The 144,179-nt window shown below is 44.8% G+C and overlaps 1 long non-coding RNA gene across 2 annotated transcripts; it reads right to left on the bottom strand.

The window, feature by feature from the left end:
- Positions 1-24,534: 24,534 nt before the first annotated feature.
- Positions 24,535-70,359, bottom strand: LOC139042515 (uncharacterized). Of its 2 annotated transcripts, none has more exons than XR_011499301.1 (3): positions 69,974-70,359; positions 36,290-36,408; positions 24,535-25,611 (listed from the first exon to the last, which is right to left on the bottom strand). It is a non-coding gene; the product is annotated as an uncharacterized lncRNA (long non-coding RNA). The 2 variants fall into 2 exon arrangements; XR_011499300.1 differs by lacking the exon at positions 69,974-70,359 and adding an exon at positions 36,816-36,994.
- Positions 70,360-144,179: the final 73,820 nt, after the last annotated feature.

The raw sequence follows: 144,179 nt of genomic DNA, 5'->3' as shown, positions 1-144,179 counted from the left end.
TGGAAATTTTTCTATAGTGGAATAATTATAACAAATTGTAATATTTATTTTAAAACTTTAAAAGTTTAATTCACTTTTTTAATGTGAAAAACAATATTATAATATAAAAACACTGAATCACTAAAAAACGTTAATTTAAAATAATTGTCAAGCCTGTGGCTAAACCATTCATTTGAGTTGCTCTTGCTGCACGTCCTCAGCCAAGAGCCAGGATCATTACGGTTGTTGTCAACAAAACCTTGAATCAAGCCTTGTTGCAGGAGAAGCTGAGAGTGAAGCAGTAGGTGATGTTTAGACCACTGGTTTTGGCTCTGCTATTTCTGTGTGGGCGGCCTTAATGTCTCCGAGCCTAGGCCCCCATTTGTAAAATGAGAGTCTCATTAGTACCCACCCCGTACAGCTGCAGAGGACAGAAACCGAGAGAATGCACAGAAAGATGCAAAGTGCTCAGCATGCCAGGCACAAGACTGATACCAGATGGAGTGGGACCCGGGTCCCGAGTCAGACCCGGCCCTTAGTGTGAGTTCTTGACCTAGAGCAGGAAAGAATTCAAGAGCGGGTCAGGAGACAATAGGCAAGTTTATTGAGAGACAAAAGCCAGGCAGATCAGAGAAAAAGTAAACTAATCTACCTAAGGAAGGCGAGCAGGCCAGACTGATGGGGCGGAAACTGACCAGCCAGCCCTGGGTGAGGTCGGGGGTACTCGTTATAGTGGTTGAAGTGGGGAGTGAGGTTGGCAGCTGGGGATGGTCAGTCTCTGGGCAAGGTAGTCACTTCCTGGAGGTCAGGCACTGGGCTCGTGCTCAGGTCACCGGTTGGCCACCTGGAGTCAGGCATCTGTTTGTGTGGTTCAGGCGCCCACCTCATGCATTCTCATAATAGAGGAGGATGTGGTCCCTCTTGTTGGTTCGGGAAATGGCTCAGAGGAAGCTGAATCCACGTAGAGGAACTGTTTCCCCTCCTGTATCACAGGGAGAATGCAATCATGGTAAATGTCATGGCTTTCAACCATCTCTCAGCCCTCCTCGTGGGGTCTTCCTCTGCACCCCGAGTAAACTTGCTTCCTCCCTTCCTTGAACCCGCAGCACCCTTTGCAAACTGCATACTCAATTACCTCTAATGTGTCTCTGATGGTCTCTAGCTTTTTCCTGTGTTGAAGTTTCATCTCTAATAACATTAGAATCCCCCTGGGGCAAGGCCCACTGCTCCCCCACCCATACCATCCCCCAGCCCCTTACTCCATGCCCGGTGTACGTCTGCTGGAATCAGTTTGCCTCGGCCCCTTCTCAGGTGGACAGGGCACTTGGGAGAGGTGTCACGTGAAGGGATTTGTTCCTCCTGAATGCCAGTTACTGGGTCCATATGGATTCTACTAGAAATTATTTCCAGTGTGCACTTCAGCAGATTACAGAATGAATAGTAGAGTTTTAAAAAAAAGCTTTCCTGCAATTCAACATCACAGATGACAGCCTTTCCTCTTCCTCTCATCACAGCTCATAGTTCTGGCTATGTGGCTGCAGCTGCTGCGAGAAGGTCTCCAAAGGCTTTCCTAAAGAACCATGAGCCCTGAGTTCAAGGGGATTAATAGCTAAATTGTCAAGAAGTGCTGTGTGTTAGGCCCCACGCCGAGGCTGCTAGAGTGGCTGTCCATCTTTTCAGAGTTCTGGACTCAAGAAGGAAGGTAGAAGAATACTTTCACCTTCTGTGGTGGACATCCACTGGTTTTGGTCATCCAGCCTGGTTACAGCTCTTCAGTTTTCTTTTGGGGAGCCACCTCTCCCCATAAGAACGGGATCTCCTCCACTCATATGTCCAGGGATAAACACGTAGACCCAGCTAAGCCAAGTAGCACCGAGTGTAAGCAGATGCAGGGCCTCAGTGCCAAGAAGCATGCCCGGTCCTGACGCTGAGACGGCAGAGGCTCCCATGCAGAGGGAAGCTGCCCGCGAAGGAAACACAGGTGAGGTAGAGCCAAGAGCAGCCCTGAGCCCCTGGAGTTTCTGCTTATATGTGCAATCAAATTTCCTTCCACACTTTCTCTTAAATGTTTTTATAGTGTTTTTAAGACAAGTTGAAAATGTTCCCTGCAACTTAAAGAGTGTTAGGGAAGAAAATAATTTTCCCTCTACCTTTCATGATTTTTTGGCTGAGATACCCCCAGTGATAAAGGACAGGTTAACAGGAAAAAAACAAACACAAGTTTGCTAACATGTATACACAGGAGAAACCCAGGAAAACTGAGTATCCAAAACAGCTGAAGCCCTCACCTTAAATACCATCCTCAGCTAAAGACAAAAGAGATGTTGGGCTTGAGGAGAGTCAGCCACTTCAAAGAGGAGGAGGGCAATTCACAGGTAGGTGAAAAAGGACAAATGCTTGGTAAACAAGTGTTTGCTCAGCCACACAGAAGCAAAGAGCACAGAGGGGGCCCCACAGGAAGGCTTCGCATGTTCCCCGTCCACCACTGGCTTCATGTTATGATGGTAGCTCTCTTCCTGAAACAGGTTCTCATCTGAATTAGTCTAGGTAGTTAAGGAGAAGGTAACACGGAAAACTTTCTGAGTATTTTGTTTCTTAAAAATAATCAGCCTAAAATAACCCTCATGTTAGACACTTTTGGAGTGGCGAATTTTATTCTCCTTCAAGAGTCTGAGTAACTAAACTTTCAAACAAACCAAATAGAAATTTCAGCTAGTAACAATTCATTACAAAAGCAGCCTTTCTTTTTTAAAGCAATCTCATATGTGTAGTCTCATTTTGTCCTGAAGCAGTAGGTCAGGAATTAGAGTTTTATCTTACAGATGAGGGAGCTGAGGCCCAGAAGGTGCTATGAATTGCGCCAGATCTGTCGGTGTTGGTAAAGGGCCAGCCCCACTGCAAGGCTGCCTGTACCGGGTGACGCTCTCCTTTGTAACTTCTACAAAGCATCACCTTCAAGCTTTGTAAGGTCAGGATGAATTTATTCCTTATCAGTAACCCAACTCAAAGCGCCATTTTTGTAATATGGCAACTGTGTTGAGATAAAGCACAGGTGAAATCTTTCTGCAAGCCAGCTTCTTTCCCAGCATATTGCTCTCGTAAACCGTGTGTGCTCTGCAATGCTTAACTCACTGATTTCCTGGACTCGCTGGGAGAATAAGAGGATTAGTAAGAGATTAGATTATACATCTTAAATCTGTGGGGGAAAAATACCAGTCATTCTGTCAGCTCCCGAAGATTCCGCGTCTGGGGAGGGCGGAGGGGCGAAGACCTGGCCAAGGCTTTGCTTCACTAACCATCTTGGCTGCAAACATGCAAGAGAAAAGATTTTACAAATCTTGGGTGATGGCTAGATGTGTTTTGAACTGTGCAGTTCAAAACTAATCTTTAGGGAATTATGTTTTCTAGGTTTTCAGGGACTTCTGGGCCTCAGTAACTCTAGAAATGAGGAACAAGTTTCATGGGCAATGTTAACTGTCATCACACACACTGCACTAGTTAGGATAGACTAGGTTTTGCTGTAATAACAGATGACTTTGATAGCTCAGGGCTTAACACAACAAACTTTGGTTTCTTGATTATGCTCCAGGACAGTCTGACTATGCCAGAGTCTCTGCTCGTAGTGGTCCCTCTCAGACCCGAGCGAACCAGGGTCTAATTTTGACATGTGCTTCCATCATCACTGCAGCAAGGGGGAAGGAAGCTGGTGAATTGTGTGTTGGCTCTTACAGCCTCCACCCAGAAATGACACTGGTCACTTCCAGGGGCATCACTAGCTCGTCAATCACATGGCTGTGTCCAGCTTCAAAACAGGCAGGGACATCAGCCCACCAAGTGCTTGGAAAGAGAAAAGGAGAGCACAGACATGGCTTAACATTTTGTGACCCTCACAACAACTCTACAAGTTTGGAGAATCAGAGACAGTTCTTTCCAATTTAGATGGAGAAACTAACAGAGAGGCCATGTGAAATCGGAAGAAGGAGCCCAGGTGTCCTGTCTCTAAACCCAGCTTTCTTTGCACTATATCATGAACCCTTTACCATCAGAAATGGGATTCCCAGAGAGCAGTCACTTGTGGGCGAGTTAGCAAAGTGACATGAAAATAAGTTTAAAATATATCCTGGGAAGTCTGAGTTATTACAGTTGGCAGAATATCAAAGCTACGTGGGGTAGTGGAGCCCTGCTTGAAAACCACTGGGTCATCTCGCAGTGTGTGTGTGAGTCCACTCATCATGCTGTACGCCTTAACCTCACAGTGCCGGCGGTCAATTGCATCTCAATAAACTGGGGGAGAAATCCTTGGATGAGATGATGTCTAAGTGTCTCAGTGAAGCCTTGGAATGTCCTATGGAAAGTCAGAGAGGGAGGAGGGGCCCTCACAGCCAGTCCCCTTGCCAGTCAACTCAGAGGAACTTTGCTTTAGCAGTTTCATATATTAAGTTTCAGCACAAGATTCATTTAAAGAAAATCATCAACTTAATTATATTTTAAAATGAAAACTGCTGATTCCGGTCCACGTGCTTCATTTTGCAGACAGAGAGTGAGGCTCGAGGAAAGGAGAAGACTTCCCCAGGGAGACGGTGGCCGAGCCGGGACTAATCCTCAGACCCGGCCTGGGTGGAGAATCAGAGCCTCGGATCCACACTCAACATGCCACTCACTGGCTGTGTCACCACAGGCAAGACACAACTTCTCTGAACCTGTTTCCTCATTTGTACAATGAGCATAAAAATGTCTGTCCCGTCAAATATAACTGGAAAGTAAACATGGAAAGATGATCAACTTCATAGTAGTAAGACTGAAAATGAGAATATCAATGAAAAATTGTTTTTCACATATTAAATTAGTAATTTAAAAATTCCTATTTCCTATTTCTGGCAAGCATGTAGAGACTTAGTACTTATGAACCAGTATATTTGCTGCTTGCACAACCCTTTGAAAAACAATTTGGTAGTAAAAGTCAATAATGCTATAAATGTTCACGTCCTTTGCCCCAATAATTCTACATCTAGGAATTTAGTCTTAAGGGAAAAAAAATCCTCAATACCAAAAATTATGTGAACTGAAATGTTCCTCTCAGTTTTATTTAGAATAACAAAAAAATTGAAAATGAATGAAATATAGAGTAAAATATGATAAATCCATTAAAAGTCATGACTATAAAGAATATAGAAAAACACAGGCAAATGCTTGGGTGAAGAGATTCAAACTGATTAAGCAATATAATAAGAAAAGGACACCTTTTTAAAGACTAAACAGAAATAATGGAATATTGCTTTATTTTCCCCTCCTTTTCTCTATTTCATAAATTTTGAAGTATGCCAATATATTGCTTTTATAATGAAAAATAAACATACTAAAAATATTCCCAATATCTGTCCTTCTGTAAAGGTTACTGGCAGGAATAAATTATATAATTGGTGTAAAAGTACTTTGTTCTCCTTAAAATATGGTCTGCGGGTAAGAGATCATTATGATCGATGTTAAATTATGTTTGGTTCCAACCCACTCACTTTCAGTTGAACACTGCTGTCTCCTTTTTTCTTATCTGGAATTAAAGTGAAAGCATAAGAGAGCAAAGTCTCACCCATTCCATATTTAATTAAGCTTTTAGGATACATTCTTCTCTTGTAGATTTGATTAACTGCAATTCACCGGAGGCTTATCCTTCTATAGAACAGAATACAGAAGATGATTCTTTATGGCTCCAACATGTGTGATTAAAAGGATTTGAGTAAGTAACCTTTGTACTCACAGAGCCACGAAGAAGCTCCTCCAAGCACTTCCCTAGTCAGGGCCAGCACATAGATCAATGCTGCAAAGTCACTTCCTGAAGCTCAGAACAAGTCAAAATGCTCAGAATGGCTTCCACACCATGGGAGCAAATAGATGGGGACTGGAAGAGCGAGCCCGTTAAAACCCAGCAGGTGCCAGCCCGGGACTGTCCACCTGTCTCCGGAGACTCTCACTCCAGGCACGCGCTTCACTCTCCCCCATTACTCACCAGTCACTCTTCCTTTTGCCTCCCAGCATCTGAACAGCTTTATTTATGTTTCTCATAACAGTTTCACTTTCATATAAATGAGGTCTCTTCAAAAATTATCCAAATATTTAGATTTTATCATAAGAGCAGGTAAATCCAGGAATGAGGAAATACGTTAACCATCGTCCCCTTAACGTTCCCACCCACGTACAGTTCACACTGTTTCAAACATTTCATACCAAACGCAGTCTGTGAAATTGTAGTACTACTTTTTATACATGCATGTAGGATTTTAGAAACAAATAGCATACCGACAAATGACTTAGCTACTGAGTGAGCAAACACGCTCCAAAGTGCACTTCTGGCACTGTGCTGCGTGCTGTGTGGGCTACAAAAGAAGGGTGCATTGGCTTTACCTGCCAAGAGTGTAGTTCAGTAAAAAGAGAAACATTCACATATAGACGAAAGGAGATAATACACCAGGGTTTTGCCCACACAATGTGGCACTGCAGGAAATACCAAAGTGTTAGAAAAGATCAGACTGAGGGAAGAACATTTGAGGCTGAAGGGGTCATGGAAGGCTTTCTGGAAGAGGTGGAAGTGGAGCTGGGCATAGATGGGTGCAGAGGGTTTGGCTGGACAGAGAAGATGAAGAACGGCTGGAACACAAGGACCAGCCTACAGGAACAGGGGTGAGTGGGAGCACGGGGGCTGGGGAAGCTTCCGGGGGAAGTTCAAGAGATTGGACTGAATATGAAACAGAGGCCAAAATACTCCTGAGAATTCTTTTCTTAAGTGAAATCCCTCATCTCAGCTTGCATGTGATGCTAGGAGCAGACTGGCCATCCCAAAGAGTAGTGGGAGGGTAGATGTGGTCCACCTTCCAGGTGAAAGCAACGTGCAAGGGCACCCAAGACAAAGAGAAGCATCGCAGCCACCAGACTGCTGGCAGGTGCAGTGAAAAGCCTGGCCTTCCCCAGAGCTAGCTCTAATTATCTGGAAACAATGAGCAAAGGGAGGGACAACTTTCCGCAGCCTTCATCCTCAGCAGCCTGCCGGACCCCCACCTTCCCGAGAGGAAAGCAAGCTTTCCAGACTCAGTAGCATTAGGGAAGTTTTAGGGAAGTGAGGTCTCTGAACAGAAAGATGCCCTCTATGCTGGAGGCTTTTTCAGATGGAGAGCAAGCAGCATCATACATAAGCTACGGCCAGGGGCCTCCTCTTACACAGAAATTCCCGGGAGTACTTTGGCCTGCATTTCCATTAAGCCCAGTCTCCTTAACTTTTTCATTCAAATCTACACAGCCAGACAAATCCATTGATTTTCCGAGTGATAACCAAGGGATGCTGGAGAAGAAAAATGTCTCCTATAGACATTTTAGAGAGAATTTCTGTAACACGGTTTAAGCAGCAGGGTTAAACCTCAGTTGTCTAGACCTCCAGGAAAGCCCATTTCTTCACCTGACCCTGAGTGGAAAAGTGTGAGCCCTTCGTGCCAAGCGTGGTGTTTGCTGCAAGGAGGAACACGCACAAGCTGCAGAAGCTCAGGGATGAGAGGAGTGTGAGTAATCGTGATAGACAAGAGACAGCTTGACTCCTGTCTTTCTTGTAAGCTACATGGCCAGCAGAAAATAATTTATCATAAATGTCCCCAATGGAAAAATGACTATTTATGGTTAAGAGAAGAAACAAAGGGTGTTGAGGCACCTAGACACTAGAAAGAGCTGGAAGCTGTTCCCAACCCTAGGACTGAAGAGGCAAAGGGGAGACAGTGGTGTCACCTGAGAGCAGGAGTCATGGGGAGAGCTGCCTGGAAGGAGCTGCAGACATGGAGGGACACAGCTGCTGCCAGGTCACAGCAATGAGCCAGGAGGAAGCAGTGCCCTTATATGTCTCCTCTCTCTCTTCTACCCTCTGATTCTTTGCTGGCACCTCCCCTTGGCCAAATTTAACCAGAAGCCAAAGGGAAGGGGAATCCCAGACGATGACGTTGGCAGGGCCAGCCTCCCAGGGCACAGAGCAGGGCAGAGAACGGAGGGGAATCGATCTGGGGATGCTAATGGAGAAGAAGCAGATTATTATTAGGAGAGCCCTTTTCAGATCAGATGCTACTGAGAGTATTATCCTTATCACTAAGGAGGAAGCAAGACAAAACTCCTCCCCTTTCCTCCAGAAACAGAAAGCAGAAGACAAGACACAGGCCCAATGTTCTTGACACAAAGCAAGCACATGCAAACACACACACCATTTCAAGTTGGTTTTCCATAATAGAAACAGGAGAAATACGTAAATGTTAACATTCTAAATATTGAGGATCTTGGTGTTCCTTGTTTACTCTGCCCCCAGAAAAGTGGCTACCAAGATTTATTCCTAGAAGCTAAGAAGAACTTTCTCTGGGGCATCTGACTACCCAAGAGAAGCAGCCTGAAGATCCAGACACAGACCCCAAGTGAAACGGTCCAGCCTTAATTGGAGCCTTTCACTAAAGTCCAAATATGAGGGCATCTGCATCCATATAGGCTTACAGCTTCCAATCACCATTTTAGTCTTCCCGCCATTGAGCATGAGCAGATAGCCAAGGATGACCAGACTTCTAAGGAAACACTCCAGTATTAATGACAGAGGCCAAAAAAAGAAAAAGACAGCTAAGATGAAATAGAGAGTGTGCAAAGAGAAGGAACTTTCAAAAAACTATTATTAACATCATCAGATAAGAGAAGGCAAACACTTAGAGAGCAAAAGAGGTATCTTTGGAAATAGAAAATATGGTAGCAGAAAAAAAGCCCTCAAAAGTCAGGAGGGAGGATAAACTTGAGAAGATATCCCGGGAAATAGAACACAACGAGATGGAAAGCAAACAGAAAAGAAAATGAGAAGACTAGTCCAAGAAGTTCAGATAATGGGAATCCTAGAAAGAGAAAAAAGATAATATTATAGGGAAAAAACATAAAGAAAATCTCACAGATCTAAAGGATGCAAGATTCTAATTTGAAAGGGTCCCACCAAGTGCCAAGCACAAGAGATAAAAATAGACTCACATAGTGCACGTCATTACAACATTTCAGAACAATGGAGTAAAACAGAAGATGCAGAAATTCTCCAGATGAACTGATGACTCAGCAAGGTGGAGGAGCAAGAGCTCCCTGGTTCTGGTTCCCCTCACAAAGATAGTAACTATCCACAGAGCAGAAGGCCTTTGTGAGAATCTCAGAGCCCAGAGACGAGGCAGAAACACCTGCTGGGAGGACAAATTGAGAAAGTTAATTCAAAGGGTAAGCGGAGTAACTTCACTTTGATGGTGTCCCCTCCCCCAGGCCAGCACAGCAGACACTAAGAGGCCCCTGGGCCTGTGGTATCCCCACTGGAGAAAAGAGAGCCCAAGACAAACATCCAACTCCCCCAGCATTCCAGGGCAATCACTGGGAGGACCACTCTGTCTTGCCTCACAGGGAATACTGGAGGAACTGGCAGGGCTAGATGACCTGGGGTCAGACATATGGAACAAAGAAAGAAAGGAAGGCTCACAGTGACCAGCACATGCAGTACATGACAGCATCGCTACCTGTGACCTTGTCCAACCAGAGAGCCTAACTGGCAGTTCAGCCTACCCATGGAGCCAAAATGGCAGCCCCATCTGGTCAGGGAACACAGTCAGCAGTTCTGTCCAGCTGGGATCTCCAGCCAGTGGTACAGCTCAGCCACAGAATCTAGCCAGCAGCCCTACCCAGCTATGGAGCACAGGCTTCAGCCACACAAACCAGAAGGAACAGCCAGTGAACCTGCCCAAACATGGCGCCCAGCTGGTAAACCCCCAGGGCAGTTGCAGAGCCCAGCCTGAAGCCCTGACCAACAGAATGGTATAGTCTGTGGCCCCACCTACTCTCAGAGTCCAGCCTGTGATCCCACTCAACTGTATAGCACAGCTTGCAGCCTGCCCATCAGCAGAGCCCAGCCTGTGGCCCTGCCTTAACACAAAGTCCAGCCAGCAACACCACCAGGCCATGGCATACAGCCTATGGTTCCACCTGACCAGAGGCAATTGTGGAGCCTAGCCTGTGCCTGCCCCCAGTCAGAGTGTCCAGTCAGCAGCACCACTCACCTGCACCCCGACCTGACCAGAGGTGATTGTGAAACCCAGCCAGTGGACCCACTGAACTGCAGAGCCCAGCCTGTGGCTCTACCTGTCTAGAGAGCATAGCCAGCAGCCCCATCAGATCATGGAGCACAGCCTGCAGTCCCATCCAATTCCAGAGTCCAATCAGCAACACTATCAAGCAAGGGAGCCCAGCCAGTGGCCCCACTTGACTGTGGCATCCAGCCAATGACCCCACCTGACCATTAAGTCCAGTTAGTAGCCACACCTAAATGCAGAACCCAGATAATGCACCCTTCCAAGGAGTGAGCTTAGCCAGTGGTGCTAGCAGAACTCAGAGCACAGGCAGTGGCCCCCATCTACTAAGGGACCCTGGCGGCAAGCCCCATCCATGCATGGATGCTACCAGTTGGGCCATCCAGACCCCCAGAGCTGACTGGTTAAGGATTTCCCTGAAGAAGCAAACCTGTAAAGACTGGAAGAGGTGACCATTTCCACAACTGTACAGACACCAGCACAAGGATACAAGGATCATGAAGAATCTGGGAAACACCAAAGGAAACTATCCAAGCTCCAATAACTGACCCTAAAGAAATCTATGAATTGGCTGACAAAGAATACAAAGTAATCCTCTTAAAGAAGTTCAGTGAACTACAAGAATACACAAATAGACAACTAAATGAAATTAAGCAAACACGAACAAAATGAGAAGTTCGACAAAGAAAGAGTAACCAATAAAAGAAACACAACAGGGGCTGGCGTGATGGTGTAGCGGTTATATTTGTGGCTCCGCTATGGCAGCCTGGGGTTCACCTGCTTCGGATCCCAGGTGCAGACCTAGCACTGCTTATGAAGCCATGCTGTGTCAGGTGTCCCACATATAAAGTGGAGGAGGATGGGCACAGATGTTAGCTCAGGGCCAGTCTTCCTCAGCAAAAAGAAGGAGGATTGGCAGTGGATGTTAGCTCAGGGCTAATCTTCCTCAAAAACAAACAAACAAACAACAACCAGAATTCCTAGAGCTGAAGAATACCATGACTAAACTGAAAAATTAAAAACAGAGCTTCAACAGCAGATACAACAAAGCAAGAAAAAAAGAATCAGTGAACTCAAAGACAAGTCATTTGAAAGTATCCATTCGGGGAGAAAACAGAAAGAAGAATGAAAAGGAGTGAAGAAACACAACAAGACTTAAGAGATATGATCAAAAGAAACAACATACACATTATAGGAATCTCAGAAAGAGAAGAGACAAAGAAAGGGGAAGAAAGACTGTTTAAAGAACTTACAGAGGTTCTGGTTCAAGATGGTGACATAAGAGGATCCTGAACTCACCTTCTCTGATGGACACACTGAATCTACAACCACATATGGAACAACTTTCTCTGGAAAAAAAAACAAAAAAAAACCTAAGAACTGGCTGAGCAGCTACAATGCATCAAGCAAATAAGAAAAGGTCCACATTGAAGTGAGAAGAGAGGCTGGGATGTGATGTCACCGTAAGCCACCCCCCAGCGCAGCAAACCACAGTCAGAGGGAGCTCAGAACCTGGAGCTTCTCCCTGAGGATGCAGGATTTGAACCTCACATCTGGAACACCCAACTTTTAAGGCCTGCACCTGAGAGATCAGCCCCCAAAACATCTAGCTTTGAAAACCAATGGGGTTCACATCTGGAAGGCCCACAGGGCTTTAGTGATCTGAGAAATGGCTCTTAAGGGCTTGTGTGCTTGGACTCAGCCTCCCCAGGGCCCAGCAAGGAAGCAGCCAATCAAGGGGCACCCAGACTTTGTGTAGAAAAGGCTCATGTGCTTGTCTTGGAGCATCAGCCTGAAGAGCAGGCATCTGATTTGACACACATTTGGGGGCCTGCTGGGTTGTTCTACGGGGATGAAGACTGGTGGGCACCATCTTTGCACTCTCCTTATGCCTTGCTCTAGCTGGTAGGCGCCATCATTTTTTTAAACTCTAGGCATTTTTTTCTTTCCTGGTGGCCACCATCTCTATGCTGTCCTCCTACCTCATACCCCCTGGTGGACACCATCTTTGTCCTCACCCTCCACCTTGCTCAAGCTGGAAGATGTCATCATTTTTTCTTTTCTCTCTTATTTATTCAAAATTCTTGCTCCATGGATGCCATTTCCACACCCTGCCTCTGCCTCGCTTGAGGCGTTGGATATCAGTTTCATGCTCTCTGCCTTGCTCCAGCTGGCAGCCACCATCTTTTTCTTTTTCCTCTCTCTTTTATTTCTCTTTCACCACTGGCACCATCTCCACACTCTCCCCTTGCCTCCCTCCATCAGGTGGGTGCCATCTTCACACTCTCCTTATTCCATGCTCCAGAGAACTAGTATCTCCAGGAGCGAAGTGTCGTTTTTACCCCAGTTTTATGTTTGGTGCTCTGGTTTTTGTGGTTGTCACTCAGGGGATACCTCTAGATATCCTGGCACTGGTGACCAGCAGGGTACACACTTGCAGTCCCATAGGACTGTATATACTTGCATACTTTAAAAACTATTGCCCTGGGGCCTGGTTTCCAATTAGCCTGAATCCAGGTGCCGACTGAGATCTTCCCCTTTGGGACACTGACGTGTTTTGGCACATGTTCAATTTCTGGAAGCCATAAAAAATAAAATAGGATGTTTGAAAAATCACAAAAGCTTGAGAAACAATCAAGAGCTAGGGCAGGGTTGAGAGATAAGTTTCATGTCCGATGCAAGGCCACTCCTTTAAGACTGGGAGAGGTGGATGTCTTATCTATTACATAGAAACCAACAGAGTCAAGCAAAATGAAGAAACAAAAGAATATCTTCCAAATGAAAGAAAAGATAAAACCTCAGACAAAAACTCTTAATGAAATGAAGATAAGTAATTTACCTGTTGAAATGACCAAAGTAATGATTATAAATATGCTCACCAAACTCAAGAGAAGAATGGATGAACACACTGAGAACTTTAACAAAGAGATAAATAATATAATAAAGGACCAAATAGAAGTCACAGAGCTGAAGAATACAATAAATGAAGTGAAAAATACACTGGAGGGGTTTAACAGCAGACCAGATGAAACAGAAGGAAGGGTCAGTGAATTCCAAGACAGGGAGTGGAACTGACCCAATCAGAGCAACAAAAAGGAAAAAGAATGAAAAAAAGTGAAGCCAGCTGAAGAACTTATGTGACACCATCAAGCAGACTAACATTCACATTAAAGGGTTCCCAGAAGGAGAAGAGAGAGAGAAAGGAGCAGAAAACTTGCCTGAAGAAATAATGGCTGAAAACTTCTCTAATTTGGGGAAGGAAACAGACATCCACATCCAGGAAGCCCACAGAGTCTCAAATGGGATGAACCCAAAGAGACTCACACCAAGACACATAATTAAATTGTCAATAGTTAAAGACAATGAAAGAATCGTAAAAGTTGCAAAAGAAAAAAAGCCATTACATCAAGGAAAACTCATGAGATAATCAGCAGACTTTTCAGCAAAAAATCTACAGGGTAAAAGGGGATGGCATGATATATTCAAAGTTCTGAAAGAAAAAAACTTTGAACCAATAATACTCTACCCAGCAAGTTACCATTGACAAACAGAAATGGCAAGCAATAGGATATATTGGAGCATATGAGGAAGCCATTTGGTGTAAACCTAATTCAGCCCGACTTTGTTTTTCCAAAAGGACCTGACATGGCCATTGAGCATGAATTGTACATCTGCTTTAAACATTTCCTAAGGCAAGAACAAAGGCCCTTAAGAGAAGGGTACAACTTCCCCCCACATTGGCATTTCCTTAAGGATAAGCATCTTTCCTTAGGCTAGGAATTGATTGCTGCACTCGCCTTTGACCACCCAGCTCACCTGTGACCACCCAGCTCAAGACAACAGACCTGCCACCCTGCTGTGTCCACCAAGACAGCGACCTACCTGCTGTGTCCATCAATCGCTGTGCCAACAGAGCAGTCTCCCGTCTATTGTAAAAGCGACATTTCAATCCTATGTGAAACGTCCTCTTTGGGGGTATATAATGGCTCTGTACACCCCACTTCTTTGGTGCCCCTTCTTCCTTCGCAAAGAAAGGCCCTGGGCCATAATCCTCACATTTTAGCTCAGAATAAACTCACCTAAATTTTCATTTATAGATTGGCTATGGATTATTTTTGTGGACACCATTCAGAATTGAGGAAAAGATAAAGGATTTTCTGGACAAGCAAAAGCTAAAGACGTTCATCAGCAATAAACTGGCCTTACAAGAAATATTAAAGGAAGTTCCTCAAGCTGAAAAGTAAAAAGTAAAGATAGTAAATGAATCACTTATAAAGCTAGTATGAAGGTTAAATGACAAAAGAGGTATAAATAACTATAACTACAATAATTAAGAGATACACAAGATAAAGAGATGTAAAATGTGATATCAAGAACATAAAATGTGGGAGGGGAGACTAGAAATGTCGAGCTTTAGAATTCATTCACATTTAAGTTGTTATCAACTTAAAATAGACTGCTACAGATACAAGTTGTTATATGCAAGCCTCATGGTAACCACAGAGGAAAAACCTATGGTGGATACACAAAAGACAAAGAGAAAGGAATCTAAGCATACTACTACAGAAAGTCATCAAATCACAAAGGAAGAGAGCAAGAAAAGAAGAAAAGAACAGACATGAACTATAAAAAGACAGAAAACAATTAACAAAATGGCAATAAGTACATACCTATCAATAATTACTTTAAATGTAAATGGATTAAATTCTCCAATCAAAAGACATAAAGTGGCTGAAAAGATAAAAATTAGGACCCATCTGTATGCTATCTACAAGAGTCTCACTTCAGATGTAAGGACACACACAGACTAAAGATGAAGGGATGGGAAAAGATGTGCCAATCAAATGGAAACCAAAAGAAAGCTCAAGTAGCTATACTTAGATCAGTCAAAATAGACCTTACAACAAAGAGTGTAATAAGAGACAAGGAAGGGCATTACATAATAATAAAAGAGTCAACTCAACAAAAAGATACAACATTTGTAAATATTTATGTACCCAACATAGGAGCACCTAAATATATAAAGCAAATATTAATGAACTTAAAGGGAGAAATAGACAATAGTGCAATAGCAGTTGGGGATTTTGATACCACACTTACATCAATGGATAGATCATCCGAACAGAAAATCAATACAGAAACATCAGCCTTAAATGACATGTTAGACCAGATTAACTTAACAGATATATACAGAACATTCCATGCAAAAGCAACAGAATACATCTTCTTCTCAGGTGCACATGAAGTCTTCTCTAAGATAGATATGTTAGGCAAAAATTGTCTTAAGAAATTTAAGAATATTGAAATGATATCAAGCATTTTTTCCACAGACCACAATGATATGAAACTAGAAATCAATTACAAGAAAAAAAACTGGAGAATTCATAAACACATAGAGATTGAACAACATGCTACTGAACAACCAATGGGTCCAAGAGAAAACAAAAGAGAAATCAAAAAACAGCTTGAGACAAATGAAAATGGAAATAGAATGAACCAAAACTTATGGGATGCAGCAAAAGCAGTTCTAAGAGGGAAGTACATAGCAAGAAAGAAGCCCAGAAATGAAGGATGGGGCAGGCAGAATTAGAGGAAGGCAATCCAAAGGTACAAACTTCCAATTATAAGATAAATAAGGTTTTAATGTACAACATGATGACTGTAGCTAACACTGCTGTATGATGTAGAGCAAAGTTGTTAAAAGAGCTAACCCTAGGAGTTCTCATCACAAGGAGAAAACTTTTTACCTTTTTTTTTTATCTCTTTTTGCGTGTGTGTGTGCGAGGAAGATTGACCCTGAGCTAACATCTGTTGCCAATCTTCCTGTTTTTGCTTGAAGGAGATTGCTGCTGAGCTAACATCTGTGCCAATCTTCTTCTATTTTATGTGAGATGCTGCCACAGTGTGCTTGATGAGCAGTGCCCAGGATCCAAACCTGAGAACCCTGGCCCACTGAAGTGGAGTGTGAGAACTGAACCACTACACCACAAGGCCAGCCCCTCTCTTTTCTTTTTATTGCATCCTTTTATTGCATGAGAAGATGGATGCTGGCTGAACTTATTGTGGTGATTATTTAATGATATATGTAAATCAAATCATCATTCTGTACACCTAAACTTATATACAGTGATATACGCCAATTATTTCTTAGTAAAACTGGGGGTGGCACAAGAAAAATCTAAAAGAAACAACCCAAATTTACACGTCAAGAAACTAGGAAAAGACTAACTAAGGAAGCCCAGAGTTAGTAGAAGGAAAGAAATACAAAGATCAGAAGAGAAATAAATGAAATAGAGACTAAAAAGATCAACGAGACCAAGAGCTGGGCCTTTGAAAAGATAAAAAAAAATTGACAGGCTTCTAGCTAGACTCACAAAGAAAAAAGAGAGAGGACTCAAATAAATAAAATTATAAATGAAAGAGGGGGCAATATAACTGATAACACAGAAATTCAAAGGATTATAAGAGACTACTATGAACAATTATACTCCAACAAATTGTAGAACCTAGAGGAAATGGATAAATACCCAGAAATATACAACCTCCAAAGACTGAATCATAAAGAAATAGAAAATCTGAACTGACTAATAATAAGTAAGGAGATTGAATAAGTAATAGAAGTTTTCCAACAGAGAAAAGCCTAAGACCAGATAGCTTCATGGGTGAATTCTACAAAACATTTAAAGAATTAATGCCAGTCCTTCTCAAGCTCTTCCAAAAAACTGAAGAGGAGGGAATGCTTCCAAACTCATTTTACAAGGCCAGCATTACCCAGATACCAAATCCACACAAGGACACTACTAGAAAAGAAAATTATAAGTCAATATCTGTGATGGACAGAAATGAAGAGTCTTCAACAAAGTACTAGCAAACTAAGTTCAACACCACATTAAAAGGATCATACACCACAATCAAGCGGGATTTATCCCTGGGATGCAGGGATGGTTCAACATATGCCAGGGCATGGGGAAAAGGATAGTTGTTAGTGTAAGGGTACAAACTTTCAGTTATAAGATGAATAAGTTATGAGGATCCACACACAGTATGATGACTATAGTTAATAATGCTGTATTGTATACTTGAAATTTGCTAAGAGAATAGATCTGAATTGTTCTCAACACACCAAAAAAAAAGTGAGGCGATCGATGTGTTAAATAATACAATTGTGGTAATCATTTAATGATGTTTATGTATATCAAATAATTACATTTGCACCTTAAATGTATATAATTTTACTTGTCAATTTTACCTCAATAAAACTGGAGGGAGAAATAAAATAAAAAATATTTTTTCCAGAAAGTGGTAAAATACAGGGGTCATAGAAAAATCAATATTCAGAATATTAATGAACTTCTCCAAAGCCACATTGAAAAAAGGAGACAATGGATAAAATGCCTTCAAAATACTGAGTATAAATTGTTCTCAAACTAGAATCCTATATTTAGCGAAATTACTATTCAAGAATAGAACAGGGCTATTTTAATACATGCAAAGTTTCAAAAAGCTTACTTTGATGGGCCCATTCTCAGGACACACTCTGATAAAATGAAGTAAATCCAAACAAAGATATAAACACATGTAAACACAAGACGCAATGCAAAAGTGAACAGGGGAAATCCTCCAGATGTCAGATCCATTACAAGAGAGCACTAGCAATAGAGAGCAACCAATGCAGATCAGAGCAGATCAAAAGCCTCAGGAAGATATTTCTTTAAAAAAAAAAAAAAAAAGGAAATGAGAGGCTGGTGCAGTGGTGTAGTGCTTAAGTTTGCATGCCCCACTTCAGCGGCCTGGTGTTCACGTGTTCAGATCCTAAGTGCAGACCTACACACTACCCATTAAGCCATGCTGTGGCAGCATCCCACATACAAAATAGAGGAAGATGGGCACAGATGTTAGCTCAGGGCCAATCTTCCTCACCAATAAATAAATAAAGGAATTGGTAGACTATCTGTTGCGCTTAAATATAACAAGTAGAGATTACACAACTAGGGCGACCTTAGGGATAACTTGGTGATAACTACACAGAAAGCTAAGAAACTGGGAGGGAAAGGAATAAATCCAGAAAATACAAAAAGTTATGTACAAAAAGAAAAATGAGATGCCACACAGCTCAGCTGTGAATAGTGCTTAATAGTCCTAGTAATGTAAACATTGAATATTGATGCAACCAAAATTATCTCCATATTGACACAATGAAAGATGACATGCATGCAAATCCATGATGATAGCAAGGGGACAGGTAAAAGAGAGCCAAATCTTCATCTTTGATAGTGAGAATTAAATAGATAACAGAAAATCTGGGAAATAAATATATACGTGTTATTTAGAGATATGGAGTTAAATGTTCAAAGAGTCCATGGAAAGAGTTAACAGAGGTCACCTCCAAGGGACAGGAATAAAAATAGGGGTCTGGGGCTGCTTTTTGTCTTCCTAAAAATTCTTTTAGAACTGTTTGACTTTAAACGTTATGTAGGAACATCTTGGATAAAAATTTAATCTAAATTTTTAAAAGATTAAGGAAATAATTAGACGAACCCAAATTAAGGGATAGTTTACAAAAAACTTAGTTTCAACTCTTCAAGAGCATCAATTAATAAAAATCAAATAAAGGCTGAGGAACCGCCCCAGAGTAAAGTAGACTAAAGAGATTTGGCAACTAAATGTATTAAATGACCTGGGACTAGATTCTGGAATAGAAAAAAAGGTGATTTAAAAGACATAATTGAGATAATTCAATTGTAAATTTTATGAATTTGATAGCTGTATAAGGATTAGGTAAAAGATAGTTCTCTCTTAAAAAATGCACACTAAATTATTTAGAATGAAAAGTAATGCTATGCTATTTGAATTTAGTCTCCAATGGTGCATCAAAAATATATGGTATATGTCAGGCACTATATTGTTTATATTCCATCCATTGTCTTATTAAATACTTATAGTAACTGAATCAAATAAGTTGTACAGCCACTTCTATTTCATGGTTAAAGCAAACGAATCCCAGAGAGGCTCATATATCCAGTAAGTGGCAGAGCCAAGAATTGAATGCAAGTCTGTTCATTTTCCCACTTTCTCATTTTCTCCATTGTTCATTTTCTTTCTTTAATAGACTTTTATTTTGAGAACAATTTTAGATTTACAGAAAAACTTGAGAAGATATTGCAGAGAATTTCCATGTACTCTTCACCCGTTTTTCTTTATTATTAACATCTTACATCACCATGGTACATATATTACAATTAATGAACCAAGACATTAAGTAAACTCCATACTTTATTCACATTTCCTTAATTTTTACCTAAGGTCCCTTTTCTGGTGCATGACACGATCCAGGATACCGTATTACATTTCGTCATCATGTCTCTTAGTCACCTCTTCACTGCACAGCTTTCAAGATTTTCCTTGTTTTTGATGACCCTGACATTTCTGAGGGCTACTGATGAGACATTTTGTAGGATACTCCTCTGTCTTCTGATGTTCTTCTCATAAATAAACTGGGGTTATGGAGTTGGGGAGGAAGGCCACAGAGATAAAGTGCCATTTTATAAAATTATGTCAAAGTTAGATACTATCAGCATGGTTTATCTGTTGATGCTGACTTTAATCACCTGGTTGAGGTAATGTTTGCCAGGTTATACACTATATAGTTATTCTTTTCTCCTTTCCTTTTCATACTGTACTATTTCAAAGGAATCTACTATTTGCGATCCATGTTAAGCAATGAGGAGTTATGCTTCCTTACCTTGAGAGTGGAATATCTACATAAACTGTTTGGAATTCTTCAGTCTCTTATTCCCCATTTACTTATTCAATCATTCACTCATGTCACTGTAGACTGGTGGATATTTATTTATATTTTTGGTTATAATCCAATATGATTTTGTTGCTTATGTTGTCCAGTTTTGACCATTGGGAGTTTCACCTACTCAACCCTTCTTTCTCCTTCCAAACACCTGGCAATTTTTTTTACTGTTTCTATAGCTTTGTGTTCTTTACAGAATGTCATATAATTGGAACCATACAATATGTAGTCGTATCAGACTGGCTTCTTTCACTTAGAAATATGCAATTGAGGTTCACCCATGTCTTTTCGTGTTTTGCTAGTTAATTTATTTTTGTCACTGAAAAATACTCCACTGTATAGATGTATCATAGTTTGTCTATCCATCTCCTATTGAAGAATAGCTTGGTAGTTTCCAGTTTGGGTGCTCATGAATAAAGCTGCTATAAACACTCATATGTGAGTTTTTGTATGTATATAACTTTTTAACTCATTTGGATAAATACCTATTAGCATGCTTCCTGGATTGCATGGTAAAACTGTTTATTGTTGTAAGAAACTATCTTACTGTATTGCATAGCGGCTGTACCATTTTGCATTCCCACCAGCAATGAACGAAGTTCCTGTTACTCTGCATCTCTGCCAGCATTTAGTATTGTCAGTTTTTTGGATATTAGCCATTCTAATAGGTGTTACTCATATCTCATTGTTGTTTTAATTTGCAGTCCCCTAACAACAAATTGTGTTCAGTATATTTTATGTTATTAATTGCAAGTATGCATTTACATATGCAAATTTAAAAATTATTTAGGAGGTTTGGGGAACCCAGGAAGCAATCCTCTTTTATGAGATGTCTTTTTCCCATTTTTTAATTGGCTTCTCTATTATAGTTGAGTTTTAAGATTTCTTTGTATATTTTGGGTAAAAGTCCTTTATCAATAGGTTTCCTCTCTATAATGATACTACTTCTCTACCAAAAATTGAGAGAAAACAAGTAACAGGTTCCAGTCCAGGCAGCCATAGAATTAGAGTCAACACAAGACTGAGAAGTTAAAAAGCAATTATCAGGATGACATCAGAAAAAGTGATGGATTAGGCACCTCCAGAAAGCCTGTCTCTCCAGAAAAGCAGTGAATAAACTGGTAAAACCTGTCAGAATGAACTTTATCAGAACATTGAAAACAAATCATAATTTTATAGCAAACAGGTAAACACTTAAGGAAAAAACACCTGAATCCCAGTAAGAGAGCTTCGTGCCATTGTAACTCAACCCAGCCCATTCACTGCCCCCTGGTTGGTGGAAGACTTGGAGACAATAGCCTGCATTCTCAATGTAGATTCCCAGATTCCTAGCAGCAGAGGGAGAAGAATGGACTTCAGTTTCAAAGAATTGTGGTTGTTTCTTGTGACTTGCTTGGTGGTTCCCAGAAAGACCAAATCAAAGAGTTTGCTTTTATTTAATCTACTTCAGACTCTCCCAGAGATGAGACAGCTACCCAGGGGCATTTATTAAAAATATTTGAAGGCAAATGTATTAGCTTCCACTGCCAGGGACAAGGGATAACAGTTGAGGAAAACAATAGACAAATCAAAAAGCTTAGAAGGAAAGCCTGGAGCATGAGACACTTTGGAAAATAAGGGCTTTGAAAAGCACTCACTTACTCCTGGGAATTGAGGAGGCCATACACATGCCATGGGCTGGCATATTCTCAGAAAAAACTTGAGAAAGACCTAAGTTCTCCCCTCTGGATGACTTTCAGGCTCTGGAAGGAAGTGAAGGCTATAGTCGAGGTGTAAATGGCCAGGCTCACTGTTAACAGCATCAGCATAACACAAACAGAGCTGTAATAAATGACAAGGGATTTATTTCACCCCGTTTCTAGGGTTTAAGGACATCTCCGTTGAATTGGTAGCTGCCTTCAGTTGCTACACATGACAAAGAATACAGACTTTACAAAATTAGGTCCAAAATTAACTAAACAAACAACAACTACAACAGGGAGCAAAAGCAAACCCTGGGGAGGGGAGATAACCTCATTTTCAGACTTGCCACTTTATAGTATCCACAAGGTCCAGTTTGCAACAAAGTAAGTTATGAGGCATGCAAAGAAACAAGAGATGATTGCCCACACCATGGAAAAAATCAAATTGACAGAAATTATCACTGATGAAGCTAAACTGTTGCTTTTATTACACTAAGACTTCAAATCAACATTTTTAAATATGTTCAAACTGTTAAAGAAAATCAAGTACAAAAAACTAAAGGAAACCATGAGAATTATGTCTCACCAAATAGAGAATATTAAAAAAAAGAAAGTAACTATACAAATGAACCACATAAACAGTCTGGGGTTGAAAATTACAATAATGGAAATGCAAACTTTACTAGATGTGTTCAACAGAATATTCGAGTAGGCATAAGAAAGAACCAGATAGGTCAATTGAAATTACCCAATTTAAGGCACACAATGAAAAAAATGAACAGAGCCCAAGAGAGCTGAAGTCCAACATCAAGCATACCAACTTATGCATAGTGGAAGTTACACAAAGAGAGGAGAGAGAAAAATGGCAGAGATAATATTTGAAGAGATAATTTCTAAGCTTTTTGATTTGTCTATTGTTTTCCTCAACTGTTATCCCTTGTCCCTGGTAGTGGAAGCTAATACATTTGCCTTCAAATATTTTTGATAAATGCCCCTGGGTAGCTGTCTCATCTCTGGGAGAGTCTGAAGTAGATTAAATAAAAGCAAACTCTTTGATTTGGTCTTTCTGGGAACCACCAAGAAAAATTTTCCCAAATTTGATGAAAAACATTAACCCTCATTTCCAAGAAGCTCAATGAATCCCAGGTAAGACTAACTCAAAGAGATCCACAGCAAAATCTTAAAACTCAAAGACGAAGGGAGAACTGTGAAAGCAGCAGAAGAGATGCGACGTCCACACAAGTGATTCTCAATAAGACTGACTGCCGCTTTCTCATCAGAAACCATAAAGGCCAGAAGGCAGTAGGATGACACATTCAAAGTGCTGAAAGAAAGACTGTCAGTCAAAAATTCTATATCTGGCAAAACTATCATTCAAAAACAAAGAAGAAATTAAGGCTTTCCAGTAAACAAAAACAGAGAGTTTGTATGTAGCAGATCTATCCTATAAAAAATGCTAAAAGGAGTCTTCAGGATGAAAAAAAGGACATTAGACAATAACTGAATATGCTGAAATATACATGAAGAAATAAAGAACACTAATAAAGGCAATTATACAGATAATTATAAAAGTCAATATGAATTTTTGTTTTATTTGTAACTTATTTTTTCTATATAATTTAAAAGACAACTAGATAAAACAGTAATTATAAATCCATGTTCATGGGCACATAATGTACAAATGTATAAAGATGAAATTTGTGACAACATAAAGAGGGGAATGAAGCTATATAGCAAAATTTTACATATTATTGAAACTAAGTTGGTATTAATTAGAAGAAGAGTGTTATAAATTAATTGTTACAAATGTTACCTGCGATTCCCAGGGTAACCACTAAGAAAATAACTTAAGAGAAGAGAATCAAAATGGTACACTAAAAATTATCTAACAGAAAAGGCATTAATAGAAGAAATGATGGCCCCCCCAAAAAAATATATGAAACATACAGAAAATAAATAGCAAAATAGAAGCAAGTCTTTCTTATAAGTAATTACATTACATGTAAATAGATTAAATCCTCCAGTTAAAAGGCAGACATTGGCAGGATGAATAAACAAAAATGATCCAATTAGATGCTATCTACAAGAAACTCACTTTAGATCCAAAGACACAAGTAACTTGAAAGTGAAAGGATCCAAAAGATATTTCACAAAAACAGTAAACTAAGAAAGCTTGAGTGTCTATATTAATATCAGAAGACAAAAACTTTGTTACAAGAGAAAAAGAAGGACATTATATAATGATAAAAGGGTCAACCATCAGGAAGAAACAATTATGAACATATATGCACCTAACAACAGAGCCCCACATACATGAAGCAGAAAGTGGCAGAATTGAAAGGGGAAATACACAGTTCAACAATAACAATTGAAGATATCAGTTCCCCATTACTTTTAATAATTGACAGAACAATACACAGAAGATCACAAGCATATAGACAACTTGAACAATATATATGCCAACTACATCCAACAGACACTCCATGCAAAAATAGAAGAACACACATTTTTCTCAAGTGCACATGGAATATTCTCCAGGATAGACCATATGTTAGCCTATTTAAAAAGTCTGAAATTTAAAATGATTGAAATCAAACAAAGTATCTTCTCTAACTACAATGGAATAATATTAGAAATAAATAACAGAAGGAAATCTGGAAAATTCACAAATATGTGGAAATTAAACAACATTCTCTTAAACAACAAAGTCGGAAAAACTCACAAGGGAAATTGGAAAATACTTTCAGTCAAATGACAATTAAAATACAACATACCAAAATTTAGGGGATGCAGCAATAGCAGTGCTCAGGGGAACATTTATAACTATAAAAGCCTACATTTAAAGACAAAAGAATCTCAAATAAATAAGCAAACATTCTACCTTAAAGAATTAGAAAAAGAAGATAAAACTAAACTCAAAGCAAATAGAAGAAGGAAATAATAAGGATTATAATGGAGATAAGTGAAAATAGAGAATTAAAAAACAATAGAGAGAAGCAACGAAACCAAAAGTTGATTCACAAAGAACAGTAAAATTAATATACCTTTAGCTAGACTGACAAAGAATAAAAGAGAGAAAACTCAAATTGCTAAAATCGAGTGAAAATGAGGACATTACAACTGACTGACTCTACAGAAATGAAAAGGATTAAAATAGAATTTGATGAACAACTGTAGGCAACAGACAGAAAGGGCAAGTTTCCAGTAATATACAAACTATCCAAATGTACTCAAATAGAAATACAAAATCTAAAGAGACCTATAGAAATAAAGAGATTAAATTAGTAATCAGGAAAACTTTCCACAAAGCCCTGTTTCAGATAGCTGCACTGCTGAATTCTACCAAACACTTAAAGAAATATTAATACAAATTCTTCACAAACCCTCCCAAAAAATAGTAGAGTGGGAAACATTTCCCAACTCATTCTATGAAGCCAGTATTACCCTGAAATCAAAGACAGACAAAGAAATCACAAGAAAATAAAACTACAGAGCAATATGCATTATAAATATAGAAACAAAAATCCCCCCAAAATACTAGCAAACCAAACCCAGCAGCATATTAAAAGGTTAGACACAATGAGCAAGTGAGATTTATCCCAGGAAAGCAAAGGTAGTTGAAAATATGAAAATCTCAATATAATACATTGTATTAATAGGGTGAAAGAACAAAACCACATGATCGTTACAACTGATGCATGTCTTCATCTGCTCCGGCTGCCATAACTGAGTACCACAGACTGGGGGGCTTAAACAGCAGAAATTTACTTCCTCACAGTTCTGGAGGCTGGAAGCTCAAGATCAAGGTACCAGTGGAGTTGGGTTCCTCTGAGACCTTTTTCCTGCCTGGCAGATGGTCACCTTCTCACTGTGTCTTCAGATGGCCTTATACCTCTGTGTGCACACTTTTCGTGTTGCTTCCTCTTCTTATAAACACGTCAGCACTACTGGATCAGGGCCCAATCCTGAAGACCTCAGTTAACTTCAATCACCTCCTAAAGGCTTTCTCCAAATACTGTCACATCATGGGTTAGGGCTGCAACATAGGAATTTGGTGGGGACATATTTTAGTCCATAACAATGCAGACAAATAGTTGACAAAATCCAATACTATTCATGATAAAAATATTCAAACTAGAAACAAAAGTGAACTTCTTCAATCCTGAAAAATGTATCTATGCAAAACCCACAATTAACATCATACTTAATGGTGAAAGACTTAAAGATTTCTCACTTAAAATCAGGAATAAGAACAGGATGTCTGCTCTCATCACTTCTATTCAACATTGTACTGGAAGTTCTAGCCAAGGCAAGCAGGAAAGAAAAAGAAAGGAAAGGTATCCAAATTGGAAAGAATGAAGTAAACTCTCTCTATCCACAGATTACATGATCTTATATATAGAAAATCCTAAAGAAACCACACAAAAAAATATTAAAGTTAATAAACAAGTTTGTCAATCCATAACAATACAGAAAAGTGGCAAAATACAAAGTCAATATACTAAATTCAGTTGCATTTCCATACACTAGCAATGAATAATCCAAAATTGGAATTAAAAAACAATTCTATTTACAATAGCATCTGAAAGAGTAAAAACTAGGAATAAATTTGACCAAGGAGGTGCAAAACTTGTACAATGAAAAATACAAGACATCAGTGAATGAATTAGGATGAATCTTAAACAAAGGAAATCCATGGATTGGAAGAATTAATATTAGGATGGCAATATTACCCAAGGTCGTCTACAGATTCAACGACATCTGTATCAAAATTTCAGCTACCTTGTTGCAAAAACGGACAAGCTGATCCTAAAATTCATATGGAATTGCCAGTGATCCTGAATAGCCAAAATAATGTTAGAAAAGGAAGAACAAAGTTGGAGGACTCACATTCCCAATTTCAGAACTGACTACAAAGCTACTGTAATCAAAAAGTGTGGTACTGGCCTAAGGATAGACATATGGGTCAATAGGATAGAATTGGCAGTCCAGAAACAAACCCTTATATCCCCGGCCAAGTGATTTTCAAAAGACTGCCAAAGCCATTCAATGGGGAAAGAATAGTCTATTCAACAAATAGTGCTGGCACAACAGGATATCCACATGCAAAAGAATGAAGTCGTACCCCTACCACATACCACACGCAAAAATTACCTCAAAACAGATCAAAGACCTAAATGTAGGAGCTAAAGCTATAAAACTTAGAATAAAACATTGCAGTAAATCTTCATGACTTTGGATTGGTCAATGGATTCTTAGATATGATACCAAAAGTAAAAGCAACAAAAGAAAAATAGATAAATTAGACTTCATCAAAATTTAAAACTTTGGTTCATCAAAGGACAACATCGAGATAGGGAAAAAAGTACCTACAGAATTGAATAAAATATTTACAAATCATTTATTTGACAAGTTATTAATATCCAAAGTAGATAAAGAACTCTTACAATTCAACAACAAAGAGGAAAACAACCTTACTTTTTCAATGGGCAATGAGAGTGATGTCAGCATCACAGAAGAATGAGTTGTTCCCTTTGTTTCTCTCCTCTAAGTTACAACCAATCAGACATCCATTGACCAACAGAAGGTTCCCTACATAGCACAACAGGACACCTAAGAGATCCACACTTCTATGCATCTGAAAGTAAATGGACTGGACCTGCAGGAGGCAGTAGAACTAGAGGAGGAGCTCCCCTCCCTGTCCTCCAACAGCAGAGATCCAGGGTGAAGAGACTTATACTGGCGAACATGCCTGCAAGTGGCCACAGTGGGGGCAGAAAACAAAGAGAAAAAAAGCAGGCAAGGCTTCCTCCCTGCCCATCTCCTAGCAGATCCTGACCCCACAACTGCAAACAGTTGTGGCAGGGGTGGAGAAAATGGATGCAGCTTGCTCTCTGCCCACATCTCAGTAGATTCAGCCCATGCAACTATGAGCAGCTGTGGTGGGGGCAGAGAAAGTGGGCATGGCTTGCTCTTGCCCATCTTCCAGTGGATCCAGAAAACATGTCCCCTCAGCCTCCCATAGGAGCAGCCGGGTCTTCCAATACTAAGGAATATATACAAAACTCAGATTTTCCCAGGTGAAGCAGGGCCCCCTGACCTGACTTCTCAAAACAGAACAGCTAGCACCAGAGACCAGAGGCAGCACAGAAAGCAGTAACCAAAATGTCTACCTGCTTAGTCCCTAATACACTGTAGCAGTGGCAAGTGGAACCTGTGTCAGAGGCTTCAGGAACCACAGAAGAACCAGTGACCCAGCCCCCAGTGCTGGGATCCCTGACACCAGCTCCACCAGCAGCAGGGGCTGCAAACAAGTCCCTGGATCCCTGGGATCCCAGCAGCAACAGCAACACCCATGAACCCAGCACCCCTAGAAGTAGTACAAACAGCACCCACGGACAACCCAGGATCAGAAGCACAGGCAGTGCACAGGGCAGCAGCACCCAAGCCAGCAGAGAGCCCACAGAGAGCCAGCAGAGGAACATGAAACCCAGGTGACCCTGGAAGCAGAAGTGCTCAATGCCTGGTGACCCCGGTGGCATCACCTGAGATTGCAGCAACATCAGAAGCAGCAAGACACCAACAACGTCAGAGTCACAAGTAGCACAAGGAGGGTACTGACAATACCTCTAGTAGAGGCAGTGGAGGGTGGGAAGTGCAGGCTCTCAGGTACAACCAGAAGAAGCTCAGAACAAATGTAACCAAAGCCTTACCCAAATAAGAAAGGTGTTTACTACCACAAAGGTGCCAGCAGAGGATAAATTCATCAAACACCATGAGGAACTACAGTAACACAGCAGAACAGAAGGAGAATGACAACTCTCTAGAAATCAAACATGAAGTCACAGAAGATTACAATCTGACAGCAAATTCAAAATAGCTGTCATGAAGGAACTCAATAAGTTACAAGAAAATCCAGAAAGATAGTTCAATGAGCTCAGGAATAAAATTAATGAACAGAAGGAGTATGTCACCAAAGAGACTGAAACTCTAAAAGAAAAAAAAACAAACAATTTCTGGAGATGAGGAACACAATTAATGAGATTAAAAATAATGTAGAAAGTATTAAAAATAGAGCAGACCACACAGAGGAGAGAATTAGTGAGCTCAGAGATAGAAAGAAACCTAGAAATGATTCAAGTGGGGAAGGAGAGAGAACTAAGACCTAAAAAATTTAAGAAATTCTTCAAAAAATATCCAACTCAATTAGGAAAAGTAATACAAGGATTATAGGTATTCCACAAAGAGAAGAGAGGGAGCAAAGAGCAGAGAGCTTGTTCAAAGAAATAAGAGCTGAGAACTTCCAAAACCTGGAGAAGAAACTAGACATAGCAGTATAAGAAGCTAATAGAACTCCTAATTACCTCAACGCAAAAAGACCTTCTCCAAGGCATGTAATATCAAAACTGTCAAAAGTCAAGGACAAAGAAAAAATATTAAGGGTAGCAAGATGGAAGAAAAGAATCTACAAAGGAAACTCCATAAGGCTTTCGGTAGACTTCTCAGCAGAAACCATAAAGGCTAGGAGAGAGTGGAGTGACATATTCAAAATACTGAAGGACAAAAACTATCAGCCAAGAATACTCTATCCAGGAATTGGAAACTCTATCCAGCCAAGAAAACTCTATCCAGAAAAATTGACAGCAATCCAGTGAAACTGTCCTTCAGAAATGATGGAGAAATAAAACCTTTCCCAGAGAAACCAAAGCTGAGGGAGTTCACTACCACTAGGCCTGCCTTACAAGAAGTGTTGAAAGGAGCCCTCCTACCTAAAGCAAGAAAACAAAAGTTTACAAAACTTTGAGCAAAGAGATAAATGGACAGGCAAAATCAGAAAATTACTGCTCTATATCAGAATAGCTTAGTAAACAACAAAGGTTATAGGTTCTAAATGACAAAGGGAAACAAAGTGTCAAAAATAAATATAACCACTTCAACTTTGCCACAAACTCACAACACGAAAAAGAATGATTTGTGACAACAAACACATAGAAGGTGAAGAGGAAAGAGATGAAAGCTGCTTAGGCTGATGGAGATAAGAGGCTATCAGAAAAAGGACTATCTCATCTATGAGATCTTTTATACAAACTCCATGGTAACCACGAAACAAAAAATCAGAGCAGAGTCACCTATCATAAATAAAGAGGAAACTGAGAAAACAATCACACAAAGCCACCTAACTGAAATGACAGACAGAAACACCAGGGAAGGAAAACAATGGAAACATAGATCAACCGGAAAACAAAAGATAAAATAGCAGTATTAAACCCTCACATATCAAGAATCACTCTAAATGTAAATGGATTAAATTAATCAATCAAAAGACACAGGGTGGCTGGATGGATTAAAAAACAAGACCCAACAATATTCTGCCTCCAGGAAACACATGTCAGCTCTAAAGACAAATGTAGGCTCAGAGTGAAGGGATGGAGGATGATACTCCAAGAAAATGGCATCCAAAAGGAAGTGGATGTAGTGATACCTGTTTCAGACAAAACAGACTTCAAGATCAGAAAGATAACTAGATACAAAGATGGGTATTAGATAATGACAAAAGGGACATTCCACTAAGAAGACATAACATTAATATATATGCACCTAACACAGGAGCAGGAAAGTATATGAACCAACCATTAACAGTCTTAAAGGGAGAAATTGACAGCAACACAATAATAGTAGGGCACCTTAACACCCCACTTACATCAATGAATAGATCATCCAGATAGAAAGTCAACAAGGAAAGAGTGGCCCTAAATGAAGCACTAGAGCAGATAGACTTAGTAGATATATATAGAACTTTCCATCCAAAAGCAGTAGAATATACATTCTTCTCAAGTGCTCAGTCAACATTCTTAAAGATAGACCATGTGTTGGAAAACAAAGCACAACTAAAAAAATTTAAGAAGATTGAAATCACATCAACCATCTTTTCCATCCATGATGGTATGAAACTAGAAATCAACTACAAGAAAAAAACTGGGAAAGTCATAAATATGTGGAGACTAACTAACATGCTTCTGAACAACTATTGGATCAATGAAGAAATCAAAAAATACCTAGAGACAAATGAAAATGGAAATACAAAATACCAAAACTTATGGGATGCATCCAAAGCAGTACTAAGAGGGAAATTTACAGCAATACAGAACTACCTCAAAAAACAAGAACAATTTCAAACAAACAATCTTACACTATACCTAAATAACTAGAAAAAGAAGAGCAAACAAAGCCAAATGTCAGTAGAAGAAAGGGAACAATAAAAATCAGAGCAGAGATAAATGAAATAGAGATTGAAACACAATAGAAAGATCAATGAAACTAAGAGCTGATTCTTTGAGAAGATAATAAAAATGACAAACTCTTGGCAAGATTCACTAAGAAAAAAAGAGAAAATTCAAATAAATAGAATGAAAAACAAAGTAAGAGAAATTACAATGGACACCACAGAAATAAAAAAGATTATAAAAGAATACTTTGAAAAGCTATCCACCAAGCAATTGGATAGTCTAGAAGAAATGGATAAATTCTTAGAATCATACAACCTCCCAAAAATTAATCAAGAATAAATAGAGAACCTGAATAGATCAAGCACAAATAACAAGATTGAAACAGTAATCAAAAACCTCCCAAAAAACAAAAGTTCAGGACCAGATGGCCTCCCCAGTAAATTCTAACATTCAAAGATTTAATACCTATCCTTCTTAAACTATTCCAAAATAGAGAAGCGGACAGAATGCTTCCTAACTCCTTTTATGAGGTCAACATTACCCTGGTACCAAACCAGACAAGAACAACACAAAAAAGGAAAATTACAGGCTGATACCACTGATGAACAATGATGCAGAAATCCTCAACAAAACATTAGCAAATCAGATAAAACTATACATTAAAATGATTATACACTACAATCAAGTGGAATTTATTCCAGGGATGCAAGGATGGTTCAACATCCACAAGTCAATCAATGATTAATTAACAAAATTCATTATTAACAAAATTCATTAACAAAATGAAGAATAAAAATCACATGATCATTTCAACAGATGCAGAGAAAGGATTTGACAAGATTAATATCCATTTATGATTAAAAACTCTGAATAAAATGGGTATAGTAGGAAAGTACCTCAACATATTAAAGGTCATATATGACAAACCCACAGCGAATATCATACTCAATGGTGAAAAAGTGGAAAGTTGTTCCTCTGAGAATAGGAACAGGACAAGGATTGCCACTCTCACCACTTTTAATCAATATGGTGCTGGAAGTTTTAGCCAGAGCAATTAGGCAAGAAAAAGCAATAAAAGGGATTCAAATTGGAAAGGAAGAAGTAAAACTGTCACTATTTGCAGATGACATGATTCTATACATAGAAAACCCTAAAGAATCCACAAAAATCTGTTAGAAATAATCAATGAATACAGTACATTTGAAGAGTACAAAATAAACATACAAAAATCAGTTGCATTTCTATACGCTAACAACAAACTAGCAGAAAGAGAAATCAAGAATACAATCCCATTTACAACTGTAACAAAAAAAAAATGAAATACCTAGGAATAAATTTAACCAAGGAGGTGAAAGACCTATACACTGAAAACTATAAGACGTTATTGAAAGAAATTGAAGAAGACATAAAGAAATTGAAAGACATTCCATGCTCCTGGATTAGAATAAACGTAGTTAAAATGCTCATATTATCTAAAGCAATCTACAGATTCGATGCAATCCCAATCAGAATCCCAATGACATTCTACACAGAAATAGAACAAAGAATCCTGAAATATACATGGAACAACAAAAGACTCTGAATATACAAAACAATCCTGAGGAAAAATGAACAAATGTGGAGGTATCACACTCCTTGAATTCAAAATATCCTACAAAGTTATAGTCATCAAAACAGTATGGTACTGGCACAAAAACAGACACACAGATCAATGGAACATAATCAATAGTCCAGAAATAATTCCACACATCTGTGGACAGGTAGTCTTCCACAAGGGAGACAAAGAACATACAATGGAGAAAGGAAAGTCTCTTCAATAAATCGTGTTGGGAAAACTGGAGAGCCACATGCAAAAAAATGAAAGTAGGCTGTTATCTTACACCATACACAAAAATTAACTCAAAATGGATTAAAGACTTGAATGTAAGACCTGAAACCATAAAACTTCTAGATGAAAATATAGGCAATGCACTCTCTGACATTAGTTTTAACAGCAACTTTCTGAATACCATATCTACTCAGGCAAGGGAACCAAGAGGAAAAATAAATAAATGAGACTACATCAGACTAAAAAGCTTCTGCAAGGCAAAGAAAACCATCAACAAAATGAGAAAACAATCCACCAACTCTGAGAATATATTTGCAAATCATATATCTGACAAAGGGGGTTGATTTCCAAAATATATAAAGAACCCGTGCAACTCAACAACAAAACGGTGAACAACCTGATCAAAAAAAATGGGCAGAGGATATGAGCAGACATTTTTCCAAAGAACATATACAGAGGGCCAACAGGCACATGAAAAGATGTTCAACATCACTAATTGCTAGGGAAATGCAAATCAAAACTACAATGAGATATCTCACACCCATCAGAATGGCTATAATTAACAAGACAAGAAAAGACAAGTGCTGGAGATGACATGGAGAAAAGGCAACCCTTGTACAATGCTGGTGGGAATGTAAACTGGTGCAGGTGCTATGGAAAACAGTATGGAATTTTCTCAAAAATACAAATGATTCAGCTACTCACTACTGGGGGTATTTATCCAAAGAACATGAAATCAATAATCCAAAAAGATATATGCACCACTATGTTCACTGCAGCATTATTCACAATAGCCAAGATGTGGAAGCAACTCAAGCGCCCATCAATGGATGCATGGATAAAGAAGATGTGGTGTATATATATATGATGGAATCCTATGCAGCCATAAAAAGGGACAACATCATCTCATTCGTAACAACATGGATGAACCTTGAGGGTATTATGCTAAGTAAAATGTCAGCCAGAGAAAGACAAATACTGTATGATTTCATTCATATGTGGAAGATCAACAAGCGAACACATAGATAAGGAGAACAGAATAGCAGTTACCAGAGGACAAGGGAGTAGAGGGAGGGTGAAAAGGGGTAAAGGGACAAATATACATGGTGATGGATAAAAACTGGACTCTCGGTGATGCAACAGGGCAATCTATGCAGAAACTGAAATACAATAATGTACACCTGAAATATACACAATGTCATAAGAGAATATGACCTCAATAAAATAATTTTTTTAAATAATAAATAAATTAAATGGACAATGAACTTAAATATACATTTCTGTAAAAAAGATATACAAACGGCCGATAAACACCTGAAAAGATACCTAATTTAACGTCGTTAGTCGTTAAGGAATTGCAAATCAAAACCACAATGAGCTACTACTTCACATCCAGCAGGATAACTCTAATCCAAAAAAAAAGCAGAAAATAATAATTGTTGGTGCGAATGTGGAGAAACAAGAATCCTCATACACTGATAAGGGGAATGTAGAATGGTGCAGCTACTGTGGGAAACGGTTTGTCAATTTCTCACAAAGTTGAATTTAGAGTTACCACTGGGCTCAACAATTTCACTCTTAGATATATACCCAAGAGAACTGAAAGCGTATGTTTACACAATAACTTGTACACCAAGTTCATGTTAACATTATTCATATTATAAGGAAGAAGTGGAAGCAACCCAAATGTCCACTGATTGATGAATGGATAAACAAAATGTGGTATACTTATACAATGGAATATTATTCAGCCATAACATGGAATTAAATTTTGATGCATATTACATCATGAATGAACCTTGAAAACATTATACTAGGTGAAAGAAGCCAGATATAAAAAGCCACATATTTATGATTCCATATATTTGAAAGACCTAGAATGGGCAAATTCACAGAAACAGAATGAAGAGCAGTGTTCGCCAGGGCACGAGGGAGAGAGAAATGAGGAAGGACTGCTTAATGGGTCTGTGGTTTCTTATTGGAGTGATGAAAATATTGTAGAATTAGATAGTTGGGATGGTATCACAACATTGTGAGTGTTTTAAAAAGCATTGAACTTTATACTTAAAAATCATTAAAGTGGTGATTGGTTAAAATGGTTATGTGAATTTTAACTATTTTTTTAAAAAAGCAATAGTCATACAAGACATTCTCCCTTCCCGTTCACATCTCTTTAATTCTGACACTTACTTTCATGGAACATGACCGTGGGAGAAGAGACTAAGTCTTACACATTGTGATATGTCTCCTTTCCCATCAAGAACTAAATTTCTTTCTTATTACTTGCTAAGAAATCCAGAAGAAGGCATAAACTTGACAGGAAATCACATCTCAGCCTCTTGTCAATGTTTAAACAATTTCCTTGCTAATGAAACTAGAGGTCAAGTGTCCACAGGGTCAACAGCAGCCCAAGTGAGTGTCTGTGCCTCAATCCCCTACCCTTTCTCATAAATATTTCTTGACTCTTTGTTGTTTGAATAAATGACTACAAGGCAAATGCTCCTGAAAGGTTGCTGATCAAAGTGCGCTTTATTGTTACAGACATAATTAAGTAATGCTTCTATGTATCCTTTCTTTGGGGAGATGGAACACAAAAGATACTAGAATCTCAAACAACTTAGTCAGAAAGGCATCCAATTACTAATACTTTTTAATTATCACGGCTAGCTGCTCTGCAGTCACATCTGCAAGGTTTAGCTGTATTTACAGAAATTAAACCGCAAATCAAGTTGTGAAACTCTCCCCTCTTATGAGTTGTCCAAAGACTATTAAACAAAATAGAATTTAAAAACAGCATGGAGTTATAAATAGCCTGCTGTTTGGTATAGCTTGTCAATCTGTTACCACTTACGCATATTCTCTAACAGCTCTCTAATTAGCACTCACTTTTGATACTACTGCTCCTAAAATGTTTACGTTGGAAGTTACAAATTACTGTCTAATTATACTGGCTACTTTGTTTTGCATAAAGTTTTAAAAAAATCCCATTCGTGCTATAAAAAAAGTGTGCTGTCATCACTTTTTCTATAGAATGACTAATAAAGTTTGCCAGTTTTAAGCTGGATATCAGCAATGAGCAACTTTAATTAAATTTGGCAGTGTAAGAATTCAAGACTTTACTTCCTTTAGGAGCGAACCCCTTGCAAGCATGAAACGTTTGCATAAATGAAGTCAAAAGATATAATGCCAGTAGAGTGGCAAACTCAGCATTTGACTCGCAAATTCCAGGAAAAACTTTTCTTTCGAAAGTTTCCAGCTTCCCAAAGGTTGCTGTGCGCAAGGAACTTGAAACATTTGTGCTTCTACAAACCCAGTCTGGGAGAACCTTGGAAATCAGTGCTGCGAGGGGTCAAAGCAAGAGAAAAACTACTGTTTTGGCAGAAAAATATCAGGGCGATGATCTTAATAAAACTGAACTTTGCCAGATCCATTTAAGTTCTTCACATTCTGTGAAGTCTCCCTGCTGTGAAACGAGCCAAACCATTCATCAAAACCAATCATCCTGTCACTGGGAACTCTTTATCCAGAGTCTCCTGGTGGTTACACTGATGTAAATTGTATCATTTGTTCAAAATATTCCTGCTTCTACTACCAGGGAGAGGGGATTCCAGAAGGACTGTAATCTCACTCCACTGACACCAGGGGGCGTTGTGACTTACTTTGACCAATGATGTGCGAGTGAGTGCTTCTGAACAGAGATTTGAGGGCCATCATGTTGTCCATCACAGCTCATGAAGCCAGCATGTATCAGATAAAGGCTGCTCCTTCTGCCTTGGTCCTGGAACGCAGATAACCTGGATGAGCCACAGCCAACCCATGATGGGCATGAATTTACAATGAACGGAACATGTAGCGGCCATTTGGTACTGCAGCATCACTCAGCCTATGCTGATTGCTACATACACTTAACTGCCATGTGCTATTTCAGTATTTAGTAAATATCCAATAAATATTGAAAAAAATGAATGAACTAATGGATGAAGGGAATAAAAACTGCAAAAATTGTTGTTATTATTATTATTATTAAGATTAAATCTGCATATTCAAATGCAAGTTGTCTGTGTTAAGAGGAAATTGTGTTACACTGTATTGAGACCAGCTTTATTTTCTAGGCACAAGGCCCACACCTCTCCATTTTACCCAAAAAGTCAGACGTGATCAACACACCACATGTTCTCTGATTACCAGGAAGTGTAGACCATGTGAGAGGCCAGCTTTCCTTCAGAACCTGATCAGTAGGGGCAGGCCTTCCTCATCACTGCGTTCCTGCCCATGCAACGTATCTCTAACACAACAGCACTGGTCCATCCCTTCAGTGTGTTTCACAAGCTCTTTTATGATGGAGACAGGGTCAAGTGGCAGCTCCAACGCATCTGCACAAGGGACATTTGGATTTGGAAAATAATCAGGGCACGACACAGGGTGAGCTGCCTTCCACATAAGCAATCTCCTGGCTAAGCCTCAACACACAGGATTTTGGATTGGCTTGTACGCTAATTATCAGCTGTTCTTGTCGGTATATAAATTATCAACACTCCATATAAAACCCCAGATTGAACTGCCCATAGTGATCCCCATTACGTGTCATACACTGTGGAAATTATTCTTCCTGGTCTGTAAGTGCTGGCCACCATAGCTTTCTGGTAGAGTTCTACTGGAAGATTATCTTCAGAACTGATACTGTTTCACATACTCCAAGTCCTCCACACAGCCATAATGAAGACCCACTTCTTGTGAAACCAAAAGCCCTGAGCAAAGCGAAGCATTTGTGGAACTGCTTTTCTGGTGGGAACAGTGTCACTTGGCACTCCCTGCCGCACTGGGCCTGGAACATTGTAAAAATGGAATTCCTTCTCGCTGGTGGCAGAACGGACTGAGACTGCTGCTCCCTGCCATTCCCCCCAAACAGCTTTCAACATTTCACAAGCTGAGTTTGAGACGCCCATAAAATATTTGAACAGCCAAATTACCCCTTGGGAAGAAAGGAAACTTCCCCTTCTCCTGTACAATGAGCTCCTGCGATGTTCCAGGCCTATGTCTGCTTTGCTCCTTGCTCAAGCTGGGTAAGAGTTAAGAGGCACATAAAAACCTTCATACTAGAGTACTCAGTGTGGTGGTAGAGAAATCACAGCGTGCTGTGGGAGTAAAAAGAGCAGCTCTCAGCCTTGTCCATAGGGCGGGGTCAGGAAAGAAAGATCTCCTTGAGGAGGGAATACTAAGCTGAGGCAAAAAAGATGCCAACAAGGCAGCCAGGTAAAGGGTGAGGAGAAAGGAAGCTCCCAGCAGGAGACACGGCAAGTGCAAAGGCCTGCAGGGGAGGGTGAACATGGCGCCAGGAGAAACTGGAAAAGACTGACTGTCAGAGTCCAGAGTCCAGAGAGAGAAACGTGGGAGATGAGGCTGGAGAGCTTCAGTCAGTCAAAAAGATCTTTGACCAAGTGTTTGGAACTTTGGGCTTTATCATGAGTCAATAGGAAATCAGATTTACATGTTAGTAAATGTGCAAATTTGGCTACAGTGTAGTTTAGCAACAGTGGGTATGGGAAGTCCCGTTAGGATGCTGTATTTAGTTATCTACTGCTATTTAACAAATTATTCCAAAACTTAGGGGTTTAAAACAACACTTATTATCTCGCAATTGCTGTGAATCAAGAATCTGGGTACAACTTAACTGGATATTTAGGTTCACAGTTGCTTCCAAAGCTGCAATCAAAATGCCATCCAGGATTGCAGTCATCTCAAGGCTCAGCTGGAAAAGGACTTTCTTCTAAGTTCAGTCATGGTGGTTTGCAGCTGTTAGACTGAGGGCCTCGATATCTCACTGTCTGCTGATCAGAAGCCCACAGGGAGACTCACAACATAGCCGTATGCCTCATCACAGCCAGCAAGTGCGACGAGCCAGAGAGAGAGCAGGCAAGCAAAGCTGAGGTCGCAGTCTTTGATAATCTAGTCTCAGAAGTGGCGTCCCATCACTTTTGCCATATTCCTCTCACTAGAAACAAGTCACTACACCCAAACCCACTCTCAAGGGGAAGATATTACACAGGGTCATGAACACCAGGACACCGGGATCAAAGGGAGCCATCTTAGATTCTACCTGCCACAAAAGCTGTTGCAATGATTCACGTTTGAGATGCTGGTAGACGTAGTAGAAACGAAGAAAAGTAGACAGATGCAATGACTATTTAGACAGTAGAATCAACAGGATTTAGGCATTGCAGTGAGGAAGAGGTAGAAGGCAAGAATGACTCTCAGGTTCTGGCTTCAGCAAAGGGGAGAATGATGATGCTACTTGCTGAAATGTAAACACTTAAGGAGAAATTAGATTTCTAGGCAGAAATTTTATGAGTTTTGTTTTGTACATGTTGAGCTTGAAGTGCGTGTGAAACATCAGAGCAGAGTTGTCCTTCCAGGTCTGATCTGGAACAAGAGATTTTTGGGTCCTCCCTCAGAGGCCCAACTTCTGGTGAGTTTTTTATGAACACGTATATTAAATTGGATTCTACCCACCTGTTAATCTGGTTATGCGAAGCCATGGATGGATGGCCCTTCTGGTCCGAATATGGAAAGAAGACCCTAGTAGTCACTACTCTAACTGAATAATTATCCTTCAGGAAAAATATAGACTAGTCCAGCAAAAGCCTTCTCTAGTTGCAGTATATTGAGACTGTACAAATCCTTCTATCTTCACATTGGATATAAAACAGAGTCGTCCAGCTGGTGATCAAGTCAAATTTTAAGTTGTAAAGAATCATCAGGCACCTGAAATGCAAAGGACTTGAAAGACAAAACTTCCATTTTCTGACGTCTCTAGGTAGTGGGAGGGAACAGAGGGGCCTCAGTGGATCAGAGATGCAGAAGCAGAGGCGTCTCCCTGCAGAGATCCACAGACACCCCGTGAGGCAAATCAATTTGGGGGTGAGAAGTCTGATGCTCATTAAGAAAATGCAAGCACATGGTGGGAATCAGTGAACTGTTTTAGTTTCCTTGTTCAATAACATCTCTTTATTATAGCCTTCCCTGAAACACGAGATAGCTCTGAAACTTTATTGTGTGCAAAGACAAAAGATGGCAAAGCTTTTCAGAAAAGTCTCATGAGAAAACAGGTAGAATTATCTTGATCACATAAATTAGACCCAAAAAATCCAGGTCTTACTCAAATTGATGATGAAAAAGGAAGGGGAATACAGTACTGAAAACAAATGTTCCTGTGTATTACTCCACTGGCTTATACATGGACCGAGATCCTGAGGTCCATCAGTGTTCAAGATGGTAACCGGAGAGGCAGGTTCTTTGACCGCACTGCTGCTTTTCAGGAGTGCTAGAAAGCAAGCCACGTCCTTGTATTCCACTCAGTAATACCAAGTCAACCACTTCCTTTTGTTTTTGCATTTCAAGGATGCCTACAAATCTTTGCTAAGGAGAATTCTGGCAAAACTGCCAACAAAGACACAACAGAAAATTACGATAATTAGTTCAATTAGTTAGTTAGGGAAAATCAGTTAGTAATGATGGAGTAACTACTAACTAACCCAGAATTTTGCTAAGTGCAATTATAAATCACAAGAAGCTATCATATGTGCTGAATGTCTCCTTGAATATATAAGAACCAGGTATTCTATAAATAATAGTACTATATTAATTATCATTAATAATTAGCTGATTTATAATTAATCTAATTAGCCCGCTGGTTATTAATAAATGTTAAATATTTATTGCATACTTACTATGTGCCAGGCATGGCTCTAAGCAGTTTATGTTGAACCTCACAGCCACCTCATGAGGTGGGTACTTTGTGCACGAGGAAGCAGATGCACCAAGGGATGAAGCAGCTTTCCCAAGGTCACTCAGCAGGGAGATGGTGAATTTACTATGAGATGCGGAGTCTCTGAATTCAGAGCACTACATTATGACCTTTAAGTTCATCACAAAACTCAGGCTATACAATTGCCCTAGGAGGCAGGCACTCGAATCAGGCCATTTTATAAATGCGAGACTGATACTCAGAGAGAAGATATAACTTTATACTTTATACTGCATGAAGGCCAAGATATTTGCTCTCCAATAAAAAGATATACATTCTGTATAAGGAGGATTCCACACATTCCACACACCTCAGCAGGACAGAATTAGTGAGACACAGGAAAGCCGAAGTCACTCCACATGAAGAAGAACTCCACCACCACCAAAGCCTCCTAGAAAGGTCACAGCAGTGCGAGGGCCCCTTCACTGATACATCAGGTCAAGGCTGACGGGGCTGATGAAGAGGGGATTTTTGCATCAGGAAAAGGTTCTACCACTGACCTCTGAGGTCCTCTCCAACCTCAGGATGCTATGATTCACATGACTAAAGCACCGGTTCCTTTCATTCCTGGGAACCTTGTTCTTTGTATTCTGCACTCCTTACCATAAAATCGAGAAACAATGCAGGCTGGCAGCATAAAACTAATTTTGTTTTTTTTTCTTTTTTTTCTATTTTTTCTATTTATAGAAACATAATTAGAGATCAGGTTAGGTGATCTGAAAAATATAAGAAACTAACTTCAGTGTTTGACTCTCCAAGGAATAAGACCAGTCTTAATATTAGTTGGAGTCATTTTCTAATTTAGCAGGGACATTTCATTTTTCAACTGCCAGTGAGGTGATTGGTGTGGCAGAGACAGACAGATCGAGCTGTGAGCAGCATGGATGGATGGTCCAGTGGGGACTGCATATGCTTGCCTTGGGTATTAGGTTTCGTACTTTCTATAGACGCATTCCTTTAAAGAGTTTTGCAAATTTGATGCAAGGTTAGAAACCTGCCTCACTGCTTCTGACAAACAATGCAAACATCCCAAGTGCTGTCAGCCTGTTCAGCCCTATGACACGAGCATACTATTCTTCGAGCATCATGCTTCTTTCTTTGTCAAGAACAAGCTTCTTTTGTCTGCAAAACTCATGGAGAGGATTATTTCCAGCAAAGGACAAAAGCAGAGAATAAGAGTAGTGGCCAATTTGCGTGTGTTCAGCTCAGAGTCTCCCTCTGTTACCCTACACAGGCTGAAATCAATCCTTCCAGATATGTGGGCCCAGGAGAAATAACAGTGGACTCTAGAGAAATACGTAGTTGTCAGAAAAAATAGAAGCCAGTAGATGGAAATTCTCTTATCTTCCATCTACCAAATCTCTAAACTTTGCTGCATCGGTACCTCTCCTCTTTCTCTCCCCTTGCAGTTGAGGAAGAAGTCCTTTCCCACATATGTGGAAGCCTCCTTCCCCTGCTTGTGCTGTGAACCTCAACCCTTCCATCCGTCTAAGGAACCCCACTGACTCTGTTGTTCTCTGCCCCTCCTGTAACTTCATCACCCCCTTATTCTTCAGATACATCCCATAAACATTCAAAAATGTTCTACTCTCTCCCATCTTTAAAAAAGGAAACTATTTACACCCCACATGCCTCTTTAGCATGTCTTATTCCTGTCTTATTCCTCTCCTCCTCGTTATAGTCAGTCTTCAAAAGAATTTGAGTTGTCTGTATACACTGTCGCCACATCTTCTCACTTCCATTCGTTCTCTCTTAGATCCACTCTAAGCTGGCCTCATCATCATGACTCCACCAAAAGTGCTCTCACCAAAGGTACTAGGGGCCTCCATGTTTCTAAATCCAATGGCTACATTTTAATCCCCACTTCACATAGCCTTTTGGGAGGATGTGTCATTTCTCTTGAAATGTCCTCTGGTTTCTGTGACTGCATGCTCTGCTGGCTTTCCTATATCTCTCAATCCCTGTCTCTTGGGTGTACCACCTCCTCCACTCAGTTTCACATATCAAAGTTCCTCAGGGTTTAGCCCTAACTGTTCGCCTCTTCAAATTTCTTCCTAGGGATTTCTCTCATTCTCAAGGCATCAAACACAATCCATCTGCAGAATCATGTCTGTCTTGTTCAGCAGAATTTCTCAATGCCCAGGACAGTACCTCACACATGTAGTCTCTCCATTATCTTTGCTTTATTAATTGACTTGAAGCCAGAAATTCCAGGTTAATCATGGAGAAAGGCACAGCAAGTGACAGGGAGTTAAACACAAGGGTTAAAAGTGACTTTGAAGTCAGATCTTGGTTCATAGCCCAGGTCTTCTTCTTACTAGCTTTGTGATTTTGGACAAATTACTTATGCTTTCCCCTTATTTCTAAAATAGGGTTCAGACTAGATTGGGTGTATTCAGGGTGGTCTGGCCGTTAACCATATGACTTCACTCCTATGTGGAAGATAAACAAACAAACACAGGGTTATAGAGAACAGATTGGTGGTTACCAGAAGGGAAGGGGATGAGGGGAGGGCAAAAGGGGTAAAGGGATACATATGTATGGTGATTGATGGCAACTAGACTTTTGGTGGTGAACACGAGGCAGTCTACACAGAAGTCAAAATATAATGACATACACCTCAAATTTATATAATGTTATAAACCAATGTGACCTCAATAAAAAATTAGCATGCTAAATAAATAAATAATAGAATAAAATAAGGTTAAATATGGTATCTATGTTGGATTTCTCTGAGAATTAAATGTACACTAGAGTTAAAATTTCATAAGGTCAGATATTTTCACCTATTCTGTTCAGTGAATAATCCATTTCACCTAGAGTCCAGCTATGCTCAGTAAACTCTTCCTGCACACCAAATGCAGCCCACCACCTGTCCATATGGCCCAAGAGCTAAGAAGGGTCTTTACATTCTTTAAATATTTGAGGAAAAGGAACAAGAATATGTGATAGAGACAGTATGTGGCTTACAAAGTGTAAATTATTTACTATCTCATTACAGAAAAAATTTTCTGACCCCTAGAATAATGCCTGACACAGATTAGGTGTCCAAAATAAACTTTTATTAAATGACTAAATGAATGAGTGAAAGTATGCACGCATCTAAAGTGCCGAGAGGCTAATGCGTACTGAGTGCTACGTGAAGCACTGTGCTGCCATCGTCATCACTGTCTTGTGTGTGAAACCTCTCTAACAGAAGGCAATGTCAGGGCTCCCACCACCCGTCAAAATAACCTGCTGAAAAATGAAGCATTCAAAATGCCCCCATTTATCTACCATCACACTCTTCATTTGATGATGCTTTAAAACTACTTTATTAAATTGAAAAGTTGTTTTAATAATTTTATATCTATTATGAATGATTTATTCCATTGCTAGTGATGCCGGCATTGTGATCCCCTCACCCTTAAGGACAGTGTTTTCTAAGAACTGACAGTCTTCTGATGAGTTTTTCTAGGCAAAAAAACCATATTTACTGCAAGGACACACATTGTTTTGATACACAACATCCGTACAACAGACAGTCTCCCTTCTTTGGGTAATTCTGCCATTTCTTATAGGAAATCACCCCTCACTACTCTCAGTCCATGAACATCAGGCAGAATTGACATCCCCTTGGCTGAGGAGAGGGCATGACACACAGGACTGACCAGCCAATGCATCACAGTCCCCTGGCCATGGCAGGTAATTAAAGGACAGGTGCATGGCCCAGCCAGAACTCTCTTTTTCACCAGCTTTTAACCCGAAACATTAAGGAGTTTGAACCACTAGCAGCCATCTTGCTCTTAGTAGAGTTTGATCTTGCAGCCAAAACAGAAAAGAATAGCCAAGAAATGGAGAGAAACTGAGCTCAGCGACATCTTTCTGAGCCTCTCTCTCAAGAGCTCACTTGACTAGTCTGTTTGGTCACCACGTGGCTTAATAAATCCCCTCTTCCCTGCAAGCCGGATTGAGTTAGAGCTGTTTGGTTTAGAATGAATGGAAAATCGAACTGACACACTTGTCTAGGTCATTCCTTTTCATTCTATGCTTTAAACTAGCTACCTAAGGAAGTGAAATTGTGCCTTTAGATGAAACACTATCAAGAAGCAGTCATTCATTCCAGAAACACGTCATAGAAGCCACTGCATCAGAGATTACAAGCCTGCAAGAGGCCACTATAGGATCTTTAGAGACAGAGTTCCAGAATTTGAAAGACAGATGTGACTTTAGAGAAGACTATATATTAAGGGGGTCACAAATCCAAAAACATACAGAGCCAGAAAGAGAACGTAACTGAGTAGAGGCCAGGAGTGAGAATAGAAATAGCACAAGGACAATGAAAAATGGCCAACATCACTCAGCTGCAGGGACCAGGAGCAGGAAAGAGTGGTGGCCCCCATCTGCACTGGAGGCACCCCCTGCATAAGCAGCCTCCACTTGGCGTCAGTTGACCATTGCATGTGGGAACTAAGGTTCAAGATGCAAGAGTTTAGGTGAAATTTTTCTGTCTTTAAATGATGTCAAATAAATTGCTTTCTTAAAAACTGTGTGACTCAAATATAATATATATTGAGGCCACACTCAGCCCATAAGTTGCCAGAATATCCATTGTGCAGGTGCGGGGGGTGGTCGCAGGGAGTAAACTAAACCCCACAATGGGCAATGTCTTACCCAGTGCCACCAACCTGCTGGCAAGAGGCAAAGACCAGACTCAAATTCCGCTCTCCTGATCTGTGCCCCAACGCTGAACAGACCAAAGATCACACTGTAATAGAGTAATCCTTCATACCTGGACAGCAACGCCGATTTGTATAGCATTCTCCCATAAGGTGAGACTTAATCCTTAGAATAACTCCCTGGAATGTAGATACTATTCCTACTTCTACTTTACAGAGAAGCAAACTGACGTTCCTGTTGCTTGAGTAATTTTCCTGAAGTTGAGTACAAAAGGCAGAACTCATGTACTGCCAGGACTTAACTCATCCTCTTTCCTTCTAACCATAACCTCCTTTTCTTCCTTGGTCTCAGATCTCAGCAAAAGGTAGCACCAGTCCCCCTCCCAGCTCTCAAGCCACACACACACATATACTCACACACACACACATATACACACACACACACACATATATACATACACACACACACACTCACACACACACATGCACTCACACTCACCTCACACACCACACATACTCACACACACACACCACATACACACACTCACACACACACTCACACACTCTCACTCACACACACACCACACACACACACACACAGACAGCTGATTCTGCTCTAAATTTCTCTCTGATCTCTCTTTTTTTCCTCCACCTCCACTGCCAGTTGTCATCACCTCTCACCTGGATCAGGATCCAGACAAAAAGAGCCAAAGTGAGCTTCCTAAAATGCTATCCCCTCCTTGGCTTGTACTATCTTGCCCTTCTTTCACAGCACTTACACTGTGTTGTAATTGTCTTTTTTTATTGAAGTAACGTTGGTTTATAACATCATGCAGATTTCAGGTGTCCATCATTATAATTTGACTTCTGTATTCATTACCTCATTTTCACCACCAGAAGTCTTGTTTCCATCCATCATCAAACAACTGTCCCCCTTTATCCGTTTTACCTTCCCCACCCCTCCTCCCCTCTGGTAATTACTAATCAGTTCTCGGTACCTATGTGTTTATTTGTGTGTTGTGCTGTTGTTCTAACAGTTTTTGCACATAGCTCTCTCTCTCCCCCACTCAACTGAGAAGTCTTACAAAGAAGGGATTTGCCACTGTATTCCTAGGACCGAGTACCTGGCTCAGAGTAGATGCTCAGCGGATGAGGAGGAAAAGAGAAGGGAGGAAATGTGGAGGAAGAGAAAGAAGAGATAAAGCTTCCAGATTCTTAGGGGAAGTGAGTTCAGAGATCACCTAGTTTCACCCTAATATTTCACAGATGAAGAACCAAGGCCTAAAGATGAAAGTACTCTTTTAAAGTCTAAACAGGCTATTACTGGGGGAACCAATATCAAGTTTAGGTCTTCTCAAGCCCATTCCATGCACTGTTAAAAAATCATGCATCTGAATGAATGCTTCAACTTTTTAGAAGGTTGGGCATAATTTCCTGCTATTTCCAAAAAAAGCCATTGCAAATTAAGAGCATCTGATGCTAATTTCAAAGGCCTTAGTACTACCCTGGGTAAAAATGATGTTAGCCTTAAGAGAAAAGTTGGACACTCAGTAAACACTTGCTAATTTGCCTCTGATTTCAAAACAAGTCATACAGTATTAATCCAAGTAAGCTGGTATCTGTTCACAGACCAACGGGCATGAATGACCTTGGTCTCTTCAAGCTGCCCTTCCTAGGGGTTAAAACCTCTAATTAACTTTTAGCTGATCATTGTTTATCCAGGAAAAATGCAGAAGTATTCCCTTTATGTCCCTTAAGCCATTCAGTTTAGGGAAACATCTAAAACCAAATCTTTGCTGTCCTGAGATGTCCATGTCCAGAGAGGGATTTATTTTCACTATGAAACATGGCATGCCATTTGGTCCTAATTCTCTGTCACTATAACATTTTAGATGAGCTGTTACCGAATATTTTTGTTGCAAATGGTTATATAATAGCAACATTGGAGCCTGGTGCATAATCAGTCATGAAAAATTGTGTCCAGCTCATGAAATAAAAATCAGCAATCCTTGGAATTGTGGCCAGACACTTTTATTAGCTTCCTTGAAATTTGGAGGCTAGGAATCTGCTCTAAGAGTTAATGAAAAGGCAGGGAGGCAAAAAGGACAATTTCTTCTCTCTTAGAGGTACTCTGGCTCTTCTCCACCTCTTGGAATATGCAGTGGTGCTTTTCCAAAAAATACAACGACAGGAATCCAAGGATGGCAGGCTAGGTTTGCACACAGATGAAGGAAGGCTCTCCTTGGGGTACATCCACATTGTTATTTAATTCTCTCAGACGCAATTAGTTACCTGTTGTTTTCACTCTGCATATTGCCAAAAGAAAATGAGTTTATATGTGGCAAAAGCCTAAGGGGAGAAAAAAGTACAAGTTTCCAACTTAGGGCCCTGGCTTCAAGTCTTGGCTCTCTCTCTGACTGGCAAGTTATTCAATCTCATCAGTTTTAAAAGATCCAATAAGGGTTGGCCCATGGCCAAGTGGTTGAGTTTGCACACTCTGCTTTGGCAGCCCAGGGTTTCACCAGTTCAGATCCTGGGTGCAGACATGGCACCACTTATCAAGCTGTGTTGAGATGGCATCCCACATGCCACAACTAGAAGTACCTACAACTACAATATACAACTATGTACCGGGGGGCTTTGGAGAGAAGAAGAGGAAAAAAAAAGATTGGCAACAGATGTTAGCTCAAGGCTAATCTTAGAAAAAAAAGAAGACCCAATAAACTGCATATGTAAAGCTTTTGTTCAAATAAACCTGACCAAGACAAACCTCTACTAAATGCATCTGTCCTTAAGAAATCTTATCACAGTTGTCATTTTACGGGTTTTTCTGGGTTAATATTTAATTAATCTCTGTATCCATAGGAGATATTGTCAATGCCACACCCATTTCCCTCCAACACTATCATTTTAGGAGGCTCATCCAGTTTCTGTATCTCTGGTCCTGAGAGATTTTCTTGGAACCCTGGAAGGCTATTGTCCAGTGGGCTGAAGTACCAAGGAGTTAACAGCTTGTGGCAGCAGCACTCAAATCATGATCCTCTGGAGTTGGCATAGAAATACCATAACTCCCTTTCCCCTTGGGAGGGACAATTCTGAGGTGTGTATTTTACATGTTTCCTCAGTCTCCCATGGGTTTAAGCTTCAGTCGGTCACTGTGGTATCTGGCATAAACAGGACACCCTTTGCTGACTGCTTTCCCTTGCCTGTATCACTTTCCCCGTCTCACCTATTTCCTGTACCTCCCAAATAAACTACTGGCACTGGAATCTTTGTCTCAGGATCTGCTTCTGAGGCAGCCCAGACTAAGATAATCTCCTTCCTAAGACTGTAAGCCTATGATGACTATAGATGACTTATTTGTCGCTGCGTCTGGTAATAGATGCTCAGTCATTAAGTGAGGGAAAAAAGAGGAAAACATTTATTATCATTTTGTTGGTGTTGTCATTCTGCATAAAACACACAGCCCACCCTCCACTGAGAAGATTCAGCAACATATCTGATTCTTGGAACAAAATCAGGTTCTGGGACCCCTGTATATCACTTCAGGAAAATGAGGAAAGATTTGGGATTTGGGATCTCTGAGGAAAGGCTGCCAGGTGAGAGGTAATGCCTGCCCTGTTCTTCTGTCTGAGTCATGGTTCCAAAGGCAGAGACTACTAGCTCTTCAGTGTGAAAATCTCCAAGACTGTCAGCTCTGTGATGGACATTTAACAAGACTTCAGAAAGTATTGACCTTAGCCAGCACAGTCTCAAGGAGCTAATTCAGCATTAAAGCCAAGTCGACAAGCCACTTGTATAATTGAGGCTGAAAGCGGGAGAAGTGGGAGATAGAGTTTGTGGCATAAAGGACGGGTATGTCACCTCTGGAAAAAATACGAGTCACGTCAGCATGTCACCTCCCACTGCTGGCTACACGGAGATTTTAATGAAACAGTCTTGGGATTAATCTGCACTAAAGGCCTTCCTCACCCAGCTCCAGACAGAGGGTAATTTATAGCTTTAAGAGATGTCATCAGGTTTAATAGGCTTCAAATCTCACCTGAAAATCACTGACTCCTTACAGGGTCCAGTTTTTCAGTACAGCTCTTACATGCCTACCCATTTCACCTCATTCAGGAATGGGAATGGAGAGCAAAAGAGTCAAAACAGCCTCAAGCTTAGGGCCTGGAGAGGACCTTACTAGCCAGGGAATCACAGAGTCAAATGCCTATCGTAGCCAGCAGGGAGCATGAGGGAATCAAGTGGCTGGTCAGGCTCCCTCAGGGAAAGAGAGGACCTGTAGGAGCAATGACTTTTCAATCACAAGTAATTGTTGCCAGGCAGGAATTCTGATCCATTGTGGCCAGATAGGTTTTTCAAGAGAAAATGTATATTGATGTTTATAAGTGAAAATGTCCCTGTTCTTAAATATTGATAATAAATTTAATATTTAAAAAGTAATAAAACCAAATAATAATATTAATAAAATCACTATACAGGTAAGAAAGATAGCCAGCAGGTACTCACCAGCTTTGCTGCAGGGTTTGTGAAATCGTTCTATTTAAATTGTCAAGTAGACATTATCCCAGGCCCTTCAAATGATCCCCACCATCACCCTGGCAGCCCAGCCTGCCCAGAACCTCTGTCAGACTGTACCATCATCCAGCGACTACAGGGTTAACACCTAACGACAGACCCCAAGGAGCCCGTTTCAGCACCACGGCCAGCGTCTGTGTGGCTTGGTGGGTGCCTGCACTATGCTTGTGAATTATTTTCACTACCATCTCTGTGTACAGTTCAAACAAAACACACGCCAGGAGCATTGGCCCTACAGGAAATCAGTTTGAGGCCTCTGATTTGTTCCAAATCTCCTTATTTATTAGTTATAGAAACAGAGGCCGAGACAGAAGAAGGTACTTGATTGAAGTCAAGATACAAGCCACTGACAGATCCCTGATAGGGACCCAGGACCCCAAGCTCATAGGCTGGGACTCTGTCCTCTTTGTCAGTAGCTACCAAACCTATGGAGGCTGTGGACTGTTAAAAACACATACTTCTTGGGGCTGGCCCCGTGGCTGAGTGGTTAAGTTCACGCGCTCTGCTGCAGGCGGCCCAGTGTTTCGTTGGTTCGAATCCTGGGCGTGGACATGGCACTGCTCATCAGACCACGCTGAGGCAGCGTCCCACATGCCACAACTAGAAGAACCCACAACGAAGAATGCACAACTATGTACCGGGGGGCTTTGGGGAGAAAAAGGAAAAAAATAAAATCTTTAAAAAAAAAAATAAAAAAAATAAAAAAAATAAAAAAAAAAAACACATACTTCTTTACTCTACCCACCCCTAGCAAAACTCCATAGTGGGCCCAGGCATGGTATTTTTTCAAAAGCTCCCCAAATAATTCTGATGAGCAGCAGATCTGCAAAACATCGCCACCAACTGTGCCATTGCACACCAACAAACTTTAGCCTGTGGAAGAAACTCAGAAAGAAGGGAGAAATCTCTGTGAACATATTATTTAAATAATTCTTATCAGAGACTCATGTAGAAGACGTGTGTATATATGTTAGGACCACAAAATGGTTTTTCCCAAGCCCCTTAGATCTGTCTTACTGTCATACTGAACGGAAGAAAATAAAAGGAGGAAATTTTCAAAGATTGATGGTGATTGAGCAGCAGAGGAATGAGGATAACACAAGCACCAGCATCAGAACAGGACAGACAAATTTCAGCCCTGTTGCTGACTAGTTGTACATCCTCAGACACCACACTTAAGGTTTCTGGGTCTCACATCCTCCGTCTGTCAAATGGGGAGAGCAATACTTACCAGGCAAAGTAATTACAGGTTTCAGAGATAAACCAGTCAATTCTGGATTATCTTGGCAGTGGATTCCTGAGAGACAGTAAGAGCCTCATCCAGAGAGCCAGGTGGATATACAGCTTCCACCCAGCCCACAGGGGTAGCAGCACAGCCTTATCAGCCCCTGCCCAATATCCAAGCCCAGTCACAAAGGGAAGGACAGCCAGGCCTCTGTGGTACCTTCACCACCTCTGATGAGCACACTGATGAGTCCAGTTCAGGTGTCAATAATTGACTCTGGAGGTTTGCTAGCAGTGATTTGCAATTACCCATGAATGACTACTGGTACACTCTGCAGGTAACTGTAGAACCACCCTTAGTCACTAGGTACTCTGCACAGTACCTGCCATATAAGGGCAGCCATTATGACCATGATTGTGATTGTAAGACATGGCATAGTGGCTCAGAATACCACTCTAGGAGCTGGAGGAGTCAGTCCGAGGGGCCAGCAGGAGCGATTCCGTAGGCAAACGGGTCAATTTGAGGAAAAATGACAACTGAGTCTTCCGATCCATGAACCAGTATCTCTGTCCATTTATTAAGATTTTTTTAAGATTTTTTTAAGATCTCCATGCGGAGGCACAAATCAACAACATCAAGCAATATGGAAAAATACATTAAATCTCCAGAACAGAAAGAAAGCAACAAATACACAGAAAACAATCCCAAAGAAAATGAGATATATAACCTAAATGACGATGACTTCAAAACAGCCATCATTAAGATTCTCAATGAGTTAAGAGAGAATTCTGACCGACAACTCAACGAGTTCAGGAGCTATGTCACAAAAGAGTTTGATACGATAAAGAAGAACCAAACAGAAATATTGGAAATGAAGAACACAATAGAGGAGATTAAGAAAAATCTAGATGCTCTGAACAGTAGGGCCGATAATATGGAGGAAAGAATTAGCAATTTGGAAGATGGCAATATAGAATTGTTGCAGGCAGAGGAGGAGAGAGAAGCAAGACTTAAAAGATATGAAGAAACTCTCCGAGAATTATCAGACACAATTAGGAGATGCAACGTAAGGATTATAGGTATACCAGAGGGAGAAGAGAAGGAGAAAGGGGCAGAAAACCTATTCAAAGAAATAATGGCTGAGAACTTCCCAAATCTGGTGAGGGAGATGGATCTTCAGGTGACAGAAGCCAATAGATCTCCAAACTTTATCAATGCAAGAAGACCAACTCCACGGCATATAGTAGTGAAGCTAGCAAAAGTCAACGACAAGGAGAAAATATTAAGGACAGCCAGGCAAAAGAAACTAACCTACAAAGGAACCCCCAACAGGCTATCAGCAGATTTCTCAGCAGAAACTTTACAGGCTAGAAGAGAGTGGAATGATATATTCAAAAATCTGAAGGACAAAAATCTACAGCCGAGAATTCTCTACCCAGCGAAAATATCCTTCAAATACGATGGAGAAATAAAAACTTTCCCAGATAAACAAAAATTAAGGGAGTTCATTGCCACAAAACCTCCTCTTCAGGAAATCCTCAGGAAAACCCTCATTCCTGAAAAATCCAAAAAAGGAAAGGGGCTACAAAACCAAGAGCAGAGGAGATAAGTAGAAGGACAACAACAGAGAGTAGCAGCTCTACATCAGAACAGATTAAACCATGGGACGAGAAACAAAGGAAACTGAAGAAAACCGGAAAACAAGACACAAAATGGGAGTGGTAGGCCCCCACGTCTCAATAATCACTCTAAATGTAAATGGACTGAACTCCCCAATCAAAAGACACAGAGTGGCAGGATGGATCAAAGAACAAGATCCAACAATATGCTGCCTCCAGGAAACACACCTCAGCCCCAAAGACAAACACAGACTCAAAGTGAAGGGATGGAGAACAATACTCCAAGCTAATAATGAACAAAAGAAAGCAGGTGTCGCTATACTAATATCAGACAAGGTAGATTTCAAAGCAAAACAGATAAAGAAAGATAAAGAGGGACAGTATATAATGATAAAAGGGACTCTCCACCAAGAAGACATAACACTTATAAATATATACGCACCCAACACAGGAGCACAAAAATTTGTAAAGCAACTCTTAATAGAACTAAAAGAAGACATCAACAACAATACAATAATAGTAGGGGACATCAACACACCATTAACACCAATGGACAGAACATCCAGACAGAAAATCAACAAGGAAATAATAGAATTAAATGAAAAATTAGACCAGATGGACTTAATAGATATATATAGAACACTTCATCCAAAAACAGCAGGTTACACATTCTTCTCAAGTGCACATGGAACACTCTCAAGGATTGACCATATTTTGGGAACCAAAGCAAACATCAATAAATACAAGAGAGTTGAAATAATATCAAGCATCTTTTCTGATCATAACGCTATTAAACTAGAAATCAACTACAAGAAAAAAGCAGAGAAAGGTGCAAAAATGTGGAGACTAAACAACACGCTTCTCAACAAACAATGGATCATTGAAGAAATTAAAGAAGAAATCAAATATTATCTGGAGACAAATGAAAATGAGAACACGACATACCAAATCATTTGGGATGCAGCAAAAGCAGTCCTAAGAGGGAAATTCATCGCAATACAGGCTCACCTCACTAAACAAGAAAAAGCTCACGTAAGCAACCTCAAACGACACCTAACGGAACTAGAAAAAGAAGAACAAACAAAGCCCAGAGTCAGTAGAAGGAGGGAAATAATAAAAATAAGAGCAGAAATAAACGATATTGAAACAAAAAAGACAATAGAAAGGATCAATGAAACAAAGAGTTGGTTCTTCGAAAGAATTAACAAAATTGACAAACCCCTAGCCAGACTCACCAAGAAAAGAAGAGAGAAAGCACAAATTAATAAAATCAGGAATGACAGAGGAGAAATCACAACAGATACCAATGAAATACAAGAGATCATAAGAGAATACTATGAAAAACTATATGCCAACAAATTGAACAACTTGGAAGAAATGGACAAATTCCTAGACTCCTACAATCTCCCCAAACTGAATCAGGAAGAAATGGAGAATCTGAATAGACCAATCACAAGTAAGGAAATAGAAACGGTAATCAAAAACCTCCCCAAAAACAAGAGTCCAGGACCAGACGGCTTCTCTGGAGAATTCTACCAAACATTCAAAGAAGACTTAATACCTATTCTCCTCAAACTGTTCCAGAAAATTGAGAAAGATGGAGAACTCCCTAACACATTCTATGAAGCCAACATCACTCTGATCCCCAAACCTGACAAGGACAACACAAAGAAGGAGAACTACAGGCCGATATCACTGATGAACATAGATGCAAAAATCCTCAACAAAATTTTGGCAAACCGATTACAGCAATACATCAAAAAGATTATACACCAGGATCAAGTGGGATTTATACCAGGGACACAGGGATGGTTCAACATCCGCAAGTCAATCAACGTGATACACTACATCAACAAAATGAAAAACAAAAACCACATGATCATCTCAATAGATGCAGAGAAAGCATTCGACAAGATCCAACACCCATTTATGATAAAAACCCTCAGTAAAATGGGTATAGAAGGAAAGTACCTCAACATAATAAAGGCCATATATGATAGACCCACAGCCAACATCATACTCAATGGACAAAAGCTGAAAGCCATCCCTCTGAGGACAGGAACAAGACAAGGGTGCCCACTTTCACCACTCCTATTCAACATAGTACTGGAGGTGCTGGCCAGAGCAATTCGGCAGGAAAAAAAAATAAAAGGAATCCAAATAGGTAACGAAGAAGTAAAACTCGCGTTGTTTGCAGACGACATGATCTTATACATAGAAAACCCCAAAGAATCCACAGAAAAACTATTAGAAATAATCAACAACTACAGCAAAGTAGCAGGGTATAAAATTAACGTGCATAAATCAGTAGCATTTCTATACACTAACAATAAACTAACAGAAAAAGAACTCAAGAACTCTATCCCATTCACAATCGCAACGAAAAGAATAAAATACCTTGGGATAAACTTAACCAAGGAAGTGAAGGATCTATACAATGAAAACTACAAGACTTTCTTGAAAGAAATAGGCGATGACATAAAGAGATGGAAAAACATTCCTTGCACATGGATTGGAAGAATAAACATAGTTAAAATGTCCATACTACCTAAAGCAATATACAGATTCAATGCTATCCCAATCAGAATCCCAAGAACATTCTTCACAGAAATTGAACAAACAATCCTAAAATTCATATGGGGGAACAAAAGACCACGAATTGCTAAAGCAATCCTGAGCAAGAAAAACAAAGCCGGCGGAATCACAATCCCCGATTTCAAAACATACTACAAAGCTACAGTGATCAAAACAGCATGGTACTGGTACAAAAACAGGTCCACAGATCAATGGAACAGAATTGAAAGCCCAGAGATAAAACCACACATCTATGGACAGCTAATCTTCGACAAAGGAGCAGAGGGCCTACAATGGAGAAAAGAAAGTCTCTTCAACAAATGGTGCTGGGAAAACTGGACAGCCACATGCAAAAGATTGAAAATTGACCATTCTTTTTCACCACACACCAAAATAAACTCAAAATGGATCAAAGACCTAAAGATTAGGCCTGAGACAATAAGTCTTTTGGAAGAGAATATAGGCAGTACACTCTTTGACATCAGTTTCAAAAGAATCTTTTCGGACACTGTAACTCCTCAGTTGAGGGAAACAATAGAAAGAATAAACAAATGGGACTTCATCAGACTAAAGAGCTTCTTCAAGGCAAGGGAAAACAGGATTGAAACAAAAAAACAGCTCACTAATTGGGAAAAAATATTTACAAGCCACTTATCCGACAAAGGGTTAATCTCCATAATATACAAAGAACTCACACTGCTTAACAACAAAAAAACAAACAACCCGATCAAAAAATGGGCAGAGGACATGAACAGACATTTCTCAAAAGAAGATATGAATATGGCCAATAGACACATGAAAAGATGTTCATCATCGCTAATCATCAGGGAAATGCAAATCAAAACTACACTAAGATATCACCTTACCCCCGTTAGATTGGCAAAAACATCCAAAACCAAGAACGACAAATGTTGGAGAGGTTGTGGAGAAAGAGGAACCCTCATACACTGTTGGTGGGAATGCAAACTGGTACAGCCACTATGGAAAACAGTATGGAGATTTCTCAAAAAGTTAAAAATAGAAATACCCTATGACCCAGCCATCCCATTACTGGGTATCTATCCTAAGAACCTGATATCAGATATCTCAAGAGTCCGTTGCACCCCTATGTTCATCGCAGCATTATTTACAATAGCCAAGACGTGGAACCAGCCTACATGCCCAGAAACTGATGATTGGATAAAGAAGATGTGGTATATATACACAATGGAATACTACTCAGCCATAAAAAAAGACGAAATTGGCCCATTCACAACAATGTGGATGGACCTCGAGGGCATTATGTTAAGCGAAATAAGTCAGTCAGAGAAAGACGAACTCTATATGACTCCACTCATAGGTGGAAATTAGTATATTGAGAAGGAGATCTGATCGGTGGTTACCAGGGAAAAGGGGGGGTGGGGGGAGGGTACGGAGGGGGAAGTGGTGTACCCACAACATGACTAACAAAAATGTACAACTGAAATTTCACAAGCTTGTAATCCATCATAACATTAATAAAAAAAAAAAAAAAAAAAAAAGAATACCACTCTAGAGCCAGACACACCAAGGTGCAGCTATTGACTTTGGACGTTATTTCCAAATGTCTCTAAGTTTGAAATTCATCATCAGTGAAATGAAGGCAATAATGGTATCTCTGCAATGAATTATTGCAAGGATTATATGAACTAGCATAGAAAAGGGTTTAGCATAGTGCCTAGCATGTAATAGATGCTCAGTAAATGCTCCTCTTGGTGATAACACCATTAATGTTAGTATTAATTTCACCATTCAACCTTAAGTTTGAGGGAGCCCTGACAACAGCATGTAAGATTTAGAGGTAGGACTAGCAGCCTAACAGGCCACCAGGGCCTAAGCAGGGGCCAGGCCTAAGCCCACAACTTACCCCATATACAGCAGTGTCCCATCAGGCCCCATGTGGTGCACACAAGTACCAAGGAGTACAGGAACCTCCTTCAAGTCCCTGAGTCCAGCAGTGGGGTGTTGCATCACAGTCTCAGCCCATAACCACCAGCAGGCACCTCCCAGCCTCAAACCCGTCAGAGAACCTGCTGGAAACTCATCCAACCACAGTGAGCCCTGCTCCTGGGGCTTGACTGAGTGAGGCAAAGGACGAATGCTGAGAGATCTCAGGCTTCTGGTGGCTCAGGAGACTCCAGGAAATGCCATGTGTGGATCCCAGGTCTCCACCCACCTCTTCTGCACAGATCTACACAACAGGTTACCTAGGCAGGCAGGCAGCCAACCCAGGATTCCAAGACAGAAGGCTTTGTGTATTTGATCTACATGCGTAGCCTTCCCTGACTGCTCTGGGATGCAGCACAGAGCCCAGTGACAAGGAGACAGGCTTCCAGAGAGAGATCGCTTGTATTCAGGGCCCAGCTCTATCTCATGCTCAGTGTGTCATTGTAAGGATCAGACAGACATGATTACATAAAGTGCTATAGATATCAGGATAATTGTTATTAACATTCATTATCATTACACAGTCTATGAATTTTCAGTCACAACACTCAATGTGCAAAAATGTAGTTTGCTATAATTGAACTCAATTTTTGAGTTAAGCTCCCATTTTGCCTGGTAAATAAACTTAATCTAGTTAACCCCAGGTAAAGTCATTCTCTCCCAGCTAAATGCAGAAATGTCAGGCTTCAAAGCCAATGTTTTCTCCTCTCTGCCCTCTTCTCCTAGATAGGAGATCTCAGCTATCCCAAGGCGAAGGTGAGGGACAGGGCTGTATTTTCATTGAATCTTCGTGTGGGAGAGCATTGAGTCCACAGTCACTCCAACATCCACATGTCTCCTTCGGACCCAAAGACTTTCCTGCCCATTTCTAAACTCAGATGCAGAAAACTTTTGGCTTCTTTGCCTCGCCCTTTATGAGGGGCTGTCACAGGCCCTTTGGTATCTACACGCACATTCATTGTTCCCACTGCCAAGTATTACTGCACTGAATTAGGATAGGAATGCTTTGGGGCTCCCCCAGACACACTGGGCAGTGAGTTTAGCACCCCTCTGCAGCAGGTCCCTCCAAACTCATTGAGGGTCTCTACAGCCACTAGCTGTCCTCAGGGCTCATCCAGGGCACAGGGTCACAAACCAAATAGACTTTGTCTCTGCCCTTATGGAATCAGTGACAGAAAACAAACAGCACACAGTGAACAAGTAAATGAATATGAGATTACAAATTGAGAAAGTGCTGTAAGGGAACAAATAGAGGCGGTGGTAGCAGAAAATGGTGGGGGAGGGGCTACTTAGACACAGTGATCAGGATCAGGGAAGGCTGTCTGCGGAGGTGACGGATATACTGAGACCTGAAGCAAGGGCAGGAGCCCACCCTGTGAAAGACAGGATTAGGGAGAGGGGATGGATGGACATTCCAGGCAGAGAAAATGGCATGTGGGGAAAAGTCCCTTAGCAGAGCCTGAGCTTGATGTGTGTTGGAGCACAGGGTCAGGGTGGCTGGAACAGAATCAGAGAGGAGGTGAGCAGAGCCTGTGGGTCATGGTAAAGAGTTTGAATTTATCCTAAGCAAAATGTGAAGTCATAGAAACGTTCATTTTCAGTTATTTTGTTTCTATCATTAAAGGATTTTAAACAAGGATGAGATGGATTTCTTGCTCCTAAAATATGTTAACAATCATTCTCAACACAGACAGTACAGCCACCCCCAGGAGACATTTAATAACGTGTAGGAACATTTTTGGTTGTCACAATGATTTGAGTGCACTACTGGCATTTAGGAATGCCCGGGGATGCTAAATACTCTGCGACATACGTGACAGTCCTTCTCAATAAAGAATTGCCCCACCCCAAGCCCTGGTGTTCCTGGTAAGATTCACCAGGGATCTGGCAGCTTGTGGAGGCAAGAGCAAAGGAAGGACAAGAGTAGTCGTGGGGGCGCTGGCTCAGTGGCGTAGTGGTTAAGTTCACACGCTGCACTTCAGCAGCCCGGGGTTTGCAGGTTCAGATCCGGGGCACGGACCTAGCACCACTCATCAAGCCATGCAGTGGCAGCATCCCACACAAAGGAGAGGAAGATTGGCACAGATGTTAGCTCAGTGACAATCTTCCTCCAGCAAAAAGAGGGAGATTGGCAACAGATGTTAGCTCAGGCCCAATCTTCCTCGCAAAAAAACACTTTTAAAAAAGAGTGGTCATGGAGACATCATTTGGATGGCATTGGTGTTGTCCAGGTGGGAAAAGATGATACCGAGAATAAGACTGGGGCCTCAGAGATGGAGAAAAGTGAAAAACTGGGCGGGTATGAGAGGACATTGTAAACTGGCCACTCTGCATTTCTTGTTAAATGAGACACAGTCCCAGAGTCTTTATCCACACCACTCCTAGTGGCCATTAGCAATTGTTTCCAGTAAATGATTGGAGCGAACCTACTTGGAAAATACCAGATTTGGGTAGTCATTCAGAGATAGAGAAAGAGAGCACGAAAGGAAGAAATGGGAAGTAAGTCTGGAAGGGACCCTGTGGGCAGGTTGTGATGGAATGACATCTGCTCTTCCTTCTTTTACAGGCTTCCTCTTGGATGACTGCCACCTCTCTTCCTCACTCCCACCCCTACCAAAGCCTCACAGCTGTAATTTGCATGTTCTCCACAATTCTTTTTTTAAAAAGCCCTAAAGACTTGCCTATCATTCAGAAAATTAGCTGTCATACATAATTAGGTTAATTTGGCATAACAGTCATCTGAAATGTGAACGGGCTATTAACAACGAAAGCAAACAGATGGAGTGGGTGTCCTTCCTCTGCTGAGCAGGGTGGTTAAGTCACGAGCTCTGCACACAAACTCCCATCATGCCTCTCCCAGAAGAGAAGCCAGCATGCTTGGACAGCCTTCACAGAGCCCAGCATCTCAGGAGAGCCCCACTCAGAAGCACTTATGGTAACCGATAACCCTGCGGAAACAGAGCCAGCATTCACCCCAGGAAGTGACCCAACCTTGGGCAAATTCAGAAACAATCCCATTCAGAATCAGTAACACTTACTGTGTCTCCTGTCTGCCTCTTGATCAACCCCAACCTGTATCCTCTTGTGGACTGACAAAGATTACAGATGGATCCCTAGGATGAGGACAAGTCAAGTTTTCCATTCATGGGGAGAAAGGAAATATACCAGGTGGGAAACAGATGCACGTAAGTGAGTTTCTTGTTAAGAATGCCAGATTCATTAGAATCTTTACCAACTGCAGCTTCTTCACGTCACACAGATGCCTACACATCATCGACCCTTCCTGAAGACTGCCTGCCCTCTTGCTCAGGCAGTGTGGCACTTCGATGCACACTCACAGGCATAAGTGCTCATATGATCACTCAGACATCTAGGAAAGAGTTTAAAACATACCTACCTTAAGCCAAGACATTGAAACTAGATATCAAGATAGGCCACAGTGAGGAAGCAAACCATCTTCCCTCTCTTGGTCCCCTGATTAATTGGCTATGGCTATTAAGTCTACCTGTCACACTAAATCACCTGAGGAGGTGTTTTACCTGGTTTACCATAAACCAGACTTTCTCTTAAGGATGTTCTTATCAAGAAAGCTTGCCTAATTATGTTCAGTCAATCATAACAGAAAGTGGAATGGGGAATCCATGCATTAAAAGGCAGTCTTTCAATGGTGCTTGACTAGTAGGGGCTAAAGACATGAAGCTGGACACATTTCTGAGCCAAAGACAAGAGGCAGAAGCCCCAGGACTAGAGATGGGCTTAAGGTCCTGCTGGTTACAGATTGGCACCTAACCAAGCGTCCTTTTGACTCCGGAGGTAAAAGCATAGCATAAGAGGGCAAACTGCTCAAGTCCCCACATATTTCTGAGTGGTAACATCACACACCTAGTTAGTATTATGTCTGAAATTGACCTTCACCAATCCATATTATCCATGCCACTATCCAAGACTGGCTTGTGGAAAGTTACATAAATAATTTTCCTATTCTAAATATATCTGGAGACTTGAATCTTTCCAGAATCATTTATAAGGTTATAACAGACACTATTGATGGCTCCAATTCCCTCAGTTCGCTTTAGGTCACCTGAAACTGTGATAGATGGTTCCAAAATGGTGACGGCCTCCTGCCTCAAGCTTTCGCACTTCTCTTCTTCACTGCCTGAGGACTTTCTCCAGCAACACCAGAGTTTACTCCCCTAAATGGAAGTGTAAACTGGAACTTCTGGTGGCCAGGGCACCAGGGACCATCCTCAAGAGAGATGGAAGGAAGGAAGTAAATGCCTTAAATTCCCTGCCTTCTGGTGGACAACTCCAGATGTACTCCACACAGTTTCTTATAGGGTCCCCGGACAGATGAATTCCCAGTAACCCACTCATTTACATACCTTTTACGGACCTGTCTCCCTTCGCTGTCTTACTCTTCCCAATCCCTCACTTGAGCTTCCTGGGTGCATCTCCGAAATAAAACACCAGCAGAAGTCCTAGAATGATAACCTGCTTCTGCAGGAATCCAAACTAAGACAAAGACAAAGGTAGTTTTAATCATTCCCTAACTGATAAACTTTATAATATGGTATTTTCTTACATGCTCTTGGAAATGTATGCACGCATATCTTTCTATGCAGATACATACATAAACGTTTTTAATGAATGAGGTTAAGTTATTCAATAAATGCAAAGATACACCATCCAGATCTTTTTGCCCCAGATGCTGGGAGTGCTGTCAAGGTCATCCTCTAGCTATCAGCCCACTCAAAGAATGCTTACCAGCAGAATGTGCCTAGCCCCTCAGTGAGTCCAACCCCCATATTGGGTCCTTGGCACTTTGGATAGGGGAGATCACAGAGGGGAAGACCAAGTGAAAGCCACTGAAACCATGCCTCCACCACTGGCCAAAACAGAAACTCTACGATGTCACATTTCAGGGAGGTAGGGTAGGTGGGGAGCTGGATATTAGCCACTCTTAGAGATCTTAAGAATGAAGGGAGAATGGTCCCTATCAGCTATTTATTTAATTCACTAATCTAGTCCTTGAAGAAACCAGATGGATCCTGAAGAATGACTGTAGACTCCTGCAGACATAGCCAAGTAGTGACCCCATTTGTTCTTAGGAGTAAACTCATGAAGAAATGTGTGGACCCTTCATAAAGAAAGAAGCAAAATTTTACTAAAGAGCATGAAAGAAGACTTGAATAAATGATGAGCCATATCGTGTTCCTGAAATGGAAGATTTAATATTTCAGAGATGGCAATTCTTCCCATATTTATCCACATTTTCACAGTCTCAATCAAATACCAAAAGACTTATTTTTAGAATTTGAAGACATTATTCTAAAATTAATTTGAGGAATAAATGAACAAGAATGGTCAAAGATGTATTAAAGAGAAAATTATCAGTGGGGAGAGGAGTGGCAGGATGATTCTATCATGGGATATTTAATTCACTATAAACCAAAATAATTCAAATAGAGACATATCAAGTTTAAAAATAATAAAAAGAGAATTCAGAGTGAAGCTTTAAAATGTCAAAGTAAGGACCTCCAAAAATTTGTTCCTCCGTAAAAGCAATGAGGACACTGGAAAAAAAAAAAATCAAAATCTTTTTTCAAAAGATTTTTCAGAACTCTGGAAATTAACCAAAAATTGTCAACATCTTGAGAGCATTTATCAAGAAAAACAGCTGACTCTTGGTAAGAACAGTGAACTTAGTGGTGTTTCAACTTGTCCTGGTCCCCTCCCCTTCCCCTCAGATCCACAGCAGCCTTGAAAACCAGAAGCCTTGAAACCATGGTAGCTGCTAAAACCAGCAGCCTCAGAAACAATAGGAGATAATTGTTTAACCCCACAGATGTCTGAGGGAGTAATACTTGTTGGGTAATCATGAGGCTCCGCACAAAACTTAAAAAAAAAAATTGGGGAAAGAGCTATTCATAGGAGGTCTTAAAAGTAGATTCCCACATTCCAGGGAATCTAGTAGGCCATGTGCATGCGCAAGGCCCTGGCATGCCCAGAAAAGACATGAGAGGGCCCTAACTTCTCACCTACCACTGATCTTGAGGCCCTGACAAGCAGGAAGTGAAGGCTAAGGTAGAGCTGCCAACTTCCTGAGCATTGGAGGGCTGCCCCCAACACAGAGAGTGCCCCTTGGAAAAGTGTAGATGACTTATTGGTTCAAGGAATTTAAGGAAATCATTGTCCAGTCATGAGCTGACCACTAAAATAATCAAACTGAGAAGTCAGTGCTCTCACATGACACGTAACACAGGCTTTACAGAATTAGTCCAGAAAAGTCACTAAACAGCGATAAATTCTGAGAAGAGGGAATGTCTGATTTCCAGAATTGCAAAATTGTATTATTTTAAATGTCCCATTTTCAGAAAAAAGTTATGAGACATGCAAAGAAACAGGGAAGTATCACACACACACACACAAACACACATACACACAAAAGCAGTCAATAGAAACTGGTTTTTAAGGGAGTCCGCATGTTGTACTTGGAAGACAAAGACTTTAAATCAGGTTTTATAAATATTTTCAAAGATTTAAAGGACACCAGTTCTAAAGAATCAAAGGAAAGTTGTGAGCATGATGATCACCATATAGACAATACTAATAAAGAGACATAAAATATTAAAAAGAGCCAAACAGAAACTCTGGATATGAAAAAGAACAAACAGATTTTTTAAATAAATCACTAGAGAGATTCAACAGCAAATTTTAGTTGAAAGAAGAATCAGCAAGCTTGAAGATAGATCAGTTGAGATTACCCAGTCTGCGGAACAGAAAGAAAAAAGAATGATAAAAATGAACAGAGCTTCAGAAAACCTGTGGGACAATGTCAGATATACAACAACATAGGTATAATGGAAGTCACAAAAGGAGAGCAGAGAGACAGGCAAAAAGAATACTTGAAGAAATAATGACCAAAAACTTCCCAAATTTGATTAAAACCATTTCTCTACATAGGTATGACACTCAATAAATTCCTATAGGATAAGCTCAAAGAAGTTCACACCTAGCCATGTTGCAGTCAAGCTGTCAGAAACAGAGTACAGAAATAGTCCTACATAGATCTGGGAACTTAGTGTACAATACAGGTGGTATTTTGATTCACCGAGGAAACCTGGAGAGTTCAGTTAATAAAGCTGGGCCATCAGATTAGTGACTTTGGAAAAAAAAGGCAATCCTGATTCATTCCTTTTTCCAAAATAAACTCGCAACTGATGAAAGATTTGAATACAAACAACTGAAAGCATAAAAGCACTGAGAAGAGGTTGCAGTCCCACACGGTGATGCAGGAGGCTCCCGAAGCCCCCTGCCCTGGACACACCAAGCATACAGCTGCCTATGGAGCAATTCCTCTGAAAGAAATCCATAACCCGCCTGAAGGACACCTACCTGAAGGGCCAAGGAGAAAATACCCACATGGAAACAGGTAGGAAAGGCTAAGATACACTCTCACCATAAGCTCCATTCCTCACACAGCAACACACGATTGGGAGGGAACCCCCAACTCCAGCTTCCCCTTGAGGAGTGAAGGTTTGGGCCTGACATCCAGCACCCCAACTCTTAAGACCTCTACCTGAGGGAGGGGCCCCCAAAATGCCTAGCTCTGAAAGCCAATGTGGCTTGCACCCACAAGACCCATAAGACGGTAGTAAATTTAAAAAATAGTTCTTGAGAGGCTCAGTGGGACTAGCTGTGGCTATCTCTCCAGGGCTCAGCCCAGAAGGAGGCCTGTCTCCCAATCTTTGCCTGAAAGAGCCCTATTTGTGCCCTTCAAAAGCTGTTGCCTGAGGGTCAGGCTTATTTAGCACACTTCTAGGGGCTGACTGCAATCCTCGCCAGAGACTGGGGATGTCAGTGAGCCATCTCAGCATCCTCCCTCTGGCCCAATTCAGGTCACTGGTGTCTCCCTGGAAGGAGTCTCTGCACACATCTGTCACCCAGCTTTTGCAGCCGCCACCCAGAGGATGCAATCCTCGATCACTTGCCTCTCGTGGCCAGCAGAGCTTGCTTTCACCAGTCCCACAGGACTGTAGCAAAGAAAGAAATAGTTCTTAACCAGCTATCCTCCAAGGGCTCTGAGCAGAGGGAGGAGACAGAACACTCATCTTCCGGTCATTCACTGAAAGAGGCCTATTTGCATACTTCAGAGTGCGGGCTGAGGGTCCAGCCTCCAATCAGCCTGCATCTAGTGCTGATAAGACTATTCTCTTTGGGAGACTGACAGGTCTTGGCAAACCCTCAACTACTGGAGGCCACTAAGAACAAAGAGGGTGGCTTGGATGATCCAAAGGTTTGAGTGACAACCAAGAGCTCGGGTGAGGCTGAATGGTAAGGTCAATCTCCTGCAGGAGACCATGCCATCGAGACCGGGAGTGGTGGCTGTTTTATCAAATGCACAGAAAACAACACAGAGCATCAAAGAAATCAAAGAAATAAAGGATCAGACAACAAAAGCAAAGATAAGCAAGTGGGACTATATCACACTAAAAAGCTTCTGCACAGCAAAGGAAACTATCCACAAAATGAAAAGACAACCAATGGAGAGGGAAAAATATTTGCAAATCATATGTCTGATAAAGAGTTAAAATAAAAAATATATAAAGAACTTGTACATCTCAATAGCAAACAAACAATCCAATTTAAAAGTGGGCAGAGAAACTGAATAGACATTTCCCCAAAGAAGACAGACAAATGGCCAACCGGTACATGAAAAGATGCTCAACATCACTAAAAATCATCAAGGAAATGCAAATCGAAACCACAATGAGATATCGCCTCACGCCTGTTAGAATGGCTATCAGAAAAAAGACAAGAATCTAAAGACACCATAAAAGACAGAAAAGACAAGAATAAAGACAAGTGTTGGCGAGAATGTGGAGAAAAGGGAAGTCATGCTGTGTTGGTAGGAATGTAAATTGGTTCAGCCACTATGGAAAATAGTATGGAGGTTCCCCCCAAAATAATAATAAAGCTTCCATATGTCCAGCAATCCCACTTCTGGGTACATAGCTAAAGGAAGTGAATACAGGATATCCCAAAGATATGTGAAACACATAAGACTTAACACACGTGTGTTTACAAATCAGAAAAGAAAGGCATTCACAGAAGAAAGAAAAAGCAAAATAGCTAATTAACAACAACTATGGTATATCACTCATATTTAAAGACAAAATTGAAATACAGTCCAATGTAATTTTCACATATCAGATTATATTTTATCTTCTTTAAATTTATGTCAGAGCAGACAAGGATGTGGTAAGTAATTATTGTGATAATAATTTTGCAATATACATGCATATCAAATTATCGCATTTTATACCTTAAACTTACTCAATGTTATATGTCAATTATATCTCAATAAAACTGGAAAATAAAAACTTAGAAAGATATGGTAACTAAGAATAGTCCTGGACAATGTGGGGGATCAAAATTTGCCACCTCAAAATGTGTCTCTTTGGTTTGATTATTTTTAAGGATAAAAGACTTCGAAAGAAACTTCAAACTTTCCCCTAGCTGCCTGAAAGAACTTAAGATAGAAGGCCTGTCCCAGGAAGGAGCTGTCGCCATAGAGAACTCTAGGTGTGGTAGACAGGAAGGCACCTGGCGAGGCCCATGTTTACCCAGCTTAGATGGCCCAGCAAACAACAAACATTCGTTTACCAAACATTTGCTTCTCCACCTCCGTGTGAATTGCCTTCTTCTCCTTTGGAGTCCCAAATCACTACCCCCAACATCCTCCTTTTGTCCTTAGCTGAAGGTGGTATTTAAGATAGCAGCTTTTGCCATTTTGGCAAGTTACTCAGTTTTCCTGCGTTTCTCCCATGTATGCATGTTATTAAACGTTGTTTGATTTTCTCCTGTTAATCTGTCTCATGTCAATTTAATTCCTAGACCAGCCAGAAGGACCTAGAGGGCAGAGAAATAATTCCTCCTCCCCTGTGACAGCAATTTGGTAATATTTACATTAACACTTTTGCTGTTTATATTCTGCTTCAGTGTTCCCACACACAGCTATTTTAGCCTGTAGAAACACTTATACCAAGTGCAAAAAAATATATCCAATAGAATGTTTATTACAGTGAAGTAACAGTAAAAAATTGGAAAAACCTAAATGCCCATCAACAGATTTTGATCAAATTATCTGTGATTGATGATGATGATATTTAATATGTTACCTACCTTTAAAACTATATAAACTTTAAATATGTTAATCACAATGGCTGTCTCATAGACTACAAATATGAAAACATTTCCTTTACTACTTTATTAACTCTATGCCAAGACTTCATCTCTGAAAGACAGAATACACAAGATGCTGCTGAGAGGCAGAGGGATTGGAAAACAAGAATCAGAGAATATCAGAGTTGGAAGAGCAATTAGAGACCATCCAGTCCCCTATTTCATTCTTCATTGGGAGAATTACGACCCAAAAAGGTGAAGTAACTTGCCCAAAGTCACACGCTGATAGAGAAGCTGTAAGACCTCAGGGCTTCTGACTGCCAGTTTGCTACCCAACATAAACACAGGTTCATTTACAGCCACACAAGAGGCACCAAAAGAAAAAAAAATGAAACTCTAGGCTTGTGGCAAGGAAAGGGGCCTTTATCGTTGAAAGGCAGGCAAACCAGGAGATGGGAGTTAAAACCCAAATCCACCTCCTGGCAGGGAAAAAGGTAGGGTTATTTTTGTTTGTTTGTATTTTGGTGAGGAAGATTCACCCTGAGCTAACATCTGTGCCAATCTTCCTGTTATTTATTTTTCTTTTGCTTGAGGAAGGTTCACCCCGAGCTAAGGTCTGTGCCAATCTCCCTCTATTTTGTATCTGGGCTGCTGCCACAGCATGGCTGACTCGGTGTAGGTCCGCACGGGGATTGGAACCCAGGCGGCTGAGGCAGCATGCACTGAACTTAACCGCTTTGCCACAGGGAAGGTAGGGGTTTGACCTGGGGCTTTAGGTGGGGGAGAGGGAGCATGGGGCCGTGCTGATTGGTGCCTTCCCACCAGCCTGCATCTGGCCTGGTGAGGCTGAATCTTGGTGTCTGGACATGGACTTCCTGGGAAAGAGAGCTCACTCTTACACTCAGAAGGGACAGAAAGACCTGGTTAGTTTTGAACAACCGTTGATTATGCTGAGTACCCGTAGCTGCATTTAGCAAAGCTGATCTCAGAGTCTTTTGTTCTGGGGAAGACTTTTTAACTTCTTTGTTCTCAGCTTAAAGTTTAGTCTTTTGCTCCCAGAAAAATTGTAAGCCACTTGGGGGCAGCTCTTTTCTCTCTCCCTGGCTTCTCCTCCTCCACGATTTACACAGCAGAGTCTTGATGCATAGGTTACAGAAGGAAGACCAAATGGTTCAATTAAATGATTGACTGATTCTCATCCAGGCAAACTGCTTGTGCTGTCGAGACATAGGACTTCCCGTTATGACCTGTCTGCCCTGGTCATTTTAACAATCAGATCCACTGAATGGCCAGGCATACATCGCTTTCAAAGCAGTGACTAGAGTCAAATAGCTAAGTGCCTCCAGGCCAAAGATCTCTCCACATCATAATGGAAATTTCTTAAGGGGTCCTAGGAAGACTTTACATATAATTCACTGAACCTTAAGGCCAACATTTGAACTATTTTCTACCAAGTCCTGTCTGTTACAAGACTGGTATAAAGCATTACCCTGGAACTCAGAAAGTTTATCCCCAATCCTGTGCTTTCTTACTGTAGCAAGACACAGACTGGATGTTCTGTTCCTCTTGATGGCACTTTTCTGTCTGCTTCTTCCAGAAACAAATCCTGAGACAAGATTCAAGAGTAAGACATTTATTTGGAAGGTGATCCCAAGAAACACAGGCAGGGGAGTAGCAAAGTAAGACAGAGCAGGAAGTAACCAATAAAGGGTAGGTGACTGAGCTGATGACTGCAGCAGGCAACTGGGGCTCGACCCTTGTGGGGAACTCTTGAGATCCAGCCTAGCAACAAGAGTTATCTCCACAGAGGGTAAGGGAGGGGGCATCCGCACACCAACTCAAGCTAGCTGCCCGTTGTAAGCTGTTCGTGGGGGTGTATTATGAGAGAGCTCTCAGGCAGTTGGAAGTCTGCACTACAATGTTAAGACCCAAGGGTGTAGGGTGGGCCACAGGCGTTATCTCCCACAGATATTTTATCAGCAAAGGAACAGCTAAATTTCAACTAAAAGGAGGGACTGAGTGAGAAAGAATTTAAATCTTGAGATAGGGCTTTAAGCCCCACCCCAAATCCCCACCCCCAGATTGTACTTATTGCCCAAAAGGCCCACCTACCCATTCACTAACTTCTCCAGGTCCCCCAAGCAAAGAGAGACATAAAAACCGTTTCAGGTTAATCAGAAGTAAAATATTTTGCATAATAAGATCACTGTGGATAGTAATTGGAGCTACTCCATGGCAGAGAGTGTGTGCCTGAGTGCAGAGCTGCCATATGCATTTTATTGGTACTGAGAAGAGGTAATTGAAGCAGAGCAGTTTCTCTCTATGGTGGGTAAATGGGCTTTAGCAGCAACAGCAGGAACCTCATTATCACCTGGGGACTCTGGGCATGCTCCATGAGAGAGACCATCTGTGGCCATTTTTGAGGATGTGCCCCCAGCACTGGGCAGGCTCCACAAAGAGGGTCGTGGCACCACTTCTGAGTTCTTCCATCCCTCGCTGACCCCATTGCGCCTTGTGCCAAGAGGTTCTCTCCCTCATCATCATTCAGCCACAGGGCAGTCATGGACAATCCCATTTCTCAAGGTGGGCCCTCTACCTCCAGGGTCTCTTGGTCTGGGAGAGCAATCACAGGAAAATGGGGCCCTGGAGGAAGGGGATGAGTACCTCGTAGTTCCAAGTTAAGAGCAAGGAGAAAATAAAAAATTCATGAACCAAATCATTGGTTCATAACTCACCTTATGATGCCAGCTTTGTTCCAAGTGCAGGAGATGAAAGGAGAGGAATGCTAACAGGGCAGCTGTTACTGCTCCAAATGGGCAGGCAGGCAGTTCTGGCTACAGGGCTGCTGGGGGCAACAGTCTCTGGCTGATTGATTCGCCACTGCCTTCCATTAAGTTGCTGCGCATTGCGAGGCTCCCTTTTGGACACTGGTCATGCACTTTATTTGAAAGGAAATCTTCTTGGTGGGGAGGAGGAGACAGGCATGTGATTTATTGACTGCTCAGGCAGCAGCGGCTCTGTGCTTCAGACTCCCTGCACGTCTTTCCTGCTGTCTGTGCCTCGTGTACCTTATAAGACAGGACTCAGGAGTCGGGGAGCAGGAGAAGGCAGAGTGGGCAGATTCTGCATTTTATGGAACTTCTGAACCCTCCCATACCCACCCAGCGATATTTTCACAAGATACAGAGGTCATTAGGAGATGAGGGAGGAACTAAAAGAAAAAAAAACAAGGAAACATGAAACTTTGCTCTTCAAAGAGTAGAAAAGTCAACTCCATGTGCCACACGCATCCACAACTTCCAGGCACAGTTAGAGGCTTTTGCCCAAGTGCTTTTCAAAGGCAAATTAACCTGCCTTTTCATGGGTCCTGTGTTTTTGTAAAGTCCAGGAGTCCCATGGGGCATAACTCTCCAAAGTGTGCCACCCGCAACTCCGCAATCTGCCCGCAGGGCCCCTCCTTTTCCCACCCCTCCAGGGGAAGCTCTGGGTGCCTGCCCTGAGTGAATCGTGGCCCACCACCTTCACAGTGGTCTCTGCTGCTCTCCTTTCCCACCAATGACACTGCAGTCAAGATGCATTCTTTTTAGTCTCGTGAAGTTACCGTGCACGCCCTTGCCGTCTGCTCTAACTGGGCTGGGTATCTCCTGGCTCTCCACTTGCGGAAGAGGAGCTCTTTGACACTCAGCTCGACTGCCTCCTCCCCACAAGGCCATAACAAGCCCTCTTCTTGTGCTCTCCTTGTGCTTGCCGGTCCCTCTGGTGCAGCTGTCAGCGGCCTCTGCTTTGTGTCCTACCTACTGGAGCAACACAGGTCTCCTCTACCAGGATCTGCAGATCCCAGATGCAAGGATCACACTGGTCAAACGTGTGTGTGCGTGTTTATCATGTACAGGTGTATGCACATGCACACATATACATATATACAGTAGGCACTCAACAAATTCTTGTTGAATGAATAGATAAATGAATAAATATTTGCCTGAGCTTTCTATGATGTAACATTCTTACCTTCACTAAGATTTGAAACATCAAGGGTGAACGGCACTGGCTGAGCAACTATTTTCCAGACACTGCTATTGTAATCTACACATATGTTTCCTCATTCTGATACTTAATCACATTGTGGTCAGCGTGAGGTATAATCCCGATGTCATCTAGGTGTACCAGTCTGTGAATAAGAAGGCAAGTACCAGTAACATTTAAGTTTGAACCACCTGCTGAGTGAGGAACATGGTTTTCCAGGAACATGGGGCCTCCCAATATCACCTCCGGGTATTTCTAAGAGTTCCCCTGAGGATAGTCTCAGGAGCCACAAACCTGGCCCAGCTACGTCTTCACTGGCCCAGCACTGGACTGACTCCCAGCCTGCCCGTGGCCAGACGCCCATCAACGTGTTTGCAAAGTGTACACTGCTTCCCAACATCTCAAAGCCACCAGACACACTGGGGCCCGTGCTGGACGAAGAGAATCCTGCCTCCAGCCACGGCACTCTTCATGGTCTGTGGACATGAGCAGAGTGGCTTCGGGGCCCAGTTCATAAGACTTTTGTCACACCACTTCTGTGGCTTCTGGTCCCGACTCGTGTGGCCATTGGACTCACATCTGACCCGGAGGCTGAGCAAGACATCCAAGATGCAGCCCCTCATTATCCTTATCAGCATGTTCCAACACCAACAGCAATCTCCTCCCAGCCTCCCAGTCATGAAACAAAATCCCCTATACATTCAACCCATGTGGTGGAAAGCAGAGGTACAGAGCAGGGGCACGTGGGCAACCCCAGCAGCCTGAGCCCTGGCCCGCTTGCCGACGTGCTCTGCCAAGCAACCGTCTCTAATAGGTGCAATTACACTTGCCAAGCTCTGGGCTCCGTGCTCTACATTCATTTTCTCATGTTAACTCTTGCCTCAATTCTGTGAAGATACCTATTATTTCCTCCCATTTCCAGATGAGAAAAGCAACAAGCAGGAGTTAAATAAGTTGCCTGAATTCTCAAAACTAACATCAGGGTTGGAATATGAATCCAAGCCCATCTTACTCCAAAGCTGTGCTTTTAACAATAGGATCCACTACTTCTCATGTTAGCCTTTTCCCTCTAATTAACCTGTAAGTTTCTCCCAAGCTGTTCGGATATTTGCAGTTCTGTTGTTCATGGGGCGGATCCTTGTGCTGAGCAGGAAGTTGCTGAAGTTACAATCCCGAGGTCATTCTAAATTGCAAAGGGAAGTTCCCCTCCCCAGAAGCCCATTACTTCTCTTGGGAGCTCCCTATCTCCTTCCTTTAAGCAGGAAATATACATCAAACAAGACCTTTAATTAGCCCTCACCATTCGCTCCTACATCCTGTAATAATTATCGTTGGCGATGTCATTCTGAGTCCCCTGGGTAGCATGGATATTATGGACTATTAGAGGCTGTTCTGAAAGCTGGCCGGCAGTCTGATTCATATTAGGCCAATTGCTTTAACTGAAATTAAAATCTGTCAAGGATAGTTGGACGATGGGTCTTGGCAGCTGACAGGAGCCCTCACCGAGCCGAGCAGAACTCCCTCGGGGAGCGCAGCCGTCTCGTCTCAAGGTGAAGCCTGGCTATTAGTGAGAGACCAGACTTCGAAGGGACACATTCTCTGGATTTGTAGCCCTGGACAGACCCCCTGGCTCTGGTAACTACCTCCACTGGAATCCACCCGGGCAGTAAGTGTTCCGTTCTTTTGCACGGCCTTTGGGGGTTCTCAATGACGACCGACGTTGAAAACACGGAGCCAGTGGTCATGGATTTTACAGTTTAGTTGTTATAACAAGTCTATTAGTTGCCTGCCTAACATCTATTTCCCTCATTTTTAACAAAACGCTGGGTTTGTGGGAGCAGCAATATGATCTGCTAAAAAGAACCTTTCACCCAGTCTCGTTTTAGCGAAAGCCAGTCGGGTGACACAGTTATGGGGAATGAGATCAAAAGGAACTCTGCTTCAAGATTTCTGGGAAAACTCTTTTCTAACAGAAGGAAATGGATATGGTTATGCTTCCTTCGTCTCTGCCTCTCCTGCTTGGAGGAAGCCTGCATTTCTGGCAGCGCCCAGTTACCTCGCAAACATGAGGAAACGAGCGCAAGGGTGGAATCAGACCTGCTGCAAATGGCAGAACAGCACCGTCCAAAGTGCACAGCTCCTTGAGGGCACAATCTCTCAGCTGGCCACTTCTAAATTAAGTGACTGTGGTGAAGGGTTTCTGTAACTTGCTGCTGAAAGCGTTCCCAACAGGGACAGTTGGAGAGACAAGAGGAGAAGGACACAGGATGAAGCCCGTTGAGCAGGCAAATGACATAGTGTGGTTGGTGGTCCTATCTGAGGACCATGGAAGGCTGTGGCTGAGGGTGGAAAGCAGACGAGATCAGTGTGGGCTGTGAATCCCCCTCTGCATGGACCTTCATACCAATATTCACTCATTATTCATTCTCATGTATGGAGCACCTGCTATGCTAATGAGCTAGACATTGGCCGTGGGATGCTACAGGTGCAATACAATTGTTCTGTAGTTGTTTAAAAACATGCGTATTTGTAGCTTCAACATTTCCAAAGCATACAGTGCTCCACTCCAGCCACCAAACCACACAAGCCCCTGAGAAGATTCTTCTCTGCTGTGTGGGACTCACCCATGGCGTGTGCTCATCATCGTATGGAGTACCAAAGCAGAACATTCTAGAATAGAGGAGCTTGCCAAGACTGCCCCTGAGGTCATCGTGTCCTGAAGCATGAGGGCCGCGGTTTGCACCCTATGTTGCTTGGCCTCATCTTCACTTTCTTTGGTTGACTTTTATGCAATAAATATGTTTCTGAAAATTTATGTTAAACTGATTCACATTTTATGTATACTATGAGGGTCTACTCTTTTTACTATTAAAATCAATTCTAGGTCTGAACTTTTTTGAAAAGGGAATACCTTTTCCCTTAATCTTTCTGATTTTTGAAACTAGATAATTGGGTATCAAATTTTTATGTAAAAAAAATCAAGACAATGTCAATAAAGTATTATGCAGACTTCACCTGTGATGGAAAGAAAGACAAAAAAGGGTGTATTACAGTCAGGTTACCCTTGTGGGCAACTGGGGCTCATCCCATGGGGGACCCCAATGACTCTGTAACTGGGGCTAGTGCCACTGGGGACCCTGATGACTCTGTAGAATATACCTCATATATCTCAGAATTGTTCCCCAAAGAGGTGAAGAAGCCAAAGTATTTATCTGTCATCCGTCGTTGGTTAACTCTTTGGCATTTCTGGGCTTCCTTTTGTGAGAGCAGCACAAACTCCAGTGGCCAGAGACATTCTGGGGCAGAGAGACCTAGGGAGCCACCAGCATGAACTGGACGTGTTTGTAAACATCCTCCTGGTTAGGCTGGGAGGATACAAGTGTGGCACCCACAGGATTTGTTACAGGCTCCTTCTCTGGCTGCTCTTCTTCCAATTATCCCCTCAACATGGGGCCTGGACAGAACTCTACTCTTGTCTTATGACCTCCCTGGTACACTTCGCTTGTGGAGGCTCTAGACTTGCTCATCTGTAAAACGAGGTGATGATAGTTTCTTATAGGAGAGATCTATTGATTTGTCTGTCCATTTCTTTATTTTTTCTTGGAACTGTCCCATCTCCATCCCTTAATCTGGGAAACATTGTTTTATCTTCCTTCTAATCACATGATTTCTCTGCGTGTCCTTGCCCCCTGGCTACAGGTGATTGGCTCAGAGATGGGTACCACCCAAGCTGGGCCAATCAGATCACTCCCTGGGAATTTGTACTTTGGATTGAGAAAGAGTGCTGACACATATCAAGCTTGGGAGCTGTCGGTGGCCATGTTCCATTTAATGAGCTGAGGCCCAGGGCAAGCTGCTCTGCCGCTATGGAGAAGTGTGAGCTGACCTTTAGAGAGGAGGACAGACCAGACACGGGAAACAGTCCTTCCTCATCTCACTCTCCAACTCCCTCATCCTGCTTCCTTGGAAACTACCTGAACACGAATCATTGTGTCACGGTCTGCATGTGAGGGAACTCCAAGACAAAGACTGTGAGTGAGTTTCAAGGACCGTGCAGACAGAGAGCCCAGATTAGAACTCAGCAGAGAGGGCCGAGAACAGGAGACCAGAGGCCAAGACCTTCTGCCTCCAGGGGATGCCCACTCCTCAGAGTGGGCCCCAAGGCAGGACCCTAGGCATCTTGGACCAAGGGCCCTGAGGCATCTTGGCAGCCACCCTCCACAGCCATCCCCTGCCTCAGCAATGCTCCAACAGGCAACCTGAAGGGAGTCTTTTCATTATTCTCCAGATCAGTCGATGGATCAAATGCACAACCAGCAGCTCACTCCTTCCTTGTCATCGCTGCCTCGGCTCTACTCCAGCCTGTGATCCCTGGCCCACATCCAGGGCTTTGCTTTGTTTGGAAAACAGCAGAAGAAACAACATGATTTTTCCGTTGTCAAAATAGTAAAGGTCCTCTACAAAGCTATTTTTTATTTCCTGGCTGGCAGTCCTTTCATAAACTCCAGTGGGTAGGAAATTAATTGGGGGCTTGAAAATACAATTTTCCGTAGGTGATTATTATAAACCATCGGGTACCTGGCAGAGAGGGGATTGGTTCCAATCTCAGGCTAGGAAAATTCAGTGCATTTGTGCATTGTCTCTAAAACATCATTTGCCAATTACCTTTGAAATGCTTCACTGGCAGCTCTCCAGAACAACCCCCTCCTTGCTCACAGGGTGCATGGGGGAGTTCTAGCCACATCACTTAGACAGCTTTCTGTGCACAATCTCCCCCAACACAAGCAATCCCTGAAGGATTGGAGAGCAGCTAACAATTCCCCAATATCACAGGTGAATAATTACCAGCTCTTCTTCTCTGAAGAAGGAAAGATAGAAGTGGAAGGGCAGAAGGACCTGGAAGAAGAAAGAGAGGAGACAGGACATTTCCATTCCATTCAGAGAGCAGTAGGTTACAAACTCTCTGTCTCATTCTATCTCTATCTCTCTCAGATAACGTTCCCAGTTTCTCACCTCTGTGACAATAAGTTGGCTGGGCTCACAGAGTTTACAGGAAAAGCACGCATGTAAGCCTTGCCAAATATGGCTGGGAGTCCAGATTCACACAGAGACAGTGATTAGAGCAGAGACAGCAGAAGGAGCAGGAACTGTCTCAGGAAAGGAAGAGATGGAGGAGGGGGAGGACGATGAGCACCCTGGAGACTCCCACACCCCACGCAGGTTGTGACAGCTTGCTGTACCCTGCCCGTGCAGGTCTTTGTTTGGTGATGCTCACTCCTAAAAAGCTCCTCTATGTTGGGCTGAAGACTGGCTCCAGACAGCTCTGATCATCCTTCCCTCTGAAGCCTCAGGAGTGCTAAGTTCATTTCTTCTTCCCTAAGATGTGAGAAGGAGTTATGGACTAGTTACCCTGAGGAACTCAAGGATGGGCTTGCATATTTTAACTGGTTTTCCAAATTGCTCTTTTCCCTTTTGTTATGTTAAACAGATGCAATGACCAACCTCCCTGAACCAGACCAAGCCTCACCAGGAGAGCAATGCCTGTGACCTTTGCCTTATTCTTAATGCCGAGATCTCTCCAGGAGGAGCTTAGGCCTTGTCACCATCAGCTGCAGTGTATGTGGAAGCGTATTTTCCAACTGAACCTGTGCAAGCAAATACCCGCCTCTCCCTTTTGAATATTCATTCCTCATCCGAAATAAATGTCCCTGCTTCCTGTCATTCGGGGATGCCGTGACTCTGGAAATGATTCCTCATGGTCTCCTGTTTGCCACAAATACACTTTACTTTGTGAGACAACTACTTCTCGTGGAGAGTCTGATTTAACTTGCCAGGAGGGAACCCACTTTGGTTTCCGTAACAGAGGTGGTCCCCAGGAACTCACAAGTATTTTCTTACTTATGTCAAATTCCCTAACACTAAAGAAAGATTTTGTTTAAACAAACAAATTAATCTCACTCTACATCCAACTTTTTTAAAGATGTTTTCAAATTAGAGAAGTCAGACGTATTTTAGGATTAAAGCTTGACAAAACCAAGCCCAGCTCAAAAGAGTTGAAACCAGAGATTTGAATATATATTTGTATACTAACGTTCCCAGCAGCATTATTCACAATATCCAAGAGGTGGAAACAACCCAAACACCCATCGGTGAGTGAATGTATAAACAGAAGGTGGTACTTACACACATATATATTCTATATACATATTATATATAATGGAATATTATTCAGCCTTAAAAAGGAAGGAAATGTTGACACATGCTACACCATGGATGACCCTTGAAGACATTATGCTAAGTGAAATATTGTCATACAAAAGGGCAAATATTATATGATTCCACTTATATAAGGTTCCTAGAGTAGTCAAATTCATAGAGACAGGAAGTAGAACGGTGGGTGCCAGGAGCTGGGGGAGGGGAGACGGGGACAGAGGTTCAGTCTGGGGTGATGAAAAAGTTCTAGAAATGGATGGATGGTGGTGACGGTTACACAACAATGTGGAGGTATTTACTGTGACAGAACCGTATGCTTAAAACTGGAAAAATGATTAAAATGGTAAATTTTTTGTTATGCATTTTTTACCAAAATAAAAAAAAAGACAAAACCTGACCAAAACTCACTGAAATCCTCTTGACCCTCCCAATCTGGTTTTCTGAGTTGATTGTGGTCTGCTTAGACCACACTGGACAAAGAAGGCTTGAAGTTCCCCTTGAGCCCTTGCTGAAGCAAACACCCGGAACGCTCACCTCACAGCTGCCCCTGGAGACCTGTGGCCAAGTAGTACATTCTCATGAGTCCTGTCCGCTACGGCAACACTCTCCTTTGGCCCACGTTCTTGACCTGGCATCTCAGACACTGTGGCCTGGGCAAGAGCTGGCAGCCTATGGGGGAGTGGCTAGACAGCCGAGAACCAGTTTCTACATGGCGGTGATGGAGGAACTGGATGGCAGAGCTGGACTGAAATTAGAGTGTTACACACAAAGCCAGAGAGAGGAAGGGGTTTGCCCAGTGTCGCAGGAGAACGCAGATTATTTTAATTAGCACTCAGGAGTGTGTTGATTCTGACATCACCCTTGATGACATTCCTGGCCCCAACATCCCCATCTGGTGCAGCTCAGACTGAGTGCAGAGGGCATATGCTCCTGAGTGTTTGTTGTCTGACTCCATGTGGTTACAAGATTCCAAATGGAAACAACTGATGTATTCTTCAATAACCTGACCACTTTTAAAACAGGTCCAACTAGAAGCTCACATCCACAGGTTGGCCACACCAGTCATGGACTTCTTGTAGAAGCTCCTGGATTATTAGATGTGGCAGGTGCCTGCCAACACAACACAAATGCAATGCAAATCAATTGCCGATGAAATTGGGAAATTCTGCATCTTCTGCAAGATTTGCAAAGTGAATGAAAGTGACAATGGCAACTGGCTTGAATCCCACTTAAATCACTGACAAGTGAGGGTAAGGCAGAGCAGAGGCAGTTAATGTAAAGGAAAGGCCTACAGAGTGGCGATTTGACCAGATGTATGCTTCGGAGGAGAAAACTGCCTTCAGAAGCTCTTATGAAAATTGAAACTTCTTCCCACTTTTCAGCAGAGCAGATCTTAGGATGTTTACCAGAGTGAGTGAGTTAGGTTTTCAGCAAAGTTAATTTGTTCTTTTGTGCATGATTGCAACTAACATAAATATAAGATATATATAAATATAAGATAATATAAACTGGCTTTCAATTTTTAATTTTATTTCTCAAGGTAAAGTTTCAATTAAATCTTTTTGTGACATTTAGTGTGGAATGTTGGTCACACGTTAAGTGGCTTCACTTTTAGAGGAACTTTCCCAGTGCCACCAGCCTGAAAGCATGAGCCTGCTGAGCCTGGACTCAGCAGAGACCCTGCCTCCCAGAACACACCATCCGACAGGCGCCGAGATTACCAGCTCCATGTTGAACAAATTGGTAAATGGAGACTTTGTCCACACCATGTCATTTCTCAGCCACCATCCCAGAATAGTCTTTTCGCTATGATTGCAGGAACGGGGAGTATGTTTGCAAGGAGCACCTTCCCTCCGCCGGGCCTCTCGTGATGGTCATGCTCTACATTTGAACCTTTGCTTTCAGCTTTGTGAAAGGGCTTTCACATGGTGTCTGTCTTGAACTGCACAGCCAGCTTGTGAGAGTTTGGAGTAGGAGTTCTCGGGTCCATCGCACAGGCTGAGCAGGCCCTGATTCCCACCTGGGGGCTCCTCCCCAGACCAGGCAGCAGACCCCGGCCCGTAGCCCTGCTCTGACTCTCTCTGAGGGCAGCTTGCGCCCCCTGTCTCCTCGTCTCCATAGCCCAGCCCCATAATGTGATACTCAGCATCCAACAACCCCAGGAAAGGGGCAAAGAGAGCCCAGACACATGAGAACTCTGCCTCCAATGAACAAGAGGACATTGGGTTTCAGCGCTGAACCAGAAGCCGGAAACCAGGGGTTGGAATTCCAGCCTTCTCCACACTAGCTGCTTGACTCCCAAGGGCAGGTTATTGAACCATCTGAACTGCAGTTGAGTTTAAATTGAAAATAATGGTTTTTTTGAAATGTATAATCTTACTTAGTTCCAGAAAGGGCCTAAGGGGTCAAATGTCTGCCCTGCCCTGAACCTTACGGGAGTGTCTGAGGGGCAAATGAGCTCATGGAAACTTTCTAAACTATGACGTACAAAAAATGGCATTATGGATCATTATTATCCCACATGACCCTCAATACCTCATTTAGGCCAAAATAACCAACATTTCTTTAAGCAAAAGTATATTTAAAACCCAATCATTTTAATAGCAATAATGAAAAGAAAATCTCCGTCGTCCCACCAACCCAACAAATCAATTTTTTCTTTTTCATGTGTGCTCTACTTCAGGCCTTGTCCATAAGCTAATCTGTCTTAATATAATTGTAATTGCAGTATATCCTATATTGTAATTTCTACATTTATCCATGTTGCTATATCATCCACCACCAAAAATTTAAAAAGTAAAAATACGTAATCAGTCATTTCTCCTTTTTCACATTCTGTGCCCCACTCTCTCCATAGGCAAACAAGAGTAAAATACCCTTGGAGTTGATGTCATATAAGATGAAGATAGGGAGAAAGGTCTGTGTCACTCACCAAAACCTCTAATGCTTTCTTTTTTTTTCTTTTGCAGAGGAAGATTTGCCCTAAGCTAACATCTGTTGCCAATCTTCCTCCTTTTTTCCTTCTTCATTTGCCCCCCCCGAAAAGCCCCAGTATGTGGGTGTGTATAGTTGCAACTTCTTCCGATTCTTCTATGTGACCCGTTGCCAAAGCATGGCTACTGAGAGATGAGCTATGGTCAGCACCCAGGAACTGAACCTCAGGCCAAAGTGGAGTGACCTGGACCTTAACCACTAGACCATCAAGGCTGGCTCAAAATTTCTAATGCTTTCCAGTAATACGTTCTGAAATTACAGAAGTGCTCTGTATCTGTACTGAGCAATGTGGTAGCAACTTACCATCTGCAGCTCTACAGCAGTCAAAATGTGGCAAATGCATCTGGGGAACCAAACTTTAATTTTATTTTCTTTTAATTAATTTAAATTTAAATAGCCACATGTGGCTAGTGACTACCGTATGTGGACAGCACAGGAATGCTTAGGCTGAGCAGAGAGCTGGCTGAATTTCAATAAGAAATCCTAGCAAGGACCAGGCTCCCATTCAGTGCCAAGGCCCCTGAGGAGCAGGAGTCTGTCCCTAACCAGCCGTATTGGTCCTTTGTCACTTTTTGGCTGCCTAGTGTCCATTCTCCCTCCTAAAAGCATCCTGATTCCTTTGGTGACCTACTCTTACACATAGTCTCCATGAGGCAGTAAACCCAGGATCTTGTCTCGCACCAGAGAAAGTAAAAGGGCACAGCTAGGAAAAGGGCGTGTGGCCCAAGCCCACCTAGTCAGATGCCTCCTCCTAAGACTTGGAATATACAGAATCCAGAATGATTCCAGTTATCTATTGTAGTGGCAGCAGCTCATCAGATGTTGCTGGCTGCATGGTAAGGACCACAATATCTATCCTTTGGACGCTCAAACTCCACCAGTCCTGCTCATTCCCAAACTTGGTTCTTCGAGCCCTATCAGACTTCCCATAAACTCCTTTTTGCATAAATTATTCAGACACCACTGTCTGCAAAGTAGGACTCCTGCTGGGTCACAAGATGAGCTAGCAGTGGGGCTGAGAGTACCTCTCCCTGTGTAAGGCGAACCCATGCTGTGGTCCACATACTCCTTCAGTTCCATTCTCCCCTTAGTACCGTCCAGCCACCCAGAAACTAACATCATGACTATGTATGTTTGCAGCCTGTAGCGTATCAAAGGCAAACAGTGCTACAGATTTTGCTCCCTTTCTATGAAGTAGGGGTGTCAACTTCTAATCTTCGCATACCCAAGGTCTGTCAGGGGCCTGCTGCTCACGATGGATGTGTTCATTCAGAACCAGTCAAAGAAACCCCCTTTGACCTCCAAAATGCTCATCTAGAGCCCCAGTACTGGCCCAAAAAAATCTTTTCTTTTTTTTTTTTTTTTGAGGAAGATCAGCCCTGAGCTAACATCTGCTGCCAATCCTCCTCTTTTTGCTGAGGAAGGTTGGCCCTGAGCTAACATCCGTGCTCATCTGCCTCTACTTTATATGTGGGACACCTACCACAGCATGGCTTGCCAAGCAGTGCCATGTCCGCACCCGGGATCCCAACCGGCAAACCCCAGGCCAGTGAAGCAGAACGTGAACACTTCACTGGGGCACTGGGCCCCAAAAACGTCTTTGCTAGGCAAAGAAACTCTATATCGGGGGTTGGAGGGAGCTCTTAAAAAGCTTTTATGCCCACTCAAATGCTCAAAGGATCAGCCAGAACCAAAGTAGTAGCCTCAAAGTACCCCTTCAAAGGACTCGAGCGATAATAGCGGCACAGCATTTCCAGTACTCCACTTAACTCATTTCATTAGTGTGACAGAACCCAGTAAAGCAGGTAGCTTTGCTTTCGAGATTCTGACACTTGGAAGACAAGTGCTGATTACCAACAGCACAACCATGAAACGGCACTGTGGGGAACACTTTTTAACATATTTTCCTAATTAGCCGTTATAAAGTGTAATGTGATTTCTTGCCTTATCCTGCCATTAGTTTTATGAGAATCTTTAAGAAATGATAGATTCAAAGGGAAAAGGAACAGGCAGATGCTGCCCGACTCCACGTGCTTCCCAATGGCCACACCGTCCTGGAATTGAACAAGCTGCACATGAAGCGCCCCAGAACTCGGCACAGGGCTCGACTGCCGTACCGGAACACTGGGAGAGGCTCCCTCCAACAGTTCACATGCTCCTGAAGATGAGGTATAGACCCTAATCACTGCATATTCCATTCCAAAATAGCTTTGGAGAGATGAGCACTGATGGATCTGTAAGGAAAATTCAGTTCCGATCTCAGCTGTGCCTTTGACTAGTGAAATGAGCCACCACCTCACTCTACCACTTACCCACTGGAGCCTCAGAGGAGTCCTCAGCTGTACGGTGGGAATAGCAGTAACCACCAGAGTGGGCCGCCAGCATTGGGACCAGCCCACGAGGTAATGGATATGAAAGTGTTTATTATAGTCATTGCTAATACATATTGAGTGTTTACCACATGCAAGACATTTGGGACAATTTCTCAACAGCACAATTAAAATGGTCAGAAACTTCTAGTCATTCTGGTTTCAATTTCAGAGACAACTTCTTAAAATCAACATTCTCAGAGAGGTCATCCCTGATCCCCCCAAAAATAGGTGTCTTCTGCTTCTTTCTCATAGCATTTGTTCTTTCTCTTCTTAGCCCTCAAAACACTTATATTCATAGCTTGTGTTAAGGATTTGACTTGTTTAATCCCCGTCTCTCCCATAATACTATAAATTCCTTGAGGGTAGAGACTATGTCTGTTTGCTCACCCAATTCCTTAACATAAAGCATGCCACAGGGGGGCTGGCCCGGTGGCACAGTGGTTAAGTTCACACATCCCGCTTTGACAGCTTGGGGTTTGCCGGTTCAGATCCCGGGTGTGGACCTATGCAACGCTTGTCAAGCCATTCCGTGGTAGGCATCCCACACATAAAGTAGAGGAAGATGGGCATGGATGTTAGCTCAGGGCCAGCCTTCCTTAGCAAAAAGAGGAGGATTGGCAGCAGATGTTAGCTCAGGGCTAACCATCCCTCCAAAAGAAGCCTGCTACATAGACAGTGCTCGATAAACCCCGGCATGGCTGCTGCCTGCTTTTCGGGAGAGGGTACGTTCAGAGGGCCTGTGCTGCTGCAGACGGATGCACTATTTACGAACAGAGCTGCAAAGCTAAGACGGCCTAAATACTGCCTCTCATCCCAAAGATTCCACACAGCGAGGACAGAGCCCCGGGGCCAGTCTACCAACTGAGGACTACACTAGTGGGAGGATAAACTCCTGTTTTTAGACTGTTACTCACGTTATTTACTACTACCCCATCTCACTGCTATTGCAACCTTTCATATTAGGCATTTTAGAGTCGACACTGGGTATGTACAGCCCAGCACTGTCCTCCTTTCATTCCCTCAACACGGATCCATCAAGTGCCTCAGATGTAGCAGGCACCAAGCGCTCCCTGAATAATGTTTACAGAAAGAATGACTAACTGTATTCTTAGAGTTTTGGACGATAATCTGAGTGCCAATATTATACATCTCATACCATCTGCCCCCCGCATTTTCACTTTCAAGGGCCTGACAAGAGCAGCGAGTTTGACGTCACTCTGTAGCCAGGTTACCGTGAAACCAGGAAAGCAGCTCTGCTCTGCATGGGGGCTGGTGGGCTGGGGTTGGACCTGCTTCCAATGCTGGCTCCCTGAGTGACTTACCTGCTCGAGTCCATTCTCTTCTCCTGGCCTCAAATTGCTCAGCCAACAATAAAGAACTGGGACCAGACTTTTTCTAACACTCTCCCAGCTCTAGCGTCTATGGCCCTCCCTCTGTGCCCTGCGCTCAGTGTTGCCAGCTTGCTGCAAGGCACCTGTCGTAACGGAAAGTCTGATCCACCAACAGATGGGCAAGACGAGGCACAGCATCTGCACCCCAACAGGCTGTTAACACTGGCTACCTGAGGGGAGGAGGAAGAGGATTAAAATGCTAATAATTATTATTATCATTATAATAGAAAAATAAAAGATTATGCCAAACTGAAAAATACACAGAGGATAAATATTAAAGTGTAGAATATAAAATTATAGGGGCCGGCCTGGTGGCGTAGCAGTTAAGTTTGCGTGCTCTGCTTCAACGGCCCAGATTTCACCAGTTTGGATCCCGGGTGTGGACCAAAGTACCACTCTTCAAGCCATGTTGTGGTGGCGTCCCACATATAAAGCAGAGGAAGATGGGCACAGATGTTAGCACAGGGCCAGTCTTCCTCAGCAAAAAGAAAAGAGGAGGCTTGGTGGCAGATCTTAGCACAGGGCTAATCTTCCTCAAAAAAAAGATAATTAATTAATTTAAAAAAGAATATAAAATCATATCAATTCCATACTACAAAATATTGAAAATTATGAATAGGTATATCAGTCAGGGATGCCATTGTTGCAAGCAGCAGGAACCAGGCTAATTTAAACAGGAAAACAACTTAATAAGAGAATACTGGGAAATTCACTTAAACGTTCGGGGGCTTGGAGAACTAAGATTGGCGGCAGACTAAATGTTGTCCAAATCACACCACAGAATGGCTTGCTCTGCCCACTGATCCTGGACCTCGGACACTGGACATCATTGCAATCCCTGCTGCCATGGTGGCCCCAGGGCCCTCCCTGCACAGGAAGGGTGCCCTGACCCGCCTCGCGTAGGGTGGGAGGTCGGAGGGATGGCGCAAGGGAGGGAGGAGAGGCAGGGGCTGCCTTGTCTCACGGGTGGGGGAGCCCGGGCGGGAAGGGAGCCCAGACACCAGGCGGCCAGCGAGAGCCCCCAGTGTGGACTGCCCAGGCTTGTGGACAAGGCTGGGGGTCACAGGGACAAAGAGCAGCTTTCGTTTGATTAGTTGATGGGAATAGGGGAAACTTTTGCTTTATATTCCTATCGTTATTGTAATATTGTTTCTGCAAAACCACCTTTTAAAATAAGGGCTTAAAATTAGAGAAAAAGAAGAAAAAAATACCCTCTCCAAAGAAAACGAGCTGCGTGTCGCCTGCCCCTGAGGCCAGCGGCCAGCGCCAGAGTGCCCTGAGCAAGGCGCTGGCACCGCGCGGGGATCCCGGGCCATGGGCTCACGCAGGCGCTGCAGCGCTGGGGTCAGAGCCAGGCCACAAGGCAGGGGGAACTGCAACCAGGAGCCCTGGCACACAGGGAGTTGGGGAAACACGGCAAATCTGTTTTCCATGCTCTCAAATACCAGAAAGTTCACTAAAATGGATCACTTTCTCTACTTCCTCATGAAAACCACAGGGAATGAGCCCCCGAGGGTGTGGCAGCTCACTCGTGTGTTTGTAGTGGCCTTTCCTGGAGCCGGCTGGGCCTCAGGCCACCAGCGCCGGCTCCGCCTCCGGCCCGCGTTCTTGGGCCCGAACTCCATTAACTCTCTGGGCCCCGTGCAGCCAAACAGAACTTCCGGTCACCTCCTCTGAGTTCCAGCAAGCTCAAGGCCTAGGCGGCCTGGGAGACAGCACTGACTCTTCCAGCAGCTTCCCGGTTGGGAAATGCTCCTTAGAATCATGTGAAGGAAACTGCTTTATTAAGCATGTGCACAGCGAGAGTCCCTGAGACTCAGTCCCAAACTCAGCTGGAAGGTGCATTTGCAGAAATGTTTGTTCTTCGGAGCACAGGGATAACGGGAGCAGCTACCTAGTCTCAGGCCCTTTTGTCGACACAGGACAGTAAGCCATGAACTAGATAGACTGGGGACTCAGGAGGCGGGGCTCCACCTGCTACTCAGATCAGTGCAGATGTGATGGGGGAGCTGAGGAAGAAGCCTGCTGGACAGCTTGACCATTCTTCCTCCTGCCAGCAGCAGAGAAGGGAGAGGCAGCACAGAATTGCAAGGACAGAATGGTCTTCCTCAGATCCCCTGACGACCTGAGGGGCTTTCCTAAAGAAGCCCAGGCCTCTTTCTGCAGGGAGGGCGTCATGCACTCCTCCCCATGTTGCGCAGGCTAGGGCGGCACACCAATTCCAGCCGCAGCGGCGGCCACGAGTCCCCACTTGGGTTTCTGGGAACAGCTCAGAAGAGCAGAGGTGAGATTCTACAGGGCCTTGGGGATTTGCAGGCCCGTCATCCATCTACCAGCCGCTGCAGAGCCTGCAAGGCTGAGTACAGTTGGTGTTTCATTACCGCAGATGCTTCGTGCCTCCCTAATGATTCTGTACACCCGGAGGGCCTCAGGTGAAACCACAGAATGCATCAGGACAGAGCCAGCAGCTCCAGCCCGCCTAGGCCTGGGTGAGCACCCGTGTGGGAGGGACTTAAAGCTCTGGGTGCCAGCTGAGGCTTCTTCTCTCTTAACCATGACCCCTGAAACTCGACTGTTGCATTCCCTTTGTGTCCGGTGTCTCTAAGCCTTCCCCACTGAGGTACAGGTATCATTGGAGGGGCACACTGTGGAGTCATCGTGAGCACAGCCTCACAGCTGGGAGATAATGGAAAGAGGATTGGCCTGCAGGCCCAAGACCTGGGCTCCACTCCCGGTGTTCTCACCAGCTAAGTGTGGGGCCTGGCCCTCTTTGGACCTTCATTTCCTCGTTTATAAATGAAGGAAAGGGTGACCACAATGGTCTGCAAAAGTCAGTGCCTCCTGGCCAGGCCCTGTGCTGTAAGTGGTGACGCTGACATTCTAGCTGGCTAACTGGAGTTAGCTGCACCTGAAGGCGCCTGAATTCTACTTTCAGTTTGCACAGGCAAATAAAATGTTTCTGTGGTGAAATTCAGCTGGCAGCCATGAGTTTATAATCCCTGGACTAAGAAGCTTTCCTCTTCTGACCACCTTTTCAATGGGAACCTTCCTCAAACAACAGCAATTTCAATGCTGACTTGATCTGCTGCCACAGACAGGGAGGGGCCTCCCACCACGTGACGGGAAGTCCCATGTAGGAGGAGGGGTGTATACACAGCAGGCTGAGTGTTCTAGAGTTCATGGGACCTGGCTTTTTCGCAAATAAACTGTAAACAGACCCCAGGATTGCCAAAGCAATGTTCCCATCTTGTAGTACCCAAAGAGAAGTTGGGGACCCAATTAGGGAACTCAAGTGGGAGCTTGGGGTAAAGAGAAAGGAAGAACACACGTGGGATCCATCCCCTCCTTTCCAAGGCCCTCCTCTGAAAGGTCCTCACCTGAATAACACAAGGAAATGCCTTAGGTCACGTCAGGGCTCCTGCTTCTCCAGGCAAGCATTTATTCTGAGATGGCCTGATCCTTCCTTTATATTCGTCTGCCACCAGAATAGAAGATTCTCTGTTTGGTCTGGGGCAGACTATCCAGGCAAAAAGACTGAAGAAGACAGTAAGAGTTCTCAATCACTTTGTGGGGGCTCCTGCAGAGACAGGAATGGGGGCCAACAATCTACCCTCAGCCTCCCACCTTGGATTACTAAGTGAAACCCCCTGTGGCTATCAGGAAGACCTGCGGTGGCACATGCATGCACGCACACACGCAGGCACCACCAGTGAAGAGACAAGAGGGAGGGAATTTCCTAGTTACCTTGTGGGTTATCAGGAGACACCCTGAAACAGGAAAGGAGGGGCTGTGCACTGTGAGTGAAGAGAGCGGTGCTTGTCCACTAAAAGAGGGCATGCTGGGGAGGGCAGAGGGAAACCGACTGACAAAAGTCTCCCAGAGTGTGGAAGACTGAGACCTCACAAGTACATCACAAACACCTTGGGACTTTTCAGGGATTTGGCCTGAGTTTGAAGGACCAGCTGATGCAGTTGATGAGGATTATTTTGGGCTGGTTACTTTTAAAAACTGCAGATGGGAAGGAAACTCTGAAGGGTGGCATTTGCTTGCCCTTTGTTGAGAGATATTTGCATTTGTGAAGGAAGTCTCCATCTGTGGGGGTGTCTCCCTCTCTGCACCAGGAGGAAGGGGGGACGACCTTATCTCTAGAAACTCATAATGGGGATGGCAAGGACTTAAGACTTGTTTACCGTGCTTGTGTGGTAACCTCATGTAACTGATCCCCCCACCACCAACATCCTCCTTTGTCTTTAGCTGAAGATAATATCTAAGGTGGTGGCTTCAGCCATTTACTTAATCCGATCTGATTCTTATCTAAAGTTATAGGAACACCCAATAACCAGACCCCACTTGCACTGATACCATTTTAATGACATTTTTTACATATTCTACCTTTTGTCTTGAAAAGAGATAACTCACATACCTATACCTTAAATTTAGCCCCACCCTCAACACTTGTTTGCAGCCCTTCACTGCCCATGGGTCCTGTCCCCATGCCTGCAGCTCTTCCTGCCCATGGGTCCTGTCCCCATGCCTGCAGCCCTTCACTGCACATGGGTCCTGTCCCCATGCCTGCAGCTCTTACTGCCCATGGGTCCTGTCCCCATGCCTGCAGCCCTTCGCTGCCCATGGGTCCTGTCCCCATGACAGCAGCTCTTTGCTGCCCATGGGTCCTGTCCCCGTGCTATTCCATATTATTCTCTGAATAAAAGAGCACTACTGCCAGATCTTGAGAGTCCAAGAAATCTTTCTTTCAACTCCTCGACTCACTGAGCCTGCATCACAGTCACTCACCTCTCCAGCCTCTCTCTCCTTAAGTTTCACTGAGCAAGTGACAGAAGTCTGCTAATAGGATCCCTTTACATATTCGCCTCATTCCTGTGCTCTCAAGCTGAGGATGATCATCACTGGGGCCATCCCCCAGGTACACCCAACCTGTGACTCAAACCTCAGGACAAATTACGCCACCTCACTTCCACTCAAATACAGAGCACCAGGTTCCTGGGCCAACACAAAAGAAAGCAAGCAGGATAGGAAACTCGCACCCTGGTTCCCGTGGGCTCAGTCTCTCAGGCAACCGAGTCAGGGCAAAGGGCAACTCCACCATTTCCCCAGGGCATTTGATGATTTTTCACCAGCCAGCAGTCATTTGCCTTTCTTCCTGGAGGAAGAAATTTGCTAGGCATGGCTGCCTCTCCACCACACTCCATCCATTCAGAAGGCTCCATCCCAAGTTCTGAAGTGGAGCTTGCCATCTGGGAATGAATCCCCCATCGCTCTAGGGCTGGCCCAGGGAAGGGGTGGGACCTGACAATCCAGCCACCAATCCCAGGAATTGTGAATAGCAACCAGTGGCAAGAGAGGGTCTTCCTTTTTTCTTCTGAGGCTGGGAGCAAAATGGTGGTGCTAAGACTAGAACCTTTGTTTTCTGGCTGCCAGGATTCCCTTCTTCTCACCCTGCAAACTGGATAACTACCTGGGATTCCAGAACTCAACATCCAGAGGACAAAGACCAAGCTGGGTGTGTAGGTTCTTGAGTGACTTCGGTGAGTGATCTCTCAGCTTTCAGATCTAGACAGGAGAATGAGAATGGGAGTAACACTCATTCACACACACACACACACACAACCCTACCATAGCTCCAATCCTGGGAAACTGAAATTTCATGTTTTATTTACAAATATAAGCCCCCCCCCCCAAAAAAAAGAAAAGAAACACGAATACTGTACCACTGAGAATTTAAAGTAGCACATTGTGGTTTCTAGTGTCAGGAGAAAGAACCATTAATCTGATGGGGAGAGAGAGGAAATGAAAGGAACAGATTAATAGCACCTTAAAAATTAGTTCTCACCCTGAAAGGCGAACGGAAGTGTGAACTCTGTGCTGTCCTGCATGGGGGACAGGAAAGCGTGCGTCTCGGGTGGCCTCCTGCAGTTGTTTGGCTGTGGCTGTTGTCCTGTTGTCCCTCCCCCATTACAGTCAGGTCACACAATGTTTTCCAGGGGTGCAGACTTGGAGTGTTGCCATTAACACACTGTCTCAGCCCTTCGCTGTTCCCTAACATCCAATTTCCTTTCACAGGGAGAGATAACAAAGCTGAGGTTCTGCAGCTGGTGACTGATGACGGTAATAAAGAGAGTGGAGGGAGAAGAACGGGGTACAGGGACTGACGGGGGCTCCCTTGCTCTGAAATCTGCTTCTCTAGAAATCTGGATCCTGAAAGAATAATGGGATGGCTAGGGAGATGACTAGTGTCATGAGTTGAATTGTGTCCCCCCACAAAAGGTATGTTGAAGTCTTAACTATACCTCAGACTGTGACCTTATTTGGAAATAAGGTCATTGCAGATGTAGTTTGTTAAGGTGAGGTTGTACTGGAATAGGGTTGGCCCCCCCCATGCAGGATGCTTGGTGTTCTTGTCAGAAGATGACCATGTAAATTCAGAGACATGGGGAGAAATGCCCTGTGATGACAAAGACAGAGATTGGAGTTATGCAGCTAAGCCAAGAAATTCCAAAGATTGCAGCCAACCACCAGAAGCTAGGAAGAGATGAGGAAAGATCCCTGCAGGTCTCAGAGGAGCCTGGCCCTGCAAACACCTGGATTTCAGACTGCCGGCCTCAAGACTGTGAGACAGTGTGTCTCTGATGTTTGAAGTCTGTGGTGCTTTGGGCTGGAGCCCCAGCAAACTAACAGAACACAGTTATCTTTTCACCTCTGACAAACCCTCTGTCCACCCCCCAGGCCTGCTCACACTCACACCCCACTCGCCACCCATGGAAATGCTGGTCTCAGGGAAGTGAGGAATGGTACAAGAGAGTGAGGTGAAGTCCAGCTGACCCTTGCCTCCCGTGAGGGCTCTCAGGGAGGACGCTGTGGTGGGCCTGGCGAGAGCGCCACCTCCAACCCAGCCGGGTAGTGTGGGCAGAGGAGGGCAGGCTCAAAGCCGTCCTACCTGCGGTGGCCCGTGAACCAGAGCACTGCTCTGAAAGGCTGGCAGAGCCTGGGACACAGGAACTGGAGGCCTGCGCTTGGCTTTGAACCAGAATGGGCCACCCCAGTGGCACAGGGCCCTTCACCATGTGCCCAGCTTGCAAAGGAACAGATCACGGAGGCCACTCAAGCACTGAAAGGACTGGGGGGTCATGAGGGGTCATGAGGGGTCCTGGGGCAGTGAACCCCAGCGGGAAAGTCCTGCAATGGTATGAGGGCTGCACAAGTGGATGCCAAGGGCCCATCCTTCTCTGAGATTCCCCATTTCTACCAGGTGACAGCCTCCCATGCCTTCATGTTCCTATGAAAGCACTGAAATGCTGGTGTCGCCTGCGGTGAAGACAGTTGTAAACCACACCCACAACCCTGGGAGGTCAGAACTCAGTTCCACGTGGCTTATCAACCCGTCACCTGTCATCACCATCTGTCCCACGGTCTGGGCTGCTCCAGAGATAACCAGTTCATACACTCGCACTCGGGGAACAAACACAAACCCCGACACTCGTGCTGTCCACCAAACGTGACACGCAGCCATACCCTCACAACAACCAGATACACTCAGCATCAGCATCACAAATATCCGTACACATGCTGCCACTCACACTCCAATCAGAGCCTCTCACCGTCACAGAGACACACGGGCAGTCACAGGCACCCAGCACAAATTCACAGAGAAACAGCCACGAACACGTGCACACCTACCTCTGCTCTCCACAATCCAGAGGCACGTGTTCTCTCTCTCACACTCACACATACACACACAGAGTACTCAGGAAATCCCACAGGCCTTTACAGCAGAGCCCGGAGCTTTTCTCAGTCAAGGTCCTCAGTCTCCAAACGCCCAATTCATGCCACAAATAAAATCGTTACGAACATACCTATTCAGTGTGGAGTTTTACTCAGTGCTGATTTTCTGAGAGAAGGGAGCTATGGTTCACCCTCCTCAGGTGCCTCCTCCGGAGAAGGCCTTGGGCAGGGCCTGCTCCAGGGCCAAGCAGGACCTGCCTGCGTCCTCTGACTCCTGTTGCATTAGTGTCTGCTTCATTCATGAGGAGCTTAAAGGTGGAGCAGAAATCCAGGCCCAGCCTCAAGGAATGCCAAAGCAAGATGGAGAGGGACCAAGGGGAAGTGGGCAGGAGGGAGACCAGAGGAGAATGCACCGGGACCCAGAGCCAGGATGGAGGGTCGGACGGCAGAAGCAGGACAAGAGGGAGGCCAGGGCCCCCCACCATGACAGCCAGGCTGGAGGAAGCGCACAGAGTCCCGACACGCAGTCACCCACTGGAGGGAAACAGGCCCTCGGACACACGCTCACAGGCCACACTGGAGTGCAGAACAGAGGAACAGACCTAGGGGCTGCCACCAGGCAGGTGAGAAGAAAAGGGACTTGGCTGTCCCTCCTCCAGCCCCAAAGTGTTGTTTTCTTGAGGCCATGCTGCCCTCTCGTGAACGCGCTTGGTCAAGGAACCGGAGTGCATGGCCTGAGCCCCCCAGAGCCTGCACCCTGACGCAGACATGAGGACTGACAATGACTGCTTCTCCGCTAAAACCATGTTTCAAGGTGCTGAAACAGATGGAGTATACGAACGTGCATGTCAAATTAAGTGAGGAAGATTGAGATGGGCTCTTGGTAGACTTGATATTTTATTTCTTGGAGAAGAGGAAAGAGAGCACAGAGCAGAGACCAACCTGTGGACAGAATGCTGGGTGCACGTGGATATGCTACACTTTTCTTTTCTATTCTATTCTATTCTATTCTATTCTATTCATCTGTCTATCTTTGTAATATTTTGTAATTAAAGATAAAAATTACAATGTAAAAGGGGGAGAGAACTCTGTGGTTAATCCCAATTAGAAAAAATTACTTTAAAAAATGAATGCCCATCACTTTTGCCCCTTCAGTGATGGACTGTGTTGCTCCTGATCCTGTATCTTTCCTGCATTCAAGGAACATGGAGACTTTTCAGTTCTTCCCGCTGGAAGCATAATGCACTTCCTTTCCCTTTGACTTTGGGCTTGCCCAATGACTTGCCAATGGGGTATCAGCAGGTGTGACAGAAGCAGGGACTTGAAACGTGTTGCATGGTTGGGCTTGTGTGCTTATAATTCTTTTTTCACCATGGGAAGAACATTCTCCAGCTAGCTCACTGGTTCAAGGAAGATGAGAGGCCCATGGAACAGGCCTGGACCCGACCTGACACCAACTGGATCAGCCAATTCACAGTCAACCTGCAGAGGAGTCAGAATAAATTATTGTTGTTTAAAGTCACTGGGTTTTGGGGTGGTTGTCACACAGCATTATTGTGGCAATAGCTAATTGATACTCCACCTTTCTTCCTTCCCATTATCACCACCTAATCCATCCCTAGTCTTCCTGACTCTTGTCTCTCCTTCTCACATCCAGCCCACTCGCTGCTAAATTCATCTCCTTAAACACCAACCCCCACTATGCCACTTTTCTGCTAAAAATTCCTTAGAAATCCACTCTTCTCCTGACCCCCTAGGGCTTTGCATGCCCTGGATCCAACCAATTGACCGAGCTGCCAATGACGTCTCACCAACATGCCACCCTAGCCAGACCATTCTCCTTTCTGTGATCCAAATACATCACTCACATCCCCATGTCACATCTTTGGTCATTCTAGACCCCTGGCCTGAAATGCCTTCTCCGTTCTAGATGAATCCTAGACATCCTCCAAGACACTCCTCAAGTCCCACGCTTCTCAGGAAGCTTCCCTCTAAAGTGCACAGCTCTTATTTTCCTTCACCCAGCACCATTCCCTCTCTTTCTTGTTCAGCATCTGATTTTTCTTGGGGACCCATTTTTCCTCCAGCTTCCATCCCTGCAGTCTGGGTGTGGCTCAGTCCACCTTCTTGGCTCCAAGGGTAGGCTATGATGAAAGGTTGGCCTGTCTGGGAGGGAGTTGTACCTCCCTGGCCAGCAGTCGGTTCATGTCTGGGCATACGACCAGATCAGAGCCAATGAGAGCCTGGGACTTCTGCTGGAACTGTTGGGAAAGAAAAGTCCTCTTGTCAGAAAAACAAAGTCTGGAGCTGCTGGTGGCCATGTGTGCCACCCCGTAGGGAGGTTTGTCTGAAAATGAGGCCAACACCCAGGAAAGCAGACCCAAGACGAGAAAAGGCAGATTCCTAATGGGAACTTGGAGGCCCACATCTAACCTTGCCTGAAGCAAACCCTCCCTCTGGTCTTTCCAGTTCACGAGCCGATTAACACCCGTTTATCACTGGGTCTCTGTCACAGCAAACACAGGCCGATCCGATGCCTCCTGAGGGAGGCATCTCTCAACTCTCAGCCTTGAGCACCTCAGCGTCCAAACTGCCGAGTCTGTACAGCCTGGAAAGGAAAGTCGCTTCAGAGAGGACTGTTCACCGTCTCCCAAGGAGTGTGTCTGTCACCCCCCAGCTAGGGCACTGCAGGAGCCTGCCCCCTCCATCGTCTCTGTGACCGTCCCCGCCTCACCAGCCTGACAGAGAGCCTCGCACAGGACATGTGCTCAAAACATGATTTGCTAATTGGCTGGGTTTCCTAGGACAGGTCTGTTTTGTTTTCTTTTGTTTTTGTAAATGAGGCAGATTATGCTGCTTTTCAAAATATTTGGAGGTGACCCTGATGCTGTATAAGTCCCCCAGCAGATCTGCACTGCTACTTACGTCTCCCTTTGCTGCCGCAGACCGTGCTTCCTACACACACACGCGCGCACACACACACTGGCTTTTTTCCAAGGATCTCTTTTTCATCTGTGTCAACAGCAACTGAGAGGTTGCACAGGAATTCCTACCCAAGGAGAAGAAGGAAAGGAAATAACCAGCTGGTAATTATAACCCTCTCTGCTCCCTTTCCAAGACGTTATTTAAATGATTTAGTTGTTTTCTTCCAACACAGTTACTGCTGGTGTCACATGGCTCCACTTTGGCATAGGGAATTATTGCAGGTGTAGCTGTTTTTAACTGCCTCCCAGCAGGGACTACCTCATTCCCTCTTCCCTGACACCGTGGGGCAGTGTTGGGCAAGCTGCTGACCACTAGGATTTGGGCTTGTCATGGCTCCTGAGGGGTGAGGAAGAACCAGAGGCCTCTGCCCCGATCCTTTCTGCCCTGAGGCCCCCCCGCCAGGCGGCTCGAGGCAGCGGAGCTGAGGAAAAGGCTCATGAAGAATGCGAGCTTCCCTCAGGTACTGCATCCAGTCTGTCCTTGTCCTTCAGCTCAAGGAATCAAGAAACTAACGGCCTGCCCTGCCATCCTCCCAGGAACGGTGAAGAAAGCCAGTGCTCAGTTTCCCCTGGACTCCAGTTCTGTCTTTGAACTGAGCAAGGAGCAAATGACTGGCTCTTCTTCTGGACCTTTGGGTTTTGTTAGCACCCCAGCCTTCGCTGGCTTCTGTCCCAAGGTCTGCAGCAGTTCTGCTCCAAGCGCTTCAGACCTGTGACTGCATCCTAAAACTGAGACAGACGAGCGAAGACTAGCCAGGGGCTGGCTCCCGAGACAGGGGCACACACTGAGTGCCCCAGGCTACATGGCTGGGCAAACTCAGGGAGAAACCCTCCCAGGGAAGGCATGTGGCCAGGGTGATGCGCAAGAATGTTCTCAAACACAAGAAAGAGGGAGAAAGAAGAAAGGGAGAAGGGGAAGGAAGAGGAAACACAGGGGGAAAAAAAGAAACTTGAATTGCCAGTGAATAGTCCTTGAATAATTTACATTTCCAACTAACTCATATGTTCTTGACACAGTGTCTGAAAAATACTTTTTATATAAAAAGAAAAGGGCCCCTAAGCGCGTATTTCTACCATAGGTTTCGGCAGCGATGCGAGATGCATTTCAGAGCTGGGCAGCCCTGGGAGGCGTTCGAGTCCTCTCAGTTTTGCACCAGGAATGATGAGTGGAATTGGAAGTCATCTATCGGGCTTCTCCTTATTTCCAACCCATTTATTCAACCCAAACAAACAAACCAAAATTTACTTTAAGGTCATTTAGCTATCTTCTATCAAAGAGGAGCCTTTTTTTGCCAGAATCCACTGGGCCTCCTTGATGAGAAAGAGTCTGTGCCCTAGAGAGTCCTGCTCCCGAGGCCACCGCTCATGCAGATGTCTTGCTTACAGGACTGGGGACGAGGACAAGTAAGACATTTGGCAGAAAACAAGACCCCACAGAGTTCTGAGTGGGAATAACAATAACTCACCACACCATGGCTTGACGAGTGGTGTAGGTCTGCACCCAGGAACCGAACCTGGGCCACCGGAGTGCCCTGAACTGAACCGCTAGGTCCCAGGGCTAGCCCCTGAAACTCCACATTTTATACGGGAAACAACCTCCATAGCCCATGACAGGAAATGGTTAACTAAACACAGACACTTAGACTCAAAGGAATAGTGGATGGTGACTAAAGAACAGAAAAAATGTGATTAAATTATGCCTGTGATCAAAGTAAAACCCAATGCTCTGGACTCCACGTGCAGTGCCCTTTCTGCCTCAGCATCAAAGGCAGGTCGCTGGCTGAGGGCAGACGTCCTTGGTGTCAGGGCTGCCTGGAGCTGGGTCCCCGGGTCTGGCCCTCCCCTGGCCTACAGACAGCATTATAGAACCTGAGGCTTTCCAGGCATCCTGTCTATACAGGAGGCATCCCCTATGGAACGATTTTTGTCCTGCATACTATACTGATTTTGTCGAGATGCCCTAAATGTCTGCATTCAGCTTTCCTTTTTCAACAAATCACAAAAATTCAGCAATGAGAGCTATTTTTCAAATTTACTTGGGCATCCTATGTTTTTATTTGCTAAGTCTGGCAATAATTGCACACTATTTATCCCATTTAATCTATCATTTAATCCATCCCATTTAATTTTCACAACAGTCCTATAAGATAGTTGCAACTATTCTCATGTTACCAGTGAGAAAACCAGGCATAGAGAGAGTCAAGAGCTTGCACAAGACCGTACAGCAGAGTACCCGAGGTCAGCCACACAGCCAGGGGGCAGAGCCCTGCCTAGGAGGTCACACCTCCTCCCATGGGTGGGTGCTTAATCCAGGGCAAGGAACAAATGAGGAGAAATTTTGAAATGATAAAAAGGCAGGACCATCTCTCCTGGCTTTGCCTTAATCCTTTTGCAGGCCCTGGAGCATCTGGAGCCACTCTTAGGGTGTTGGTGAAGGGGTGCTGGCCAGGTGATGTGGCGGGAATGGGGTCAGGTGTGAAGCCCGCTGGAGATGGGGGACAAGGGTAGGAAAAAGAGCGAGAAGGGGTAAACCAACAGGTGTTGGAGCACAGATGAGCACTGGGGAAGGAGGAAGAGAACCGCAGGCTGGAGGGACCTGGGTTGTGTGCAGCTCTCCCCTGTAGGCTGCCTCTCCATAGGCATGGCGGGCACATTGCCTAGGGCCCAGGGGGCTTTCTCAGGCCTACAAGATTATTTTAATTTTCTTTTAAAATCAGAATGAAGGGGCCAGCCCAGTGGTGCAGCTGTTAAATTCGCACGTTCTGCTTCTCAGCAGCCCGGGGTTGGCTGGTTTGGATCCCAGGTGTGGACATGGCACTGCTTGGCACGCCATGCTGTGGTAGGCATCCCATGTATAAAGTAGAGGAAGATGGGCACGATGTTAGCTCAGGGCCAGGCTTCCTCAGCAAAAAAGAGGAGGACTGGCAGTAGTTAGCTCAGGGCTAATCTTCCTAAAAAAGAAATAAATCAGAATGAAAAAATGTAGTAATAATGAATACATAATAATGAATCCAGCCTAGATTATATTCATCTTTATTCAAACTCTCTCGTAAAGTATAATTTGTAATATTTTTTATGGAAGGGCCCTAAGAAGGTGAAAGTGTGTCAGGCTCACAGAAGTCATCACGCAGCCCTGCCCGGGGTGGGGCATGTGCCAGCTCTCGAACGCAGCAACGGGGGGCAGACTGCCTTCCTTAGTGCCATCTTCTGCACGTGGTGAGGAGCATTCTCATGCTCCTTCGTGCTCCCCAGAGCTCCCCAGTTCTTCACCCAGCCCTTCTCTAAAAGCTGAGAATTGCACCAGCCTTCTCCGAGCTCACCTCTGTGGCGCGCCGCTGCAGTAGGAAGTGGCCAAAGCTGAGGAAGAGGAGGGGAGAAGAAGCATGTGCTGGCAGAGGGCCAAAGGTGCGCTGACGTGTAGGATCTCTGCCGGACGGATGTCTCATCCCAATCAGCAACCCACACCTGGCCTGGCCCCACCCCTTCCCCCAAACACCTGGGGTTACTGATGGGCTGGAGGGAAGGGAAAGTCAGCTCAGGAAGAATAAACACACACACACATGTACACACGCACACACCCCCCACATTCACACAGGCACACACACTTGCACACATACATACATCACACATATACCCACAGACTGACACACACACATCCGCACACATAAATACACACAGAGAAAAGGATGGAAAATAATTATACGTAGAAATCAGCGAACATTTAAGAGAAGAACCCTCCACTGGGGCGAGGCCATTTTTATAGGTTCCTTAGACTAACAGTTAGCGAAATCAATCACAGCACGTCAGAGCACAAAGGCATCAGAGAGCTCATCGAGTCTGCCTTCCTCATTTGACAGACAAGTAAATGAGACTGGGAAGGGAGAAGGGGTTAGCCCAAGGTCACCCATTGTCAGTGGAAGGGAGGGCATTCAATGGGGAAACTGCTGGCACTGGTCATCAGAGAAGAGACGTTTTCTCAAAGACAATGAACAGAGAATATTTGTGTCTATTCCCCCAGGCAGGGTGAAGAGCCTGTCCCAGATCACTCAAGCGTGTGAGGGTCCCTCCCCACCCCCACGGGCCCCAGTGCACTGTTACTTATAAAGTATACACCCAAGATGTGAGGCAGGAACCTTCCCAAGAATGCAAGGGACATCCGAAAGGAGACCAGTTGCCCTCGCCCAAGGCTCTGAGCGAAAGATAACAATTCTATTTCAAATTCACTGACTCCTGCAGGGAGGCAACTGCAGCATTCAGAAAAGGCTTGGAGACGTGCCCAGGGACCTCCACCTGCTTCCCTGTGGGTGGGCAGGATGCCCCCTTCCTGATACAATTTGAGGGACACCAACAGGACCCCCACGTTCCCCAAAGGTACCTGAGCACCCACCATCAGCGTGGCTCGTTCAGATTACTTTTCGCTCCTAGAAACAACCCTTCCAGAGATCCTCCCGAAACTAAGCGTTTCTAAGGGGAGAAACCCTGCAGTGCCGGGAGGCACCTTGCGGAGGGCGTGCAGGTTCACACTGGGGACCAGGGTGCGGAGGGGGCCAAGCCGCGGCTCTGCATCTTGGGAATGATTGACAGAGCTCGGGATGCCGACCCTGCGGGGGAGAAGCCTCACAGCGAACAGAACCTACAGCAGCATTTCTCAACCAAGAAAACAACCCCCTCTGCATAAAGGGGTCGTGTACCTCACTCAGAGAAGAACCCCCAGCTAAAGGGACAACTTGTGATTAATGGGCCAGACTTCTAGTAGTTACCAGAGGCAGGTTTCAGGTCAGGGTAAGCAAGAACTCATTAACAGCTGATGGGTAGAGTTGACCAGAAGAGAAACACGCTGTATCAGAGAAGCAGAGGGATTTGCCTACATTCTGGATTTAGAATATAAAGTACTCCTCAGAGGGCTGGTGGAGATTTCATTCGGTGGTGATGTGGGCTTGGGAATGGTCCATGTATAGATATCAGAAGTGGAACCTTCCAAGTTTCCAAGAATGTTTGGGAGTCCCTTTGTGGTGATCGTGCTCAGGGGAGGGGAGGTGCACAGGAGGCATCTGCAGAGAGTCTGCAGTCTTGCCACCTCAAGAACATAACTGAACTTCAAGCAAGGGGACCAGAGGATAAGTAATCAACTACAACGGGCTACTCTCCTGGCTTCTCCACGCTAATGCTAATGACGTAATAATGAAGAACACCAGTTCCAACTGAAGTCAACAGTCATCAGGGCAGCGTAACACATGGTCCTGAGAAGCCCAGCCTGGAGCAAGGATTTGAGTGGGGTCTGGGAGATGGGAGGGCAAAAAGAGTAAGATCACCTGGAAGGTCTTGGGAGGCAGTGAGAGGGGTATAGGAGTCCCTTTGCTCAAGTGCAAGGGTTTGTGAATCCATGTTTCCTCCTGTGTCCCCACCGAAGCATGGAACCAGGGGAATGGACAAGATCAAGCTCTGTGAAGAATAGACTTCAAAGTCAGCCATGGTCAGATAATCCTATGGTGAGCATGTTGACCAGAGAAGATACTAGTTATAACTAACAATTATTGAGCACTTATTATGTGCCAAGCACTATTCTAAACACTTTGCGTCAAGCCTATAAGGGGAAACTTCGTGATGCTATGCTACAGATGAGGGTGTCCCAGGGCTCTAGCTAGTAAGCAGTGGAGTCAGGAGGTGACCCCAGGAAGTCTGACCCAGAGCCTGGATCCCTTTCCACTCTACCTTTTAATCGAGCACTCATGTGGGGCCTGCATGGTCCTCAGCATTTTACAGGGACAAGCATTTTGACACAGTCTGAGCCAGAGTTGAGACTCTGACAGGCCGGGGAGACTACACAGGCCCTATGGGGCCCACTGTGAGCTGTGGGCTGAGCAACTAGCAACATTCCCGGGATGTTCCCAGGCTTGTTCCCTGATTCACTAGGACCCAGGAGCCCATGGGAATGACCTAAACCAAGTCATGATTGGCTTTCATAAATATGCAGACATAACTGACATACCAGGGCTCCCCAAAGCAGGCCAGTTTAAGGACAGACAACAGAACCCCTCAGGGAAGAAGGCATTTCTCCACTTGGCCCGATGGAGCGGTGGGCCCAGGCAAAGGTAAAGAATGTGCCCGGCTGTCTCTAACTCTGTCCTCATTGCCTGCCCCAGATGCTTCGAATAGAGACGGCTATTGTACGAAGGTCTGTCCATCGCCAGGTGTCCACTGCAGAGCTAAGGGGACTGTGTCCCTTAGAGACAATGTGAGAATCAAGACAATTGGAGGAGGTGCTCAGAGGAGTGGGCAGTAGCCTGTGGCAGGGGTCATGGTGGTCTGGGAGGGGGCGGGCAGTTGCCAGACAGCCACCCATCCTGGGCAGCAGAGTCATGAGGATGAGTGAGGCTGCAAGAGGGGGATCTCAGGACAGCCATGATTAGGTATGTGGCCACTGCCTGCTCCAGGCTTCCTGTTGGGCATCGCTGGGAAGGGGTCCTGGGCTGCCAGCTGGTGAGGGAAGGGGTGGCTGACAGCCAGGCTCTTATAAGTTGTTCATACTTGCATTCATCATTGGTGAGCTGAGACCACTGGCTACACTTCCCAAACCCTATAAGCAGATGCGATTATTAGGCCCAAATTATGAAAGAGGAACCTGAGACACACAGAGGGCAAGTAAATGTTTCCAGATCACACAGCCACTAAGTGGTGGGACCAGGAACCAGCCCCGGCCAGGTCTCACTCACGTCACGTTCTTCTTGAGAAGTTCAGTGGGATGATCTCTCAGGGCCCTTCCAGCCTGAGTACGCATCCTAGAAGTCATTAAGACCGTAATATAAGGATAACAGTAACAGAAAATACTTATGGGTGCTTCACAGTAAGTACATAAAGTACTTCCTATTATTAATATTCCTGTTTCATAGATAAAAATGAGTATGGTAAGCATTATTAAGATTCACTAATATCCAACTCTCCTCTACTTCCTGGTCCCTGAAGAATTGCAATTCCCAGCCCCTTGAGTTTAGGCACTGCCACTGGCTGGTTGTGACCAGTGAAAGACGAGCAGAGGTGACTCATGCCACATCCAGGCCAAAGCACCTACATGCTGATGCCAGGCCGCCAGCCCTCTCCCTCTGCCTCTGTGATGCTGCCGCAAACCCCGGCACCTCGTGCTGAGATGACAGTAGCTTCTGTCAATCTGGGTCCCTTCGTGACCGACAACTTATAGAGCAGTCCCACACCCCCAGCAGCCCCACCCTGGACTTGTAGCAAGCTTGAAAAAGAAATCTAGGCTGTTTTAAATGGAGATTTGGGGTCGTTTATTGTCTAGTCTGTCCCTGACTGATAACAGTGAGACCCAGAAGGTTAAGCAACTTTCTCAAGCCTACCCAGCTATCAAGATGGGGAGTGGGATTGGAACTCTCAGAATCAAGAATTTCATCAGGGTCTTGCCTCCTAATCCAGCAGGATGAGGCTGATAGAAGCATCGGGTGTGAAAGCAAAGGGGAAGGATTCCCAAGGGAGAGGATCAGGTGCGTCCATGAGCTCCAGACTGCTGGGGACAGGAGTCACAGTGAGAAACGGGGTGGCATTGGCTGTGCACCAGGAGACAGGGCTTACTGCAGTGGCAACGTCCCTGCCCAGGATGCTCCAGTGGGAGAGTGACGCCAACACGGGCTCACCTGGAACACGAGTCAGGTAACCAGAGATGGGGAGGTGACTGAGGGTGAGGGGACCTTCAGTAACGCGGCAGGAACCATGCCAAAGCTGGAGCACTGACTCCAGTCACTTCTGCTGCTGGGTGGCCCAACAATGAGCCTGGGACAAGCTGTCCTCCCCAGACAGGGCACACAGGGCTGCCTCCAAAGATCACACCACACGGTGCACATGGAGGGCTGGGCACAGCCCAGAGATGAAGGAAAAGTTTTCCCAGGAGACCAGGATGGCCAGCTCTTCGCTGCCTGCTCCGTTGTCCTCATTAGCCATGTCCTTTGAAAGGCACCATCTCTCAGCCCACACCGAAGGCCAGAGCCCAGCTGCCAGGCACAGGGAGGCCAAGAAGCTCTGGGAGGACACGGGGGGAGACAGCAGGCGGACATCAGCAGCAGGACAGCTCCATCTTGGGCTCCTCGCTTTCGTAGGAAGCCGTCTCTGGCACATCCTTGTAATGGCAGCACACGAGTCCTGACACCAGTGTCACGCAGGCATCATCACCATCTCACATCCACAACACCTTACAAAGCTGTTTGAAGGGTCTCCTGTTGACATCTCCCAGTAACTCGGTGACACTGGCCAGCTGGACAATGGTGTATCCCCACTTACAGATGAGATAGGGCTGGCTATCGTTGTTAACAACAGCCACAGCCAGTGCTGGATCCGTACACTGACCCCCGCACCTGCCCCTCAGCCCAGCAGTCAGTTTTCTTGACCCTCAGAAGCAGCTGGGCAGAGGTGACCTGCAAGGAAAATCTCAGGCTGGGCTCAAGCCAGTCATGACTGCTGCTGCTCCTGTCATTCCTGGTCTAGGACAACCAGCCCCTTCATTCCTGAGCCGGGCATGAGGCTTAGAGCTCACAGTCCCATGGGCGAAGGAGCAGGGACACTTCAAGGCCACTCCTCGGGTAAGGGAGATCCCCGTCCCTCGCGCAGACGGGCGTGCAGTGGCGAGCTGCCATCCGTGGCCTCCTCTGCAGGTCTGAGGCTCAGCAGCCGCAGGTCTACGTGGGGCAGGGGAGACACGCAGGAAGCTCTGTACACTCACACCTGGCCGGCCTTAGGGCCTCGGTGAGGAAGCCTGAGGCAGATAACAGCCCCCGCTGTGACCCTCGATGGGCACCATCGAGGCCTTCAGAGAGCCCTGCAGAAACAGGTGGAGGCACCCGCTCCTCAGACCCAGGTCCTCCCGTCCTTGCTGCTTCGGGAGCCCCAGAGCTGAGGCTTTCCCAAGGGACTTCCGGGCCCCTGGCTGGAGCAGCACATTTGTAAACAGGCCACAGCTGGCCCAGAGGGAACCCGCATTCAGGTAGACTGAGGTGAGGGGCCCTCTGAGCAGGAAAGAGGCCTTGCAACGGCCCACCCTCTGCTTCAAGTCCTGTCGCCTCCAGAGACTTCCTGGGTTTTCCAGCCAAGGGCTGCCCTGGGCCTCCTCCTGGAAGCCCTTGTTTTCTGGCCGAGATGTCTGGCATGCTGGATGCTCCTTCCACCCATGCTTGGTTCTATGTAACTGGGGATGTTCCCTGTTTCACATGGTGGGTGGAGTCAGAGCTTGTGGCCTGGGCACCCAGCAGGCACAAATAAACACCCAGCTAGTTGAAATAAGTGTCATTTGATAAATGGACCCAGTGTATCATGTGCCATGCCAGCCTGTTTCCTGGGATTCCTTTCCTAAATTTCTGCACCCCTTAAGGCACAGCCACATGTGACTAGAAAGCAAGGATTCCAAACTCTGATCAGCCCTCCTCAGGGGCCATCAGTGCCTGCTCTTGCCTGGCTATGTACAAACAGCAGGCCAGTCTCAGCCTCCATTTCCTTACAGATAGATGCACTCTCTCAATTTTCTTGAAATAACAGGACCCATTATGATCTGTATGTTATTTTTCTGATTCTTATAGGGATACATACTAGAAATCATTTCATTTGTTTCCTAATAGTAAAATAAACAAAAACACACAAGCATAATGATATTTGGCACTTGATAGTCAGTGTGAGTGAGTGAGGGGCAAAGGGGAGCGGTGGAGAGTGTGGCGAACTCCAGAGCACACAGCCTGTTAAAGGGGCAGCCACTCTCAGCTCTCATTGTCCAGGAAGACAGGCCCAGGGATGTCAGACCTTCAGACATTTTTCAGATGCTATAAATCCAGATTTCTATGTGAAACCTCCTTTTAAATGTTAGCCAATAATTATTTCATCTAAAAAACTAGTGTGTGAGCTAACTGTGTGCATTCAAACAAAACCCCATCGGAACACCAGATATGGTCTCCTATAAACGCCAGTGTACAATGGCTGCAACAACATCGTGGGTCCCCCGTGCCCTCCATCAGCCTCTGCGAAAGGGACACTTAGTTCAAGAAACCCCAGCTCGGGCCCTGGGTGCCGACTGTGAAATTGCAGGGTGAGAGCTCGTATCTGACATGCACTGAGTTTCCAGCTGCAAATGGCAACACTTTGTCAAAGCCCGCCTGGTACTTCTCCATCCCACCATCAGTCTCTTTAATGACAAAAATAATTAACACATTCATATAAAAGCACAGAACGAAAGAGAGCTTTAATTTGCCCATCTATTTCAGGGTCATCCCTGTTATCAATATATGACAAGCTAATGGGTCTTAATTAAAGCAGCAGCAGTAAAGCCATTTAGGAAACTAAGGGATTATTCTGAGTCCCAGCGGTGACAATGCGCTCTGTGCACCGGGGAAGATGACAGATTTGCTTTCTGCAGTGTCTCAGATGTATCATCCTGAAACCACCTGCTCTTGGTGGTAGAGAGACGTGTTCTTGTCTTTGTAGAAAGTGCTTTGGTCTGGTGGCTGCTCCAGAATGGCAGCAACAATGAATTATGGGAACTAGGTAAGGGCATGAGAACCAGGCAGGATAAGAGGGTATTAGCAGGCCAGATTGCAGGCCAATGGTCACGACCCCAAAGCATTCATGAGCCAAAGGTCAAGACAGTACTGTACCTCAGAGTCATTCTCATCCTGTCCCTCTTTGCCATTCTCCAAACCCAATAAGTTTCTGAGCACTGTGGACTCTATTTCAGGAATCTCTCTCAAATCCGGGCCCTCGCTGTCACCATCTCTTTCCCGGAACCCTGCAGAACCCACTTCACCGCCAGTCTCCCTCAGGGCCGAGGCTGTGACCGTTAGGTAACGTCCTCCTTCCTAAAGCACTCAATGGCTTTGATTTCCAGAGTAGAAATTAAAAATTGACCATCTGACAAACAAAACAAACTTTGGCTCACTGAGTATTTATAACATTGAATTCATTTTATGTGTAATTGGGAGGTTTTGCATAAAAATATGGATTTCTTGCAAGACTGGGCCCACATTCCCGGGTGGCAACACTGGGATGGAGCGATCTCATTGAGGCAGCCCCAGTGTGTGCGGCTCACCAGGTGGCCATCCTCCCACCACACCCTATTCCCACTTACAGCCTCGGTGCTCACTCACATTACTGCCCGGGCCTGTGGGTATCGGAGTTTGCAGGCCATGACACATAGAGGCAGAAAACAGAAACCCAGGACACAGAGGGTTCTAACAAAATGTTCAGATGTCTCTTGCTAGGAAGGAAAATAATCTCTGGACATGAGCGGTTCAGCACTCACCAGTGAGCAGAGGTGCATGGTGTAGCCAGAGAGAAGGGCAAAGGTTATGGGAAAAAGACACAGGCCCACAGACCTCAGTGCTCTGCATTTTGTCACAAGCAATCACACCTACTTACAAAAGAAAGAAGAACAGCAAGTCCCTCAAGACTAGGACATCTTTAACCTTGACCCAGATGGCATCAGCTCAGGGTGGCCCCTTGGAGATCCATGAAAGCCAGAAAAGAGGGACACGGAGAAGCCGGCATGCCTCGCTGGCCCTGCTGGGCTTTGAGTGTTGAACGTCTGGCGAGGAGCCCTTTGTCTGAATTAGAGTGAATTTACAAACCAAGTTTCTACCTCGTCCTTAAATACTTTCAGCCCAACTCTTATTTTGAGATTCAGGGACACACGTAACAGAATAAATTCTCGGGCCAGGAGCCGTGTGTCCCCTGCTGATGGGAAACCTCAGTGGTATCTCCCAGGCCTGACTCTAAGGACTCTGCTGCTCAGCTGAGCTGGCCTCTGAAACACAAGAATTTGCTGTCCCAGCCAGGAGCCTCACACCCTGTCCGCTGTCCTGCTTCGTCGGGCCCCAAACTGTCCGCCAACAGACCGTGGCCCATCTAGCCTTCTGTAGGGCACATTTTTGGCTCCGTGTAAAACAGAAGGAGGGTAAGACTGGGGCCCACATAATACGCAGCTCCTTGGGATAGTAGCCAAGAAGTGCCCTGAGCTCCTTGAGGGGTTTCTCACCCTCATTTGCCTCTCAGGACTCAGGTGTGCCCAGGCCCGGAAGCCAGAGCCCAGGAGTCCCTATTCCACGGAACAGCTGTGGAGCTGGCCTTCGTCCAAGTGAGAAGAACTTTACGCATGATTCCCTGAGATCAGCCCCTCCCCCAGTGCCCCTGTCCTCCCAGAATCCCTCAGCCAGCTCGTAAAGCACCAGAGCAAGAGGAAACAGAGATTTGCCCAGAATCAAAAGCCATTTTGTACAAAAGCAAGACACATCTTGGGTAGAAATCACAGCTACAAAAACTACATCCTCTCTCCAGCCTTAACCTTGGTACAACTGTGGCCACAAATGTTGTCTGTCTAAATTCAGATTCTGTTCCATTTTAGATCAATGGTTTACTCAAAAACTTCACGCTTACGTGGCATGGTCTGTGCAGGTGGCTTAAACTTGTCTTCCAGCATCAGCAATAACCATCTTCTACGTTTTCCTTTCCAGTCACTAATTTGATACCTTCACGAAAAGAAATGTCAATAATTTGAGGGTTTTCAGAATAAAGTGCTGTGAGCTCCTCCAGATAGTGAGGAAGTGAGTGTCACAGTTATTATCCTGAGCTGAGAGTAAACACACTCGTGTCCCAGAGGCCTGGGCCCCGTCACTGCCTGCCTGAGGCTCAGGAAGAGCAGGTGTTGGTTATAATTGCATCCAGACTTCCTGCCATGGTCAGCTGAAAGTCAAACCTGTGAATGCCGCCTGACTACAATAAAGTCAGAGCACACAGACATTTTTGCATCACTGCCTGGTGCAAATATCCTGACTGGGGTGGGATGAAGTGCTGTGAATGCATAAGGGGGAGACACTGCTGGAATAGCAACCAACAAACCGTCAGCTGCTGCTGCATTTTCTTATCTTCCTTTTTTTTTCCTAGGACCGAAAGCGATGACAGCTCTGTAAGGAAGGGGATTTGCCCATTTCCAGAAGCAGGTTTTTCTTTGATCCTTCTGAGAGCAAGTCCATAGAAGCCCTTTTTTTAACCGAGGTCTTCACTGAGGATGCTTCCTGAGCTTTCCCATGGGAGTTCCATGCTTTCAAGTCTCCTTGGGCATCCAGACAGGGATCCCTAAGACACAGCCAGCCCTCATATCCCGGAGAGGGACTTGAACTCAGGAAGGTTCTCTTTGTCCCCAGGGCCCAGAATGTAGGCTCACACAGCTTACATTCTGGCCCCAGGGCTCAAACAGTCTCAGTCCTTACTTACAGATCCTACCAGAGTCCCGAGGAGACCACAATGCAGGATGGCTGCCCTGTTGCAACCACAGCCTGATCCTGGGTAGAAGAGGGTAATAATAATCAGAGGTGAGAGTGACTGAGTGCTGACAACGTGCCAGGCAAAGTCCTAAGTGGTTTGTAAACAATAATTCATGTCTTCCTCTCAAGAAACTTGATGGATTCTATCTCAGCCTCATTTCACAGATGAGAAATATGGCACAGGAAGATAAGGTAACTAGCCTGAGGTCACACAACAGGGAAGCAGACAGGCAGGGATTCGAACAAGGGCGACCTTGCTGCCGAGCTCGACTCTTGGCCGTGGTGCTGCACTGCCTCCAGCCTCCAGGTAGGACACAAAGTGTGAGCGGGTCCGGTGTGAAACAGCAGAGAGCGCGGGGACTGCTGTAAATTGGCATGGACATGCTCTGACTTGAAGAAAGCAGTTCCTACTCAGATCCAGAGTGGAATACAGGCCTAGTATTACCAACTTGTTTTTCCAAGACACATTGGAAATCTAGATGCTATATGAGACCCTAACTTATAAAAGTTGGCAGCTAATTTAAAATCTTCCAAATGATGCAGGAGCCAAACCAAGCCAAGCTCAGGTGGGGCTGCTCTGCGAGCCACTACTTCATCACCAATGCATTGGGGAAAGCCTGGCTGCCGGACATTCCCCAGAAGGCTTCCTATGACCCCCCCCTACCCACAGGTGTATGTCCAAGACCACATTCACAGGTGAGTCCTGAACACTGATGCGGCCCCAAGGGTGGCCCTCCTACTGAGCTCTAACCATGTTACCCAGCGCCTGGCACACAGTACTGCTTTTAGGAGTGAAAGAAGAAGATAAAAATGAGCTTAGTGCCCTTGGTGCTATAGCTTAAGGAAAGCTAATGTTAGGAATTTAAGTACATACATAAATAGAAACAGGACTGTGGCAATAGCCATGGTTTGAGATTTGGGAGACATGGGCCTCTCAATCCAGACACAAATTTGGGTGCGACCTTGAGCACACCCTCAAGGTCCTTCCCCATCCCATTTGTGGGCTTGAGTCTGACAATGTCCAGATTGTCCTTAATCGTCCAGATGAAGAATGGATTTTTATCTTTCCAAAGCGCTCACCGCAGGTTCCTTTAAAGAGTGAGAGCGCCCATGTTTGTTTCCCAGCTGGAGCAGTGAAGCCGAGGCACTGAAGTGCTGTGTCCGCAGCCTCTCACATCCATCCTGTGAGCCCAGGAGAGTGAAGTATGCCCATTCCTCAGGAGGCGCTGAGGCGGACAGGGCTGGGCCAAGGGAGGGAGGGCAGGACCAGGGGCCGGAAATGCTCACAGAGGGGAAACACCACCGCCACCACGGCCCCTGCTCTCTGAGAGAGCCGCTCGGAGATAGGACTTCAGGCTCAACAGGCTCTAAGCAAAAGCTGAGGGAGGCTCAGGGTGGGCGCACATCTTTTGGATTCCTTTTTTTTCTAATCTTATTTATTTATTTTTAATTGCAGTAACGTTGGATTATAACATTGTATAGCTTTCGGATGTACATCACAATATATTTTGAATTCTGTGTACATTACATCATGGTCATCACCCAAAAACTAACTATAGTCCATCCCCTCACATGTGAGCCTAATCACCCCTTTTGCACTTGCCCCTCTTCCCCCATGGTAACCACCAATCCAATCTCTGTTGCTAGGTGTTTGTTTGTTGTTGTTGTTATTTTCTACTTACAAGTGAGATCATACAGTATTTGACTTTCTCCCTCTGACTTACTTCACTCAGCATAATACCCTCAAGGACCATCCATGTTGTCACAAATGGCCGGATTTCATCATTTCTTATGGCTGAGTCCATCGTGTATATATACCACATCTTCTTTATCCATTTGTCCCTTGATGGGCACCTAGGTTGCTTCCAAGTCTTGGCTATTGTGAATAATGCTGCAATGAACATTGGGGTGCAGGTATCTTTACGCCTTTGCGTTTTCAAGTTCTTTTGGTAAATACCCAGCGCTGGGATAGCTGGATCATATGGTAGATCTATTCTTAATTTTCTGAGGATACTCCATACTGCTTTCCATAGTGGCTGCACCAGTTTGCACTCCCAACAGCAGTGTACAAGGGTTTCCTTCTCTCCACATCCTCTCCAACACTTGTTGTTTCTGGTCTTGTTAATTATAGCCATTCTGACTGGAGTTAGGTGATAACCTCATCGTAGTTTTGATTTGCACTTCCCTGATAGCTAATGATGTTGAGCATCTTTTCATATACCTGTGGGCATCCATATATCTTCTTTGGAGAAATCTTTGTTCCCATCTTGTGCCCATTTTTTAATTGGGTTGTTGGGTTTTTTGTTGTTGAGCTGTATGAGTTCTTTGTATATTTTGGATATTAACCCCTCATCTGATATATGGTTTGCAAATATCTTCTCCCAATTGTTAGGTTGTCTTTTCGTTTTGTTGATGGTTTCCTTTGCTGTGCAGAAGCTTTTTAGTTTGATGTAGTCCCATTTGTTCATTTTTTCTTTTGTTTCCTTTGCCTGGTCAGACACGGTACTTGAAAATATGCTGCTAAGACCAATGTCAAAGAGCATACTGCCTATGTTTCCTTCTAGACGTTTCATGGTTTCAGGTCTTACATCCAAGTCTTTAATCCATTTTGAGTTGATTTTTGTGCATGGTGTAAGGGAATGGTCTACTTTCATTCTTTTGCATATGGCTGTCCAGTTTTCCCAACACCATTTATTGAAGAGACTCTCCTTTCTCCATCGTATGCTCTTGGCTCCCTTGTTGAATATTAGCTGTCCATAAACATGTGCGTTTACTTCTGGGCTCTCAATTTTGTTCCATTGATCTGTGTGTCTGTTTTTGTGCCAGTACCATGCTGATTTGGTTACTATGGCTTTGTAGTATATTTGGAAATCAGGGAGTGTGATACCTCCAGCTTTGTTCTTCTTTCTCAGGAATCCTTTGGCTATTCAGGGTCTTTTGTTGTTCCATATAAATTTTACGATTGTTTGTTCTATTTCTGTGAAAAATGTTGTTGGAACTTTGATAGGGATTGTGTTGAATCTATAGGTTGCTTTAGGGAGTATGGGCATTTTAACGATGTTAATTCTTCCAATCCAAGAGCATGGAATATCTTTCTTTCCATTTCTTTGTATTTTCTTCAATTTCTTTCAACAATGTTTTATAGTTTTCGGTGTACAGATCTTTCACAGTTTGATTAAGTTTATTCCTAGGTATTTTAGTCTTTTTGTTGCAATTGTAAATGTGATTGTATTCTTAATTTCTCTTTCTGCTACTTCATTGTTAGTGTATAGAAACGCAACTGATTTTTGTCTGTTGATTTTGTATCCCGCGATTTCACTGTATTCCTTTCTTGTTTCTAAAAGTTTTTTAGTGGACTATTTAGGGTTTTCTAGATATAAAATCATATCGTCTGCAAAGAGTGACAGTTTCACTTCTTCTTTTCCAGTGTGGATCCCTTTTATTTCTTTTTCTTGCTTGACTGCTCTGGCTAGGACTTCCAATGCTATGTTAAATAAGAGTGGTGACAGTGGGCATCCTTGTCTGGTTCCTGTTCTTAGAGGGATAGCTTTCAGTTTTTCTCCATTGAAAATGATATTTGCTGTGAGTTTGTCATATATGGCCTTAATTATGTTGAAGTACTTTCCTTCTATACCCATTTTATTTAGAGTTTTTATCATAAATGGATGCTGTATCTTGTCAAATGCTGTCTCTGCATCTATGGAGATCATCATGTGATTTTTATTCTTCATTTTGTTAATGTGGTGTATCACGTTGATAGATTTGTGGATGTTGAACCATCCCTGCATCCCTGGAATGACACTCACTTGATCATGATGTGTGATCTTTTTAATGTATTGTTGTGTTCAATTTGCTAGTATTTTGTTGAGAATTTTTGCATTGCTGCTCATCAGTGATATTGGCCTGTAATTTTCTTTTTATGTGTTGTCCTTGTCTGGTTTTGGTATCAGGATAATGTTGGCTTTGTAGAATGAGTTAGGAAGCCTCCCCTCCTCTTCAATTTTCTGGAAGAGTTTGAGAAGGATAGGTATTAAGTCTTCTTTGAATGTTTGGTGGAATTCACCAGGGAAGCCATCTGGTCCTGGACTTTTATTTTTTGGGTTTTTGATTGCTGTTTCGCTCTCCTTACTGGTGATCGGTCTATTCAAATCTCCTACTTCTTCTTGGTCCAGTTTTGGAAGGTTGTATCTTTCTAAGAATTTATCCATTTCTTCTAGATTATCCAATTTGTTGCCGTGTAGCTTTTCATAGTATTCTCTTATTATCTTTTGTATTTCTGAGGTGTCTGTTGTAATCTCTCGTCTTTCATTTCTGATTTTATTTATTTATTTATTTTTAAAGATTTTGGTTTTTTTCCTTTTTCTCCACAAAGCCCTGTGGTACATAGTTGTATATTTTTAGTTGTGGGTCCTTCTAGTTGCAGCATGTGGGATGCTGCCTCAGCATGGCTCGATGAGTGGTGCCATGTCCTCACCCAGGATTCAAACCAATGTAACACTGGGCCATCCGCAGCGGAGCGTGGGAACTTAACCACTTGGCCACAGGGCAGGCCTCTGATTTTACTTATTTGAGCCTTCTCTCTTTTTTTCTTGGTGAGTCTAGCTAAGGGTTTGTCAATCTTGTTTATCTTTTCAAAGAACCACCTCTTGGTTTGATTAATTTTTTCTATTGTCTTTTTCGTTTATTTCTGCTCTGATTTTTATTATTTCCTTTCTTCTGCTGATTTGGGGATTTGTTTGTTGTTCTTTTTTCAGGACCTTTGGATGCAGTTTTAGATTGTCTATTTTGGATTTTTCTTCTTTGTTGAGGTGGGCCTGAATTGCTATAAACTTCCCTCATAGAACCGCTTTTGCTGTTTCCCACAGATTTTGGCATGTTGTGTTTTCATTTTCATTTGTCTCCAGGAATTTTTTTATTTCTTCATTGACCCAATCGTTGTTCAATAGCATTTTGTTTAATCTCCACATTTTTGTGGCTTTTCTGGTTTTCTTCCTGTAGCTGATTTCTAGTTTCATACCTTTGTGGTCAGAAAAGATGTATGGTTTTATTTCGATCTTCTTAAAGTTATTGAGACTTGTTTTGTGGCCTAATATGTGATCAACCCTGGAGAATATTCCATGTGCATTTGAAAAGGATGTGCATTCTGTGGTGATTGGATGGAATGTTCTGTATATATCTACTAGGTCCATATGGTCTAATGTGTCCTTTAAGGCCAGTGTTTCCTTATTGATCTTCTGTTTGGATGCTCTATCCATTGGTGTAAGTGGAGTGTTAAAGTCCCCTACTATTATTGTGTTACTGTCTATTTCTCCTTTTATGTCTGTTAATAATTGCTTTATATATTTAGGTACTCATATGTTGCGTGCATAGATATTTACAAGTGTTATATTTTCTTGTTGGATTGTTCCCTTTATCATTATGTAGTGCCCATCTTCGTCTCTTGTTACAGTTTTTGTTTTGAAGTCTATTTTGTCTGATATAAGTATTGCTACTCCTGCTTTCTTTTCTTTGACATTTGCATGGAATATCCTTTTCCATCCTTTCACTTTCAGTTTGTGAGTGTCTTTAGGTCTGAAGTGTGTCTCTTGTATGCAGTATATACATGGGTCTTCTTTTCTTATCTAATTGGCCACCCTATGGCACTTGATTGGAGCATTTAGTCCATTGACGTTTAAAGTCCGTATTTATAAATATGTATTTATTGCCATTTTGTTACTTTTTTTTCTGGGTGTTTTAGTCCTTGCCTGTTCCTTTCTTTTTCTCTTGCTCTCTTCCCTTGTGGTTTGATGGCTATCTTTAGTAATATGTTTGATTTCTTTTGTCTTATTTTTTTGCTTGCTTATTATAGGTTTTTGATTTGTGATTACCATGAGGATCCTATTTAATATTCATGTATATAACAGTCTATATCGAGTTGATAGACTCTTTAGCTTGACCTCTTTCTAAAAGCTCCACTCTTTCACTCCCCTCCTCCCACATTTTATGTTTTTCAAATCATATATAGTCTCTTGTTTAGTGTGTGTCCATCCATTACACTCGTATCATTGAAAAAAGTGATTTTGGTACATTTGTCTTTTAACCTTCATATTATCTACACAGGTAGTCTGCTACCTTTACTATAGTTTTACCTTACAAGTGATTTTATTGCCTGTTTTTATTGTTGTTGTTGTCTTGTTTTTTGATAATAAGCTTTCTTATCCCTATTTGTGGTCATTCCTTTCCCACTTAAATAATTCCCTTCAGCATTTCTTGTAGAACTGGTTTCTTGGTGGTAAACTCCTTTAATTTTTGCTTGTCTGGGAAGCTCTTTCTCTCTCCTTCCGTTCTGAATGACAACCTTGATGGATAGAGTATTCTTGGCTGTAGGAATCTTCCTTTTAGCACTTTAAATACGTCATGACATTCTCTTCTGACCTGTAGGATTTCAGCTGAGAAGTCTCCTGATAGCTTGATGGGCTTCCCTTTATATGTCACTTGTGGCCTTTCTCTTGCTGCCTTTAGGATTCTCTCTTTATCTTTAATTTTGGACATTTTAATTATAATATGTCTTGGTGTAGGCCTCTTTGGGCTTATCTTGTTTGGACCTCTCTGTGTTTCCTGAACTTGGATGTCTGTTTCCTTCCTCAGATTAGGAAAATTTTCATCTATTATTTCTTCCAATAAATTTTCTGCCCCTTTGTCTCTCTCTTCTCCTTCTCGGACGCCTATAATACGAATGTTAGCACACTTGATATTGTCCCAGAGTTCCCTTAGACTGTTCTCATTCTGTCCAATTCTTTTTTTTTTTTTCTGTTCAGCTTGGGTGATTTCCTCTAGTTTTTCGTTAGCTCGCTGATCCATTCTTCTGTATCCTCTACTCTGCTATTGAGTCCCTCTAGTGAATCTCTCATTTCCTGCATTTTATTCTTCATTTCTGATTTTTTTTTATATCTTCCAGTTCTTTGCTGATGTGCTCACTGTGTTCATCCATTCTTCTCCTAATATTTTGAACATCCTCATGATATTTTGTTTGAACTCTTTGTTGAGCAGGTTGCTTGTTTCCATTTCATTTAGTCCTTTTTCTCGGGTTCTGTCCTGTTCCCTTGCTTGGAAAGTCTTCCTTTGTCTCCTCATTATGCCTCTTTCTCTGTGCTTATTTCTATGTGTTAGATGAGTCAGCTAGGTCTCCTGATCTTGGAGAAGTGGCCTTATGTATGAGATGCCTTATGAGGCCCGGCAGTGCGCTTCCCTCTCATCACCAGTCCAGAAGATCCAGGAGTGACCCCTTTGTGGGCTACTTGTGTCTTTCTGCTGTCGCAGGGATGTTCCCAAGGCAGGTACCCAGGGAGTCTAGTCTTTCCTTCCCTGGCCAGCTGTTTGTAAATCCGGTTTGGGGAGCCTCAGCACTACTGGCTACAAAGTCTATCAGCACACTCCTGTTGCAGTTTTCCTCTTAATTGGGTTGCTACCCAGTGTAGCTGGTTGCTAGGCTCAGGGGCTTACAGTTATGATAGGCCTCAGTCCTACAAGGCTGTTGTCAGTTCTCTTAGGAGTGCAGCTGAGTGGGGCTGGCCCTAGGCAGGGAGCACTCAGTTGTTTCAGGCTTTGGAAGGTGGGGCTGATCCTTTTTATGGCTATTTGTGAAGCACAGGTCTTCTGCCACTGATAAGCCTCACCCTCCACAGTACCACACACACCATCAACACAGTCCTGGTCTGTGCACACTTCTCAACCCCCTGGAGCATACCCCGACGCCATCCTACAGAGGCCCCCACCTCTCCACCAATGCCCCCCACAGTTCATCTGGTCCTCACAAGGCCCTGCCCCACAGAGGCAGACACCCTTGCCTGCCTGTAGAGGATCAAGGCACCCAGTCAATGCAGGCTGAAAAGTACCCTGAGGGCTTGCCATTAGGTGGCGCCAGTCCCTGGGGCAGAATGCCTGCCCTGGCTGAACTGGATTAAATCTGTGCTCTAGCAGGCATGGCAGACCCCTGGGCTAACAGGCCAAGGGATGAACCTCAATGGCGCCCACCAGGGTCTGTGTCAGCACACCTGGACCAGGTCAGAACAATGGCCCCCACCAATGTCTCAGTCTCTGGAGAGGTCCCCCCTCTCACCAAGATGCCCCAAGAGCCCACCAGAGGAGTCTCTTTTCACAAAAAGACTGTCAGCCTTCTCTCTGGTGATTTTAGGTTGCTATAATGAGTGGGTTTGTGCATGGGCCCTTCAAGACCCGGGTCTTTTTGGCTTTCGGCCAATAGCTTTTCTAGGGGTATCCTCGCTGCAGTTAATAGCCAGCAAAGCCAGACAGTAAGACCCCTGTCTCAGTCGTGCTGAGTCCGACGGATGCTTATAGCAGTATCACCCCCGCTCCAGACCTCACTCCTCCAGGGAGGGCTGAGTCCCTTAGGGTGGCTCCCACGTGGCCAGCTGAGAAGCTCCACTGCTCTCAAAGGTAGCTTTTTTCCTCTCCAGCAGGAATTTCTGCCTCTCCCACCTTAGTCAGGACTGTCCCTTGTTGTGGGGGTTCTTTTTATCCAGTTTTCAGTTTTCTCTCCAGGGTAATTTTTCTAAAAATAGTTGTAACCTGGTTGTGTTCCTGGGAGGAGATGAGTTCAGAGTCTGCTTCCGCCGCCACCTTGATGAGATCTCTACCTTTTGGATTTCTGCATCAGCACAGCTCACAGGCCCCCAGAGGCTCCTGGCTCAGAGCAGGAGATCCTTTCAGTGGCCTCTGCCTGGCGCCCCAACCCCCTGACAAATAGAAATGGCAAGCAATAGGATATATTGGAGTATATGAGGAAGCCATTTGGTGTAAACCTAATTTGGCTTGACCTTGTTTTTCCAAAAGGGCCTGACCGAGGCCATTGAGCATGCATTGTCTATCTGCTTTAGAGATTCCCTATGGCAAGAACAAAGGCCCTTGAGATAAAAGTGCCACTTCCCTCCCCCTCCCAAATTTGGCATTTCCTTAAGGATTAAGCATCTTTCCTTAGGTTAGGAACTGATTGCTGTGCTCACCTGTGACCACCCAGCTAGAGACAACAGATTTGCTTCCTGCTGTGCCCACCATGATAGCAGACCCACTACCTGCTGTGTCCATCAAGCACTGTGCCGACAAGGCAATCTTATGACTATTGTGGGAGGGACATTTCAATCATATGTAAAGCATCCTCTCTGGGGGTATATAACCACTCTGTATACCTCACTTCTTTGGTGCCCTTTCTTCCTTCGGGAAGAAAGGCCCCGGGCCATGGTCCTCACATTTTAGCTCAGAATAAACTCTCCCAAATTTTCATTTATAGATTGGTTACAGATTATTTTCGTCGACACCCTGCAACCCTCAGACCCAGCCCCACAGATCTCATGTCCTCCAGCACACCTTCCCCCACCAGCCTGGTCCCAAACACCCCCTGCCTCTAGACACCATGGTGCTGGAAGCCTCACCCACACTTGAGGACTCTCTTCTTCAGGTGGATCCTGCTTGTTGAAGATTCGCCTAGAGAGCAGCCTCAACAAATGAATTAAGTGTATGAATCAGGGAGAGTGGGGAAGGGGCCCCTCTGCTCACGGCCTCCCTCTGAACCTGGGGCCTGTCTGAGATCGAGGTCCCCCAAAGCAAGATATGTGTAGAAGGACTTTGTTACGGAAGTGCTCCCAGGAGACCCAGGAGGGGAGCGAGGGAAGAAGGACAGAGTGGGGAGAAACCAGTAAAAGCAGGACTTCAGGATCAGTGCCGCTCTCTGCCAGATCCCGCCCGACAACCCTGGACCGTGACTGAGAGTTTCTCTGGACTTGAATTGAAGCATCTGAAGTTTCGTGCCCCAATCAATACAAGTGACATTGTGATAGACAAAGGGTGGGGGGCCGGGGGCTCCCAGGAAGGTCACTGCCAGCAGCGTGTACTGTAAGCCAAGCCCAAAGGTGGGTCACTGAGGGAAGACCCGGGCACGGCCGTTAGAAGTGGAAGAAGGAGATGCTGAGGAGGATGCAGGCCCCAGAAGGACATGGGAGAGGCTCCCACCCTCCGCACCACCACCACCACAGGGCCTGCCTCCCGCCAGCTCACTAGATGCTCCAAGTAGCCGGAAACCAGGTCTTTTATTCTCTTTCTGACTCCACCAGGTACTAGGAGAACCAGGAATAGAGAGGCCCTCGTTGCATGTTTTAATAAATGCTTAGGTAGCACTTACCATATGCCAGGTATTGTTCTCAGCATTTTACAAACATTAATTCACTTAACCTCTCCGTTTCTCAATTTCTTCATAAGTAAAATCAAGCTAATAATAGAGACTTCATGGGGGGGTGTGAAGCTAACTAGCAGGTTGCAGAGCTGACCTGCCAGGGTTTGAGCCCAGGCACTTTGGCTTCTGACTCCAGGCCCTTAAAGACGCCCCTGTTAAAGTGGGCGAGGGTCTGCAGAGACAGCCAGATGCAGGCCCGAGTCCCAGGTTACGTCAATAACACTGCATATCTCCTCTGAGTCTTTGTGTTCCTATCTTTAAAATGGCAATTTAAAAACCCCCAAAAGATGAATACCCACGTCTATATAAGACGTTCCCAGCAGGTGCCAAGGACGTGGTAGGTACTCCATAACTGTCAGCTACCCTTATAAAAATGCTCAGCAAAATGGGCTGCCTGACAATCTTTGAAACACCCGTTGTCTATCTCCAGTAACGCTCAGAGGCAGATTTGTACAAAAATAAAACTCCAGGTTGCCCAGTGCATTGGCGCGGCACTGTCTAGAGCAGAGGGGCTCCTGGGGCACGGGGCAATGTCTGGAGACGTGTTTGTTGTCACTGCGGGAGGAGGGAGCGCTACTGGCATCTGGTGGGTAGAGGCCAGGGAGGCTGCTGAACAGCCTACCGTGAACAGCACGGCCCCTCAGCCAAGCATTGCCCAGGCCAGAAACAGCACTAGTCCAGCCCTGACCTGACAGCTGTGGAAACCGAGGCACGGAGCAGGAAGTGACTCACTGTGGTCACATGCTCCAGCTGCAAGTGCAGCCCTCCACACAAAGCACTCCTGACAGCCACAGACGTGGCGCAGCTGCCAGGAGCCCGCTGGGTCTGTGTGAGGGTCCTGCGTGCAAGGCGCTCGCAGGAAAGCCCTTTCCCAATGGCGCGTGCTACACAAATGCGAGCGTTGCCTCTGCAGGCTCTTTTAAAGTGGGTAGATAGGTCTGTGTTCCGTCACCCCGTTCCCAGCAACAGCCTCTGAGGCTTCAGGCCGGGCCGAGCACCCTGAGGAAGCCCTCGCGGCGGAAGAGCAGCGCTGGGAACCCTCCGCTGGCCGCGCCACCTACACGGGCCCACGCGTCCCCCTCCCGCCGGCCGTCAGCCCGCCTGCACCCCGCCCTGTGCGCCCGCGGAGCCGCAGAGTCTAGCGCGCAAGAAAAGGCGTCCCTGCCCAACTCCCCGCGACACGGCAAACACCCCGCCCGCCCGGTTTGCACGCTCCTGCCGCCTGGCCCGGGGCTGCCATGCGCTTTGCCTCCAGGCCCTGCAAGCCGCGTGCCGGCATCGCAGCACAGCATGAGGCTGCGGTCGCGATCATCCTTCCGCGCAGCCCCCGCAGGTCCAGGCCGAGCCCCCACCAGACGGCCAACCCACACGGTCCACTCCCCGCAAGGACTAGAAATGAGATCTGAGCAGCTTCTTCTCAAGGGGTAGACCTCGGCTTGCTGCCTCCCAGAGTGCCAAGGCGCGTGCAACTGACAAGGAAGGAGCCCTTTCCTGTCCCCTGATCCCCAGCTTGCCTCGCACCAGCTGGAGGCCTTTCCCCTTCTTACAATGACGGAGGTGCCTGCTGTCCCTCCACCCATACCGGCCGGGTCATCTAAACAGGAGGCAGATGATCAGATCTTACCGGCCGCCCCCTCCCTCCACCCCGGGACTCCTGGAGAGATAATCACTGCCTCTTACTCCAGCAGCAGCCTTCAGAGCCACGGAGAAAGACCGGCTCCTCCCCGCCACAGCCAGGCTCTGCAGAGCGCCCTTTGTGTGTACGCGCATGCACACGCGCACACACGCAGAGCGGGGGGCTTCTCACACTTTTGTCTTCAATATTACAAATCCGAGTGTGAAGGACTAATGACAAATGAATGGGGGCGGGCACCTTTTACTTCCTCATTTTTCTCGTAACAACCAACCATAAACCATCTATACTCTTTTTATCTTCCTTTCCAAAATAATAATAATGATAAAAGCAGCTGTCACTTCCTCCATGTTTAGGGCACAGGTCTGAGTCTATTATAAAGATGATGTGTAAAGGGCATCTCTCTGAGGAGGGCTCTCTTATCAGCTCCCTTTAACAGTTGGAGAGCGGAGATGCAAAGAGGTTGAGTTACATGGCCAAGATCATGCAGCAAAAATAGGGGGGACCAGATTTGAACCCATGTCACCCAGACCCAGGGCTGGCACTGTTCACCATCACACTTTGTTTACTGAATTCTTGTAAGTTTGGTTACTAACAACAGGGCAGAATAATTAAAAAGGATGTAACAGAGTTTTAGCACTATTTTACTTTCAAAAGGAATCATTTGGTTCTGGAACACTCTATGTCTGTATTAATGATAGCAATATATTAAATTATGAGCTAAGCCTCGCAAAAATTTTAAAATAACTTATGAAAATAAACTTTAATTTTTCTCCTAGTTACTAACAGCTGAAGTCTGACTCCCTGTAAGTCTCTCCACTGGAAGGAAGGTTGAAAGGATGCATATTCACATAGGACTTGGACCAAACACATGTAGATTCAAAGAGAAGGCAAATATATTGTGTTCTGCTCCCCAGAGGGGAAGTCAAACAGTTTTTCTGTTCCTCTCTGCGAAGGGTATTGAACAGAATTGTTTAGACGTGAAAAGAAAGTCGTCTGGGAGAGAATTCGTTGGAAGGGGCCTTTGGTTGGAACAAGTGCCCATGTGGCCTTTCCAGGATGGGCGGTGTCGGGGGTAGTGCAACCCGGGGCCCGGCACCCCATCGCAGTTCTCTCGCCTCTGAACTCTGGCGGCCTTGAGGGCAGTGACGGAGGCAACGACGAAGCCACCAGCACCTCTTGCTGCAGATGCACACGCCACAGCTAAGGAGTGTTGCTCATGCCGGAGCAGGCCGCCTATCCAAGGCAGGGGCGCCATGAATGTCTTCCATTAAAAGAAACACAGGGTGGGCTGATGCTCCTGGAAGTAGCCGTCTGGACTCGCTGCAGGAATCATTAAGTGGATATTTTGCTTGACTGTGCAGGCCCAGTGACCCTTCAGTAAGAGCAATGCTTTCTTCACAAGAAGACTACAAAGCATCGTCCAAGAGGACTTTGGGCTCCGTCAGTTCCTCTCAGCACCCTTATGATGAGATTGTCAGTCAGGATAGCCTCAGCATTCTGAGGTAACACATTAACCCTGAAATCTCAGTGGCTTAAAAATCTAGAAGTGGATTTCCTGGTGGTGCAAATGGTGATGCTGACCAGACAGCCCTGCAGGATTGCGTCCTCCAGTCAGTGACTCAGCCATCCAGGCTCCTGCACACTGGGGGCGCCACCATTTGGAACCCTGGCTTCCAGGTCACCACAGCAGGGGAGTGGAGAGCTGGGAGTGTAAGTCAGCTCTTAAATGCTTTGGTATTTCTGCTGATAGCCTGCTGGTCAGAACCAGTCGCACCCCTCCCGCCATTGCGAGGAGGCTGGGCATTGAGAGAGCACCGAGAGGCGTCTGCAGCTGTGGCCTGCACCGAAGGTCCCTTCCTGCCAACCCAAACTTAAATGCAGAAACTAGTGCTAATTATGAGAGAATTTTAGATAATACTTAATTTGGTATGTTATACGTTAATGAAACTATACTTCTCCCAATCACATTATGTCATTTTCTATAATCTTGTTACCCCAACATCAAATTTAAGAAATATATTTAAGCCCCATATCCATGAGCAATGATTATTAAATCTCTTTGGACATTATTACTTAAAAAAAGAAAAAATATATCTGTCCAATTATTTTCAGCAGGGAAAATTTACCAGAGCTTACAGCCTAGCTTTTAATTGCTTTCTTTTTTCTTTTTTACATCGGTGAATCATTTTGAGCTTATGATAATTTCAAAATAAATATTTTCCAAAGCCTCAGGGTATTCATTGTATAATGATCATTTGAAAGATTTCTTGGTTATAGAGTTCTCAAAATAATAAAAAGGCTATCTGCTGGCACTGGTTATTTCTATATTAAAAAGAGGAAATTGCTCATTAAGTAGTAAGAGTCAGTTTCTTTCATCAGCGTAACTGCCCATTTTAGCAAAGATTCAATCTGTGAATTAAGCAAATGGCTATACTCTATTTCCTTTAACATGAACATCTTACACATCTAGAAAAGTTGTCAGCCTATTTACTGTGCCTTTTCCTGAAGAGACTGAAGATGGAATTTTGTTGTTGTGTAGTTTGCTTTTTTGTCTTTTTAAAGCAATATATTTGTGTGTTTTAGCTAGGGTCCTGCTAGTCATGACATGCTCATTTTTGAAAGAGCCAGGTATTTTTGAAAACTGTATCTTTAAAAGTATTTTGATACTGAGTAGTCCATTTAACAACAAAATATAAAGTGCTCATATTTCTGTTTGTCTATTTGTAATTTCCCTAAGGAGAATTATTTCTTTCTGTAATAAAACCCAAAGTCCAGTGTAATGAGCCATGTCTGGTCTATGGGGGTTTGTGGCCAATCTGAGGCTGGAAAAGCCCAAGGACTTTCCTCCGATTTCCTTTTTCCAACCAACCTCTTGGAGCTGGAGGCTGGAAGGAAGGGGAAGACTTGAGGGGGTGCGGAGCGGGCAGCAAGAGGTGACCTTGCAGATCATTTCAAATTCTATAATGAATGCAAAAATTCATCATCAGTGAGATAGCCGGAGATTCTATTCTTTAGAGAGAGACTCAAATTCATTTGTCCCTTAAAGGCACCAAAGAAAAAAGCCACTATTAATTTAGGCAATTAGAGAACTTTGAAAGCAACATCCAGTACATTTAAAAAGAAAAAAAAGAAAAAAACCCTGTCCCAAGGGTGCAGCCCACAGCCCAGGAAAACTTAATTTTTATAGCATTTAGAATGAAGAAAGGTCATTTCCTAGATGTGCTCGACAGAAGATTGTAATTTTAAACTGGTAATTTTAATGAGAAATGGAGTTTTCATAAAAAGGGAGTAAACGCTTGAGTGAGTTTGAAATGAAATTAGAGGTACATGTCCTGCCCATTATGGCATTTCCAAGTGAAATGTGTGCCCCATACTGCTTCCTGCTCTGCCAGACTCCCATTGGAAAATTCCAGTGTCTACATCTGCTTCTCCTGCTTTCTCAACGACATTAAAACAGAAATTTTACCTGTTTCCTATAAGGCAGGCCTCAGCTGCCTGCGATGTCTGGTCTGTGGGCTGTTTCTCTTCTCTGGCTGATAACAGAGAAAGCATCACAAGGGGACCCTTGCCCAAATTAGGGCAGAGATAGACAGCGAACTGAGGAAGGGTCCTCATGCAGATCCCACTGTGTGGAGTCATGGGGTGCTTGTGATGAATCTTGCCCCATCTGCATTCCACATGGACAGGTCCAAGAGGTCACGTGAGTTTTGTGAGGAGCTTTGGAACATCTGTACCATGATGTCCAGGGGGTAGTTCTCAGCCTTATCTGAACATTGGAATGACCAGAGAGCTTTTGAAAAGATGTCTCAGTCCCATTCCCATAGAATCTGATTTCATTGGCCTAGGGTACAACTTGGGTTTTGGGGTTTTTTAAGCTTCCCGGATGATTCTAACGCTCAGCCAGGGCTGAGAACCACGGTGTGACTTTCTGAGAGGGAACTTCAGCAGAGACATACAGGAAAGGCCCTCAGCGGGAGGCTGGTGCATAGAGGGGTGCAGAAGCACACGGTGAGCCTGGAGGATGGGCAGAGTGAGGACCTGCAGAAGCTGTCGACTGTGTGGGGTAAACACCACATCCTTGAGAGCCATGGGAAGACAAAGGAGGGTGTAAGCAGAGAGCAATTGCCCAGCTCTTTGTTGCCACATTGCCGGTGCTAAAGTAAGTTTCCCGCACACGTGCATTTAGGCAGGAACATCAGAGGTTCAGGAGAAAACCTAACGTCACTTGGAAAGTAAGACTTCTCTGGCCAAACTTACTGAGTCTCCCTACAGGTAACGGAGGAGTCAGGTGCAGCTCCTCTCTGTTTGGGGAGCTGTCACTCGCTTTCGCTCGTAGCCATTGCTGCAAGTGCGCTTCCTCCCCTGGCGCCCTCCCTCCCGCCACGGTGAGTCTTCCCAGACTGCCACGGTTCACCCAAAAACACACGCCGTCTGTCTCCATCCTGGCACAGCGTCAGCTTGGTTAGCTTTATAACACACGTCCCCTGTTTCCCTAAACGATCTAACATGGGCATAGCACAAAGGGGTCAGATCTGGGCAGATGAGAAGCAGCCTTCTGTCAGCATGGCCCTGATACATTTGATTTGCTGTCGGTAGATACTACGTGTGCTCTCTCTCTTCTTGCTCGTGGGAAATAAAACAGAAAAAGACTGCAAACTTTCCATGGAGGAGAACAGATTAAGGGGCACAGCAAATTAGATGGCAGCTCACAGGAGGAACAGGAGGAAAACCTCTAAGGCAGGGTGTGGCCGATCACGACTTCAGGCACCCATCCACTCGCAAAGGAAAAGCTTCAGCAGATTGGACCAGAAGAGGTTCCCGCTGCTCTCACTAGGTCCACGATTCCTGTGTGTCCCACGCAGACCAAGGATGCTCACAAAGAGCTTTCTAAGTCCTGGGGTAATTTCCTTACAGGGGTGGCATTCTCTGCGGTTGAAAGGGAGACATCAAAGGGAGCCCAAGCAGCCTTTTGTACAACGTGCATCCGGGCACTCAGCCCTTTGTTCCAAGAGGGGCTCAGCTGAAGCCACAGCCCAGGCTTTCAGGGAACGACGCAATGCAGCATGGTCACTGTGCGACCACGGGATCCAGAGAGACTCAGACTCCCAGCACCACCTGAAGCACAGACCTGTTTGAATCTATTCACTCCTTTGTTCACTGGGTCCATCCTTCAACAGGAATTTACTCAGCCATTGCTGCTTGCTGGGCACGGAGTAAGACCAACACATAGGACCAGCATTTGGGCTTAGGAACTGCCAGTTGAACAGCAGAGGATTGTGCAACGGGCATGGGAGCACAGAGGTGCTGAAAGGGGCCCTGGGGATGTTTCCCAGAGATGAAAGATGGGACTTGGAGCTGCACACATCTCTTCTAGAGAGCCCCCAAGGCCCCCAGACCCTTGGCCAGGCTTATATCTGCAGACCTTCAGTAAGAAGGAAGAAGCAAGCAAAGCTACTGTGCCATGGGCTCCACGCCTGACTCCGGCTGCCACGGGGGTCCAGGCTTGGCCAGGACCCTAATTCTGAGAATCACTAGAAGAGAGCTCAGGAAGAGCAGGGCACTCAAGCTGCTGGTCCTGTCTAATGCCTCTTCCTGGCTCTAGGTCCATTCATTCATTCATTCCTGTGAACACCGTTCACCACAGTGCCTCAAATTTCTTTATGGGCCTAGGGCCCCTTCATGCTCACTGAACACATAATGATTTTTCCCAGTCTCTCAGGAAAAAAGATGAGCATAAAGATTGTCACTGTTAACTATTATCCCCAAGTCCCACATTCTCAGAAAGATAAATTTTACATTACAATCACAAATGGGACGCACAATGCTTGCAACATTCTAATGAGAAGCTTGTCCTGAAATGGTGCTGGCTCTCTGCTACATGTCACCACTCTTGGATGGAGAAGGAACTGGAAGATATGCAGGAACAGACCCAGGCAGATGCCACTGTCCAGGATGATCAGAGGGGTAGGTGGGGTCTGAGGAAAAACCACTCACTCTTCACGCCCCACTCTTCTCCTCCCTTTCCTAATACTGAGTCTCCTTCAGGAGTAGTAAGAGGCCCAGAGGAATAAAAGTGGGATAATGAATGTGGACCACAAGTCCCTAGCCCCAAAACTAGAAAGAGTTGACAATACAAGGTAGTGATCTCCTTGTCCCTAGAGGCATGCAGGCAGATGATAGACAATAAACAATTAATCAAACTACAGAAGGAATTTAAGAAAGAGAAGGACTTTAAGGGAGAGAAGGAAAATCATATTGCCAAGGCATCAGTTTCGTGCCAAGCCCTCTGCTTGGCCTTTATCCAACGTCCCACAACAATGCTGAGGAAAATAGTGTTGCCTGCATCTTGCCTGTTGAGCAGCTATGGCTCAGACAGGAAAGAGTATATTCCAAAGCAACAAACTGGCCAGTGGGTGTGACTCCAAAGCTCGTTCTCTTCCCATCACAACATGTTGCCTCCCTAGAGGGTCAGGACAGCGGATGGGGTCCATCTGTTCACTTGACAGATATTTGTTGAGTGCAGCCTACTGTGCTAGTGCTGGGGATACAAGGATGAATAAAAGCCTGGATCAGTGTGTGCATTCCAAGATTCTGGAAGGAGGCCCCAGTGACTATTGAACTGATTACACGGGTATGGGACGCACGGCCAACTCTCCCTCCTCCTGCTCCTGCCCACTCCCCAGTCTGCTGCCTCCCTGGCTAGCCTCCATCGGCACAGGGGCACCCAAAGGGCAGGCCCTGGCTGGTGTTCCCCAAAGCACAGCTCTCGGGATGGCAGGGCCACAGGCTGCTCCTTGGATGAAGGGGGCTCTTGGGTCCAGGCATCCAGGAAACCTGCAGGAGGCACTCACCGACGGAGGGTCGCAGTGCACGTGGAGCACAGAAGTGGGCTCTGCTCCTGCTGAGGCTGAGCCTCATGGCTCACGTAGGGATTGGGAGGGCTTTGCTGCTCTCTTTAGTACAAGGGCTTTCAAATTCTCTGGACAGTGGCCCAGAGTAAGAGATACATTTTAAATTGCAACTCTATACAAATACCACACACACACAAACAAACATAACCAAAGCCATAGTTTAGTAAAACAATACTCACCTTTACTATGTGGGATGCACTCTCTTTCTCTTCTATTTTCTCTTAATTCTAGGTCATGACCCTCTAAATCAGTTTCATGACTCCAGATTGAAAAACACCAGTCTGGAATAAAAGAAGCCACTCGAGCTGATTACGGGATAAGCTAGGCTCCCTCTGAATCGGAGGGTCAGAGAGGAATTCGTGAGACTGGAATCAGGAGGCTGAGGCTCCCATCCCAGCTTCCCTGCTTCCGGGCTCTGTGGCCTGGGCCAGTGGCTTCTCCCCCTGAGCTAACGTGAAGGCTTGATTGTGTTGGTCCTTACTGAGACCAAGGAGAAACAGGAAACAGCTGGCATGCAAATGGAATTCTCAGGAGAATTTAACCAATGGGTTGATTGCAGGGATAGTGCAGGGTTAAGGCAAGGGCAAGGAGAAGGACTGTCCACTAGAACCTGGAGAGAGAGCTGTGAGGGGCCACCCCTCAGGACACAACCACTGCCAGCTGTGGCCAGCCCTGGACAATAAATTCCCCAACCCCTCCTGTTCCCTCCTCCAGTCTCCTACTGGTGCTTCCCATTGGCCAAAACCAACCAAAAGCTAGAGCACAGGAAACCCCTTTCATGAAATCTTTCCAGGTCAGCTTCCTGAGACCCCAGCAGAATGAAGAGCAGAAAGTGGATCAGTTGTGAGAGGCAAACAGAGACGATCCATTAGCCCCATCCATGTCAAGATGGGAAGGGGCAATAATGGTTCACTGTGTCACTCGTCCCAGGTGCCATATGCAATTCAAGGGGTGGTGAGACTCTCACTCCTTCAGCCCTCAAAGCTTTCCCACCCATTTTCTAATTCAATGCTCACTGGTGTCTGCTTGTGCAGAGGAAGTGCCTCAGGCTTGGCACTGCAAAGGGACGGACATGGATCAGGCTGACCTCTGGCCTCAGGGAGCTCATGGAATCAGGTGAATAAAAAAGCCATGGCATAGGGGCTGGCCTGGTGGTCCAGCAGTTAAGTGCACACGTTCCGCTTTGGAGGCCCGGGTTTCGCTGGTTCGGATCCCGGGTGCGGACACGGCACTGCTTGGCATGCCATGCTGTGGTAGGCGTCCCACATATAAAGTAGAGGAAGATGGGCATGAATGTCAGCTCAGGGCCAGGCTTCCTCAGCAAAAAGAGGAGGATTGGCAGCAGTTAGCTCAGTGCTAATCTTCCTCAAAAAAAAAAAAAAACCCTGCTAGAACTAATAAATTCAGCAAAAAAGAAAAAAAGCCATGGCATAGAAGACTGTGGCATAAAACATGAGGTGAAGGGTGCAAAAGGAAAGAGTTGGCTGAGTGCTCTGGGGGAAACGAGAAAGAAACAAAGCAGATCCTGGCATCTGAGAACTGGTCTGTCATTCATAGCTAGACCATGTTAGTCTCCTGTTGGATGTGAACAATCTCACAGGACACCAGCATCAGACAAAGTCACTCTGAGATGATAAAATTAGACAAAAACAGGGTCGATGTGCAGCCCACACAACACCTAACACGCCCCTCTCTTGGCTGAGACGAGTGACTGCTACTTCTTAGCAGTCACAAAGCGAGCGTTGCCCCAGCTCCAGTCTGCCCTCCCTATCAATAAGAATTATTAAGATGCCCGATCCTAAAAGCGTTCCTGCTTTCTGACAGCACCCAATCCAGAACATCCACTTCCTTATGTCCTTCCCCAAAACTGCCCAACCAAAGGCCGGACTCTAATATGCTCTTACTGTGACACCCCTTTTCCATGGTGGGCATTGTTCCTCACTGAATCAAGTAAGAAACCCAGCTTGTCAGACACACGTGTGTTCCCCCGTGGCTTCTGACTGGAGAACATGCTGCTAAGGAGGGGAAACATATTCCGTAGCGAGGATCTGGGGCAGGTTCCTGGAAGGCTGGGGCCCGGGGCTGTGCGGAAGTGAAAGCCCTCCACTTCTGGACAGTGGGGGATCCAAGCAAAGCCCCTGAGGGCGAAGGTCTCTGGCCTGTTTCTACACAGGAAGCAGAGGCTTGGCCAGAGCACCAGAGAGAAGAGGACGGGGACTTTGGAGAGTGAGACTTTACTCCTGGAAGAGAAAAAACAAAAGCGCACTTAAAAAATGCCCATCTAGTAGGTCTAGGTAGGATGAATCGAAGGGAGAGAAATACTGGAACCAGGAAGCCCAGTGAGGAGGAGGCTGTGATAAAGCGGTGCACTGGGCGCCCAGGGGCCACTCCAGGCCCCCACTGAGAGCTCAGAGCCCCTCCTCTGTCTCGCTTCTCTGTACTCAACACATTCTGTGGCAGCAAAGGTGAAAACTGGGAGCAACAAAGTGCTCAGACCTGTCGGTGAGCCGGAGTGGGATCTACAGACCTCCTCGCCTGCAGCCAAAAGCACTTGAAGGAAAGCATTTGGAAGCAGGTGAGAGAGCTCCTCTAAAGAAGCATTACACACAGATGTCTGAAGAGGAAATTAATCCAGAGTTTGTGGATTAAATTCTCCTTGAGTCATACGAGACGTATTTAATTAATGGAAAAGACTTGGGTAGAATGCATTTGGTTTCACGAGGGGAAAACGTTTGAGGGGGGGACTTGTTCAAACGTATTTCCTTGGTGTTTCCCCCAAAGGACCTGGAATACAAAGGGGAGCATAAATGCCAGCCCAATGCAAGTGGCAACCAGTTTCTGGTTCGTAGTGCTTTATTTAACAATATCCAGTTCATTTCATTTGGGAGAAAAACTTTTAATTCCAATAGGTACCTAATCAGCCCTCCACAGTCCCTCTGAATAACCTAATTAGCACTTAGAAAAGGGGCTCAAACTAGAGCTACAATAAGCTAAATAATAATTTGGGTATTTGCATTACTTCAAAGTAAAGCCCTTCCCTGTCCCTGGCTGGTGAGGGAATCTGCTGGTCTCTGGAGTGCTGCACACCACGCGTGACTGTCAGAGCGTCACAGCTCACCGGACCCACACCCGATGAAGAACGGGCTGTCGCAGGCTCTCTGCCACATCTTCATGTGGAATTATTCAGCAGCTAGACTTTATTTCACTTCTGTTGGGCCCGTAAACATACATATTTATCAAAACCCTTTGCAATTCTGACACCATATACTTTAAGACACTATCCTATTTGTGGGTAATCAGCATTTCATGAATATTAGATTTCTGCCTTAATTTCACTGGCATGTCTTTTTTCTTAGCAGGGAAAGATCAGGACTCAATCATGTGCATGCTGCTAAGAAGAAGACAAACTCCCGCCCTAGTCAAGAAGACACTGTGACGGAGACGGAGCACTGGGCCTGCATGCCCACTCCTCTCCCTGGCTCTCTTCTGGGTTCTCTCCCCCTGCTGTCACCACTCCACCCAGCCTCCCTGTCTCATTGCCCAGAGATAGCTAGCTGACTCAGTCACTGAGCAGCAGCAAGGAATTGTCAGAGGCAATGTGAATCAAAAGAACTCAGAAATAAACCATGAGCAGGTCGCCAGGGGATGGCTGAGTCCGGCACTGAGATCCCGAGCGGAGACAGAGCTCGCTGCTCCAGCAGACTCAGCCTCACATCACAGTCCGGCCCCAGCTCCTCAAGAAACCAAACCTCGCAAGAGATGGGTCTAACGGTGAGACAGCCCACGGGATGGTTTTGACGGTGATAGGCAGAGTGCTCAAAACTCTTCCCCTAGACCAGCCACTTTGAAGCCAGAAAGAGGGGGACAGAATAAAAAATAAAGGAATATCTAGTAAGTTAAACATCTGGAGCCTGGGAGGCAGTGTCCTGGCTTGGGGGCTGGGCTGGGCCCCGACACATCTGTGAGGCCTCACCGCCAGCCCCCCAACCTTCTACCCGGCCAGCTAGCCTTTAATTCATTCAGCTATCACTGAATGCATACGTACCAGGTGCCAGGCGTGGGGCCAAGCACCGAAGGTACAGAAACAAACGAGGCAGCGTCCCAGCCCTTCATTCATTCGCTCACTCATTCATCCCTTCTCCAGCTGTTGACTGGTCTCTTGCTAGGTCACACACATTGCCAGTGCTGGGTTTATATCAAAGAGCAAACCAGATGTGGTCACTATCCCATGGAGCTTAGGGTCTTCATGGACAGTATAAGTTTATTTGTGTGTTTGTTGGTTTGATGATCAACTGTAACTTGTGATAAGTACTACAGAAGCAAGGCACTGAGTTCTGTAGCAAGAAAAACAGGAAAGATCAAATCCAGCCTGGGACGTTAGGGAAGGCTGCTCTGAGGAAGAGAAGTGAGATGTGGGAGGAGTGAGGAGGCCAAGGGCTGCAGGGGTCTTCCGGGCAGCAGGGGCAGCAAGTGTGGGGATCCTGGCTTAGGAAGAGTTTGACGGAGTCAAAGAGGCACGGCCAGAGGCTAGGGGGCTGGGGCACAGTGAGCCGGGGAGAGGGCAGCAAGTGATGGGGTGGGAAGGCAGGGAGGCGGACCGGGAGCTTAACTTGGGGAACAAAGACCCCCACCAAGGGGTCCATTGGTAGAATCCAGTGAGTTTGTGAACAAGGGTGAGGAAAGGACTCTTGTGTTCACTAACCTCTAACTGAAATTTAGGATTTCCTTAATAGTAGAGACTGCAACTTGGTCATCCACACACACCCCAGAGGGTTCCACATCCCCTCACAGAGTGGCGGACATCAGGCTGTGTCATTGACACCGAGCACTACTTTGAAACTGTGATTCCTGTCAGACCCACTGCTACAGCCTGTTCTTTAAGACAGTAACAGAGAAGCATATCTGTTACATTGCATTTTACTATGTTGATAATGATATTTCAAAGTAATTTATTTTCTTTGTAGATCCTGTGTGTATTACTTCGTGCATTTAAAAGAGTTGTTCAGGGGCTGGCCCCATGGCCGAGTGGTTAAGTTCGCGCGCTCCGGGCAGGCGACCCAGTGTTTCGTTGTTTCAAATCCTGGGCGCGGACATGGCACTGCTCATCAAACCACGCTGAGGCAGCGTCCCACATGCCACAACTAGAAGGACCCACAACAAAGAATATACAACTATGTACTGGAGGGCTTTGGGGAGAAAAAGGAAAAAGAAAATCTTTAAAAAAAAGTCAATTAAAAAAAAAGTACTCATTTAAAAAAAAAAAAGAGTCATTCAGAGAAGGGGTCCACTAACTTCACGCAAAGAGGTCCATGGTACAACAGAGTTAAGGACCCCTGGTCTAGCTAAATCTCCCTCAAGGACTTTGCAATCCAGAGAGGAAGGCAGCAGGAGCCAGAATGAACTGGATGATGAAAGCGCTAGTCCCAGGAGCTCTGGGAAGACAGAAGCAGCAAATCATTCATGTTTACTTCCCCTCTCTGTATTGTGCATCTGCTCGCTCTCTCTCTCTGATTGTTCTCACTGTCTCTCCCCTTCTGTCCCTCTCTCTTGGCCCCTCCTTCTTCCTCCCATCTCAGTTCATGTCTGCATTATTCCTCTTCACTTATTCTATCATCTTTGACTTCAAGCCTGTCCAAGAGCCCGGAACGTCAGGACCCAAATGGGAGCACACAAGCCTGCTAGTTGAGTCTTCTCTCTCCCCTGTTTGATGGTGGATAAGCAGAGGCTCAGCGGGCGCGGATGCTACACACAGAGTCTCAAGATGCATCAAGCGCAACCCTATTGCTAGCCTGGCACTTCTGCCCCGTGCCCCCGAGGGGCTCTTAGGTACCAGACACTGATGAGAAGGTCTCACAACACAGCCAAGGCCTCAGAGGTGGAGCTCGGAGGGCCTTTCCTCCCACCAGTGGCCTTGCCTTCAGCAGTGTCCACGGGAGGGTTGAACATCGTCTTCCTCATCAGACTCCCCACATTGCACACAGAGGAGCTGTTTTCTAAGAAGACTCCCCACATGGCACACAGAGGAGCTGTTTTCTAAGCAGAAAGGCCAAGAGGCTCCAACAGCAGCCGACCTCCCGAAGGATGAGAAACAGTCTCTCCTCAAACAATGAAAATGAGTATTTCTCCCCGCTTCACTTACCTCCACCACGGGCTCCCGAAAATGGAACCCCAGCATCAGGGGATGACAAAGCAGGAAAAGTGGAGCCCAATGCCAGCCTGCTGTGCATGGCAGAGACCTCACAGCCTCTCTTCCAGAAAACACAGTGACAGGAGGGAGGGAGGGAGATGAGGTGACACTAACTCCTGTTGAGTCTCCCGAGATGGGGAGGGCCAAGGCAAGGGGGTAGCTTCCCAGGACAGGACTAAGCTGACAAGCTGACACCTCCACAGCCCCCAGCCTTCCTCCCTCCTCCGTGCTTCCGGAGCGCTTGGCACACACCAGTGTTGTTAGCGTTACAGCGCTGTCTGTAACTTTCAGTTACTTCACTGTGACTTGCTGGGCATGAAACCTGGTAAGGAGGAGGCACTTGGTGAAATTTACTTGAGGTTAAGCGAAACTGAGTGAGTTTTAACACAATTACAACCTGTTGTTTAAAGATTTCTGAGGTTAGAGAGTGAAGGGGAAAAGTGGCATACCTCTTATGACATACCGAATCAAATCTCTAAGCTGCCTTCTTCGCCTCCCCAAAACTGGAGAGGAGGAAGACACGGAAAGATTTGAAATGTCTAGGCATCTCGTCGTTCTTGGCTACCACAAGGTGGGCTGAAAGGATGGGCCGGTCTTCAGGAGACCATATAAACGATACAATAATAGAATGATTGATGATAAAACGGTCATATAAATGAGTCTCTGGCAGGCAGAGGAGTGGGGGACAGAGAGCCCTCTGAATGAAATGAGTCAGAGACCTGGAGGGAGCCCAAAGCAAAGGGGCCTGAAAATGGAGATGCAAGGAGTAATGGGGGACCAAGGGTGGCTGGGCAGATCGTGGGGCAGCCACAGGTGTCTCCTAGCACCCCTGATAACAGAACCCCGTCTCTGCAAAGCCTTCAGAAAGGGGTGCATGTCTGAGGGGGGGTACTGCCCATGTGAAGCAGGAGAAGCCCATAAAAGAGTCTGTCTGGGCTGTGGCTGGAGTCTGGCGAGGCTGAGAGGTTGTGAGGTGGGCACAAGAGGTGACCAACAACCAGAGAGTGCGTGAATGCTAAGTCAGAATGACCAGGACACTGCCCGGCTCTCCACTCCTCACGGACGGAGTGAGACGCAGGGCCCAGAGAAGCCGGAGTCGTCAGGCCCAGGAGTGGCTGAGGGAAGGGGCACACAGCGGGCCGCTCTGATGTCTGTCCATCTCAGCCCGGGCCTCCTGGCAGAGGCAGATGCAGCCTGGGTCAAGGCTGGGTGAGGATCTGGGGATCAGGACTCTGGGCACCCCTTTCTACCAGCGCCCCTGTCTGATGTCTGCATCCACGCTCAGAGCCACCCCCAGACACATTCCAGAACACACGCCCAGGCAGGCCGGCACCACGGCTGCCTTGCAGCAGACTTGGCAAATACCTTGTTTCCTTTGCAAATAAGTCTCACTGCCCCACAGAGGGCTTCCCTCAGCCACTCCGCACAGTTTCCTGGAGGCATCCCTGTCAGAAGGTGAGATTTCCTGACCATGTCCCCAGTTTTTGGGGCTCCAAGGCATGGAGCAACTGGCTAGAGCCATCTGAAATGCCAAAACCTGGCTCTGGCCTCTTCTCCCAACCTCAGGCGGAGGCAGGAGGCAGGCGGCAGGCCTGCAGGAAGCTGCTGCTGCGAGCGCCAGCGCCTGGGGCAGCCGCCAGTTCCTGGGGCCTCAGCCTTCCTGTCTAAAGAAATGGGCATGTTTAGTGGATATTCTGACAAAAAGTATGTCAAAGAGCTTGGCAAAGGTCAAACACAGGTGAGGAGGAGATGGTAGGACGAGGATGAGGAGGACGACAATGGCGATGGCTTGTTACTCACAACTCCCTGCTTCTTAGGAAAATCGGCCCTGAGGAGGAGCCTTCACTCTCCTGAGCACAGTGGAGAGTGCTGGTTACTTTGCTGGGGCTGCCATAACATGCCACCACAGACTGAACACACGGACATTTATTCCTCACAGTCTTGGAGGCTGGAAGTCTGAGATCAAGGTGTCGGCAGGGTGGGTCTCTTCTGAGGCCTCCCTCCTTGGCTGGCAAGCGGCTGTCTTCTCCCTCTGTCTTCACAGGGTCCTCCCTCTGTGCTTGTCTGTGACCTAATCTCCTCTTCTTATAAGGACACAGTCCCATTGGATTAGGGCCCATCCCCATGACCTCACTTGACCTTAGTCATCTCTTTAAGGCCCTATCTCCAAATATAGTCACATTGTCAGGGCTTAAGGGGTTAAGACTTATTGGGGTTAAGACTTCCACATGGAAGTTTTGGGGGGCACAATTCAGCCCACAACAGTGGGGCTATAAGGTGTGAAAGCTGATGGGAGGTGGTGTGATGGTCCCATGCCAAGGGCAGATGCCTACAGAGGCCAGGAGACAGAAACCCGAGTGAGTGGAGCAGGCAGGGTGGGGAACGTGCTCCCTGCGGAGCTCATGCCCACTTAGGGGAAAGACAGTCCCTCTCAGCCTAGCAGCATCTGTCATGGGAAAATCAGACCTGGTATGGCCAGTTTTTCTGATTTTTAAACAGAAACCAGAAGTCTGTTTTCTCATGTGAAATCTCCTGATTTTTAAATATTGGTAATGAATTCAAATTTTTTTAAAGCAGTGCACAAAATGTGTGTTAACACCTGAGGACTGGATCTGGTACAGGGCCCCCAGAGTACCACCTCTGAGACAGCCACAGGGCTCTGCAGGGGACCCAGCGGTAGCACTAGGTGCTCAGACACACAGATGCAGCCCCTTCTTGGGAAAGGGCTGCTCAAGTTCAGAGGTGTTTTTAAAAGCCGATTGTTAATGAGCTGGAAAAGAAAGAAATAAAGACCATTACGATCACTCTAAGAAAGCATTTCCAATGCATGGGTCATTTACTATTGATTATCAGAGCAAATGCTATTGTGCGTGCCTGGTGGCTGGTTTTAAACCCTCTGTATCTTTGGAGTTTTCAATTTATTTGGAAGCACTGTAATGAGCAGCACATGACAATTACTTCCTTCAGTACTCCCTGTAATCAAGATAAATTATCTTGCTATTGATGCAAATGGAATATGAAAATCTATAGAGTTCTCCTGAGGAGTGTAAACTCCACACCATGCTCACCAGACTTGAATTTTGAAGCAAAATCATTTTGGGGTCAATCAAAACTACATTTCCCGAAAAGTTTTATTGCCACTCAGCCTGAGTCACCTCCAGAAGTGAGGAGCAAACAGCACTGGTGAGGCGCTGCGGAGCCTGGTGTGGGCCGTGCTGCTGTCCTCAGCTACACCTTACAGAGCGCTTCACGCCCTCAGAACTGTGGGGTCGTTTGACACTCACAGGTGTCTTGTTATAAATGTATTTACATATTGTACATATTTATTTACAATTCGTTCTCCCCATTGCCGAACAACCTCTTATGAAAATTCAAAGTACAATGAATCATAGGAGTTTTTCGTAAACACAATCAACTCAGTTTGCATTATTTCCCTTTCTCCCGTGTCTCCTCCTTCTTTTCCATCAAGTGCTTGGCCTCTGAGCCAGTGTTTCTCTCGTACTTTCTCTTCTGCCAGAAAAGGTGCTACCCCGAGCACCTTTGTGTCATAGCCTTTGTCCTTCTGTCCCCCAGCCCCGAGCTTTCTTCCTTTCCTCAGTTGGTGGGGACGACACAGCCTTCCTTCTGGGAATCCCCTCCAGGACAGGGTGCTTCTGCCAATCTTGGGATTCTTTTGTGCATCTAATCTCTCTTTCCCATCGTGCTATTTAATTGACTGCTCTTTGATTTAGCATCTTCATTACAAAAGCTTCTTTGTTACAGCAAGACAAGTATTAAGCGCTCTCTCAGCCATACCTTTTCAAGTCATTTCTTCCCAGCTGGAGTTCTTCTGTCCATCCTGCTTAAATGACAGAGACAGAAGGGCGGGGGGAGGGAGGGCCAGGGAGGAGAAGCCTCCAACACTCTAGCATTTTCACAGTGGCTGTCACCGGATGGAGGATTGCGGGTGAGTTATTTTATTGTCTTCTTAACGTTTTCCAGGATTTTACAAGTTGCCTGAGATATACACTTTATTCCATCTTCCCTAGAAAGCAGAGCCTGTGGCAAAGCTTAAATGCTAAAGCTTTGTTGGAGGTGTGATGGCAGGGAGGAAAGGATGAGGACAGCGAGGCAGGGACAAGGAGAAACAAAAGCCAGCGCTGCAGCCGCGAGCTGTGACAGCTCCACAGCAGACACAGCTGATTGCGCAGTCACTCAGCGCCCTCCTGAGAGGCCGCGTGGAGCCGCGGCTCAGCACAGCCCACGGGACAGGCACCTCAAGGTCTGCTGACTCCATCTGCCTCTGCAGGTCAAAGTCAGCTCCGACTGCCCACACTGGCAGATCACAGGTCACGTTGATGAGGATTTTTAGGCTGCTTAATTTTAAAATGGCTTATGATGAGGATTTTTAGGCTAGTTAGTTTTAAAACTACAGATGAGATTCAGGCTCCAAGGAGTGGAATTTGTTTGCCCCTTTGTTGGGAAACATTTACATTTCTAAGGGAAACCTCTATCTGTGAAGATGCCTCCCTCTCTGTGCTAGGAAGAAGGGGGGATGGTCTTATCTCTAGAAGCTCTTAATCAATGCCAGAGGCAAGAACTTAAGTTGGTTACTGTCTGGCAACCTCATGTAACTGACCCCCCCCCCAAATCCTCCTTTGTCTTTAGCCAAGGATAAAATTCAAGTGGTGACTTCTGCCATTTACTCAATCCAGTTTAATTCTTATCTAAAAGTTGTGGGACCGCCAAATGGCCAGACCATACAGGCACTGATACCATTTTAACTTTTTTACATATTCTTTGTCTTGTAAAGAGATAACTCACATACCTATGCCTTAAATTTAGCCTTACTCTCCACCCAACTTTGCAGCAGCAGCAGCAGAAACTCTGACTGCCCATGGGTCCTGTCCCCATGCTATTCTACTCTCTAAATAAAACAGCACTACTGCCAGATCTTAAGAGTCTAAGAAATCTTTCTTTCGACTCCTCAGCTCACCGACCCCCCATCAATGTTACCGTTAGCCAGCTCCTCCTGCAGCCACCGGAAAAGCCAGGGCCTCTGTGGACCTAGCCCAGCTGGTGTGCAGCTTTGGCTGTTTCTCCTGTCGCTTGATGCCATACGTGGGGCGCTCCTGGTCTGCAGAGCTGGTGGCAGAGCTGGTGGCGGCAGCAGCCAGGGTCTCGTGACACAGCCTCCCGCGCAATTGCTAGGGCTGCTCTGGCAGGGAATTGAGACAAGCGGCCAATGCCTGGTGATTGAATTTTCTTCCATCTAAGAAAATAACAAGGAAAGTTTCTTTTATAATATTCAATTAAATTTAAGAGTCTCTATCCTTTCAGCCTTTGCCTGCTCAAGCCTTCTCCCACGGTCTTCACGTCCCAAATGCAAACTGGACACGGGGCTTTGGGACAGAAGTCATAAGCTGCGAAGCCTGCAGAGGCCAGGCCGGCCACATCAGCAGGAAAAGCCGCCCAGTGGAGGCCAGGAAAGAGCTCGGGCTGCGGCCACAGAGAGGACACATGCGGAAGTCATACGTGCTCAGCTCCAGCCCAGGGCTGTCACTCCTGCTAATTTTTTTCCAAAAAAATTTAAAAGTTGAAAATCAGAACTTCTCTGCAAAATCTTCTCATTTTTCATTGTTGAAAGCAAATATACCTTTTCATTTTCCAAACACTTTGGGCCAAACAAAACATGCCAGCTGGCCACAGACATTCATCTAGGTATCCTCCAACTTGTGACATCTCTTCTCAAAGACTATGTCAAGCTTAAAAACCCTGCATTTTCTCAACCTTTGCCTTGCCTCCTAATGATGACACCTCCCACTTCCTGAGCACTGCCACGTGAACGCCGCTGCTGAGTGTTGTGTGTGGGTTTCCTCATTTAGCCCAAGGAGCTTCAGAGAGGTTCCGGGTGTCAGAGGGAGACCAGGCAGAGCTGGATCCCCTTGCTGGCCTTGCAGAAAGTCCCCCGGACACAGCTTGACCCTTCTTCCCCACTTTCCCTGGGCTTTTATTGAAGACTGGACTGGTCTTCGGGCAGAACCCAAAGGAGGCCCCATCTGGCCAGAGTGACTTCTTCATCGGCCTTCACTCCCCACCTCTCCCCTCACCGCCCGCAGCCTTCTCCTCTGGAAACTGAACTCACTGAAGGCAGGGGCTGTGTTTTAGGTAGCAGTGTGTCCCCAGGGCTAATGTCACTCAATAAAGGAAGAGATCCTAAAACCCTCAATGTGCAACGTTTCTGTGCTCTTGAGACACTTTGAAAGGCTGATGAAAATTATTGGTCCTTTCCCTCAAAATATGTACCTGTTAAAGCAGACGCCTCACCCGATTGCAGGGAGTGCCTATGCTGCCTGAAGCCTGTCTATGAGCCTGGGTTAAGAACTCCTGACCCAATGACATGTTCCTTCTTTAGAGATTAGAAATCTCTATCCACAGGCTTGTTTCAGATCACATCACGAGTTGTGACAAACCCAGCACTCCTGATTCCTGGTGTTTGATTTATGATCTATGGTTTGCATAGAATAAAAACCAACTCAAGCTGGCCTCAGAAAAGGGGAAGAGGTAGAAAATTTCGATTTGGGATGATGAAAAGTTCTGGAGATGGATGGTGTTGATGGTTGTACCACAATGTGAATGTACTTAATGTCACTAAATTGAATACTTAACAATGGTTAAAATCAGAAGTTTTTATGTTATGTACATTTTATCACAATAAAAAAGGCGAATATTTCAAATTAAAAAAGGGAAGAATACCTTTTTTTTCCCCCCCTGGGAAAGATTTGCTCTGAGCTAAAATCTGTTGCCAATCTTCCTCTTTCTTTTCTTTCATGTGAGCGGCTGCCACAGCATGACTACTGACAGACATGCAGTGTGGTTCCATGCCAAGGAACCAAACCTGGGCCTCCAAAGTGGAGCACTCTGAGGTTTAACCACCAGGCCATCGGGGCTGGTGTGGAAAGGTACATTTTAAGGGCATGAGAGTATGTCCAGGAACCCACTGGAAGCCAGGCTGCAGGAGGAAACAGAACTTTCTATTTGTCTCTCATCTCTGCTCCTCTCTTTGTGGCTTCTCCCTTGCTCTGTTCTTCCAGCTTGTGCTCATTCCACAGCTTCTAAGTTTGTATTTCCTCTGAAGAGAGACAACTCCAGGCTGAGGGGCCACATGTCAGACTCAGACACAAATTCCTTAGAGGAAGAATCTGATTGTCCCAACTTGGAACTAAGAACAATCTCTGGCTGGAAGGGCAGGGTCGCAATATGCTTATGGCAGCAGAGATGGGGCCTGTCGTTGGGGAGCGGAGAAGAAGCACGTGCAGGAATGTCAGGGAGATGAAGCAATTAGGAGCCACAGACTGATGCACGCAGAGGAGCACAGATAGAGCACATGTTACTGAGCCGGGAAAGGAAGAAACAGAATGAGACCTAGATCAGAGCTTCCCCAGCATGAATGTCCTGTGAAGCTGCAGTGTCTGCCTCCGCAGGTGTGGGGAGGCCCGAGGGGCTGGGTTTCTGACGACCCCCAGGGGATGTGCTGGTCCAGGACCACGCTTTGAGCAGCCGGGCTCTGGAGAACCAGCTCAACTGTGTAAACTAAAAACACATGCAGAGGGCTGCAGCGGCTCCACAAGGACACTCATCCTCCAGAAGACATCTCACACTCAAGAGGACACCTGGGCAGTGAGAGGGGCGGGGCAAGAAGAGGACACAGGGAGCACAGGTGCCCAAGGTGAGAGGGCCGTGCTCAAACACAGAGGGGCGCACTGAGGACTGAGGGGGATTACCTCAGCCCTCTGCACCTACAGTCCAGAGAGGGAGGAGGAGGGGGAGCAGAAGTTGTGAAGTGGCAGCAGCAGCAACGAGGTTATTGGGCGACTTCCCCACACGGGGGTATCAGAGAAGGGGGCTGCCAAGAGCTGAGCAGACACCCAAGAGTCTCCCACCCTCAGTCTGCCCCACTTGCCTTGCAACATCCTGGCTTTCTGCTCAATGACCTGTAAAGGCCATTTGACATGATGGCCTGGTTTTTGCCTCTAAAAAGGTAGCTTGGTGAGGGTGGTAAGATTGAAACCCACTGCCCCTGCACTGCCCACATGACTGGGTTCAACATGTTCCCTGGACATAGAAAACCCTCTGCTTAGATTTATTCCAACAATTTGATTCACATGCACAATGTAAAAAAATTACATCAATGTCAGTAATCAAGAAGGCTAGTAAGCAAGTACAGCAACCCCTCTTCCCGAGGATTTTCTAATAAAGGAAAGGCTGAGGGCCAGCAGCCAGTGGCACTGACAGAACGACAGCCAGGCCACAGCGAGGGGAGGGGCAGAGCATCCCAAGGCGCATCTCAGGAGGCCACGGGCATGTCGCTGAAGGGCAACATTGTGATCAGTTTCTCCTGCCCCAGTCTCATTCTTTCCAATATATTAAAGAGACTGAAACACAAGTGCATCTCCAAAACAGGAAGAATTGGAGACCTGAAATACCCCCCACACAGCACGAGGCCAGATGCCCGTCCCCCGCTCTGCTTGCCTCAAAACTCCATTACATCCTGAGCTTTCTTCACCTTCACCTGATTACCTGGCGAGTGGGTAAAAATGGTATTTCGGACAATCCAAGAAGCGATTTTTCAGCTCTTGGAGTGTCTCTGAAATTGAAGCATGACCCTGGATTTTGAATCGCTCACAACCCACTCATTAATTCGGGAGTGAAATGATCCATCATATTGTTACCAAGCTCAGTGACCTAGATTCTGTGTTAATCACCAGATAGGCACTTACTGAGCACCTGCTGTATGCTTAGCAGTGTACTAGGCACTGTGGATGAGAAAAAAGAAGCAGTGGGCTTGGAATTTGTCTATTAGTGCCCACTGTCTATCTGGAGAGATAGGACCAACACACACAAAATAAATTAGAGCAATATATTATATTCTTATACATCCGGTGGGTCCACTTCATGCTTCATGCTTCAGACATGACTGATCTGCAGATGCAAACAGTGTCACCAAGACACTACGGCTCCACAGAGAAAATCTTCCTGAGCGTGGAGCTCTCAAGGAAGGGGGCAGGAAGGGGAAATGGAAGGAGAAGCAGAAAGAAGCACTGGCCGGGATATGCTCTTCCGCGAAGTCATAATACTGGAGGATAGAAAGAGCCATCTACTACTGCCATCCACGTCAATGCCCAGACGAATCCTGGTTTGCTGTCTCTGGGCTGCCTGCCTTTTTCCCCACAGGAGTCACTGAGCTGGGCTGTGGGACACTCTGACTGGTCATTCTGAATGCCGGACCCACCCCAGAAAGGGCAACCTGACCAAAACCACATGGAGTGGCGGAGTGTGAGGGTCACTAAAGAAAAGTCTGCTGGGCAGACAAATAAACAGCATGATGTGGTTGAGACCACATGACATGAATACTGGAAACATCACTGTGTGTTGAAATAAATTAGGGTAAGAGTGGAGAGTTTCTAAAAGGGGTGAAATTAAACACAACAATAAATGTCATTTTGGGTCTACCATGTGGCGGGCACGTACTAGGCCTTTTATTATACCTTATGGGAAGTCAAAATTCAAGACTTAAAGGCTGCATGATGCAACCCTGCCCATGTCCTCACCTTTGTCTCTTGCCACCTGTCCCTTCCTCCCACCACTGGGTTTATTTCTATTTATATTATTTCTCATACTTGCCTCAGGGCCCTTGCGCTTGGTTTTCCTCCTGCTAGGAATTCCCTTCCTAGCTTGCCTTATGGCTAACTCTACTCATCCTTCAGCTTCTATCACAAATGCCATGTCCTTGGGGAGGCCTTCCTCTCCCTGATGAAGCAGGTTGCCCACCATCTCTCTCTCACGTGTTGCTAAACTCCCTGGGCAGGAAATTTGTCTGAATTGGTCTCCATTGTGCCCCCATTGCACAGTCTAATGCACGGCAGGAATGGGATAAATAGCTCATTCATTCATTTAACAAATGTTTGCTGAGCACCAACTGTGCCAGGCACTGTGACAAGTGTTTAAAGTACTTTCATGACCAAAACAGATCAGATGCCCTGCTCTTAAGAAGCTTAAGTATTTTTCAAACCAACAAATGAGCACACTGAGCAGAGACTTGGGAGCTGGGTAGCTAGAAAGAAGCTGGGAGAGCATTTTAGGAGGAGGGAAGAGCAAGAGAGGTGGCAGAGAAGGCATGATGAGAGTCAGCAAGTCCTCTCCAGGTGACCCTGTCGTGAGTCCAGCCTTGGTGTCCACAAGGCCGCAAAGGGCACCTCAGCTCCCTCACGGCACAGCTCGGCCTGCAGGTCTGGACGGGGTGCAGCCCCCACTCACCCCACTGAGAGAACAAGGAGCGGACCAGGAACCCCGGCGAACAGCACTCTGGAAAAGTCAAGTGCCATTTGCCTGCTGAATCACACTTGACTTTTCGCTAAAATCAAGACAATTACAAGATCGTTCCTGATCCTCTTAGGTCTCACTTGATGGCTCTTGAACCAAATTAAACATATGATGGGTCTGGGAAGGGGAAAGATGAGTTAAGCTCCTCTGAGTTCACTCTTCTCAGGAGGCAGTGCTGGAGCCCTCACCCCTCCCAGGCTGCACCATTTCTTTCTTGAGCAGCGTGGCTTCACGGGTGCTCACTTGCTTTTCAAGGGAACCACAATTCACCATCGTTTAGATACCTAAAACATTCATTTTTAAAGTAATATCACACAGTTAAGGTACCCTTTCCCTACCCCTCTCTCCATTTCAGAAATAACTGCTGTTACCAATTTGGTATCTATTCCTTCCAGATCTTTTTCTATGCATTTACATATGTATGTTATTTTATTTCTTCATTTTGTTTTATGTAAATCATTTCATATCACGCTTTCATTTCTACAACTTTGTTTTCTCTACACATCTTAAAAGTCTTTCCATATTAGTACACATAAATTTTATTGTTAACTTGTGTGTAGTATTTCACAGTAATATCATGCCAATATTATTCAGTATTA

This window comes from Equus asinus, chromosome 29 (genome assembly GCF_041296235.1).
Source record: "Equus asinus isolate D_3611 breed Donkey chromosome 29, EquAss-T2T_v2, whole genome shotgun sequence".
NCBI classification, from domain to species: Eukaryota; Metazoa; Chordata; class Mammalia; order Perissodactyla; family Equidae; genus Equus; species Equus asinus.
Note: the sequence above shows the minus strand (reverse complement) of the source record. Positions and strands in the feature narration are given on the sequence as shown.